The 144,179-nt window shown below is 41.8% G+C and overlaps 6 protein-coding genes across 17 annotated transcripts in view; 3 read left to right on the top strand and 3 right to left on the bottom strand.

Moving 5' to 3' along the window:
* The window catches only part of LOC114573094 (uncharacterized), a 9,000-nt gene extending 5,304 nt beyond the window's left edge, over positions 1-3,696 (top strand). The window contains exon 6 of the mRNA XM_028605025.1: positions 2,668-3,696. Within this exon, the coding sequence (XP_028460826.1) occupies positions 2,668-3,618 (951 nt within the window). The 3' untranslated portion in view covers positions 3,619-3,696. The remainder of the gene's footprint in view (positions 1-2,667) is intronic.
* A 3,031-nt stretch (positions 3,697-6,727) lies between these two features.
* Positions 6,728-57,166, bottom strand: apbb2b (amyloid beta (A4) precursor protein-binding, family B, member 2b). 7 transcript variants are annotated; one of them, XM_028595657.1, is made up of 18 exons: positions 57,012-57,166; positions 37,010-37,116; positions 35,038-35,104; positions 32,701-33,771; positions 26,889-27,133; positions 26,004-26,135; positions 25,449-25,520; positions 24,382-24,432; positions 23,214-23,299; positions 22,745-22,805; positions 19,336-19,482; positions 18,546-18,673; positions 14,847-14,961; positions 13,597-13,681; positions 11,670-11,753; positions 11,310-11,437; positions 10,196-10,375; positions 6,728-8,915 (listed from the first exon to the last, which is right to left on the bottom strand). In XM_028595657.1, the coding sequence occupies exons 3-18, from the start codon at positions 35,054-35,056 to the stop codon at positions 8,745-8,747; spliced, it is 2,775 nt and encodes a 924-aa protein (XP_028451458.1). In that variant the 5' UTR covers positions 35,057-35,104; positions 37,010-37,116; positions 57,012-57,166; the 3' UTR covers positions 6,728-8,744. The 7 variants fall into 7 exon arrangements, with proteins under 7 accessions (XP_028451458.1, XP_028451496.1, XP_028451487.1 ...); XM_028595695.1 differs by having other exon boundaries at positions 11,310-11,425; positions 57,012-57,165; XM_028595686.1 differs by having other exon boundaries at positions 11,670-11,750; positions 57,012-57,165.
* A 4,547-nt stretch (positions 57,167-61,713) lies between these two features.
* Positions 61,714-78,741, top strand: haspin (histone H3 associated protein kinase). Its single transcript, XM_028566039.1, has 15 exons — positions 61,714-62,229; positions 63,485-63,643; positions 64,050-64,193; positions 66,227-68,168; positions 71,802-71,946; positions 72,857-73,008; positions 73,148-73,336; positions 74,028-74,113; positions 74,269-74,331; positions 74,422-74,513; positions 74,649-74,728; positions 75,602-75,690; positions 76,948-77,090; positions 77,201-77,303; positions 78,184-78,741. Exons 1-15 carry the CDS (start codon positions 62,069-62,071, stop codon positions 78,383-78,385), a joined length of 3,750 nt encoding a protein of 1,249 aa, XP_028421840.1. The 5' UTR covers positions 61,714-62,068; the 3' UTR covers positions 78,386-78,741.
* Positions 78,742-80,270: 1,529 nt separating this feature from the next.
* On the bottom strand, positions 80,271-103,888 carry fam184b (family with sequence similarity 184 member B). 3 transcript variants are annotated; one of them, XM_028591697.1, is made up of 18 exons: positions 103,331-103,888; positions 97,734-97,922; positions 95,361-96,032; positions 94,576-94,711; positions 93,996-94,147; positions 93,377-93,910; positions 92,032-92,139; positions 91,614-91,912; positions 90,521-90,671; positions 89,516-89,632; positions 89,196-89,328; positions 88,207-88,337; positions 87,960-88,075; positions 86,313-86,672; positions 86,097-86,223; positions 83,133-83,240; positions 81,447-81,847; positions 80,271-80,920 (listed from the first exon to the last, which is right to left on the bottom strand). In XM_028591697.1, exons 1-18 carry the CDS (start codon positions 103,478-103,480, stop codon positions 80,848-80,850), a joined length of 3,957 nt encoding a protein of 1,318 aa, XP_028447498.1. In that variant the 5' UTR covers positions 103,481-103,888; the 3' UTR covers positions 80,271-80,847. The 3 variants fall into 3 exon arrangements, with proteins under 3 accessions (XP_028447498.1, XP_028447507.1, XP_028447515.1); XM_028591706.1 differs by having other exon boundaries at positions 86,097-86,211; XM_028591714.1 differs by lacking the exons at positions 80,271-80,920; positions 81,447-81,847 and adding an exon at positions 82,251-82,278.
* Positions 103,889-107,336: 3,448 nt separating this feature from the next.
* Positions 107,337-122,410, top strand: ncapg (non-SMC condensin I complex, subunit G). Of its 2 annotated transcripts, none has more exons than XM_028591725.1 (22): positions 107,337-107,419; positions 107,723-107,835; positions 108,376-108,609; positions 109,065-109,293; positions 109,698-109,843; positions 109,971-110,055; positions 110,505-110,697; positions 110,789-110,938; positions 114,965-115,105; positions 115,913-116,036; positions 116,280-116,369; positions 117,241-117,429; positions 117,570-117,680; positions 118,147-118,266; positions 118,674-118,910; positions 119,025-119,206; positions 119,373-119,538; positions 120,175-120,342; positions 121,260-121,383; positions 121,648-121,695; positions 121,833-121,902; positions 122,056-122,410. In XM_028591725.1, the coding sequence occupies exons 2-22, from the start codon at positions 107,728-107,730 to the stop codon at positions 122,180-122,182; spliced, it is 3,042 nt and encodes a 1,013-aa protein (XP_028447526.1). In that variant the 5' UTR covers positions 107,337-107,419; positions 107,723-107,727; the 3' UTR covers positions 122,183-122,410. The 2 variants fall into 2 exon arrangements, with proteins under 2 accessions (XP_028447526.1, XP_028447532.1); XM_028591731.1 differs by having other exon boundaries at positions 107,363-107,419; positions 107,728-107,835.
* A 1,179-nt stretch (positions 122,411-123,589) lies between these two features.
* Positions 123,590-142,893, bottom strand: lcorl (ligand dependent nuclear receptor corepressor-like). 3 transcript variants are annotated; one of them, XM_028591627.1, is made up of 9 exons: positions 142,536-142,885; positions 141,446-141,511; positions 138,880-138,971; positions 138,577-138,703; positions 136,738-136,962; positions 136,509-136,587; positions 128,119-130,923; positions 125,564-128,076; positions 123,590-125,466 (listed from the first exon to the last, which is right to left on the bottom strand). In XM_028591627.1, the coding sequence occupies exons 1-9, from the start codon at positions 142,627-142,629 to the stop codon at positions 125,459-125,461; spliced, it is 6,009 nt and encodes a 2,002-aa protein (XP_028447428.1). In that variant the 5' UTR covers positions 142,630-142,885; the 3' UTR covers positions 123,590-125,458. The 3 variants fall into 3 exon arrangements, with proteins under 3 accessions (XP_028447428.1, XP_028447418.1, XP_028447436.1); XM_028591617.1 differs by having other exon boundaries at positions 125,564-130,923; XM_028591635.1 differs by lacking the exons at positions 123,590-125,466; positions 125,564-128,076; positions 128,119-130,923 and adding an exon at positions 133,033-135,549 and having other exon boundaries at positions 142,536-142,893.
* Positions 142,894-144,179: the final 1,286 nt, after the last annotated feature.

Here is a 144,179-nt window from a genome sequence, read left to right as displayed (position 1 = left end):
ATCAAACGTCATAGCTGCGGCTGCAGATTTAGTTACACTGACAATTCAGAGGTGTTTCACTGCTGCTCAGATGAATGACTTCACACCAGTCAAACTGTGCTAGAGGACGATTTAAAGGGATATGAAATAGACACCATGGCAGCATAGAGAGACCGCAAGAGAGAGAGATGGGGTAAGGCAACAAGAAATCTCCTTAAAATCTCTCTTTTAAAAATGTAAAGGGAGACCCAAGAAAACAGACATTGGGAAAAGATGTGTCCCGAAATGTTATCTTATCTGTAAAACACATCTGAGAGGCTGCCATCAATCATGCTTCGTTCCAGTACACTCTTGTCTTCTCCATTTTATCAGAAAGTCTCATGTTGCTGCATAATTATAGTTTTCAGGTATAGCCTAGAAATCTAGACGCACCCTATCGGCAGCAAATGTAATTTGATGTGGGTCTGGCTTGTCAGGCTAGTTTTCAGGCTTATAAATGACTCAGAGCATATTATGCTGTCAATGCAAGAAAACTGAAAAACAGTGTAAAGTCAGATTAAACACTTGAGAGTGAATAAAATATGCATTTGCAGTGTTTTCAGCAGTGAGCTTAACAATCTGTCATTCAACTTTCATTATAGAGAAGAGACAGTATGAAGACAGAGACAGATAGACAGAGGTAAAGGGGCGGGGGGAGATAAAAGTCTTGGATGAATGTCACTGCAGATGAAGACAGTGTTTTACCCCTACACATATACTGTATACCAGGAGCAAAATGTGTGTGTGTGTGTGTGTGTGTGTGTGTGTGTTTGTGTGTGTGTGTGTGTGTGTGTGTGTGTGCGTGCGTGCGTGTGTGTGTGTTTTGGACCTGCTGACAACATATTGTTTCGGTCCTAAATCCGTTCATCGCTCACATATGGCTAGCCATGTTCAGAGTATTTTTTTCAAGGGTATGTCAGTTTATTAACCAACAATTGCAAGTGGCATGACACTATAGGGCCGTGACCTGCGTGATGTCACCATGAAGGAGGGACTAAGGACCGACTTCAGGGAACAAGAAGATAAAAAAGCAATGCCATCCGAAGTGGTGTGTAGGCTACTATTCTGGCTGTATTGTGTTCCCAAAAAACTTTACTACCCTTCTCTCTTCACCATGTTCACAGTTGTGCATGGAAGAGTGCTCTGTGCTCGCATTTTGTTCCCGACGGCCTATAACTGTCAGGTTGGGTTATTATCGGGTTGATATTGTGTAGTCTGAAACCGGCATTAGTTGTCCACCACGATGGTACAGACTAAAATGCATCAACAACTACTGGATGGAGTTTTTAAAGTTAGACTATTATCAGTTTGGTTCCCTTGATGTTTATCTTGCTCCTAGTCTCGCAGTGCCAGACCTATCACGACAGCGATGTAGAGTAAAATCTGGCTACACCTCACATACATTCTGGAATAGGAGAAAAAAAGGCTCTGGGTTGTTTGCAATTCTTTAAACCAATCACAATCGTCTTGGGCAGCACTAGGCTCCGGTCGCAGCAATGCTGGATCTGCAAAATTTGCTTGGGAAGGAATTTGCTTTGGTGGAACATTTGCACCCCACAAAAGAAAACACCACATAAAATATTGACTGAAGTTAACTATTCACACAATACAATAACGCGGGGTATTTAAATTAGCTGGATACATGGTTAATTTGCTCTTACCAGTGTATCGTCGTGTGGAGGCTATTTTGTCCACAGCAAATCCCTGCCAGTCGGTCCCAAAATGTCCAAGTTACAGAGTAAATGCTGTAACCATATTCTTTGTAAATCTTTACAATCATTCCCCAAATGAACCAAACAGGCCCGTCTTATTGCCCGATCCAAATTTTCTTCAAAACTTGCCATTTTCAGTGGCATTCTAGCTGGAAGTGTGTTGTGATGTGTTTGAGAACGGCAACACAAGGTGACTCCAAAATGTACTTCTGTGGATCCAGACTATCTAGCGCCGTCACAATCATTTGTCCATTACTTTGTGTTTGATACCTGCAAAACTAATGACATTGCCATCAGTCTCAGCTGTACTTTCCGTTTTGTGCTAACATTAGCATGCTAACTAGCTAAAGTAAGATGGTGAACATGGTTAACATTATACCGGTTACATGCTGCCACTCCGACATGCTTCTATTCCGACATGCTGCTATTCCCTAACCCTAACCCTAATGGAAACAAAAATTGTCGGATTGGTGAGACGTTTGAAAACAATGGAAGTGCCGCCACTCCGACAATTAGACGTCAATGTCGGAGTTGGGGTATGTCGGAATGGATGACGGAACCCCATTATACCTGCTAAACATCGCCATGTTAGCATTGTCATTGTGAGCATGTTAGCATGCTGTTTGCATTTAGCTGAAGGGCACCAACGAAGTACGACCTCACAGAGCTGCTAGCCTGGCTTTAAAAGGGGGAGAAAAGATAAGTGGCTTGTGACAGTAACTATCATATTGTCTTTTAAATTATATCCCACACTGTCAGGATATAAATCCCGTGAGCTCTCCATTCTCTTCTGCAGGTTAATGTTATGGCTGCGGCTCCTTTCTACAGCGTTGTGTTTTCTTGTATAGGTCTCCTTGGTGCTATGTTACCCAAGAGACCCGTGGTTTTAATGTGTTGTGTCTTCACATCAAATCTTAAGCTGCCCTTGCTTTTTCAGGCGGATCCCACTAAAGTAGAAACAGTCCACGATGTGCTGGCAAGGGCAGCAGCAAAGGGCCTCCTGGGTGGAATAATTCCTGAACAATCAAAAACCACTAAAAAGGGGAAAAGCAAGAAGAACCGCCTCGCCTCACCCAGCAGCAAACCTTCATCCCCTTCGAGCCAAGAGAGGCAGACAGGAAGGGAGCTTGTGAATGGAGTTGCACCTTCAGAACACGAAGAGAAGAAAGGTGAATGTGGTGAGGAGGGAGAGGAGGAAGATAAGGGCGGAAAGAGAGGAAAGAAGACCAGAGGGCTTAAAGGAAGTAAGCCAAAGGTCAAACGACGACCAAAACAAACCAACAGGACTACCACAGTCTTGAAGCATTACCCTAAAAGCCATAAGAAGAAATCGGCAAAGAGAAAAGTCAACCAATCACATCTCAAGAGGCGCCTTACAAAAAGCAAACCGAGAAGAATACCTCGTCTTACACTGACGTTGATGTCTTCTGAAAAACCCTCCAACCACTTGTCTCCGATCACAGCCCTGGCGCACAAGCTAAGTAAAAATGCCACGATTACATCACAGCAGACGGTCTTTAGCACCTTTTCCCCTGCCAGTCCTGCTCCACCTGCTGCTCCCCATGCAGCCTCCAAGCAGGTGCAGAAACACAACACTGAGCCTGAAAGAGCAGCGAAAACACTAAAGGATGGAGCTAAACCAGAAAATCTGTTTAAGGCCGGAGGAAAGGTGATCAGGCCTAAAATAGAGGTGGCGACAGAGGATGTATTGAAGCCTGCAGATTTTGTCTTGCCACCCATTTCGTCCCCATCCTCCAGCTCTGTAAGCAGCAGGAGCGGTAGTTCTCTCTGTCAGCGTCGGTCCCGGACCTCCCACTCCCAGCTCGCCCAAACATCTGCATCCTCCTCAGTCTCTCTGCCTGGATTATACAAAGATCATCTTCACTGATGTTGTGGTAAATGAAATTATCAGCATGTTCTGACACTACAGTCAAAAGTAAATTATTTGAAAATATTTAAAAATAAATGTTATTGTATTGCAAGTTAAATTTGAGAAATAAAAAATATGTTAAAAGGAATTTAGCGGTTTCACTGATTTCTTTGTCTCTGGCATGACTTTAGTTCACACTCTACAGAAATGTACTCTACAATTTTAATAAGTTATTATAGCAAGTCATTATTTAAATACATTTGCCAGATTTTCTTTATTGTAAATTGAACCCTTTTTAGATTTTTAACATTCAGGGACAGTATGTATATTATTGGAGGGTGAGGGCTGAAAACAAGGGAGAGTTATGTATTTTTCTTTTTGCTGGAAGTTTATTTAAATTCATTCATAGTTTCAGTTCATACTTTCCCCTGTGAGATATATATACATGATTAATTCACTGGTACTGTTATAGTATTTCAAGATATTGGGGGGAGGATTTTGCAATTTTTCTTTTAGTCAAGGAGAGGGTCAAAAGAAAATATTAATAACCCCAATAACTTTAGTACAGTTATTCAGAAAAAATGCCTAACTGAAGAGGTCTTCTTAGAGACTTGTGATAGGCATTTGACATTGTATAGACTAAACCAATGATTCCAAGCCTGTGGGTCAGGACAAAGATAAATCTGACAGGTCACAAGATGATAGAAATTATAAGAAAAGAAATATAATAATTCCAGACCAAAACGTGTGATGAGGACTAAAACACTGAGGATGGGGCATCCTGGTGGAACAGAGGAGAACCATTGGACTGAACAATAAATCAATTTATCAATCAAAACAAAAATTAGTTGCAGCCTTAATGCACACAAAGACACAAAATCCTGTTTTATAATGCTGTTTATTCTCACAATTGATTACATTGATAAAGTGTACAAATCAGTGAGCAGCAAACGGAAGCCAACACATCCATCTGTGGGAAAGGTATGTGTGTTTTTTGTTGTGTGTGAGCTTGACAGAGACGCTGGTAGTCCGCTGTTCTCCTCCTCCTCCTCCTCCTCCTCCTCCTCCTCCTCCTCTTCCTCCTCCTCCTCCTCCTCCTCCTAACAGTGGACTCCCAGCTCTCAGTGCACTGTACAAGGTAAAGATATATTCCTTTATCTGCCTTTTTTTTCTGCAAAGCGGAGCTTGTTGTAGCATTGTGACTTAACCAGGGACTGAGACAATGAAACCGAGTCAAGAGACTGTACTTGCCCCAACTAATAAAATCAGTATATACCTTTATAAAATAGAATAAATAAAATAAAAAATATTTCTGTTCAGTACATACAGTCGTTCTTTTAACCATCCAAGGGCATGCAAGGCTTTTCACGACTTTCCATATCTCGAGATCAAAAGAATGCATAGATAATTTGCTCAGTTAAATTCAGTGTCAACGTAGTTGACAACTGTGACAATTTCCAATCACCTCTCCTTGTTTCATTATTTGCTCTCGTATTTTTCTTATCTACAACAATGTATCAGTATTTTACACTTTGGCCATTTGGTGAGTTCTCAAAAAAAAAAAAAAAAAAAAAAGAAGGCATTTCATTACAAGAAAATAACAGAAAACTTCAAACAGACATTTAAAATGAAAAGATAGCTTATAACAATGATTAATGCCAAAAGTTACATTAAATTGGTATTATGTACACGCACATTTTGTCATCTCATTCACATTTCAACATCCTTGTGACAAAAGAAGGTGACGTGGCTGAATTTTCTCATCAGAATCTCTGTGGAGTTTAAAAGCTCGGTGCAGGACATGGAGACAACAAGACCGTTCGCTATGGCCCTCCTTTAGATGCTGCTGCTCCGCCTGTCAAGCATTACTTTCTCACATGAATGCAGTTTACAATAAAAATGGCAAATTAACCACTCCAATAAAAATAATGGTTCTTTGATTTAACACAAAATTAACTAAAAAGCATTTTCTGGTTTTAACCGGTGACCATCAATTTTGGCGGCTGAACTATCGCAAGCTGATTTAAGTAGCTCGCTAGCCAGCTAATTAAGCTAACAATGGGGGCGACCTCTAGGTCACACAGTCGAGTCTGCGCCCCATGTAGGCCAAGTCCTCAGCAGCGACAGTGGGTTTGAATCCTACCCACAGCCCTCTCTCTCTCTCTCCCTCTCCCTTCCCGTCTTCAAGCAGTCCTGTCAATAAAGGCCATTAAAGCCCCCCAAAAAATAACAATAGCTCCACACTGTCTCTGGCTGACTTTGAAAAATGTTGAATAAACACTTGATGGCCGCATACACATCATGCTAATGGCAATAAAGGAACTGTGTTCTTGTATTGCAGCGTAGCGCTAATTAGTCAGAGTATTAGTAATTATTGTTATTTGTTAACATAACCCTGTTTGGCTGCTTAGCTTGCATACTTAGACAACCAGGACAGAGGTTAGATTCATGCTTTTTTGATCATATTTTCAAACACAATGGCTTCAGGCTTTTAGGAAGAGGACTAACTAATGGGTTTGATCATAACGCTTGGCTGGGGTTGTGAGTGTAAATTTCCTTAAATCCAATAACAAACAGAACAGAGATGCTAACAGTATTTCTTAACTCTAATAAAGTGGGGGACAGTGGGGAATTCTATACAGAGATATTATGTTAATGTTGTTGCTTTTACGTAACCTATAAACCCACAAAATATCGTTAGCTATTGTCAGCGAGCTAGTTAGCCCAATATGCTAACCAATGCTAATCAATTAGAGCAGTGGTGTCAAACTCATTTTGACTGAAGGCCACACTGGAAAAAGAGAATCACCTCAAGGGCCAGACATGTAGAGTTTATTGACTTGCTTTTGTTTCATTGAAAAAGTAAAATATCTTTGAGTATTACAGCATGTCGCTTTTTTGACATTGCTGTAGTCATTTTTGTATGTTTTTTTTTCCCGACTTCTTTATGGCTTTCTCAGATGTTTATCACCTTTTTATTTAGATTGTCGCCTTTTTTTTTACATTTATGTCAAAGTCGGCAAATCTGCCAAATTCTGCTTTGAGTGTCTATTTAACTGCAGTTAAAAAAAACACTTTCCCATGTTTTTGGCGCACAACTAGGCGGGACAAAATCTATTGTGAACCTGAATGGATAGGTGGGCCGGATCATAATCTGCAAAGGGCCTGATTTGGCCCACGGGCCTTGAGTTTGACACGTGTGAATTAGAGCATTGCTAAAATTAGAGCAGACAAACAGTTTAATCAACTCTTTCACTTCTGCTCATGTTACTGATTTTGCAAAGGCGAAAAAGACACAACCCTCCAAACTATTCATTGAGTATTGGTCTTCTTACAGCCCCTTACACAAGCCAAAAGCTTGACAGACTGGCCATGCTTTGTTACGGTTCCTAAACTGTGATTAGTCATTCGCTGTCTGATAGAGGGGTTTAGCAAACGGTCAATTATTAAGGTTTGGTGTTAATCTGCTGCCCAACATCCAAGAGAACGGCCACGGGGCAAAATATGTTCATGATTTTAGTGGCAATAAACTTCAAGACTTCTTTAGTTATAACCATACATCCACGCTTGTCAGATATGGGATAATAAGGAGCTAGCATTGTTGAACTGAGATTTGTGTCAGGAAACGCAAGTGATCTCGTGGTACTGACGAAAACAGATAGACAGACAGTAAGGAGTGGGTAACGTTAAAAAAAAAAACGCATTCAAGTGAACAGAACCCTGGAGACAGATAGATAGCCCAGGAAAGTCCTGTTAGTTTAAGTCAACATGTCTCTCTGTTGGCTTTCATCTCGAAAAAACAGCTGAGGCTGGAGACAGAACCTGTCTCTCTCCTTCTCTCCTCCTCACAGGTCAGATCTCAGCCGCCACCATACCCAGGTACAAAAAGACATTCCTCCAGATATCTTGTGTTGCCAGCCCCATTTTATTAGTGGACATGAAGTCTCGGAGGACTGATACGGAGGTGGGATTTAAAAGGAATAATCCGCCAACTCTTCCTCCAGCATGTGTATCGAAGAGGAGCAGCAGCATGCCGATGTGTCCTGTGTTTGGAGCAGCAGGCTGGTGCTGTTTACCAGAGAGGGAGGGGTAACACTGTCCATCCCTGCATCTCTGCCTCCATTATGGCATTTGTCTGTCATTTTCCAAGGGATAATGAAGAAGTAAAAACAACAAGTAAAAAGGAAGTACATGAGTGATGTTTCGGGTGAAAGGTAGGTCACCGCTCGTTTAGACCCTTCAGGCTGATTCTTGCGCAGTTGACGAGAAACAAAGAAATAAGAAGACAGAAAAAAAACAACCAATGTGGCTTCGGATTTCTCACCCCTTCTCTAAGCAGCAGCAGTGTATCGATAATGTCTACAATGATTCACTTTTTATATAAAAAGTTCATGCAGGATCAGTTGAACAGGTTAGAGTGTGTAGACGGACGACCAAATCTCTTCAGTCTGTAGCAGCTTCCTTCTTTCATTCATTACAAACTGATTTGGAAATCAGACACGATGGCTTTGATGATTCCTTCCTTCCACTTCACTTCATGTTACAGTCTACAAAGGACGATGAGAAAGAGGGGTAGAGGGGGGGAAAGCCACTACAGACTAACAGGACAACCAGGTGAATGACAGGGGGTGTGGCCGGGTGTGCACGGTCATGCTGGCAGCACAGACACAGACACAAATACAATTAGAGCTGGGAGAGATCAGCAGTATTGGCACCAATGAGCTTGCTTATCACATGTGCTGTGCTGGAAGAAGCACTTCCTACTTATTTAGCTTTTGCTCTCCTTTCCTCTCCTTCTCTGTGCTGAGGTTGGGGGTGGGGGGGGGGGGGGGAGTTACTTCTATGTACACGATCACTACTCAGGTGTTTCTCGGTGGTTGTTCCTTCTTGTTGCGGGATTAAAGTCTTTATTCCTCTCAGTTATTTTGAGGAAACCGATTTGAATTTCAGCTCTAGAGCTGATAAACTCTTGAGGTGAAATTCCAATGTTAGTTCAGAAATGTAACGGAAATATGACAAACCCTGGGGCTTTGTTGTGTTTCCAAGGTTACTGGGATCTGTGGTGGCGACAGGTTTTTGGCAGCGATGCGACTAGTTACCATGGTGACTGATTGTGGCAGGGAGTTGATAGCGCTCAACCATGGTTACTGTGGCAACTCGGTGACGGGTCTCTTTTGTTTGAGGGTGTCGATGAGCGACAGCACGCCTCTCTTCACGCTGGTTGATACCCGACGGGACACCGAGTCCCCGGGGGGTGACGTGCCGCAGGCCTTCTGGGAGGGGGGTCGAGCCACCAAACACTTCTGATACCGCAGCTGATGGAGAGAGGGAGGAAGAAAGAGAGGAACATATTGTAAATAATGGAGAGTTACAGCTGCTGAGTTTACGACTGTGGAGGTGTCTGTGAGCGAGAGAGCGAGAGAGAGCTAGAGAGAGAGAAGGGAAAGCTGGACTGGTGCAGGCAGCTAGCTGTGATCAATAGTAATGACTGATGATTCTTGTCACCATGAAGGTTTAGAGATTTTGTGTGTGTGTGTGTGTGTGTGTGTGTGTGTGTGTGTGTGTGTGTGTGTGTGTGTGTGTCCATATATCCAAAGTTCTGATGTGTGATCAATAGCCCAGCTGACTAATCTTGTGACTCACCCCCAGCAGAGAGGGCAGAGGAAGATGAGTAATGGGCTGCATTATAGCAGAAACACCACAGAGGGCATTCTGGGTTGGGATTGTGGACATTATAATGGTAAAATAAAATCATTCTAAAAAGGTATTATGAGTTCATTACAGTGGTTATTAATTCAATGTACATGTTTCCTCTTTAAAACTTTTCCTGTAAAGTAGTAAACAATGTGCAACACAATATTAAACAACTTTAAAACTTCAAAATCTATACAAGATCGCTTGCAAGGACATCCTCTCTCAGAGACAACTGATGATGAACTTTAGGTGGCTTCTCTTGATTTGAATGCATGTTTTACACCAACAGTGTTTTGACCTCTGTCATTACAACCTGAATGGAGCATATGGCTTAGACAGTAAAACAACCATCTGTCAACTCCCAACTCAAACTAAACTACAGGCAAGGACTCTCAGGAAGAGCGGCTCTGAATGCCTCTGCCTGTCTCTTGTGCTTTAAGTGATGATGACCTTAGTTTAAATAGCATTTGCAATATGCAAGCATTTTGCATTGGATCAATTAGGACTGAAGGAACCCTTTTCATAAAACCTGCTGGTTTTAATAAATTTATGCAAATAGAATAAAGTAATTGGTTTGTGTTTCATGCTTGAATGTTCTGAGGATTTTTTCGAGTTCCGTGTGCAAACAAGTCCTAAATGATGAAGTATAGCTGAAGAAAAGTACTTTCTAATAGCCCTACAGTCTCAAGCATTTAGCATGTAGCATTCATGGTTATGTTACAATTGCACACACTTGATTTCCTACAATCTAACTGCCAACTCCAGACTACACAATTGTAATTTGACATTTGAGCATGCATGTACGTGCTCTGCGAGAGATTCCTTTAGTTATTTATTTCTCAGATTTGGCTCAGTGTATTTCGTTGTGTTGTCAGTGCTGTGTTCTTGCTCAGTGACTCACCATACAAGCGGCCTGTACAGCCTCCGACACATTCCCAGCGTTGGGCTCACACCAGAAGATGTGACAGTCAAAACGATGGCCGCCGGCATCCATGATGAAGGCAAATGTGTGCACATTCCGCCCAACACCCATGAAAGACAGGAATCGAACACGACACTCCACCAGCACTTCCTCTTCGTCCTGGTCAGAAACATCGGTGTGCGAGATTAATCGATAAGTCATAAACATGTGGAGGACATATTTAACTGTCCTTCTTAAACAGGGAAGGGAAGACATCATAAAAACAAATTATTGAAGGAATTCATATATTCATATGTTCATACAGGGGAGCTGCCTAGTAAAACTTTAGCCTTCTAATAAACAGGTCCACTGGAGCAACTGGGATTTAGGTGCCCTTGATGACAGCCATAACTTATTTAAATAACAAAAAAGGATTTTTTATATCAACTGCACGGTTGAACGCTGTTAAGACTTAACATGCAGATTTAATGTGATTGGAGTCGCTGTTTGTCTCATTGCTCTGGGTGGCCGCTTGCTACATTTCTGGTTAACAATGTCAGTAAAGTCTGTTTAATCAAGAGCACATTTTCCACGTTTTTTTGTAGTTTTATACATTAGAATCACCAGTAAAGTGCAAGTAGCGGATCCAGTTTAAACTGTGGTGACTGCTGAAGGAAAGCATTGACAGGCTCGAGAAAATGCTCTGCACCAGACATAATGAAGTATGTATCCGAGTCAAGTCAAGCCTTAGATTCCTGTCAGTTCTGTACTAAAGGTCGATTATCAGTCATATCTGCTGTATTTTGCACACTGTATTAGTTAACTAAAGGTACGTTCTCTAAACAGGGGGGTGAGACAACCTCACCACCTGGCCTTTGGATGTTTCGCCATCTTTGTTGTCAATTACGTCCCACTGCCATAGAGTGCAAGAATGTTTTGAAATTTCAGCTTTAAAAAAAACGGTGGTTGTTTTCCCATAATGCTAACCTCTCCCACTTTTTGTCTTGTGTATGGAGTTTGTTTTACCATATTCTATTTTTCCATACAGAAAACTAAAAGAAAAAGAAAACCAGGGAAAGTTAGTAGTTTGGCTACGGGCAGATCTGTGTCTCACCTTGTCTTTGCTGATGGTGACAGTAGCATCTGCCACATTGAGGGCTACCGGGGTCCAGTCCTCTCTGTTGGAAGAACCGATTAGACTGTCTATAGCTCCGTTCAGTATGTCCATGCCTGGAGAAGAGCATGTTAAAAACAAACAAACAAACATAAACATTAAAATCATACCTAAAGTTAGACTAGCAACATTAACACCAACCATGTGCTTTGCATCTCATTCCAGTTTGTGCAGTTTGCACACTTGTGCACATTGTGTGTGTGTGTGTGTGTGTGTGTGTGTGTGTGTGTGTGAGTGTGTGAGTGAGTGGTGAGTGAGTGAGTGAGTGAGTGAGTGAGTGAGTGAGTGTGAGAGACTAACCTATTGGTCTGGCCACAGGCAGCATCCCAAGGTAAAGCACCTGAAACTTCTGAACCAGCTCTGTCTTTGGTGTGGGGAACTCTGCTGGGAAGAAGCCACACACGCGTTATAGGTGCTCAGAATAATAAATATTTAACTACATGTAAACAACTAACAATGCACATTAACAGAGGGTTCCCACGTGTTGCCTGCAGAGTAAATATCTGGATACTGACCACTGTCACGATGGCTTCTATTAAATCTAAATCTAATAAACTTTTATAGATGCTCTGTGAAAGATTTTAACAAGGCTTTTGACTGAACAATGTGATGTTAAGTCATTCTGGTCCCTGAGTTTGTTTAGTTTCCCCAAGTGTGACAGATGCTGACAACAGCATATTTTATTCTATTTTTTTTTTTTAAAGAAACAGCTATATATGTTTTAGCCTTCCTATTAGGGTTGCACGATATTGACAAAATGTGATATTGCGATATCTATTATGAATATTGCGATATCAATATTAACTTCGATATTTTTAAACATGTAAAATTACAAAAGTTACGGGAAAACACATCAAAATAGATTCATAACAAATTAAACAAGTTTTATTTCAACTGACGGTCATATTGGACTGGTACAACATGAATAAATAAATAAGGACCATGTCTACAGAACAGGACATGTTTTACTGGTTGGACAGTATAAAATATATAAATAAAGAGAACAGGATACAACTTTTCTTTCGCTTCTCTGATTTGTTTTGTTGTCCATCTATTTCTTCACTTACACTGTCACTCTTGTTGAAATATGCACACACGTGGTACGCAACATAGGGTTTGTCACATAGTGGAGCCGTGCGCTGACGTGCACTAAGATGTGCAAGGGGCACGGTAACTGGCCAATGAAACATGATCATTATAGCGTTTCAAGCTCTGAAGCTCTAAATCACTAAAACACAACTAAGCCACACGCTGTGTAAATAAACAAAATACTGCATAATTATTGCGACACTTTTGATATATTGCAATAACAATATTGAGTCAATATATCTTGCACCCCTACTTCCTATTTCTTCAACACTGCTCTCCTCATTGTTTTCTGCAAGTACAACAAAGCTTGTCTAGCTGCCACCAACATCTCTTGGCTGGCTACTTTTCCCCATCTTTCCGGCTATTAAAACTTTGAAGAGCTCCCTCCACAACTTCTTTGTAAATTTGAAATGATGAACCCTAGCACATTATGCTATGCACTGGACCATCAACCCCTAAATCTGTTAACTTAAAAAAAAAAAACTGGTAAAAAGGTAGCCTATGGAGTTTAAGAGTGCAGGTGGAGCTATGGAGCAATGTTTCTACATGTGGGTCCCGGTTTTGTTTACTACTGGACAGTTGGTAGTCATAACGCACAAAAAAGAAGTTGCAATGAGCTGAAGCCAAAAAACAAGAAGACTGTAAGTGAATAAATATGGATGTAAACATTGCAGGATTTGATACAAAATAATAATCGGCTTTGTGAAAATTTTATGAAGAAATAAAATGCATTTAAAACATTTGTCCGATTTCACGGACATACACAGTGCGTTTTAGTGAGTAACACCAAATGTAACCTAAATTTGTTTCTTCACAAGAAAATTCCACAGGGCACCTTTAAGGCTCACACTTAATCACAGTGATGTTTGTCAATCTTTTAAAATACACTGATTATAATGGCTCCGAAATCAAACTGCCTTGATGCTTAAGTTCCTAACTTGTCTCGACTTTGGAGATGAGGACATTGTGAGGACAACACAGACTTTCTGCTCTTACAAATGACCAGTTTAAATGCATGCAGTGTGCCAAAGAAGTGATGACTGCCATGCGTTTATTGATGCATGACACCACTTGGCGCGCGCGCACACACACACACACACACACACACACACACACACACAGTTTATATGAAGCCTACCTTGTAAAGGTAGATCTAGTCCTGCCTGCATCCTGTCCTGGAGAGAGCCTGCCATTGCTTTGGCATTCTTTCGCTCTGTCATTATCTGGAGGAGAGTCAGAGAGAGAGAGAGAGAGAGAGAGAGAGAGAGAGAGAGAGAGAGAGAGAGAGAGAGAGAGAGAGAGAGAGGAGCAAAAGCAGATACAGAAGTATGAGGAAATGGCGTGTAAAAACAGAGCAGAATTGGTATACCGTGGCAGAGACACAGGGGAGGAGGGTGAAGAGAAAATGAAAGAAAAAATTGTAAAAGTGAAAAGAAAAAAAAAGATGAAAGCGTCAACACAAAAGAGCTCAGGAAAACCTCGAGCAGTTTCACCCCTGATACTGTCATGCCGTCTACTCATTTCACCTAGGGACTGCGCACACACACACACACACACACACACACACACACACACACACACACACACACACACACACACACACACACACACACACACACACACACACACACACACACACACACACACACACACACACACACACACTTCAGGGACACACAGTTCAAGTCAATGGTCATAACAACCTTTTTTAATGCAGTATAGAATTGAATTCGACACCACATTACGAGTCTCCATAAATAAATAAAGAATTAAAGATCTTCACCGACATTAAACGTATAAAGCAATAAATGTGTTTTATTGGGAACAAAAGGAAAGTCCATTAATTCCAAGCGAGTTCAGTAAAAAAAGCAGACACAATAAAACAAACATGGTTTGAATACTGTTCTTCTAACCCTGTTTGCATTCATCTGTATTCATCTAAGAGTGAACGTGTAGTGCAGAGAAAGCTCTTTGATAAATGTGTTTTGGGAGAAATTAACTTTGTTGGGCCGGAAATTTAGATGAGTTTAATCTTGTTTTGGGAATTTTTTGAGTACGGCAGATACTCTGTGCAAAGATTAAAATGTGTGCCTAGATTAAGTAATAGTAAATATGATTAAACAATACAAGCAGCACTCTTCATGCTAGACATTTTGAAAGTATTATTTCTCAGGTACCACAACTACTGGCGCTTGAGTAAATGTTATGAAATAGTATAGGAGCCACTTTCTTATTATTCAGAGGTGTTTCTGTTAAGTTTGTTTGTACAAAGAATGTAAAATGACCAAACATTATTTCAACAAGTTTGAGCTTCATCTGAGTCTATTTGCCAAATCCAAATTTGGCCTTGTGCCTCCACCCCCCACTCCTCCCGCCTGAACCACTTACCCGGGAGCAGATCTCATGCAGGCTTGTGGCGATGGCTTTGGCTGGCGTGTCACAGCGGAACACATGACATTTTAGGATCCTGGTGTTTTTATCCCGCGCCACATATGCAAAGTCCCTGGGAAAGAGGAAAACACAGGGTCAATAAAGACACACAGATTGGAGATGAAGATGAGAAAAAGGCTAGTTTCAGTACTACTCAGAGACAAAAACAATCTGAAGAATTTGTGTGTGTGCATGTGTGTACATCCCGGGTTTGAGACTGACAGCTATTGGAGACAGATGAGAGATGAACTGACCTTTACCAGTCTGATGAATACAGGACACACACACACACACACACACACACACACACACACACACACACACACACACACACACACACACACACACACGTCGATGGACATTAGAGATCAATAGAGCAGTGTGATGCAAGAGGGAGTTAAATGAGTGACAGCAGGGAAGACCTTTCCCCTGGGGCCAGTGGAGAGACTGAAGAGAGAGAGGAATGAAGATGTAGCTGCAACAAATTAAACCACTACAGCACACATGCGTTGATTTACGTCATTCACATAAAACCAATCTAAATAACTTCCTTCAGCTGTTTACTTCAATATGCCATGCAATAGGAAACACAGGCCTGAGGGTTAACAAGATTTCTGAACCCAGACCCTCAGGGAAAACTCTTCTGAAAAGATTCCCATTTGTGTGTGTGTGTGTGTGTGTGTGTTTATACTTTAAAAAAAAGAGAGCTTGTAGACAGACAAGGACAGAGGAGGTAACCTTTCACTTCTTACATCTGTGGGTGTGCGTGCACAATGCTACAGTACATCGTGAGCCACTTTAAAGACGAGAAAAATGAGAATCGGAGGAAATTAAACAATAAAGGAACGGCGGAGATGATGGAGAGATACTGTGGGAGGGATGAAAGGAAGGAATGTGTTTACCTCTCTCTGTGTCCAAGGAAGCAAGGGAGGAAAGGAAGCCAGTTAGTAGAAATAAAAGAGAGAAAAAAAAAAATCTTCAAACCAGCCCCCTACTAGGGGACAAAAGGGAAAGATGTGGCAAACAGGCACTCGCGCACACACACACACACACACACACACACACACACACAATATAACACAATAAGTTACATATTCTGTCATCTTCTTTGCTCTGACAGAACTACTTCCCAAAAAAAAGCTTCAAGAGCAGTGCAGGAAATGCAAGTGTGTGTGTGTGTGTGTGTGTGTGTGTGTGTGTGTGTGTGTGTGTGCGTGTGGGTTTAATGGGTGTAGCACATGTCAAAGCAGCAATGCAGGTCATACATAACCTCAAAGTAGAAACTGAATAAGGTATGAAGGAAAAGAGAGGAATAGCAGGACAGAGAGATGTTCTGGATGGGCACAATTAGCTTTAATTGGTTGCTGCTGGTTTGTGTTTCCTAAAACAAATAAAAGAAATTGTCTGTGAGTTTCTAAAAGCCACATAAAAAAGAAGCTACTGAGAGGGGAGTGAGTAAGAGTAAGGAATATAACGAGAGAAAAGTGAAATACTAGGAGAGTAAATTGGAAGTGAACTGCAGCAATGTACATGATAAAGATAAAAGCGAAAAGACGAGGGCAGAATAAAACACCCAGATGAAAAATAAAGATAAAAGTCAGAAGAAAAGAGAGGGAGAAGGAGATAGAGAGAGGGGGAAAGAGGAGTGATATCTAATTTTGAATATAATCTTATCATCATTGCTGACGCCCCTGAAAATGTCAAGGTTGCTGTGAGAATCTGTAATCTCTATGACGATAATGAGTTTCATGGCACATGGAGAGAGGGGGAGGGGGCACTGGGGTACCATTCCTATACTGACATAACCACTCCAATCTTTCACAGGAATAGAATAGTGGGTGTGACAGAGAGAGAGACAGAGGGAAATTCCTTACTCCAACCAGGTTTCATTTTTAAACCAAACAGTCCAACAACCCATAAATACATTTAAAAAAACATGGTCAAAGATGTGCAGCAAATTACTGCATACAGCTACTGCTATTTTTGCATTCACATCTGAAGTTTCTGAAATATAAACTGTGGAGTGGACTTTGGATACACATTTCCTACGATGAATAAAGCCATTTTAGTCATCAAGTGCTGCACATTTCATTGTTTGGAGCTTCTCAGCATTGCAAATAAATACTTTTACTAACACAAGATTCAGATTAACATATATGAATCCCTTTATTACGTAGTCTCTTTGTAATTGTTACAAGCAAACCACCCCACACGCACCCACATCTGATTTTTACACACCTGTGAAATTGTGACAATGCACACCTCACACTGGCTGTACATATCGACCCACAAACTACCTGCTCAGCAACATCCTCTACAGACTGAGGCCTGATCTTTCTTTTTCTGCTACTTTATAATAAAAGAAAGCAGCAGAAGTGATGGTTCCAAAAGATACCCGAGTAGATTAGATTAGTAGGAATATAAATATACTCACAGCTGTTTCTTTTCCTATTTTGGCAGGTAATCCTGCGACAGGACCGTCTGTAGACACTCACATCATCTATTCTTGGTGATACTGCAGGCGTGCACACACTCCTCAACCTGTCCGCTCCACACCCAGTGAGCACTAACTATACCTCCCCCTCTGGCAGCTTCATCCCCCTCTCTCCTGCCTAAACCCCTCTCTCCTCCCCTCTTTCCAACTACCTCCTCCTCCTCCCTGTGCTGCAGCTGAGGTATTCCCACTGCTCTGACTATACTGCTATATGTAGATGTGGCTGGTAGAAATATACTCGGAAAACACACGTTCCTTTTATCTGACAGGGTGATCTCATACATATACTGTAACATACGCCACTGCATGTGTGTATGTAAAATTCTGCAGTTCTGCATATGCCAAGAGCTTTTAGCCTAGCCTCTTTCCCTGAGTTCACTCCTTGCTTTTGTGTGTGTGTGTGTGTGTGTGTGTGTGTGTGTGTGTGTGTGTGTGTGTGTGTGTGTGTGTGTGTGTGTGTGTGTGTGTGTGTGTGTGTGTGTGTGTATGTGCCAGATCGAATTAAACAGAAGCTACCGACCTCTCCAGTCCACATCACCCGACTTTGCCTGATAACCTACATTTGATTTCTTCTCGTGCATTCAGTAGCAGCAGCGCAGAGCGCCCTTTACTGGTCGCCCAGCAGCACCACCCCACCGTGTTTGTGAATTTGTCTTTGAGCTAAACTGAGGTGAAAGCAAGGGACAAATAGTCAGATGGGATTTGTGGTGAAACAGAATAAAGGCCATTCTCACTCTCATCCTCTCCTTTGTACTGATGCATTAATCTTTCATTAGCATCCCTTCATCATCAATCATGAACTCCTCTCTCAGCTCTCTGCCTGACACCACACCGCACCAGTCTGCTGCCCTCAATTGTCACCCTGACCTTTTACTGAGTGTGTGTGTGACTTCATTTACATTAGTGACTAGTCGATCAATTAAAGTACTTAAAACTAAACAACAAAAGCCTCAATGATTCATCACCCAGATGATGGTTAATACCACTCTCCAAATATTTACACTACAGAAATGCTGAAGATGATTTAGAGCATGGCATGCATTCTGAGAAAACCACAACGTGACATCTCACACACTGACGATAAATCGCGAAGACAAGCAAAGGAGGATTATTCAATATTTAAAAGGGGGAAAAAAAAAGCAATGGTTGCCATGATGACTAACCTGCCATTGTCCCGGCCAACACCCCAGACCCGGATACTTGCGATTGGCTGAGAGTGAAGCACACTGCGGTCCATGGGGTCGACCAGGTTCAACATATTATTCTCCAGCACCAGGTACATGTCCTTCCCCTGAACAACACACACACACACACACACACACACACACACACAGAACACACACACACACACACACACACACACACACACACACACACACACACACACACACACACACACACACACACACACACACACACACACACACACACACACACACACAGTCTTCAGATGTCATCACAAAAACATGCAATGCTTATTTCCTGCAGCTCAAGACATTGCAAAAAATAGTAATTTAAAGGTCAGGTGCTTTATTTTACTTGCCTAAGTACATTTGCCTGTGTGGTGTGCAGTGTGTGTGTGTGTGTCTCTAAATAAATGATCAAACCTTAAAAATACAGGGAGTGGGAGATGAAAGGTTATTGAAAGAAGGATGAAGCTCTCTCTCTCTGTTCTGTCACTTCACATTAAACACAACCAACGCAGAGAGGGGGAAAGACCTCATAACATTGCTCTACTTCCCTCTCTTATTCTCCACTCCTCCCTCCATCTTGACATACATTTCAGGAGACTGTTGCCCTGACTAAATTCTTTTGCTCTTTACTTTGCTCCGCCCTTACCTTTTAATTCATCTTCCTGGTTTTCTACAAACACTCCTCCTCTCCTAAAAAACTTCACCCTTTGTTTTTTACAGCCAAAACAATACACATGAACACACACACACACACACACACCTCTCCCCAGATGCCGACAGTGTCTCGGATGTCATTCTTGCAGTAGGACAGCTGTCGGATGCAGTTGTTAACAGCAACACTGCTCTTTCCAGGAGCCAAGTCCTCCTCAGCCATTTCCACCCATCCCAGAGAGCGCACTGCAAAACACTGGAGGAGACACAAAGTCATGCTACTGTTACATATACAGTACAGAACTTACAGACATATCACAACTTATTGCACAGCACACTGACCAGCAGGTTTTTGTTTTAGGCTTTAATAAGGATTAATGGTCATTTTTTTTGCCCGACTTTAACATCTCCTGCCTGACACCCCTTGGGGGAGTATAGGCCGTCGACAAAGGACCTCCAGAGAACTCGGTTGCTGGCTTTCTTTTCCATCTCTGACCAGGTATATCCCATCTTTTTGATGTCTGTCTGAAACTCCCTCGGCCAGGTGTTTCTAGGCCGACCTCTCTTTCTCTTCGCCTGGGGGTTCCACGTCAGAGCCTGTCTGGTGGTATTCGACATTGGTTTACAAAGGGTGTGCCCAATCCATGTCCATCTTTTTCGTCTCTAGCTGGTGTATACTTTGTCCTCGTACACAGACCTTCATTTGTGATCTTGTCTGGCCAATGGATTTTCAGAATTCTTCTCATGCATCTGTTTATGAAGCCATAAAAATAAGAATCTTTCCGACTTTAATACTAATGTGTTTAAAACTTGGGATTTCGAACTGGCAGGATTCTGAGGGTAGAGCTAAACAATTTGAACTCCACAAAGATGAAAACCTAGATAAACAGATACAGACAACAGCTGGTAGATAAAAAGAGACTAAGAGAGGAGAGTCTGTTCTCATCAAGTATTCATTTAAATTCAGCAGTCCACCCAGAAAGTACTTTGCAGATGCAGAGTGCAGAGCTCCATGATGAAAGAGGTCAAAGAGGGAAAGACAGACAGCAAATAAAGGGAGCCACTATCAAACCAACCAGTGGCATCATGGTTTGTTGTGGGGAAATGTGTTCACGTGTGGATCAAATGCTCATATCAAACTGACTGAAATATCCATGCACATAGACATGCATGAAGTATGTTTGTCTTGTGTGAGTAGTAGTAGGACATCTACCTACTGTACTGTTCTTTTTCAAAACACACAGACGATAAGTATTACACAGCAGGACATACAGTAGCATCATGTCTTCAGTGTGGGGATGTTTATACTGCTGACTTAAAGCTAAGCGGAGCTGATGAGTGTGTGCCTCAATTATTCACCCTCTCTCACACACACATATATACAAGGATTAAAACACATGTGCAGACATGCACACACACACACACAGCAAGTCCCACAGTGCCGCTCTCTCTGCTGCCAGGAGTCTGGTGAAAGTTGTGTCACAGTTTCAGACCAGCAGGTGGTAGCAGTCACACAATGGGTTTCTTTATAAGGAGTTGTAGGTTTTTATACTAATATTTTAATGTAGGAATATGGCCCCTCTGTGTATACTACAGTTATCTGGTCAGTTTTCTAGACTTTGATAGATAGAAATTGTTGTTGAGTGAGATCTTGTTTGTATTTAACTTCTTTATTTGGTAGAAAAGGGATCGTTCCAATCTTAGTACTGCAGTGGGCCATTTGCTGGAAGTGTGTGTCAGAGTGTGTTATGGACCAGATGCCCTGACTGTAGGTCTGCGTTTGTGTCTGGTATTCATCACAACGTCACTGTTGCTAAGGATTGTGACTATTGCCAGACAAACACGCAGAGGGAAACAGACACTAGACTACTAGCTAAATCAGCACCACGTCATCAAGCTGAATGTTGACTTTAAACTCTAATCTGCGTTGCTTTTGATCTACTCAGCTATCTGTCGGAACCCTTATAAGAACTTCGACCTTTCTGCAATCTTCCTCAGTTTGTGACAGAATGAAATGACTCCGTATCAGATTAGATAAATAATTTATTTATTTTTCTGTTTAATTAGTTGAATTCTAATTTAATTTATACCTTGCGCTGACATTTGCTGGTATCAACCAAATGGGCAGGCATTCTAATGACTAATATGTCTTATTGATTATATCTCTGATTAAAAACTTTAAATGTCTCATTTGAATTTCAGCTTTGAATGTTCCTTGGTAATTAATGCACCAATGTGCAGCATTGAACTGTAGTTCCCAGTCCCACCACTTGGAGGCAGTCTTGTTTAGATATCTCTTCACTCAGATGAAAGCACAGAGAACACTGTGATCAACACAAGCCTCTTTCCGACCAAGTAGTTACAGGAACGTAGTTATAGGAACAGTCCACTTCTAAACAGTTCTACTAACTACTCTCCCCCAAAACTGGTTTTGCCATTTCCATTTGCACTGGCCAAGTGGCCATAGGAACTGGTAGGAGGGGTAAGGAAATGACTCAAGCACAGCAACGGTCTTTACAGTATTTAGTGCCACATACAACAACAAGCCAGCATGGAGGAGGCCATCGGTTCCGGTTGTGCCTTGCCGGGATCCTCATAACAGAGTTCGAATGGCGGCATTTAAAGACTAGGCTGGAGTACTTAACAGAGAAACACATAAGACTAATAAGGCTCCAGCGTAAAATAATCCCAGTTAATATGATGGAAGAAGATAGAAGAGCAGAGTGCAACAGGCAAACGAAACGACGGGTAAGTTTAACTAGCATTAACAATTAGCTGGTTGAATGTGTGATGTTTGTCTTATGAGTTAGCATACGTAGGCGAATTGCAACAGAAGAATATGTACCGTTTGTGTTTCAGACGTTGCTAGGTCACTAAGGGTTCCTATGCGGAAAAGGGAAAAGACCCTGCCCTGAAGTAGGAGCTGAAAGAGTTACAGGAATTGTTGTCAGAGGAACTTAATAATCCCCAAATTGGTCCGGTTGGGACACAAGAAAAAAAGGAGTTCTAGGAACGTTATGTTCTAGGAACTGCAAAAATCCCTCCGGTCGGAAAGGGACTATAAACACCACCGGTAAACAACCAGGCTTAGGAAATCAACAGACTAAAACATACAAAAGAAAATAATTTCAAGGCAAAAAGCTATGTGTGCTGAAAATATGGATTATATTCTACATATATTCATAAATATAAGCAATTTTTTGCAAAAGATAACAATCCATAAATACAGGTATTCTGCCAGCCACTCTAACATATCTAAAGTTTTTTACTGTTTAAATAAAGTCAACACAAAGAGGTCACTATGCAAAAGGCTGCATGTCTGGCACAAACAAGTCTGAAATGAACTTTTATCTAGCATTTAGAAATTTAAAATGTACTGTACAGATACATTACAATAGCTGCAAGAACAATGTGAATTATGACTTAATCTGCCTCGTGTCTTAAACCACAGATTACAAAAATAGACAAGCATTATGCAGGCGTTGCACTGAGGTCAAGTTTAAGAAAAGGATCCTTACCTTTGTTGCAGGGTCACTGTTGACATTGCCAGACTCTTCTTCTTCCACTGTTGGACGGTTCCTAAAAAAAAGTTTATATAATGTAGGTTGTAGTTATATGATTAGCAGTGTGCTAATATTACCATTGTAACCATTAGCTGCTTTATAAATATGGTTCCTGTCCTGTGTGTGAAAGCTACAGGCTACAGTCATTACACTAATAGAGAACATGGAGCCATTTCCTGAGTAGAAAAACTAACATCCGGCTTTGTCTGACTAACTCCAACTCCAACACTGATTAAACACAAGATTAAAGAAAGTGACTAGACAAAACTAAGGGAGAGATAGACAGAGATGCAGTTGAGTAGCACAGAGACACAGAGAGCAAAATATGTTTGATAACTTATTGCAACTCTGGTGGCTTGCAAAGATTCATGCGCAGAGGTAGTTTGATTTTTGTATCTGCTTGTGTGTCTGTCGGGTATTCCACCTTAGCTTGAGTGATGCGTAGCGAAGCGTAGCACCCTCAAACTCCTTCAGACTGGGGTCAGGGTTCACCGTGGCAGCTTGCAGGTCCTGTTGCACACAGGTGACATCATCAGAGTGTGCAAAATGACACCAAAATAAAACCCACATCTTTGGCCAAAAGGCAACCACCTTAAAGCCTCTTTCACACATGTAACCCGTAGTACTGTCTGCTAAAATGATCTGGGTTTGGCAGTTTTGTCATTCACACACAGGTCTCCTACAGTATATGAAGTAATAGTATATGTAAAGTATATAGTATATGAAAAGTCTGATCCCACAGGACATGACCCCTCCAGATAGATAAGAGCCTTGTCGTTTATTGTTATAGTGGAGTGGTAAAGCAGTTGAAAGTTTTTTTATTAATGCAAGAGGATGTTCAATTCATAATATTTCATGTCCACTTATTGTCTAGGTTTAATTTTCTGACAACATAGCTTGTGAATGTAGTTCTGTGCTTTTGTTCCAACTAGAGCTGTTGCAGATGTCCATAAATCTTACCACCACACTGCCTGAGCACCTTAAATAAAAATCAGATTGGCTCCTGTTCTAAAAGCAATATGTAAAACTGCCGGAACATTCACAGGTTACAGGCCATGTGGGAGAGGGACTAAAAAGACACAAGATGCTGGAATAAACCAAATGTAAATCTTCGACCCCATACAGTATACGCCAGCATGCATCCAACTGTGGGCGGAATGGCCTTGCTGGATGGAGAAATGGCGTTGGTGTGTTATGTGTAATGGGGCATGCTGCATCAAGGAAAGAAAGTTAACATATAGCATGTACACACAAACACACACACACACACACACACACACACACACGTGTGTGCACCCACATTCAGATCTGTGCCAGCAGGAAGGAAAGATGACAACATTTTAGCCACATAAGTAAAGAAAGAAACAACCTTTTGAGTGTGTTGCTGCAGCCATATAACAGAGATTTTTTACATATCAGGCGTGACAAAATGCTGTGGTTGGTGCAGTTACATATATGTTGAAGCATCAGCCACACATGCTTTTGCGCAGGCGGTGAATTTCTAGCACATATTGCATAACGGCACACACTCAAACAGTGTGTGAGGATAGACCAAGAAAAAGGCCCATTGACGTTGAGTGCATTATACTTGCCTTCCACACTTCACTATCAATCTTTCCGCCAACAACACTCCACCCCTGTTTCTACATACAGCATTAAAACACAAACACACACGTACACACAAAGTGGTAGGGCAAAGATTGGGGTCAAAAGTAGAAGGGGAGCAAGGGAAGAAGGACAGAAGAAGGCTGTTAGCTAACTAGTTCACCCCACGCCGCGTGCCTGTTGCAATAAGGAGCGATCCAGCAAAACATTTCTTAAATGAAAAGCTGTCAATCAAAATGTTTTCTCAAATGTTTCTTGCTCCTATTGAACGGTCACCTCGCTACTGAGAATCTATTGATTCTTGATTAGTAGAATATAAACAATACAGACATAGAGGACAGTCATTTGGAAAGTGACACCGTTTTCTGGATGATGGATCTGAAATGAATCTTACGTTCAGCCTTAATTTTGACAACAAATTCCAATCCAGTTACGTGCCAGGTCAGCGAAAAGATGAGAAAAATATTAAATTACAACTATAACCAAGATTTAAAAAAAGCCACTAAAAAAGAAGTACCAGTAAAAGATAAAATATCAAAATATATCAAGTCAATAATTAAAAAAATACAAGAATACAATAGTATGTCAATTTTAAGTTTTAAAGATAAACATGTAATGGGACTTAGTTTGACGTTATAAACGTATAGCACTTTAGCCTCAGTGTTTGGTATGTTGCACACAATATTATAATACAAACAACTATCTTTGTCCATGAATGCACACAAACTATTGTAAGGTCATAAGTCTTTTATTGTCTCCTGTGTGCACTGGAGTACCGAGCCAAACCAAATGAAAACATGTCACTGTCCGAATACTTACTGACTATACATATATATACAGTAATATACACACATACAGATGCTGTAGGTATCATTTTTGTCTATCTGTCACACACACACACACACACACACACACACACACACACACACACACACACACACACACACACACACACACCACAACTTTTGGCTATTGAGCCAAAAGAGAACCAGAAGGGTGGTTGGTAACAGAACAGAAATGAACAGAACGAGAGAAAGTTAGATAAGTATCCTACCTTGTCCTCATCTTCAAGATGCTGAGAGAGACACTCTGGATCAGGCATCCCCTGTAGAGATGTGGAACGAGGCTAAGGAGAGAAAGTGACATCCACCGTGTTAGTCTGTTGGATGTTTTGGCTCTTGTGTCACTGGCTAATAGTTGAGTAGTGCAGGTCAGTCACTCCAGATAGATGTGCCAGAATCTCATTCTGGCACATCTATCTGTCAACATCAGTCCATTCTCACTCGATCAATATTTTATCTACACCATGCTCCTCTCTATTAATCTTCTTTCCTCTCTCCGTATCCTTCCATCATTCTGCATGATTGACTGATTGATTGACTTAGTGTTCTTGTATTCCTGTATTCTGCTGCTAGACTGCAGTATTGATGGTCTTTTCTTGTTGCATATTTCTGCCAATCTGCCACTAATCTCAATCAGGACTACAGAAAAACAGATCAGACAGATAAATTGCCTAAAATGACCATATGGAAGCTTAAACTGAATTCTTACAACATTCTTAATACGGACGGTACAAAGAAGCAGAAAAAAACCTTTGTTGGTTACTCACAAAGTAGCAACTGTTGACAAATCCACATGTGGTGAGGGTGGGCTCGTGAGTGGGGAGAGGCTCCACTGAGCTGTCAGAGGTTGTGCTGCCCGAACGAGTCGACCCCCTAAAGAAGACCTCTGCCTGGCACGACTACACACACACACACACACACACACACACACACACACACACACACACACACACACACACACACACACACACACACACACACACACACACACACACGATTTGGGAAGGTTTCAGTTACTGTAGGACTGTTGCATTACACCACATTAGTTTGATCAAGGTGTACTTAATAAGAAGGCAACAGAGTGTACAATATCCACACAGCCACACAAAATACCCACATCTTATAACAGTCACTTTCATATTCATTTTCTGCTGTGTACAATTTTATTGATTTATGCTCATCAGATGCTTCAAATAAAGATTTTCATTTTTACAAGCGTGGAAAATTCCAATTGTAATAATGCTGATGATAATGACTAACAGTTATAAAAACACAATCTAGACTAATAATGAGATTTTCATTTTCAAATTGATTGCATCGCAATCATATGACAATCTTAGTTTTTCATATTTGCCTATCGTACGGCATACGTAAGTTTGACTTAATTATTATTGTGTTGATTTAAATCTGTGACTTAATTATTTTCCCATTGTTCCTCCTCATCCCTAAACATTGTAGATGGATTGTCCTCAGACTGTACTCCAACAACATTTTGAGCCCGAGCGCTGCCATAGCGACTTTTTGCCATCGCTTAAAACCATCTTGGGCGATCACAGTTACACAGAAAGATTGCAGATTTAATTGACAATTACAGCAAAAACAAAAGGCAAAATTTATGTCAGACCTAAAATGTGTGTTATTCTGTCTCTCACCTCATGGTCAGGAGTGGGTGAGGGGCTGAGTGAGCCCAGGGAGTGTTTACGTTGTGTGGAGACTGTGTGGTCGCCCAGGGCCTGGGACTCTGTCTGTCCAGGGGGTGCTGGGCGAGTGGCAGGCCTCTCCCACTGGGTGGTGCCTGTAGGAATGTGCCAGTAGTAGATCCCGGCCATGTCTGTGATCTTCTTCCATCCCGGAGGCAGGTCAGGGTCTGTCTGGAATGACTGCTCACTCCAGATATCTGGTGAAAAAAAAAATATTTGAATGGTTTATTGATAAACAGGGAACGGTGTAAATTGATTAAATGACAGACCTCTTATATGCATGAATAAACACACCTTAATGACTGCACACAGACATACAATATAGTTTTTTTCTTCCATATTATCAAATTGGCCTATGTTAAATGGAAGTTAATCCTAATAAAGACTCCTATACTGAATGATATCACCAGCTGACTGGGATTACCAGCATCTGCTGCAGCTGTCATGTGACAAGCCGTGTCTTTCATCAGACAACAACTGAGTAAAATCTGTTAAGCGCTGTTGTGCAACATACAGTACCTACATTTTTAAATAAAACATATCACACAGGCAAACAACTCCCAAATATACACAAAAACACACAGGCACAATCATTCCTCTCACATTTAGAAAAGTTCAACAGACGCAGATGCAGCCTCAATGAGTTAGCCCAAAGCAGAATTTAAATATATTTGGATTTATTCAACACAACAAAAAATGAGGATTTATTATTATTCGCTGGCCCACGTAACTGTATTAGCTTCTTTTCTGAACCCAATATCAAAACGTTCTCTCATTTTTATCAGTGTATGATCAATTATGGGTTCTTTTATTGTTTAAATTAGCTCATTCGCTTCCAATACTTCAGCCTCACCTCTGAATTTGGCGCCACAAGGTGGTGCCTTCCTTTGTTACTATGGCGATGTATGAGTGAAGACGTGCGGCTGCAGTCTTCTCTCCTCGGACTGACACAAATCAATAGAGATTTCACTAATGAGTCGTATGGTGCAGGTTATGTTATATGTATACTGCTCATGTATGATAAGTAAATATAGTGCCGTGGAGACCTGGCATTGTATGGTTGATGTTGTAGAATAAAGTATCAGTGCAGAATCTCCGTTCAGTTGTCTGTCGACTCTTGAGCTAACCGGCTAACTGCTAGCTCGCCCCACTAGCTACACCATTCACGTTACAACAAGGACAAGGACAATTAATCTTAAAATACCTGCACAAACTATAAGCTGTGTCCTAAAAGCACTTAACAAAACGAACAGATGATTAATTTAGACGTACTGGCTCAGTATGTATGGTTTCACATAGAGCTGGGCGATATATCAATATTATATCGATATCGTGATATGAGACTAGATATCGTCTTAGATTTTGGATATCATAATATGGCATAAGTGTTGTCTTTTCCTGGTTTTAAAGGCTGCATTACAGTAAAGTGATGTAATTTTATGAACTTACCATTACCACCGTTCTATTATTGCCTTTACCCACCAAGTCATTGTATCCACATTACTGATGATGATTATTATTATTATTATTATTATTATTATTATAAATATGTTGTTAAAGCGCCAATACACAACAATATTGTTGCGGTATCGATAGAGGTATTTTTGTCAAAAATATCTTGATATTTGATTTTGTCCAGCCCTAGTTTCACATAAAATTTAAAAACTTCCCTTCCCTAGCAGAACACAACAGCATAGAGCAGATGGCTGTTAGCATAATATATCTGACAGTGATTGAATGTCAGGGAAATACAGCATTTACCTTGAAAACACACAGATTACTTATATTATTTCTTCTCTTACTCTTGTACTGTCATGTCATCTGCAGGTTCCAGTTTCCTGGCAGTCAAGCTGGCAGAAGCACACACACACAGAACTATTGATGTCATTTTTGTGTGTGAGAAGTTGATGTAGTCGCATAGGTAGTAAATATGATACAAAACTGCATTAGGTGGTGTAGCAACTCATAAAAGGTGATATAAGCTCTGAGGGACTGATCACTCGGTGCTGCGTGTGTGTGTGTGTGTGTGTGTTTCGTGCAGTTGTGTGATTGCACAGATTTCTCGAACTGCTGACCATGCTGATGAAACACAGCCCACGGGCCTGTCGCCACGACAGCAGGCCATATGTCATCATGCCGACTGAGTCGGTCCAGATTGAGTTGCAATTCAAACACACACAGACACACACACACAGTTATTAAGGCTTTGGTTTATTTAATGGAAAATAAATTACTCAAAAAGCTTGGCAAAATGCACACACATTCTTGGCAAAAGCAGACATCCCTTGGGGCTTAAGACTGTGCATTAGAGCAAGAAGCTGTGAAGCAGTGCCTTCTGGGAGTTGATGTCTTTTATGAGCAAAAATGGGTCAGAGCAAATCATACTACAGAGTCACTGTCTGCTATGAGTGAGAGAGAAGATGGGGATTCAGGGAATGGGTGTCAGTAAGAGATGAACAGTCTATTGGATGTGTATCAAAGCAGAGAGAGAGAGAGAGAGAGAGAGAGAGAGAGAGAGAGAGAGAGAGAGAGAGAGAGAGAGAGAGAGAGATTGGTGGTATATCATGGCTTAAAGTTAGCAGTGTCACCATCTGCAAGCACAATGGCAAGTGTGGAATTAGAAGGAAAAGCATGCTAACACTGAGGATAGGAATTGGCGCGCACCTATGCAGCTCATGGAAATGTGCCACAGCAGAGCTACGTAGCAGTTAGCCTATAATAGCCTCAGTTAGCATGCAGCTCCATGCCAGAGCAGAGATGAGCAGAGGGGGAGGGGAGAACAGTGAGCTTCTGGAGCAAAACACACACATGTTCTCTCTGTCAAACAACACGCACACACCACTACGACCAGACTGATGCACGCCTTCACCCACAAATACAGCATGCACGGACCACAGACTCCTGTGGCAGATAATTAGAGAATGATACCATTACAGAGACTTCATCCCTGTGTTGCAAGAGACATGCACATACACACACACACACACACACACACACACACACACACACACACACACACACACACACACACACACACACACACACACACACACACACACACACACACAAAAAACTCTAACCCCCACACTGTTTCCAGCCGACTTCCAACCGATGCACCTACCCTCGTAATTGACAATCACAATGGCCAGCATGTAGTCTTTCCCCAGCATCATAGCTAGCTATCTGCCTCTCATACAGCAAAGCCCAGTGCTGTAACCAAACGAAGAACCCCAGACAGCGATAGAAAGAGAGCGAGAGAGAGAGAGAGGGACACTGCAAGAGAGGGGAGGCAGAAAGGCAGGGAGAACATGATGTAGAAAGGGAGGCAGAGAAGGAGAAAAGAGAGAGATTCAGTGCTAAAGATGAAGGTTGTGTATCCCCTGCAGCTGAGCTCTGTTTGCTGTTGTTGTCTTTCCTTCCTCTATCTGGAGCATCAACAACATCAACAAATAAGCCTGCCCTCCCTTTCCTGCCCTATGACAAACATATGCACAGGCACGTATTATCAAATGTCTGTTTATCACTTTCCCCCCATTTTTCCACCTTGCCTTTACCCTCTCTTGGTTGTCCTGGCAACCCCCAAATCATCTTTCATTCAGTATCACATCCAGTGGAGGTGCAAGGAGGAGGCGCAGAGTGGAAGGGAGACAGAGTGGGGCTGATGAACGGAGAAAAAAAACGCTATGAGGAGGACCCTGATATACTTAGGGTGGGAAGATTGTTGAGTAAGTGGGTGACAGACAGAGAGAAAGAGAGAGAAGTAACACTGAATATCACATGTTGCTGTACTGCACTCAAAGGGCTTGCCATACACATATAAACATTCAACTCATGTTTCCTTGCAAGTGTTACAATGCATGTTGTGTGAGAATGCAAAAGACCTCTTTAAATGACCTTCCTCGACTCAGCGTGTGTGTGTGTGTGTGTGTGTGTGTGTGTGTGTGTGTGTGTTTTTGCCTTCTCTGTGTGAAAGCAGTATCGTATTGGCCCTCTAAATCCACAACATCCACAGAGGAATCTGACACACACCTGGGAAAACAATACGGCTTTGTCAATATGAGAGAGCGAGAGAGGCAGACAGGATGGCACAGCAGTAGGGGTGACTATATGTTATCGATATTGATAAATTCAACATGAATGATGCCAGAATCATGATTAGGGCAATACGTCTAAACTAGTCTCATTCACGTCTCTATCCCATGAGAAAATTATGACTTTGGAATGACATTTTAGACAAAGACGAGCAAGAGGAAATAAGGACAAAAGAACACATGGAAAGTAAATCCTGGACAAGCTGCTCAGAATCATATTTGCTGAGAAATGTAATGCAGAGGATGCTCAGAGCTTTAGATTCAAAAAGGGACAGTGAGTCATCAGAGAGCTAGAAGAGAAGCATTCTGGGAGAAAAAAGCAGCGAGGAGGATCAACAGCACAGAGCACTGCAACTCTCACAGATTGAGAGGATGGTTTACAGCTTGGCTACAGCTCAGAGGTCGGGGGCTCCAGAGGAGATGGATGGGTTTAATGCTGCGTTCCATTTAGTTCGGAAGTTGGAAGTCAGAAGTGGAAATGACGTCACACCAGAATTGACCGCAGGGGGTTTCTAGCCATGTTATTCATTGTTAGCTAAATAAAGTTGATAACAACCCACCTTGTGGTATTTTGAGCATGCAAACACCATAGCAACAGGTCCACAGAGAGACATGTTCGATTGTGATGTCGGGGTTGGTGAGGTTCCCCCAACTTTCCGAGAAGAGAAATCAGACTTCAGGGGGCGTTCCAGTTGGTATTTCTGACTAGGAACTTGGAAATTCCAACTTCCCAGTTCAACTGGAACGAACCACCAACCAAGAAATACAATGACTTAAACAGACCTTCTGCAGAGGTAGGCAGGAGATGATGACTCGGAGGAATTAACTTAACTTTAGTCACAAAATGCACAAAAGTTCTGCCTTACTGTATGTACTATAACATCAAACAGTAGAAAGAAAAAAAAAATATATATATATATATATAAGTATATTCATTCTCAATGCAAGGTAATGGCACTATAACTAATTTATAAATTAATTATAGATTAATTAAAATATTTTAATTAAGTTAAAGCATATTTGTGTTCTCAGAAAAGATTGAACAGATGCCTAACGGACAGATGATCAAAAGCAGCTATTTTGACAATCAATTAACTGTTTTTAAGCAAAATTGCCAAATGTTCTATAATTCCACCTTCTCATTTGTGAAGATTTGCTGCTTTTCTTTATTTGATGTGATAATAATAATAATGAAAATAATCATTCGTTGCAGCCCTATTTTACATCTATACAAATGTTAAGTCATGACTATCCTGCAAGCCCCTCTTACACACACATATGCACAGGAAACAGGACTCAGCTGATCTAGCCTGCTAATCCCCCCTGAGGTTACAAGGGCACTTCCCTTTACTGGAGGCTGGAGTAATTGTTAGTCCGTTCCAGCAATGTCTGAGTTCGGAATACACACACACACACACACACACACACACACACACACACACAAACACAAACACAAACACAAACACAAACACACACACACACACACACACACACACACACACACACACACACACACACACACACACACACACAAACACAAACACAAACACACACACAGTCACCATAAATGGAAACACACACACACAAACTATTCCAAACATCAATATAAATGTCAGTGTCTGTGAAGTTTACTTTTTGCAGGATGTGTTGTTTGTGTGTATTAATGTGTGTACCTGTCTCTTCTGGAGAGTTGCTCTCCTGGGACAGTGTGGTCCAACTCAACTCTTCGTCACTGGGGTTCAGATTTTGGATGCGGTTCAAAGCACAGTCTGTCTTCGCCCCAGTCCTTCTGTCCTTCTTCGTCTCTGGAGAGGAGGAGGAAGAGGAGGAGGAGCAGGAGGCCACTGAGAGCAGGGGTGTGTCCTCTGGGCTGGCCTGCTTAGGTGGGGAAGGAGGAGGAGGCACCGGGGATTCCTTGCCTGATTTGAGGAGCTTGAAGTTGGAATGGAGGTCAGAGATGAGCTCCAGGCCTGAAGAAACTTTGTGGTTCGTCAAAGGAGACTCACTTTTTATGATCAGTAAAGGCTTATTCTCCTCGTCTTCCTGCTCCTCTACTACCACCTCATCTCCATCTTCCTCAATCTGTATCTTTGACATCATTTCCTTCTCAGACAGAATGCTGATGTCATCACTCTCCTCTGCCTCAATGTTCAAGTCAAAGCCCAAAACTGTTGTGTTGCCGTTCACATTGAGCTCCACAGTCGTGTTAATGTTACAGTCTATGTCTAATTCAGTTATCGGCTCTGGCTGTGCGTCAGTGTTAGTGTCCGAGTGCAGTTCAACGTCTACCTCAATTACATCATCCTCTCGGTCATTATTGGTGAGAGTGTGACTGTCATCCTCTTCAACTGTGTTGACATTAAGGTCATCTGCTGTATTTTCAGACTCCAGGTCCGTCAAGTCAGGGCTGGTTGTGTTTTTGTTGTGATCTTGACCGGCTTTACGAAGCTGGTTCATTCCGTTCTTGGCTAGTTTGGGATTGTTGGGTGTTGAAGAATGTGAAGGGGATAATGGTGATGATGAGGATGATGGCGCTGCTTCTCCGAGGCCCATGGCGGCCTGGATACTGGTAAGTGCATACTTTTTGCGACACTTGGGCGGCGTGGCGGAGCCCTGCTTGATGACATCGCTGCTCAGCAGCTGGTTGTGTGAGGAGCGAAGGCTGAGTGAGGTGGGAGGCGTGGCAGCGGGGCCATTACGATTGGTCACATCTACTGACATCATCGTGGCACAAGACAGATCACCTGAAAGAGGAAGAAGTGAATACGTTTAAATCCAAACGTGCGTTAACATAAACACAATATAATGGATTAGCTTTCAGAAAGGGTGTCTCATTGCTTACTTACTACTGCTATTTGCATTTTGCAGTTATTCTTACATAGTAATGCAAAAGACAGGTGCTGTGTTTTAGGATATGTTTCCAATAAACAAATAACATTCTTGCAGAAAAAGCAAACAGTGTAAAAGAGAACAGATCATATTCACTTTAAAATATTAATACAATATTATGTGACGTTTAGGCTCGCATTGCCAGATCTCCACAGCGCTGTGTCAGCGCTAGAGTACGGTCTGGTCTACACCGCTTATCTATTCTGGGATAGGGGAAAAAGAGCTCTGGCTTGTTTGTATTTCTTTAAACCAATCACAACCGTAGAATAACTGCTATGGCGTCAAATGGACTATTAACAGATTTTTATAAATAGAATTATTATAAACTGTATAAGAGTGTGCAAATATTCATGATTGGCTAACTGCATGAGGACAAATTACAGAACAAATATGCAAGTTTACAATCATTAAAAGGTGCAAAAAGCCTAAGGAAAGAAATATATCCAAGCATGGAAAATATACAAGGTTTGCTACTAATATTTAAACTTAATTGGAAAAAATGCTACAATAGTAGATAAACAATGATACAACCTGGGGCTTTGTTTCTTTTAGTTTGGTATGCACGATTATAGAAAAGTAATTAATCATAACCAGAGCTTTAATCAGAAAGAGGTCAACTCAAGTCTACTGAATGAATTCAAAACTCCTTACAAGGTCTGGTGATATTCTGTTGATTTCTTATTGTCAACAAATCCCAATAAAAAGACTTAAAACAACTAACAACTACTAACAAGTATTGCCTGTATAGCCAAAGCCTGATGCAGCATACAGTGGTGTTTTCCTCCTGGTTCTGTAAATACAGCTGAAAATAGTCAACAAATACACTATTTACTACTGTACTGGTTTAGTAATGACTGCTAAAAACTACAGTGCCCAGCTATTTTAGGAGAACCACAGACAGGGTAGGGAACGTATTGAGAGAAGGACGGAAGCATGGTTGGTTTTGGCCTTTTTTATGTGATTTGTTGATGATGAAAAAATACAGACTACTGCCAGACTTAGCTTTTATATTCCTGAGAGATAGTGAACCACTCAGCGTGAAGAGGTGTGAGTATGGAGCATATGTGTGTGTGTGTGTGTGTGTGTGTGTGTGTGTGTGTGTGTGTGTGTGTGTGTGTTACCTGACATGAGTTCAGTCATAGACCGGGGCTGGTCACGGTTTAGGGTTCAGTTGGCTCAGCTGCAGATCTGAACACCACAGAGGGGATAAAAAGCAAAAGAATGATCAGAAGAAGAATGCAAAGAATCCTGAGCACTTCTTGGGTTGCCCTCGGAGACCACATTCATCCATGTAGAACCCAACTACAGCGGGTTTCTATGGAGACAACATAACACTGTGAGGTAGAGAAGGGACTCCAAACACCATAGAAATCATACAAATTATAAAAAGGCATTCAACAATCATATACAGAGAAGTAATGAATTCATGGGGACTGTTTGTTTGGTGAAGAATTGTTCCTTGTGTTATGCACTTCAGCTCTACGTGATTAGCCACTGAATGTACAGAGGACAGTGTTTTTTTTCTGTCAATAAAATCTAAGGTAAATTGAGTATTTTTGTATTTTGTATACATTTAAAGATGTAGTAGGTAAAACTTATAAAACCAACTTTCTGTCATATTTGCTGACCCTGACCCTATGTTCCAGTAGAACTACATGAAGCATGTAATTTAAAAAAAATCCAGCTCCTCTGGCACCACCTACAGCCTTTAGTGCAATTTGCAAAAATCCACAGCTCCCTGTTCAGATGCACCAATCAGGGCCAGCGGGGGTGTCTAACTGCGTGTCAATCACTGCTCATGCACACGCATTCATTCTCCCTTGTGGGGGGAGGGGCTTAGGAGACCGTTTTGGGCTTGAGCAGAAAGGGGGGAGGGACTGAGAAGTTGTTGATGTAAAAATTTTTTGGCTAAGTCCTGGATCTTCTCAATCCTACCTACAGCACCTTTAAAAGGTGAAGCTAAGGTGGTACCTAACAGGTGGGAGGGGGGTCACAGCACACAGATAGGTGTTCCTACTGGATTATTTTATGTGTTTAGAAAGTTTTAAGTTCATCCAAAAAACAATAATGGCCGTTTTACAGTAGTCGCAGCCAAGCTGGCGCGCGCCATCGTGATAGCGCGCGAGCAGAGGTCGCGCACCACTCTTCTTCTTTTTTTTTAGCAGCACGCAACAAAGCTGAAACAGGAAGCATGAACAAGCTCTTAGGCGCAAAATTACGAATCCCACTATGGCCACGCCAAGACCCGCCCTACGAAGCAGCTCGATTGGTTGGGGTTAGGCATTTCACCTCGAGTGGTTAAGGTTAGGGTTCGGGGATTGGTCAGGGGATAGGACCTGTACATGTAAGCATGGACGCCTGGCCAATAGTAGTGTGTGAATGCTATTAAAGGGCGGGTCTTGGCGTGGCCATAGTGGGGGAAAAAATATCGCCTCCTGGGCAACCAGATGCCAGGACTCTCAGAGTGACTGCAAGTCTCTCTTGTAAACTTACTGGGTTAAGAGGAGTTCTTTTATGTTAAATGAAAGGCGTGATCCGACAAAGTAGGTCATCAAATCAAGGATTGATGTCAATGCTGCTGCCAGTTCTGGCCATAGTTTATCTTTTTCTTCTTCTTCTAGTCCGTAGAAAGAGCAAAGTCGGTAGCCTTTCCTCATTAGCGCTGTTCAGGAGAAGATTGCCACTAGTGTCGAGACCACAAGCGCGGGTATAAATAGTTACAGCGATTCCATGACGTCACATTTGCGCACGCCAGCTGGGATGCGGCTACTGTAGAATGCCCTTAAGGCTCCAATTCAGCTTAAGTGGTAGACCTTATATATGCTCTGCTTTAGTTGCTTCAAAGTAAGAGGATTTATAATGGCTTGTTAGCTTTTTTTTTTTTTTGCTCTAAAATGATTTAAATACCAAACCGTTGCCATGCCTGAATACCATTCCATATCTATTGACAACACCAATAGCAATGCTTGTAAATAATGAAAGCAACTATATTTTCAGTTATGACAGAGAGAACAACAATTCCTGAAAGCTTGGAGGGTTTACAAGAGTGGATTTTTATGTTAAAAACATAACGACTTCAAAGAAGCTACTTACCAGAGAACTAAGGGCTGTAGGAAACTCCAGGATGTAACGCGTCCATACTGGTAGTCAGCGGTTCTCTCTTCATCCAATCACGAGGGCGTCACTGAAGCAGTGGTGTCCTGAGGGAGAGACAAACATAAAACAGGATTAATGAGAGAGAGAAAGAGGGAGGGCTGAACAGAGAGAGAAAGAGGAATGCAGGACACCAGAGGGACAAATAATAAAGACACATCAATTATTCATAACCTTAATCAAACATTAATACACAAGGATGTGTGTGTGTGTGAGAAAATAAGGCTCATTTCATATAGAGCTCATATTTCTTTCTTTAGTGCAGTCTTGCCAACCCTTTTCTGACTGGAACCATCATAAACTAAATGCCACAGGAGACTTGTAAACTCCCCGTACACTGATTTCCGACAACGCGCACACACACACACACACACACACACACACACACACACACACACACACACACACACACACACACACACACACACACACACACACACACACACACACACACACACACACAGCAGTCGTGGCTTGTGGACAGTTCTCACCAACACACATGCTATGAGTAGTGGAGAGAAAGACAATAAGCATAGTTAGAATGGACCATAAAATTCCACTTATTCCTGGCTGAGGGGCTGGAAAAACACCTGGAATGATTTTGGGGAATAAAACTGTAACAGCTGAAAGAAATGTTATCCCATGGATTTTTTTAGTTCAACTAACAGCTGACAAGAGCACGCCATTGCAAAGAGATAATTCTACATTTCTAGTAATTAATCAACCTCATTTACAGATCTAATCAATTAAAAAGCACACAATCCCCTGCACCACAGCTACAGAGGTAAAGGCAAAAATGTGCTGATGATTGCAAAAACATATAGGCCTAGACATTTAAGTGCATGATGATCAGGCAAATCCTCAAATGGCAATAGCAGTCAGTGTTATTGGCCCAGAAACTGAAACTGATCAGTGTGTCATTTCTCAGTAAAAAATCTGCAACTCCCAGCATAAAGACTAAACCAGTGCTATTTTTGTCTCTTGTCTTCCCTCTTTTTGATTGTCTGAAGGTGAGTGATTTATAGCGTGTCACCTTTATTAAAAAAGCAGCAATAATGTTGCTATTTAAAAGCCTAGCTATATTTTTGGCATTTTGCATTATTGATCACAAAGTGGAATGCAGTTATTCAACCTGTCGCATCATCTCATAACTAAACTGAGCATACAGTATAAGCCATTGTTGAACACTAGTAATGCAAGCCGCTGAAAGTCAATATTATCGGAGCAGAAACTCTAAGAAAACATTTACAAGCCTGTGGGAAAATGTCAACATTAGGCCATGTGTCATGCAGTCGAGATGTGGACATTTAGAGATGAGATTTAAAAAGGAACAAAAGAAACATGCATACTATTTTTCTTCCCAACTTGCAAAAATGCAATGTCAGATTTTTCCAATATCTCGCAGCCCTAGTAGCCTGGCTGACACCAGACCCTTCTCGGTTGTAACTGAGAGTGGGTCTGGGAAAGATTAATTCACAGCTCGTTTCCAAAGGGGCGTCACCAACGGAAACCCCTCAAATGCCTCTGAGCGCAATTGGATAGTCCTTCAACCAATCAGGGTGACGTAGCAGCGACAGCGGCATCAACGGGTTGCTGCACTTCGGTGGCCGTTCATGTATAATGTAAACAAAAAGCTGCCAAGGACAGGGGCAAGGAAGGATGATATAGAAAGTGATTCAGAAAATAGCTGGGAATAAAATTAGAAGGTATGCTTGCTCAATTCCTTGAATCCTGCTGCAACAAGTCTGCATTCCTGGAAACGTGTGCGTGTTTGTGTGTGTGACACAGTATTTGTATGAAGGGTTGTCTACACTTAAAATGTATGAATCAATTCCCATGACATGTTGATGCTGACTTAGTAATACAGGTTGGATGTTGCATGTGTAATCAAGGTCTACTACCCTACTCTAAGTACAAGAGTCATTGCAAGTAATAAGGGTGTTTAAGGATGTTCACAGTTATATTAAGTAAACAGTGTATGGAATCGCTTTATATACATAAACCCCTACTGATCCCATACATCCAACATACAGATAAAGCTAATAAAGAGGGTTTTGGTGGGGGAGGGGGGTTAACATTAACATAAGGTGATTGGTTGACAGCAATTTATCTGAGCAGGTGTTTTACTTGCTAAAGTAAAAATCATTTTGATGCTACACTGACTTGTAATAGGAAGAAAACTGGCTGGGAGCGGCGTCAGTGTCATGCCAGAACCGTAGCAGGGCTAGCGGGTAACGGAACCGGGTACAGTGTCCTCTACGGACACCATGGCAGACGTGAAGAGACCGAAGGAGACACGGAGGAAGCCATGAAGAGAAAAGGAGAGAAAGTGACAGAGCAGGAGTAAAACTTGGACGGGCTTTTACTCAATGGCGAGTGTTTCCTGAAATAAAAAGGCAGCAAGAAGAGACATCTCGCTGTTGGACTAGTAAGTCATATTAGCTGGCTTGCTATGTCTTGTGTTGGTGCACTTGCTTGACGTTTGGCTGTGTGGCAAAGTTGTAGACTTGCTTGTTTTTGATCATAAGTAATGTATTCATAACAAATGCACGTGTACAGCTTTCCATATTTAAGATAGCGTTGTAGAAGTGAACTGCACTTTGAAACTGTAGCGGTGCTAATTGTTACACAATTTTGCTTGAGTTATATATTTATCTGTAAAACTGCAGAGCACCTGTTGGCATTTTATTCTAAGTGAGTAGCCGACAGTTCGGTAAGTGTGTTATGCTAGTAACAGCTAATGTAGCCTTGAGCCACTAACCTCAAGCAGAGATGTGGAGCGGGCTACAGAAGTCTGGTGACCTCACATATTTCTAACTCCCTCCCACTCAAGATTTTTGTCATTTTAAACTTAGTTTTCAAGCCCAACGGAGGCAATTCATCAGACTTCGGCAAGCCCCCCTTTGGAGTCACCAAAGTCTTTATACAACTTCCTTTTTTTTTTTTTTTTTTAACATATGCAATAGTACTTCTCGAAATCTGTAAACACACTTTGATGTGTCTAATCAGTGGAGTTCCCCTCTAAAGTTACCACTTTAACCTCATAGTGATTGCTTCATTGCAACAAAAATGCGTCACTGTGCAAACACTAACAATGCTCTGAAGAGGTCTTACATTTTTATTCTCCTAGAAACAGAGATGTAAATTGAAAATGTTGTTTGAATTTGGAATATAGTTTTTACACGTGGGTGGAGCTGAAGTTCAGCAGCAAATATGCACGGATGGAATGACAGAAATGACGTGCTCCCTGCAGTCCTCTGATGCGGACGAGGGAGTCTAGGCATAATTACAGGGCCCCTCTGTGGGCAGGGCAGCATTGGCCCCGACAAAACGCAGAGACAAACACTCGTTCACAAACACACAAATAGTAGATATGGAGGGTGAATCTTCCACATGGACTTGCGTGTAAACAGTTAAATGCACAGAAAAAAACTGAGACACAGACAGAGAGACGCACTGGCAGACGCACTATGTTAAAGACACATACTTAGAGCAACACACACGCAAAGATGGACAAAAAATAAATAAAAAATCACATCGGGAGGAAGGGTAATAAGATCTCAGATGTGTTACAGCATTACAGTGACCTTTGACTCCTGACCCACTGGCCAACCCACAGAGTATGTGCTGTTGCATGTGTGTGTTGTTAGTGTGTATAGTGTTAGGTATGTTTTTTTTTGGGGGAGGGGTCTGTCTCAACCTAGAATGAAGGGAGCAGCTGCGAACCCTCCCCTTCTCGCTTTCTTTTTTACGTGTGCTGTGTGTAGCTGCCAACGTTTACCAGACTCTTCTGGACTGAGCAAGGCAGAGACAGATTGCTTTTAAATTCATATGCCAAGTGGAGGCCTGCAGTTTGATAGGCCTCTCATCCCTCCTTCCTGCCCTTCCCTCTCAAGGTTTCTCGCCATTCCATTTCATCTGCTAATCCCACTTGGTTTTTTACCTCTGTCCTTTATCCCATTTTCTTGTCCATTTCCTCTCCCCTCCCTCTTCCTCTTCTAGCCTCCACTACATTTATCTTCTACCGCTTACTCGCCGCACCCCCCGTCCTTTGTCTAGAAGAGAATTGCTGTCTTTTCTCATTAAAAGTGAAGAAGGTCTGTAAACTCTCATAAAACCGCTGGTTTCTCTCTACAACCCTGATTTACAGCCAAGCTTCCCTTCTTGTTCAGGTCTCCACTCTGTACGCAAGAAAGCCCATCTGTTACCAAAAAGACTGACAAGAAAGCAAAACTGTCGCAGTTAGAGGCCAGGCTATCGAAAACCAAATGGATGGATTCGTGTCAACAAGGCAAGGCATGCAGAATAGAAAACGCAACTGGGTGTTTTTCTAACTGTTGGATCAGGACGTGGACGTGTAAGCCAGCTTGAAAATAGCAGGCAATCTTCCCAGATCTTTCATGGTTTGCTTTTTTCATTGGTTGCACAGTGGGCCAGATCCTAGCTGCAACATATTTTCACTACAAGGTTGAAAAGTTAGCAACACTGCTCACCAAAGACATACATTTCCATTGCTGGATAGCTCTCCACATTATAAACACCAGGTATACAGCCAATTACATAATACATACTAATGCACTTTTGAGAAGCTAAAACTTTTCAAGATTTTGCTACTAGACCAAGCTAAAAGTGGAACATATTTAGCTCCCTGTATTAATCACAATAGATTTTTAAGCCCTTTTTATTGTATTTAAAGCTCTAAATGGCTTAGGACCAGCCTGAATTTCAGACTCCCTGATGTTTAATGTCCCTATTTGTTCACTGAGATCCCCAAGTGCAGGTTTGTTAGATGATCAGAGCCACAGTGGCAAAGCAGCATTTTCAAATATGCTTCCAAACTGTGGAATAAAGTTAAAAAATATATATTAAGAAAGGAAACTTCAGAGTAGTTTTTAGTTGTCTATGTCTATTTTTGTTAGCTTTTAAGTTCAACTGGTTCTGTATAGCCTACCTGTATTTATTACTCATTATTATTAAACAAAAAATACTGATGTAACAAAGAGGCTATAGTAAAAATATCAATACAACATCAATCAGCCCTACACAAAGCTAACGGACAGTGTGTGTGTGTGTGTGTGTGTGTGTCCACGAAAACAAGGAAGAAGCAGGGAAGAAAACAACCGCCATCTACAGAATGTTTCCACAATAACAACGGAAGCGTAGAACAGCAAGGAGGCCCAGTTTGTGTGTGTTCACAAACTGTTTGTGTCCTTTTATTGTCAATAACGGGAAATAACAGAGCCAAGTAGTAAGTAACACTCTGACTTAGACTGCAGCCTACACACACACACACACACACACACACACACACACACACACACACACACACACACACACACACACACACACACACACACACACACACACACACACACACACACACACACCTCGCAGAAAGCTCTGTGGTTTGAGCGTGCTCCCATGGCCATGCATCGTCCTTGCAGCAGCAGTGAGTGTGAAGGACAGACAGAAATAGCTCCACTATAATTCCACTTGTGAAGTTAAAGTACACTCAGAGACTTGAAGAGTCTCCCTGGTTGTGTGTGTGTGTGAATGTGTGATTGTCACGATGTACTGTATACATACAGCTAAAGGTATCATTTTCTACTGGCGTGGTTTCCATGGGCGGGAGAAAGAGACAAAATGACCACAAAAGAAAGGAAAGCAGTGAGGAATGTTCAGGCTGTGCCAAAGAATCTCAGGCATGGCTCTTTTTTTGGGTGGGTGGGTGGGTTAGGGCAACTGATAGTAAAAAACATTAATTGGTCAACAAAAGGAGCAGACAAAACACACACACACACACACACACACACACACACACACACACACACACACACACACACACACACACACACACACACACACACACACACACACACACACACACACACACACACACACACACACCGAGTGATGACCATTTGTGAGCATGTGCGTACACGTTCCATTCACTGACCGTGACCAAACTAAGGGCAGCAACAATGAAATACAAACAAGGTGAGAGTGAGAGGCCTATACATATTTACTGCATATATAAATCAAAAATGTGTCACCTGCAAAAGTTACTTATTTACCTGCAACACTTCCTTGCTTGTGACACAGGAGGTGTTACAGAGTAAAAGGCAGAGCAGTCATGGCACGCACCTAATGAATGAACTCCAGCTAATAAAGCCAAAATACTACTGGGGGACAGAGGTTAAAGGGTTTTGTGATAGACTCAGAAGTCTCATCACACACACACACACACACACACACACACACACACACACACACACACACACACACACACACAGAAATCCTGTGACGCAGAAAACATTTCAGAAACAAGCCAAGAGACGATTTCCTGGATTTGGGAAACTTTGGAGCAACAGTGCTGTAACCCCTCCCCCAATCCCAGATACCCCTCTTCCTCCCTGCTTAACCCAGCCGCTCTTTCCTGTGGGTGAGGGGGAGGGAGGGGAGAAAGAGTACACCACGAACACTCTTGACACCAAGCAAAACACACTGAAAGAAGGGAAGTCCCATTTCAGCCCTTAAAGCCTGCTCCCTCTGCGGGACACGCATGAGCCAGACTTGCATCCAGTGCGACTTTGCCGTAATGAGACCACAGCTCTTTCCTGGATGCGAAATTGAAGGCAACAAGCTGTGCCAGGAGTAGAGTCAGAGAACAACAAGTAGAGCAGAGCATGTCTATATGTACACACACACACACACACACACACACACACACACACACACATATATATATGAATAGTTTTTATCTTCATTACACCTCATCTACAATTATGAGAAATTTATTATTCCCAGCCTCCATTCAGTTACAGTACAGTTTAGTGAACCTTGCAGAGCGGCCACCACACACTAAACTCCTACAACAGCCTACACAAGTGTGAAAATGTAATTTTTCATTAGCTCAGTTATAAAACCCCAGCGCGCTGTGGAGCATCTCTTGCTGCTGACAGTGCTGTTAGCCAAGTTAAACTAGCATTCTGAGGACACTGAAGGAGCAAAAAGAAACCATCAGGCTTCTCTATTTTCATTTTTTTTTTTAAATATTAATGTTTCAATAAACAATTTTCTGAATATTTGAAACTCTCTTCAATACATTACAACTAGGGCTGTAACGATATGCTGTAAAGACGGCTAAAAGCAAAGGGGGTGGGGGGGACACCGGTAACTAGAGCTGGGCAATACATCGGTATTATATCGGTATCGTGATATGAGACTAGATGTCATCTTAGATTTTTGATATTGTAAAATAGTAATGTGGCATAAGTGTTGTCTTTTCCTGGTTTTAAAGGCTGCATTACAGTCAAGTGATGTCATTTTCTGAACTTACCAGATTGTTGTAACTGTTCTATTATTGCCTTTACCCACCAAGTCATTATATCCCCATTACTAATGATTATTTATCAATAATCTCAGTGTGTAAATATGTTGTGCAAGCACCAATAGTCAACACTACAATATCGTTGCTGTATCGATATCGAGGTATTCGGTCAAAAATATCGTGATATTAGATATTTTCTCCATATCGCCCAGCCCTACCGGTAACGCTACGAATGGCCACTGTTCTGACTCGGGTGCCTGGGTCTGTCACTGACACACACACACACACACACACACACACACACACACACACACACACACACACACACACACACACAGTGCTGTCTTTTAGTCTCTCATCTCATTCGCTGCGGGTGAATATAATAATTGCGGATTTTGTTATGGTGTTAGCTAGCAAGTGCAGAGCTTCCATGACTAACGTTGCCAGCAGGAGGGCTGTTTGGAAATACAAGTTTTTTCAAGGTATTGTATCGAACACTAATTTCTGTTATAGTGACAAAATGATATTAGACTGGGGGGCTACTTGACTGATTTGAATCAGAGTGGAGCAACCCCAACTACTTCTTAAGGAAAAAAAAAATGTAGCTCATATTTAGCTCAATATTACATTATCAGAAAAACTCAATGATATTCAAGAATAATCATAAAATAAAAGGTTATAGAAGAATATCATACTTTTTGTTTGCTAAAGACCATACATTGGCGAGGAAAATGCTGCCAAGTAATAGCTGATAAGGAGTTAACCTTAGCCTAACGTTAGGCATCCTCTCTTCATCCCACTTTGTTTACAGTCTCAACCCCGCTTGTGTGCAGTTCCGGTCAGCGGAGCTGCGTTGATAGACCTCGGCAGTGCTGTAGTATTTGGCTCGTCACAAAATCAACCGCATTTTTAATACGTGTTGTCTCGGTCTCAAACAAAAAAGGACGGGATTTTATTTTAACACCACAACTGCAACATGTCACTTAATTGATTTATTTGGATTTTTACACCAATGCTAATGTCAGCTACAAAATTTGCTACACGCTGCGATGCCACTCCCTCACTTGGGCGAAAAAGGTAGAAATGTGACAGCAGAGAGCGACGACTGCTTCTATGAAGAAAAAAAATCCATATGGGCTGCCAAAGATATTTACCTCGTGAAAACAAATAGTGTTTGTGTGAGTGTCGTGAGCTCCTCTCTCTCTGGCTCCCTCATCACTCAAATCTTCAGATAGATACTTTGTTAGATACTCCCCTTTGCATGGAAGGAAAAATCACCTTAGATAGGATCGTTGTTTCAGTGTAAACAAAAAAGAGACCGAGAGGAGGGAGGGAGAGCCTGTATGAGGCAGAGGCAACCAATCATACAGTATATTGACAGTAATAATACTTTTCTGAATGTGCATTTGTTAAGCACCATTCAATTAAAATGTGACTGTGAACTAACTTAAAAAAGTAGTTTCTGTATTCATTCCAAAAGTACTTATCAGTAAAACAGTTACAATAGTTGCATTGCAGGTCGATTTAAGGCGTGTACCAGTGTTTCCTCTATGTTGATTTGACTGTGGCGGCCCCCCACGGCAACATTTCTGCCCCCTACGGGATCAGAAATAGGGCTGCCCCCACTGCTAAAGAAAAGGAAAGGAAACACTGCGTGTTTTCTGCCTGTGCCCCTAAAAAATTGTTTTAGTTTGGGGTAACAATGTTCCCAGTTTAAAAAAAAGTCAGTCTGGAGCCCTGGTTTCGAGTGCACTACCCTGTTGAATTTGAATGGCACTGAATACCTAAACATCTCTTCACTTGTTATCCATATTTTTAGATAGGTTTGTTTTTTTAAATTAGACTGCAAGCACTTATCATTTCTTTTATCAGCAAAGATAGTCCTCTTAACATGAGTCGTAGTGATTCTTTGTTAAGCTTATGCCTCACTCTACTTGATTGCAAGTCTTAAAGCACTCTTTTTTTCAGTAGTGACGAAGGCCAGCAATATTTATAAAAAAAAAAAACTTCTCCCTTTCTCAGTAAAAACACACAGACAGGCACACAAACTAAAGGCCTGTCGAATTCAAGGCGAGGGCAGGAGCAGTGAAGAGACTGTGGATCCTATATATAGCTGAGATGTGACAGGACATCCGAGAGGACATGGACGTCTAGACACAAACGACACAGCTCTAACTCAGATTGTGTGTGTGCGTGTGTGTGCGTGTGTGTGTGTGTGTGTGTGTGTGTGTGTGTGTGTGTGTGTGTGTGTGTGTGTGTGTGTGTGTGTGTGTCTTTGAGTTCAACATGGCCTTGTTATCTCACAAGTCATTAGAAAGCCTGTGGCAAGCTGTTCCATAATAATGTCACAAGATTGCATTGATATCACAGCCTAGTCTGATCTGATTGGCTGGAAGTTTTGATTTATTAACCGAATGACGACGTCAAAGAGAGGAAGACAGTTAGAAGAAAAGACAGAAGAAAATGAGAGGGGAGGGGGGGGAAAGGGGAGCATAAGAGATCTGAGGAAAAGAAAACACATCAGAAAGAGAGTGTAACTCATCAGAAAAGGAATGTCCCGTCTCTGCCAAAGGAACCACAGACACCACTGCAATGATCGCTCCCTCTCCAATACTTGAAATCATCCCCTCCCTCGCTCTTGTCGTCTCTTCCTCTCATACAATGGCCGTCTCTTTCTCTCGCCGTCTCTCTCCCTTTCAACCAGTGGAAGTTATCGTTGTGGTTTCCCAACATTAGCGGAGCATTCTTCTCTGACAGGGCATTGGTTTGGACAGGGATGATACAGCTAGCTGACCACGGCTGCGGTACCAGCCCTGTACCGCCAAAATGTTTGGGGCAAATGCACACAGGGCCAAGACGGCCTCTCCACTTGTGTTGCCAAGGGAGTGCAAAGCCAAGAGGCAAATTCCAGCACTGTGTGGATTATCAAAGTAACACTGTTGAATCAATTCCAATTATTGTCTACAAAACTGATGTTACTAAATAACATTTTGATGTTGCTGCAGTTGTATGAATCACTGCATCACGTCCTCACCACAGATTTGAGCTTATTATTACTCCCACCACAGGATATGATGTAAACGCAAGGCACGTATCTGGTCATGAACCCAAATCACCGCAATGACTGGGATCATGATTCAACATTCCTATCACCAGTCATCCTGTGCATTCATCAGACAGGAATGACTTCCATACAAATAACAGACTCTGACCTACGAAGGTTAATTGTTACAACAGAAGGGAGAGTGGGGAAGTTGTTAGTCTGTGTAAGCTACGAATAGTGAGCAAGGCTTGCTGCAGTGTTTTATAGAGGATGGCTACCCCACCAGAATAAAAGACTATTTCACACAGCAAATGCCATCTACGTCACGGCTGTGTCTAATGCTTAGGTCGTGATCTACGGACTTCGGCCACGTCCACACGTACCAAAGCGAGATCCCCCCCCCTCGTCTTCCCTGGCATCGTTCCAAGAAAATTAGCGTCCAAACAGATCCATTTTTGTAAATGACACAACACGCTACTTCATATGCCAGGCCTATAGGTGGCGCTGTTTCTGCTACAGAAATTCACCAAAAACAGAGAAGAGGTGGAGCATGCTTGCACGCTATATATAAACGGACAGTAGAAGAAGAAACCAAACACAAGCTAGCTAGCTATATGCTACCTTCGATGCTACAGTGCCGTGTGGTTGTGGGCATTAGGACCCGTACTCTTATTGGAATACGCCACCGTTTGTTGAAATAGGGCTTAACGCGGTCTCCCCTGGCTGTAGATGGTTGGGCCAACGCATTTTTTGTCTCAGTGCAAGTAATTAGGTTGTTTTTTTGTCTTTTGTTGGCTCACTTTTACTCACAACATGCTAACCGGCAACATAGGATTCCATTCACTACGCTAAGCTAACTAGCAGCGGCGCTGCCGGTGTTGCACCAGACTAAAACGATGCATGCACAAAAAATGCGTTGGCCCACCTATCTACAGCTAGGGGAGACCGTGATAAGCCCTATTTCAACAAACAGTGGCATATCCCTTTAATACAGCCATGATTAGGACGGATGCTTTATATAGGTGGTGTTGTTATGAGACGTTGTTGCGGGGTAAGAGGTCGAAGGCTAGAGGTCGAGGGGTGTGGGACCAGGTTTCAAAAAAGTGCGTCTTTAGGCAGTGCGTTTACAGGATTGGTTTGGACGATTGCCCAAAACGATACAAAGGCCTCTTAATTGATCACAAGACGAGATGCGTCAAGATCTGGGGGGGTTTAGCACATCTGTTGGGGGGAACCCTGGTCAGTTTTACCATGCCAGGAAATGTTAACTCAGCGCTTGAACATATAGTGCTGCAACTAATTACTTTCATTGAATTGATCTGCCGATTAATCACTTTATCCTTAAATGTTCACAATGTCAAAATATTGGGGGTAATCGGCCACCAAAATTAAAACCAAATGACTTACTTACCAACAGTTTAAGCCCAACGATTTCAGATATTCAGTATACAATGATAGAAAACAGAGAGGTTTTCTTAAAAATTGCTTAAAAGTTGTACTAAGACAATTAATCGATTATCAAAGTTGTTGCAAATTATTTTTCTGTCAATCAGGAATCAGGTTAATAGTAGGGTTGTGATGAGACACTCAGGCTGATTTATGGTTCTGCGGAGGCTCCACGCAGATCTTTCGCCGTAGCCTACGTTAAGTGGCCTGAAGTTTATACTTGTGTGCTGGTGTGTGTCGAGCCAGCATGTGTGTGTGTGTGGGGGGAGTGGTTGGCAGAGCGAGGGAGAAAGTGAGAGAGTGACAGCGGTTAGCTTCGGAGCGAGTACCGACTCTAGAGTCATAGTGAGAGAAACAAAGTGTCTCCCCTGAGCTTTCTGACCAACGTGGGAAATCTGTAGCAGTAAAAGTGGCGGGTAGGGTTGGGTACCATTCACATTTTTACCGGTGCCGGTAACCCAACCTGCACCTTTTTCCCGGTACTTTCCCTCTGTAAAAACCAAAAAAATATTTCAGTTGTAAAAAACAATTCAAAACCTATTTATCCTTTTTTACTTAGAACATTTTGTTATTTATTTATTTATAACATTTTACATAACACACAAAATAAAAATGTATTTCTTACACTGCACCCTTAACTTTTATTCTTGCATTTGTATCTCATTATATTTTAGCCGGTTTTATTTTCACCGTTTTTAACTGCTCTTTATTACATGGCTTGGTTGAATTCTAATGTAGAATGCGGTCTGTTATTTCTTGATAACAGACCGCTGCTAAGGATAACACACCGTTGCCATAAACGTCCACATAAATATTCCCAAAGAAGCCATTCACCGTGTCTCACTTCACCGTCAACAGAAATGTTCAGTTTAATGTAAATTAGAGCAGCCGCTAGCTCACTACAACGCGTCAGCTAATGTGTCAATTCCTGCAGTGATTAAAACAGCAGCTGGGTCATTTGTGCACCACGGCAGCACCCCATAAAATATACGGCTACTACCACAGCCCGTAAGGTGGTGTTGAGTAGCTAATAGACGAAGGATTGCATTACAGAGTTTTTACGTTGCTATGGACAAAGGATTCCAACCGTAGAGACGGAACGGACTATTTTCTCTAGTGGAAGCAATACAATCGTATTTAAATCAATAAACTCCCATTTAAATCAATATTTTGTCAAGTTATTAGTCAAATTATTGATTTATTTGGTAAGTAGCCATGTAATAAGCGGGATAATGTAGAGCGAAGCGGTTGTTATAGCGAATACAACCCCTTCAGGCTGATTCAGCCTGATCACCCTGTCGGGGTTGTATTCGCTATAACAACCGCCTCGCTCTACATTATCCCTTACTTAATGTTTAATGTAAAGCACTTTAAATTGCCTTGTTGCTGAAACGTGCTATAGAAATAAAGTTGACTTGCCCTACAACATCCGCCTGTCAGTCTGTCACCAGGGCACAGAGAACGCTGTGGTGCCTGTCTGTCTCGGAAGTGAAACGTTAACTGCGCCGCGATCTCACCATTATATTATATTGCAGCCGCTGTCTGCGTGAAGTTTTCAAAACTGTAACCACACTTGCGACCGCTTTACCGGCATTGCCATGACTCACTGAGACTTCAACAAGCTGCAGAGGCCACGTAGTCTCGCTCCGTCTGCGCCGCAGCTCCGCTCTCTGTGAAACATGCTAAGAGGACAAAGAAGCTTGCACTTATGCGCTCTCAGGTAACGACTTTTGGCACCAATTGATTTAACGTGAACCGGTCCTCGGTAATACCGATGTAATTCTGCACTTGTGTACTGATATCACAAGACGTTTTACCTTGATGAGAAATATCGCCACGTTTTAATATCGCAAGATGTCTTCAGACTTCTAGTTAATAGATCTAATTGAATCAATCTAAGTAAATAGTCATCTAAACCACGGCTCCAGACTGACCTTTTTTACTGGGAGCACTGTAGCCCCTAACTAAAAAAAAATGTAGGGGCACAGGCAGAAAATGTAGGGGCGCATGCCTTAAAGTGACCTGCAACGCAATATTTCACATTTCCCCGTATTGTAACGGTTTCACTGATAAATACTTTTGGAATTTATATAGAAACTACAACATGCTGTTTTAAGTTAGTTCACAGTCACATTTTAATTGAATGGTGCTTAACAAATGCACATTCATGAAAGTATTATTACTGTCAATTATTGCCTCTGCCTCATACAGGCTCTCCCTCCCTCCTCTCGGTCTCTTTTTTTGTTTACACTGAAACAATGATCCTATCTAAGGTGATTTTTCCTTCCATAGAAAGAGGAGTATCTAACTAATGACGTTTTTCCATTACACGGTACCTGCTCGACTCGACTCGACTCTACTCTACTCGCCTTTTTTCCCCTGGTACCTGCCAACAGGTACTTTTTTTAGTACCACCTTTGTCCAGGTTCCAAGCGAGCTGAGGTGATACCAAAAGGTGACGTGAAAACCTGCAGACTACTGACTGGTCGGAGAGAATCATCACTAATCACTGCGTCATCATTGCTAGCGACAGACGGCGGTGTCCTGAACAAACCCACCGTTTTTAAATAGTTTAGCCGGCGGTGTTTTGTTTTTTTTTGCAGCCTCCAGCCTCTTTTGAAACAAAATGTAGTCTTCTGGCTGTGGCAACAACAACACACCTTTGATGTTCTGTGTGTGTGTTGCGTTAGGTCACGGAAGTTTCCTGCGGCGTCGCTATGACGACCAGCCACGCTCGCCTCACGCATGAGGCGGTACTAAATCTGCAATGGAAAATGGAGGATGAGGCACCGCGGCCGAGTTGAGTCGAGCCAAGTCGAGTCAAGTCGAGCAGGTACCATGTAATGGAAAAACACCATAAGTATCTAACACCCTGTGTGGAAAAGATAGAGTGATGAGGGAGCCAGAGAGAGAGGAGCTCAGCACACTCACACAAACACTATTTGTTTTCACGAGGTAAACGGTTATATATTTAGCAGCCTAAATATGGATTTTGTTTTTTTTATTTCAAAGAAGCGGTCTCCGCTCTCTGCCGTCTCTACCTCTCTCACCCGGGGAGCGGTACTGCAGCATCTGACAAATGTTGGAGCTGACATTAGTGAATTAGTGAATAAATCAGTGAAAGCACGGGGATTTAAGTGATATCCCACAGTTGTGGTGCTGAAATAAAATCTCGTCCTTTTGTGATACAACACTGCCGAGGTCTATCAACACAGCTCCGCCGACCGGACCGAAGTGCACGCAAGCCGGGTTAATACCATAATAGTCTATAAGACCGTAAGCAAAGTGGGATGAAGAGAGGATGGCTAACGTTAGGCTAAGGCTAACTCTTTATCAGCTAAAATACACAGGGCTGGGTGTTAGATTTTTTTTAAGTCGCTTTTTTGTTCTAAAAAGACTTTTAAAATGTCAATGACGTCATACACATATACTGCCGGAGATACTGCTTTACGGCAAGCTCTGAGTCACTTCCTTATTTCTCTCGAGGCATCGACAACACAGCTGACAGGTTAGGCTCTCCCTGTCAATACACGTGCTATAAAGACTTTTGGTTTGCTAATGTTTTAAAGACCACGCCGACACACACACACACACACACACACACACTGCAACCAAATTAGGTACAATGGGGCTTAATAGGGAGTGAACAGGCTCTCCGTAGACGGGCTCTGGTGTGACACTACCAAGGCGAGACACACGAGAGTGTAGATGACGTTACACACGCAGTTGCGTAATCACCAACGGACCCTCCCCCTCTCACACACATTGGCCAACTCTGGCAGACTCGCCCTCTTCTCCTTTTCAACATGAAATAAAAAAAGTCATCAAATTTGCAGGTCGCACGGTCTCAAAAAAAATGGTCGCAAAATGCAACGTTATGCAAACCCAGTCTAATATGTTTTGGTACTGACTTAGTGTTATTCATCAGTGGAATATGCAAAAAAAACATTACATCGTATCGCATCACTGTAAACCTTGACAGCATTACAGTAATTGCATGTGAGATGTTTTGAATAACATATGACATGCTTTCTAATTGCTGCAAATGTTTCACTTGGCATACCCTGCTATTGTAACTTCTTGTTCCTGCATATTCCTTATGCATTAGAGTTGCCTGCTAAGAGTTGAACATCTGTCTATGAACTTAAGTATTCCTGTTGAATGCAGCAAATATGGATGCAATCCTTGGTTTGAGACAGCGCAGCAGAAAATCTTGAACTCAATTTACAGAGGCTCCTGGGGCTCTGGCCTAGTGTGGTGATGTGTTTGAAAGTCAGAGAGAGTAAGAGAGGACGGTCAGAGAGAGAGAGAGAGAGAGAGAGAGAGAGAGGCAGAAAACCCTTATATAGCTGAACTGGAAGTGATGGGGGTATACTGTGAAAAGTGCAGCGATGTGGGAAGGACAACATCAGAAACAGAAACATGTAAACAAAAGAGTGTGAAAGTGTGTGTATGTGGGCGCGTGTGTAGCTCCCTTAAAAAAGTGGAAAACTTGTCTGTCCTCGCCTGCTTACACAGGTAATTTGTAGGCAGAATAACATGCATACTGAAGATCCAATCACAAGGCAGACTTGACAGTGAGAAGACAGCCGATCAGTGAGGGCTGCCAGGAGCTGACACATTACACGGCAACACACACACACGCACACGCACAAAGAAAGAAAACAATGTAAAACTGAGCAAAAGGAAGGCAATAAACTGTGAGCATGTGGGTGCAAACTGTCAAAAAAAGGAGAGAAAGAGTGAGACAGACAGATAGACAGAGCGACAGATGGAAAGAGAGAAGGGGGGCCCTATCATTCAGTTTTACACCCTACAGGATGAACAGGGCCTCTGTGCTCCTTCTCTGTTCAAACACACCTCATGGCTGTCTGCTCCCTGCAACAACAACACACACACACACACACACACACACACACACACACACAGTGGGCACAATAATCCTATTGAGAGGCATTGATAGGGGGGCTGAAAGTAATGAGAGTGAGATAGAGAAAAAGATTGGCAACACACACATACACCACACATAAATACATACAAACAGCAGTCTGGCTATCTTGCCAACTTGACAGCCTGGGATGAGTCTACTCTCTGCTGTCCTTAATTCATCATTCATCTGTCCAATCTGGTCAGACTCTACACCCAAATATGCACACGCCTACACACACAAACTCACTAGTTTGGTCAAGGGCGGACCAGTGGTATTGTTTCACAGGGGAAGCAGGGTGGTGATAACGGATCTCCATGCTTATCTGATTGCTCACACACACCCAAGCAGAAACACACACAGTCAAACAAGCATGTACGCACATGCACACTTTCACCATCCTTTCCCATCAGCTGTTATGCATGACCTCGACCACACACAGACTAACAGGTTGATGTTCCAGAGCAAGGAAGTCCCAACACCACACAAACACATTTATAATCTGGCCAACATAATTACATCCAATCTGCAGAGCACTGTGGGGCTAGCTGAGATATCGTGGGGTATTTTTGGGTGTGTGACATGCTCACAGATTCACAAGGTGACAGCTTACATTACCGAATTGATATTTCTGTCCATGTGCACTGTGTACAGTATGGGTAAATGCATATATGTATACTTTATTTTGCCTCTGTGGTAGAAACTACCTCAGCATAAGAGGGGCCATCTTGAAACTGAGGCGCTTTTATAACACCAAAGCTAAACAAACACGCACACACAAGCATACTAGAACAGTCTGCAGTGCTTGGCCAAAAACTGGGCCCATAAATGTCCAAGTCACTTTTTCCATACTCAGCAACTCCTGTATAGAAATGCTACAGAGGGATGGAGAGTAAATAACCATGGAAAGAGTATTGATGTGAAAAAAAGAGCAGAAAGGGAGAAGAGGGACAGAATATAAAACTTAACTTAAAAGCCCAGGAGCCTTAAGCAATTAGCAATGACATCATGTTTCCACACACACACACACACACACACACACACACACACACACACACACACACACACACACACACACACACACACACACACACACGTCTGGATGAAGAGCAAGCCAGCAGGGCGAGGGAGGGATGCAGTGACTGAGAAGGAGAGGATGACTGCGCACCATTTCAACTCTGGTGGTACAATCAGTGACATGTTCATTCTTGTGGTTCACACTTATACTATTAACAAACCAATGCCACAGTGTAAACCTTATAAGATCACCACAACCGATGCCTAAAATATTCAGTACTGAATGGCTGTTTACCATCAAAGTTTGTACACCAAATAGTAAAATGACAAGACCCTATAGGTTCCGTTCATTATGCTATGCTTTTTGACAAGTATGCTTTATGAACACACCTCCTAATTGTACACATAAGAAAGCACGTGTCAGCGCAAATGTGACGCAAAAACAAATGCACGAGATCCAGCGTCAACGGGAGGGAAAGGCAGAGAGACAGGGAGGGAGACAAGCCTCAGTGGTGCATTGCAAAAACAGCAGACAGGTCCTTTGCTAATTCATGTTATTGTCAACAACTTCAGTGTTCCTTCTCCCTCCACAGAAACCCACGTAGTATACTACATAAACTGTTTCACAAGTTCTTAAATTCCTACTACACAACAACATATCCAATCCTTGTGGAAGTTAATCAGTTAATCACCAGAAGTGAACGGTTTTGAAAGGAAAAGTCAACAATAATTCTTCCTTTACCTCTTCATGCACAATCAGAACATATCTGAACACTATCTCTGCCCTCCCTACCTCCCAACTGAAACGTTATTCTCATCATCCTCTAGATTGCTTAAATCACATCACATAAACAAGCCATTAAGTGGCTCCATGTTTCTATAAGACAAACAAGTGTATTAGCTCAAGAGAATGGCAGAAACTACCAGAACAAGGCATGGAAACGATTAGCTAGCCGCGTCCAGCCAGCACTACGCATAAACACAAGCCTCAGCCTCCCTCTGGGGGCTGCATGGCCTATAGCCCCGGACTATTCCACGAAATGTACGCAAGTCAAGAGAATACCCTCCTTTATGCTTGTTTGTGCTACAATGAACCCCTTTATTACTTAAATTGTTGCTCAGCAGAGACCTACATGGGACAAGACACAGGATACAGCCCCGAGTCGGGAGCATCTCTGAATGGGAACCAAAGGATAGGATCAACTGACCTGTTGAAACAATTAGTCAACTTATCAGTGAAGACAGAGAATGAACGGAAAACTATTTTGTTGATTGATTAAAGGCTTAAGTTATTGATGAAGCAAAGCTGTACTGTTTTATAAACGTGGAATTGAAGTATCTTTTTGGGTGTTGGTCTGTTAACCAATTTTACTATTTTATGACTTGTTAAACATTAGCTAATGAGTAAAACACTAAAATTCAACTTACTGCTGGAGATGGAATGGTAAGGTCATCTCAGTTTATATTTTTAGAAATGTAGACATATGATACGAAATTAACATATTATAGCCTTGTAAGAAGTACCAAACTAATTAGTTAGCTAGTGTTTGTGAAGGGCTTTAGGATTGTGAGGCATTATAGCTATCGCTAGCTAATTAAACGCTTTCCTTTTTGTCTGGTGGTTGTTTAACTTCTGTCTGACAAATGGCCAATTAGTTAGTCAGTTTACCAACCACTTACCTGCTGATAGGCCCTCTAACTAGCTACATAATGAGAGCACAAGTTGTACATGTCCAAGCGTTTCCCCCATTAAAGCCCCAGCAAAGCAGTCGAGTTGGAGTAAGCTAACCTTGTACTAGCGGTGGTCAACGGCTGGTTGCTCGCGACAACGTTCTGTCTGTTCTCACAAACAGACGTTCTATTCCCTGACGCTACGTGAGAACTCACTCCACGGGCATCACAGCTACAATAAACCCATAGGAACACACGCGACGCGGGGTCTCATAAATGCCCCCATCTGCCGCCGCAGCCTCCCGGCTCTCCTCTCCCCCACCACCCAACCATCCCGACTTGTTCGCAGCACAGCAGCGGGCCCCTCAGATGCCAAAGCAATGCGTCGTATCGAAGAATTATGGAAAGTTAACTTACGTTACAGCTCAAATTCACGGCTGAAGACTACTGTAACAGCTACAACTCCCCGTATTCAAGCGAAAAATCACGGCATACGACAATCACTCACCTCCTCTCCAGTGTGTTCGCGTCCTCCTCGCTGGGCTCCTGTCTGTTTTCTCCTCCCCTCTGTTTTCCCTCAGCTCGTTCCTTTCCTCCTCCCTCCCAGATGCCGCTGTTCTCCAACAGGGGGAACCGGGGGGCGCTGCTCCGGAAGCAAACGCTCCTCTTTACTGCCTGCTGCATAACCATGCTAGTACTACTTTATCTTTATCTTTATATACTGTCTATGACTTTATCCTAGTGTAGTGGCGCTGCTAGTATGACTACTTTAATATAACTAACTAAAGAAAAGGTCATTGTAGCCTACTGAAGGACATTTGCAAACTTGAATGTGTTTTATATGCTTTGGGAAGAAAATGAACACGATCATAGTCTAGAACAATGATTCTAAAAGTGGGGTCCAGAAAAGTTAATAAAAACATCGTTAAAAAAGAAAAAGCGGGGTACTGTAGGCCTATAGCAACAATAAGACATTAATCAAGTAGAAACGTAGTAGGCCTGCTTGCTATTACACATGAGGGTATGGTAGTAATTGTGCAGTTACTATCATCTGCCATAAGATAAGTTGGATAATGTTGTTGTAGTATTGTAGTGTTATTTTAACAAAATATGGTTCACTCAATAACTGCATTATTTGGAAAGTCAAAAACAATCAACATAGTCAAATGGCTGAATTGAAATGTCTTCCAAAACATTAAAACATAAGCACTGGGTGTTTATAAAAACAACATCACACCATCAATATGATAATGCCATCACTTACAAACTCCAAGTGCTTCTATCAAATAGCAAAATATCAGCCTACAAATAAACATTACCAGTTTTTAATGATTGTTATGAACCAATGTCCTACCTATTAATACAAATTGCAAGAGCATTCAGCATTGGTAATACATTTACAGATAATAAAGCAACATTCATATTAGATTTTTTCCAGATAACTACAAAATGAACAATACGAAGGCAACACAGGGCAGCATTGGGTAGAATTCAGTGGCTTCAGAAATGTAGTGACAAGGAACAACTCAAATAGCTTTTGGTCTGAAATGAGCACACTCTATTGTTTGGTGAAATTAAATTCAGCAGGATTTTCATTAAAAAGTGTAGGGCCTAAAGGAATTACTGTGTATATTGTATCTCCCTTGCATAAAGAGGCACCTAGAACCATGGCTATAGAACACTTGTTCTATATCTATGCCTATAACCATCTTAAACTTTATACTTGTTTTGGTCTAACTTGGTAGTATTCAGGTCTCAAGGTTCATTGTGTGCATTTATGGTAAATATTGTTTGTGAAAGAAGAAAAATGCATTTGTCCTGTCCTCTCCTTGCTGAAAACAGACTTGTATCAAATATCATCAGGCCACAGTCCCAGAACACTTTATTGGTGAATAGCATTTTATTATTGTCCATTCTGGAGTTGTATAAGTAAGTAATTTGATTACCTTTGAGCTACTTTCAAGTCAAAATGAATGGGAAGCAATTTGGCCTGGGAGGTAGGAAAGGGATTAAACAAATTGTAAGCCACTTTGGTTTGAAAAAAAATAATTGACAATGCGATACACATGATTTGTAGTTTATGGTCTAGAAGTGCAATGCCACTAAGTAGGAATTACAGTTTAATTTTTGTGCCTTCCTTACGATGAATCCTATTGACTTTGGTGACCTCCTGACTTTTCCTCTAGCGCTATCAAGTGGTTCAAATTTACACTTGTCGATCATTTCAGCTTATGACATAGATACCTCTGAAACGACAACATTTCTCTGAGCTGTACTTTAATTATTGCTTAACCATGCCAATATAATTTTACATTACAGCCCCATCGGGCCAATAACATTCATGAAGACTGTGTTAGACTTATTTTATTTCTGATGCAAATAGTTGCCCACTGACTATGACTACCGATTTATACTCACACAGTATAGGGTAGTTCAGTACAGTCTAATAAAATGATGACACCTGGTGGTTAGACTTATTATTACTGATGTATAAACAAGTCAAGTGTTCTATAGGTTGTAAACTATACAAATAAATAAAGAATGTGGATATACATGGTCTAGATGATTTTGTACAGTTTGTGCATGTATACATGTCTATATACTGTATATACAGCATGTAGGATTTATATTGACAGTGACACATGATACAGTACAGGCCAAAAGTTTGGACACACCTTCTCATTCAATGTGTTTCCTTTATTTACATGACTATTTACGTTGTAGATTCTCACTGAAGGCATTAAAACTATGAATGAACACATATGGAATTATGTACTTAACAAAAAAGTGTAAAATAACTGAAAACATGTCTTATATTTTAGATTCCTCAAAGTAGCCACCCTTTGCTCTGATTACTGCTTTGCACACTCTTGGCATTCTCTTGATGAGCTTCAAGAGGTAGTCTTGAAGGAGTTCCCAGAGATGCTTAGCACTTGTTGGCCCTTTTGCCTTCACCCTGCGGTCCAGCTCACCCCAAACCATCTCGATTGGGTTCAGGTCCGGTGACTGTGGAGGCCAGGTCATCTGGCGCAGCACTCCATCACTCTCCTTCTTGGTCAAATAGCCCTTACACAGCCTGGAGGTGTGTTTGGGGTCATTGTCCTGTTGAAAAATAAAGGATGGTCCAACTAAACACAAACCGGATGGGATGGCATGTCGCTGCAGGATGCTGTGGTAGCCATGCCGGTTCTTTATGCATTCAATTTTGAATAAATCCCCAACAGTGTCACCAGCAAAGCACCCCCACACCATCACACCTCCTCCTCCTCCATGCTTCATGGTGGGAACCAGGCATGTAGAATCCATCCGTTCACCTTTTCTGCGTTGCACAAAGACACGGCGGTTGGAACCAAAGATCTCAAATTTGGACTCATCAGACCAAAGCACAGATTTCCACTGGTCTAATGTCCATTCCTTGGGTTTCTTGGCCCAAACAAATCTCTTCTGCTTGTTGCCTTTCCTTAGCAGTGGTTTCCTATCAGTTATTTGACCATGAAGGCCTGATTCGCGCAGTCTCCTCTTAACAGTTGTTCTAGAGATGTGTCTGCTGCTAGAACTCTGTGTTGCATTCATCTGGTCTCTAATCTGAGCTGCTGTTAACTTGCGATTTCTGAGGCCGGTGACTCGTCACACCTGTGAAGTGAAAACCATTTCAGGTGACTACCTCATGAAGCTCATTGAGAGAACACCAAGGGTTTGCAGCGCTATCAAAAAAGCAAAGGGTGGCTACTTTGAGGAATCTAAAATATAAGACATGTTTTCAGTTATTTAACACTTTTTTTGTTAAGTACATAATTCCATATGTGTTCATTCATAGTTTTGATGCCTTCAGGGAGAATCTACAACGTAAATAGTCATGAAAATAAAGAAAACGCATTGAATGAGAAGGTGTGTCCAAACTTTTGGCCTGTACTGTATGTACATAGAAAAACATTGGTGCATTCAAAACTGTATAATTATAATCTGAAATGAGAGCGGTGGATGTTACAGGGTTATTGACAGTGTATGACTGATTTAACTGTTCATCAGAGTGTGGGAAGAAACTGTTCTTGTGTCTGTGTTTTGGCATACGGTGCTCTGTAGCGCCTACCAGAGGGGAGAAGTTTGAACTGGTTTTGTACCAGGGTGTGAAGGGTCTGCAGTGATGTTACCTGCTCATTTCCTGACTCAGGAGATGTAAGTCCTGAATGGAGGGCAGGCTCTGCAGTGCTGACCTGTCTGTTCCTTTCCTGTTTGGTGGCTGATCCAAACCACACAATGATGGGCATGCAGAGAACAGACTGGGTTATTGCAGTGTAGAAGAATCAGCAGCTCATGAGGCAGGTTGAACTTCCTGAGCTGGCGCAGGAAGTACATCCTCTTAGAGCTGCAAAGATTAGTCGATTAGTTTAGCTATTAAATTAATCGCCAACTATTTTGATAATCAGATTGAGTCATTTTTTTATGAAAAAAGCAAAACATTATTTGATTCCAGCTTTTTAAATGTGAATATTTTCTGGTTTCTTCACTCCTCTGTGACAGTAAACGGAATATCTTTGAGTTTTGGACAAAACAAGACATTTGAGGATGTCATATTGGTCTTTGGAAAACACTGATTGACATTTTTCACCATTTCTGACATTTTATAGACCAAACAACTAATCGATTAATCAAGAAGATTAATGGACTATGAAAATAACAGTTAGTTGCGGATCTACAATCACTGCTGGGCCTTTTTCCTGATGGTGTCAATATTGTGCGTCAGGTCCTGGGAGATTGAGGATCCCAGAAACCTGATGGAATCCACAGTGTTGTCCACTGTCATCTCCACAGTTTCAGCTTTTAAATGTGTAGATTTTCTTTGCTACTAAAATCTCCTTTGTCAGTGTGTTTATGGCCTGGTTGTACAGGATTCTGTCCCCACTTCTGTAGACCTTCTCCTTGGTCCGAGTATAGTATAGGTCTACATGTGCAGGCCTATAAGTTTAATTATCCAAACGTTTAACTTCACAACGAATACATCTCCATAAATATATTGTGTAATACTGAATATTGCAACTTTATACATGCGCTGGAAATGTGTGTACATTCATGTCGAGTGTAGGCTACACTAGACTTAAAAAGAGTTGCTGTTTCCTCCTCTCACCTTCATCTCAAAGTTGTAACTACTCCAATCCGCCAGGCGGCGCTGTGCTGGCATCGTCACCGGTTGTTAACCAATCAGCGATCAGTAACCAGCAGTTTGAAAAGGAAGCGGGTCCAGCAGTCAGCGAAGCGGGTTCATTCGGGGGAAAAAAAAAGGAATAATGAACGACATACAAACAAGATAATAGACTATCAATCATGGAAATGGGTTAAAACAGCTAATTAAATGGAGTTCCAATAAGTTTCGTCGATCACTGTTGATAAGCTGTAATGGCGTTGATGTAGCACAGTTTGCAAAAAGTCGAGCTAGGCTAACTTGACTGGCGGATGTTAATGCTGGTGGTCTATTGAATTTGTAACGTCAACGTTAGATGCTTTTAAGCAAGCCTTTACCCGTTGATATAAAATACGTGTGGCACGGTTACATCTGTGATTTTAAACATGAAACCATTAAAGCCGTTATTTTTGAAGACCTACGGTAAGGAGAGGCGAAAGCTGTCCGCCTGGATCTCACCAGAAAACCGCAAGCAGGCCTTCGACAGCACACCCTCAACAGACGGTGATATGTCCGTCTTTGAACCCGCAAAACCTCTGATGATAAGGTATGTCAAGGCGAGAGTCACTTTAGTCGTCTGGCTCAACGGATGCACATTGCTGGGATGAAGCCTGACATGATAAAGCCTGGCGCTCAGGCAGCACATATGACAAACAGCAGAGCGCCCAAGGGCGATTCTAGGATCAGACCTTTAGGGGGGCTCAGCCCCTAATGAGAATGTGACATGGATACAGTGCCTTGCAAAAGTGTTCACCCCCACACACACCTGTTTCTTTGAACCTGTAATTGTCACTAACACAGACAAGTTCGCAAACTCTAACTTGAAATTTAGGGGGGCTTGAGCCCCCTGAAAAGGGTCTAAAATCGCCACTGCTGGCGCCTATCTCCAAGATAGCCCCACCCCACTCCGGTTGTTATTGTTGGGGAGACACTCTAGGTGTTAAGGGAAATATTGGAAGTAATAGATATCACCATGAAACTTCCCCACTTGTTTACTTAAATTAAAACAATTCGTTTTTATATTGCAAGTGTTATGATATTTTTGTGTTTAAATGTCATGCGTTATCTAATGCTAGCTTTTGGTGAATTTAGGAGAAATCTTTTTTTTTTTTGGCCTTTTATTTTGATAGGACAGCTGAAGACATGAAAGGCAAACAGTTAAAGAGTGTGCTAAGAAATCATTCTGTTTTTGATACTGTACTTAAATTGGCAATTGACAAACTCCATTTCTCTAGAGACTGAAGCTGTAGCTGCAGCATGTTGATTCACATGTTTTAATTATGACAAGACATGTTCAAGGAGTTCAGATAGAGCCTGTATCAGGGCCATATTTAGTTCAAGTACTTAAATGGCCAGTATGTACTTTCTTTGCTTTACTCATTAAAGCCTCTATGTTTACAGGCTTGTGGTGATGCTCAATGTGCAAAAGGTGCCAAAAAAAATCTGTTTGGTACCGCCAATTTGTTTTGTCATGGTTCATGTGTGCAATAAACATTACACTTCGTGAGAAAAAAATCGTGGCAGAGAATTGTGATATCAATTCTAAGCTTAAAAAAAATTGTGATTCATATTTCCCCCAAATCGTGCAGGCCTAGTATGTACACAGTTTGTAGACACAGAGAAATACATAACAAACAATACCACCCTGTAGAATTGGCATACATAAATAATACCCAAGATTATCCATTCTAGGCCAATTGTCGTTTAAATCTTTTCCCGACCTATGCCTACTTGCTCTCACATTCAATATCGTATCCTTACTGCCCCTAACGTGTTCATCCTTTTTTTTTCATTTCGTGCAGACAGAGGAAGACTAGCGTTGCTAGTCGTAGAGCGGGGCGTCCTGCCAAGAAAAAGGCCATGCTGTGTCTGGCTGAGAAGAGCAGCAGCAGCAGCAGTGATGAGGAGACTTCCCCCCCTCCTTCCTGTCCTCGGCCTGCCCAGAACAGCAAGACAACCAGGTCTGTGAATAAAAATGCAGCTGGCAATTTTGATGAGATGTTATTTCATTAATGTGTTTTGTAATAAGTAAACCGTTAATTATGTTAACCAATTATAGATTATTAACATAACAATTATGGATTGCGTTCCCAGTCAGATTTCATTACACTACAAGGTTTTATAATATTGTGTGTTAAACTTTTTGTCCTCCACAGCAGAAATTTAATGTCTTAACATTTTTTCCCCCCTAACCTGCTTGCTAATGCCCCATGTTCTACCTTGCTCATTGGTTGGTTTTATTTATTTTCTTTATCATAATGGCGAAGAAGACAAGTGATAAAGCAGTCCACCCTGCCAAGAGAAAAGCCATGTTGCTATTGTATCCTTACTGCCCTTAACATGTTCATTTGTTTTCCATTGTCGCAGAGAGAAGAGGACTAGTGTTGCTAGGCGTAGAGCGGGGCGTCCTGCCAAGAAAAAGGCCATCCTATGTCTGACAGACACCAGCATTGATGAGGAGAACATCTCTCCCTTCCGTCCTCAGCCTGCTCAGCAGAGCAAGACATCCAGGTCTGTGCACAAACAGGCATGTGCAGAACACATTGTGAATGATTTTTCTGTTGTTGTTAGGACAGCAGTGTCTGCAAGGATACATTTGACAATACTGGCATTAACCGAGGACTTGTGCATTCAAACAGATCCAACCTTTTCAACTCATTGTGAATGCTGCACTTTGAGATCTCAGATCTAGGGCTGCTTGTTAAAGCAACACTATGTAACTTTTAGCTGCAGCTGTAGTTCCAATGAGACAACCTGTAGGGGGACCGAAGCGGGAAAAGTTACATAATGTTGCTTTAAAATTAATATCAAAAGTCAAAACTAACAAATACCTGTCAGCGGTTACCAGAGCCCAACATGATGTCTTCAAATTCATTTTGTCACTTTATTAATTAGCTGAAGAGTGTCTGCTGTCTGAGGCAGTGTTCAGACCGACTTTAGCTCTGAATGAAAACAACACAGCCCTTCTATTCATTTGAGCCCGTCGGGCAGCACAGCAGGGGGCGCCGATGCAGAGGGCAGCTGCAAAAAACGCAGGGTCGACCTGCAAAAAAAAAAGGTTTAACTGGGCCTAACAATGCAACATTATCAGGCAGGGTGCTGCAATGGCCAATTAGGTATGTGTAAGTGCACATTCCTGGTGGATTGCTTTGGAACTTGGAGCAGTATTTCTACTGTTTACTAGGGCTGTCAACGAATATTCTAAATTTGAATATATATTCAAATAGTTTTAAAAAAACTAATTTCGAAGGTGAAAATTAATATTCAAATAAAAAAAAAAAAAAAAAAAGCATGCGGGAGCAGCCTGAAAGCCGTTACATACTGGATGCAGCCCAGCTGGCGCATACAAATTGACATCATGAGATCGCCGTGACTATTTATACCTACGCTGATGGTCGCGACACTAGCTGCAGTCTTCTCCTGAACAGCTGTGGCGCTAATGAGCAAAGGCTACCGACGCTGCCCTTTCTACGGACTAGAAGAAAAAGGTAAACAACGGCAGAACCAAGGGGGTAAGCATAGACAGTATATAATGGACCAATAGACCCCGTTGCTCTGGACGGAGACCAGTGAAGGCTATTAGAAGCACTTTTCCGGTGATGGCCAGCTTTACTGCGCAGCCTCCAACTGAGAGAATGTGACGTGAGCAACGTGTCTGAAAGTTGTAAGTCTTCTGGTAGCTGTGCCAAGAAAAATCTCGCCATGATGGCGCCATTTACATGAGATGTTTAGGTTTAATTACTAATGTTAACTAGCATGTTAGTGATCAATAATTAGCCTGTGTCTATGTTATCTCCTTACATACACCTACAGTCTCCGTATCTGTAAGATTGGGAATGATTGAGATTTCTCTCGGCACAGCTACCAGAAGACTTCACACTTTCAGACACGTTGCTCACGTCACATTCTCTCAGTTGGAGGCTGCGCAGTAAAGCTGGCCATCACCGGAAAAGTGCTTCTAATAGCCTTCACTGGTCTCCGTCCAGAGCAACGGGGTCTATTGGTCCATTATATACTGTCTATGGGCAGAACTGGCAGCAGCATTGCCGTCTATGCTTCGATGTGATTCACTGACCTACTTCGTCGGATCGAGCCTTTCATTCAGCATAAAAGAGCTCATCTTAACCCGGTAAGTTTACCAGAGAGACCTGCAGTCACTCAGAGTCCTGGCATCCGGTTGTCCGTGAACTCATTCAGGCCTCCTGTTTCCGCTTTGTCGTGCGCCGCTAAAAAAAAGAGCCGTGCGCGACCTCGGCTCGGCCGGATATTGCATCATTTTGAAGTCACGATGTCGCGCGCCACCTTGGATGCATGCGCAACCAGATGTTCGAATAGTTCGAATATTCGGTGTTATTTTGGAGGGAATACTCGAACGTCATTTTTGAGCAATTTTGACAGCCCTACTGTTTTCCTTGCAATCATTGCAACAAAAGAGAAAACTGTTGCCGCCGTGATGACGTTCCAGTTTTCCTTTCAGCCTGAACACCCACTAAATGTCCTCAGTGATAGCTGTAATCTTTAGCTTTCTCTCTTCTCTTTCTCAGTGATCATCTTCCTTCTGCGGGCCGCTTTGTAACCCGCCGCAGACATGCTGCTGCCACCAAACCCCAACTCCCTAAATCAACGTTCGGTATGCTCGACTCTTCAGATGACTTCACTTCTGGAGCCCTTGCTTCCAGGAGGATTCTTCGGGCGAGGAGGGCCCCCCCAACATATGTGGTATCGAGTGCAGAGAACTCGATGAATGCAGCAGGGACTGCCGGCTCTGCCGTCAACCCCTTCCGAGAGATATCCCTCAATGAGTTGACCGATCACAGCCTCGGACCCTGCCCCAGGAAACCCATCTTTAGCTCCACGCCCTCAGCGGGCTCCTCCAGCAAACGGCCACGCCTTAAACCCTTATCTATAAATAATCAATCTTCTGCCCCACTATCCATGTCAGTGAGTTGTATAGGCGTCTTGAGCACATTCCAAGAAGACGTGGATTCACCAGGGCAGCGCGTCTCCGCATCTCGTTCGGCACCACCCAAAGGACACCATTCAGGGGAGAAGCTGCAGTCGAGCCTTGGTCAGCAAGAACCAGACCTGCATCGCAATGAAGAACCTTCTGGTGTTTTGTTCATGGAGCCCAGGAGCACTAACACGAGAAGAAGCTGTAGTGTGGAAGCCAAAAGCTATAGTGAAGACCCAAAAACCAAGAATGCTGGGGAATTACCAAGTCTGAATCTGCTCTCTACCGACGACAGCGAAAGCAGAAGTCATTTTGTGTCAGCAGCCGGAGGATCAGGGTGGCTGACAGAGCCTCTAAAGGAGAAATGTTTGACCGAGCACTGCTCCGTGCAGCTAGAAAGATTGGACAGCATCGTTGTTTCTCAGCTATGCAGTCAAACAACCTTCTCATCCTGTTTGGGAAGTTCAAGCTCAGCCCACAGCCGGCAAACCAGTGAACATCCGCTGTCTGTGGACAGGTGTCAAACTTTTGACCTTTTACATTCTTCAGGATCATTGTTTCATCTTCATTTATCTGTGACGAACATTAAAGCCAGTGATTATATACAGTCAGTAAATAGTATTGAATCTTCTGAACATGCAGCTTCAGTGACTGGCAGTCAAAGCGCTAACAATTCATCATCAGCTGAACCCTCATCCACACAGGAATCCATGGCGCAGCCAGAGTCATTACTCTATGCTGAATCTACCTACCACAAAGACAGCAGCGGTGAGTTTATCATGGGCACACAACTACCAGCCAACAGCTCTGTGCAAACACGGTTTGCTGTTGCATTAAAGGACAAAAGTCTAACTAAGAAATGCACAGTTCAGCTCAAAAAAATGTCTTTGTCACCACAGAATTCAGACCCAAACAAGTCTGACAATGACCACACACATAACATTGAGGACCCAGAAAATCTCACAACTCACAGTCCGGTAGCTCAGTCTAAAGACCCAGAAACAGAAGAAAAGGCAGCGTTGCTCACAACGACGCTAAAGGAGAAATGTGTAACTGACAAAGTCATTGTTGGGGTAAAGAGAGTAACATTAACACAACTAAAAGATATTCTGCAGCTCAAAGAAACAACATGTGATGACCAGACAAAGAATAACCATCAGTCTGAGTGTGGCACCTATCCCTGTAATGAAGTAACTTCTGCAATGAAAGTCAATAAGAAAAAGAGGGCCTCAACTAGCTCTGAAGACAAGATTGCTTCAGACAAAGAAGAAGTTGTGAAGAACTCTTCCAACATTTCCCACAAAGGAAAAAAGACCTATCTGGCTCCTAAAGAAAAGAAAAGGAAGAGCACGTCCACGGACCGGCCTGGGACAACCAGGAAGGCATGCATAAGTGGTCTGAGCGTGAGTCGCTGGAAAAACAAAGGCAGTGCCATAACACACGGGTTCAGGAGCAGGACTGCACAGACGGGCGGTAACAAGGCTGTGGACTGCAGCATCGACGAGCTGATCTCCACACAACACAAACAGCCACGGGTGAGAACAATATTCACACAAACGCACAGCACAGTACTGCTGAAACATTTTACGTTTTTTCGCTGAATGTCTATCGACTGATATAGTGATTGACAGCATTGATTATTGGTTAACCCTTGTCAGACAAAGTAAGCAATGTGAAGACCGTATTTTGGGCTGTCAGAACTAGCGATGAACCTTTCAACTAAATTAGTTAAAAAGTGAAAAGTATTGGTCAGCTGTAGCCCTTTTTCAACCAGTTCAGTTTATGAATAGTGTCAATCATAACCAGTTATCTCAAGACACTTTAGATTAGGTCCACACTATAATTTACAAAGACCCAACAATTCCGGTAATTCCCCCGAGAGCAAGCATTCAGTGGCAAGAAAAACTCCCTTTTAGGCAGAAACCTCGGGTGGTGAGGAAAACTTCCTTTTTAGGAAGAAACCTCGGACAGACCCAGGCTCTTGTTAGGCGGTGTCTGCCGGTTGGGGGTGTGATGAACAGTGTCAATAATAGTCCCAACTGATGAAAGCCCTTGCATTTGCAGTATTACGAACTGGGTGTCAGGCGGCATTCCCGGGAAAACTCACAAGCGGTTTGGATCGGAAATCCCAAAACAAACCTGCAACAATTACTGCTTATTGTCAAAAACCTTTTTCCGACCAAGTAGTTACAGGAACGTAGTTATAGGAACAGTCCACTTCTAAACAGTTCTACTAACTACCCTCCCCCAAAACTGGTTTTGCCAAGATAGAAGAGCAGAGCGCAACAGGCAAACGAAACAACGGTTAAGTTTAACTAGCATTAACAATTAGCTGGTTGCATGTGTGATGTTAGTCTTGTGAGTTAGTATACATAGGCAAATTGCAGCCGAAGAATATGTAGCCTACCGTTTGTGTTTCAGACGTTGCTAAGTCACTAACGCAGGGGTCGGCAACCTTTTTGATATGAAGTGCCCTTTTCAAAATGTCTTGTTTATTAGTGTGCCATGTTAACATAATTTTTTTATGAACTCACATCAAAATGTAATATCCAGGGAATCTGTAATAATCAGGACCTTGTAATTATTATTATTGTTTATTATTATTATTATTATTATTATTATTATTATTATTTATGGAAACATGGTTTTACTATGCAGTCCTGATTGGTGGAAAATGGGCTGACAAAAATATCACTGTCAAAGAGCCTGAAGCGAAAAGTTGTGGAAAAGCCCAGCTTTAATGACGAATGGACTGATAAGCAGGTCCTGTATGTCTCATTTTCAATGAAACGATGCTGTGGCCAAATAATAACACAACCAGCATCATTATCAAGAATGAAGTACACAAACATAACGATTGCGGCATTCACGTGCATATTAAGTAGCCACATGTATTTGTTTTGGTCTAATAATGCATCCATATTTACCGCTCCAGCGGAGAGGATGGTTTCTTCAGACAGCTTAAGTTTATAAGAATTTGTCCAAATTTCAAGATCCCTGCAAACTAAGATACAAAAACAGACTACAAACCAACAGATTTTGCTTTAGCTTGTTTTGTAAAAATTTGCTATTTGCAGAGTAGAGCTTTGTTTGCGTAAAACAGCGCAATGGACAAGAGTGTAGTGAGCAGACAGAGCAGATTGAATTATCGCTTTCTACATGTTTATGCCGGTCTACACAGGTGAGTGCACTGATAAGTATTGGCTTTTAACTCACGAAGGTTTAATTGTAGCCTCCTTACATTAACGAGACTAGCGTTAGTTCATCTGCCCCAGCGGCCGTTGGTAATCCTCTTTGTATTGTTCCCAGTCAGAGATATGAGTCAATCAAACTACCGTAAATAACAGGTTGCGCACAGGCGTGGGTGCTCACACGCGCACACCCTTTAAAAAAAAAAAGTAGTCAAAAATGTTTGCATTTCAGAACCTTAGACAGTGGACAGCGGCCGACATGAACACACACGCCGTAGAAGCTATCTTTCAACTCAGGACAGCGCCACTTCTCACAGATAGGATTGGAGATGAGAAGTTTAATCAGCTTCGTGGGAAATTATAAATCAAAGCCACCGACATGACCAATCACACTATGACAGACGCTCCATTTAGCACCACCTGCAATGTTTAATATTAAAATAATGTAAAAATGAACTGGCAGTCTGGCACACGTGGGTGCTCAAGCTCCGGAGCACCCACGGTATCGGCACCTATCAGGTCGGCAACTGTGAACGTTGTAATTTGGCATGCGGATGAGAGAGTGCTTCAGCATTTCAACCATGATTTCAACACATCAATAACTCTCTTGCACACATATTGCCAGCGTGCCATTGGTTAAGGTGCCTAAGGTTGCTGACCCCTGCAATAAGGGTTCCTATAGGAAAAGGGAAACAACCCTTCCCTGAAGTAGGAGCTGAAAGAGTTACAGGAACTGCGGTCAGAGGAACTTAATAATCCCCAAATTGGTCCGGTCGGAACATGAGAAAAAAAGGGTTCTAGGAACGTTATGTTCCAGGAACTGCAAAAATCCCTCTGGTCGGAACAGATCTTCAAGATTGTAACTTTGACAGTGTGCTTGTCAAGAAAAAAATCAGTGGGGCAGGTGGCACTGAAGTCTTTCGATACCTGAATGCATGTTTATCAGCAGGGTCCCTATTACTAATGTTTTCCAGTGGTGGTATTTTTTTATATATATTTCTAGCAAAGATGACATTTAGCATCACTTTCATGTGGCTTCCTGCAGGCTTTATGATACAATAACCTATTTAAACATCACCTGATTTGTCAAATATGTATTATTATCTGAGACAATAAAAATAGTTTCAAGTCAACAGCAAAGTTTTTTTTGTATATGTAGAGAGCCCGGCAGGTTGAATTAATATTTGGGCTGGTCACGAAATAGCAGTGATTTAACATACCAGCATTTCATGTGATGCTACTTGATGCCATATTCAAGGTTCTAATGAAGGCTTTGTTCATTCAAATGACAAAAGTGAAGAAAAACGACTTCCAATGTATCTTCAGTGCTATCCACCCTTGGGAACAGTTTTGGTTTATTTGACTTAAGTTTGGGATATTTATGTCTAAGATTCATGTCTCTTCCCTAATATACAGTAATGCTGGTGAATGGGATTTTGTTTATCACGTTCAAAGTTAATTTTAGGAACTACTGCAGCAACAAGGGGTGCCCTGGCTACTCCAGACAGTTTCTGTTACCTTCAGTGGAAATAAGTTCCTGAATGAAAACTCTTTGATGTTAAGTCTATGGATTGTTCTCATTAACAATGAGCTAACTGGGACAGTGTAAACAAACAAAGTACATTTTGTTGGGTCTTTCAAAGTTTTTTTTTCTTTTTTTTTCTCTTTTTTTTTTTTTTTTTTTTTTTTAATTGCTGTGAATGCCACAAACAAAATTTCTCAACCTGGGCAAACAAAACGCCAACTTATCTACACGGCAAGGTATTACAAAAGTTTAAAGGTAAAATATTCTGTGTTTATGTTTTGGACCAACCTAAACGCCACACACAAACCGATTTTGGTTTAAAGTATGTATTATTTTTGCTTCTACTACAATCCACCCAACTGTACTTAAATGTTAATAGTTTCGGAGGATTTAAAATGACGACATGTGGAGCTGTGGCATCATTGACATTGTGAAAACCTTCCTGTGTTTAGGAGCTGTTGGGAACCGCCATCAATTTCTCCACCCCGGTGAGAGCGAGTCGTCTCAACCTCTCGTCTCTGTTGGCTGACTTCACGCCTAACACACAAACCTGGAGTCGACTCAAAGCAGCCCTCTCTGTTCATCGCAAGGGCATGGGTAATACACACAGGCAATACTAAGCTGTGGGGCTGCCGTCTGCAGGTCGGTTGGTTGGTGGACTGCGTGTCCACCGAAGCATTTTTTTCGCAGCTGAAAAAGCCAGTCACTCTTCTGAAAACATCCAGCTGGGAGCGCGGAGGTTTTTTCAGCTGCGACGCTTTTGGTTGAGTCTGGTTGCTATGATCCGGAATATCTGCTAAGTAAAAATGTTGCACAAAGTAGAGTACTTTCTCTGGCCCTTGCTTTGGATGAAGGGAGAGCTGAAACACGTAGGGAGAGAGGACAGATGTATACGCTCCAGCAGTATTAATTTCTCCTTTTGTTGTTGTTGTTTAGCACTTGTACATGTAGGATGTGATGATGGTTGGTCTTTGTGATTTTGTCCTGCCCTTCCTCCACTATGATTAGACAGCTGGGTAAAAAGGGACAGTGACGAGCACAGTGTTTAACCCAAAGTTGAACAGTTTTCAACTCTCAGCGATCAGAAAAAAACTCCAGACGTGCAGCGCTCAGCACAGAGTAGACGCTCAGCCCCTCATCACGCTGCTGGTGTTTTGTAGCATAGTGTAAATATGAGGCACTCCCATTGCAAAGCATTAAAAACCTACACTGTCCTCAGGGAGTAACGCTTTGGACACACACCGCTACCAGGTAGAGTGCACTCAGTGCACTGTGGCCGATTTAGGTAATTTAGAGAGAGAAAGTGCAGGTTGTTTCCCCCGTTGATTGGTTGAAGTGTAGGTAGAATTTCAGTTGACTAAGATTTTCTTTGGTTGACTACAGCCCTACTAAATTGTAATCTGTCCCTCGGTTGTTTGGGACTATTGACATTTCAAAATGTAATTTGAAGCCACCAATGTCATTTTTTTATTTTCCTTGTTTCTTATCCCTCATTGCCTCACGTTAGTGATATGCACTCCGAGCAGTTCACGTCGGTCTGTGTCGGGGTCACCCACAAGAGAGAAGTTGGCGGATATCAGCCAGATCCTTTTTGCCACACCCTCGCGGACACCCCTCCCCAAACACCTCCGGTCACAGCTGCTGAGCCGCAATTCTACGGTACAGTACACCTATGCCGTCAAGATTTTTAAAAGTTTTTCCTACGTACTTTCTACATGCTTGGTGTTTGACTGTGAATGGGTTGTTACACTTGATGCGAATGTGTGCCACCTGCTCCCTCCTGTCTTTTGTCACACAGATTGTGTGTGAGGATGCAGATCTGTCGGATGCAGAGAAGGTGTATGCTGAGTGTGGCCAGCAGCGCCCTCTGCCCTGGGAGGAGTGTATACTCCCTCGCCGTATGAAACAGTGTGTGAAGATAGGGGAAGGGACCTTCGGTGAGGTCTTCTCCACCACCAACGCCTCAGGAGACACGGTTGCACTCAAAGTATGTGTTTGTGTATATATTTGTGTGTGTGTGTGTGTGTGTGTGTATTACTTTGTGTGTTAGGCATTGTATTGTGTAAGATCAATGTGCAATGTGATTTAAACCAGATTACATCTTAAGTGTTACAATTTGAATTGGGCTGTATGTTTAAAGGGGGGGACTTCCCTGTTGGACGGAAATGTTTGACATAATATTCTAAACTCAAGACTCACTTACTAGCTATTTTCCAGAGCTTTTGACCATGGACAAAACTGACGAGTTAAAATCATTAAAGAAAGTTGATTTTAATAATAAGGAAAGTTGATTGAATAAAAAAACACTCATTTAATCTGATGCATCACTTTATTCAAATTGAGGATTTTGTTCGAGGATTTTCTTTTTTCACCATCATGAAACAAAATCACAAAATACGACAGACATTCAAAGTTCCATTCAAAAACCCCAATAGAAGCTTTGAGTGTGTGTATGCGTGTGTATATATGTGTGTGTATATATATATATATATAAATTACAGTTGGTCCAGCCCTAGTCAAGGGTGAATCTCCATTTTATGTTAAATTGAAAATAGCATTATAGAAAAACAATGCAAAGCGGCAAGAAACCACATAGTTCGATGATAAAGATTTGTTATAAATGTTAGATGAAAATGTGTGCGTATTCTGCAGTAAAACAGTGACTCCTGTCTTGACAGATCATTCCAGTAGAGGGCAGTGAGAATGTGAATGGAGAGGATCAGAAGACTTTAGGAGAGATTCTCCATGAGATTATTATCTCAAAGTAAGTAGTACATGAAGTACAAACTGCAATTCACACTACTCCATTTGCTGGGATACTATAATTAGGGGGGGGGACACCTAATGATGAGCCTTGGAAACCACAAGAGAGTTCAGCTAAACAGCATTGTGTGTGTGTGTGTTTGTTTTTTCTGCCAGGGAGCTGAGCAGCCTGAAAGAGAAGCTGCAGAACAAGACTCACGGGTTTATTGGACTCAACGAGTAAGCAACTCTCTTTGGTCTTTTTTTGTCCGTTAGCGTCTCGGTCGTTTGGATTGTTAATTAAATGTGACTCAACTTGTTCCCTCGCAGTCTCCACTGCGTTCAGGGCTGCTACCCTCCAGATTTCCTGAATGCTTGGGACACCTTCGACCAGCAGAGAGGCTCTGAGAACGACCGACCGGGTCAGTGAGAGAAACCCCTGTTCACGTTTGTCAACACGTCCGTCAGGTTGCAGTGGCTGACCAAAATCTATCCATGTACGACCAGGCTATGTGTTTTGTCTATTTCACTGGGTCTTTCTTTTTCTCTCTGCTTAGATTTCTTTGAAAAGGATCAGTTATTCATAATCCTGGAGTTTGAGTTTGGAGGCATGGACCTAGAGAACAGCAATGGAACGGTAGGCTGCCTAATAACCTCCCCTCTGTGCTGTACAGTGTTTTGCAGTGATGCTGAGCATTCATCAATCATGTCCGTGACTGCTCGATGTCTCTTGCTTTCTGAAGCTGAAGCTAGCACACTCCGTTTACAACTTCAAGTCCCGTTTTCTTTTGTATGCTGAGACGAGTGTGTCTCCTCCTTAACTTTTATGGCTTTTAAGTTAAAATGCTTGCCAGTTATACTACTGTAGTCGGAGTTTCAAGTACTCTGTCCTCAAACAGAAGCATTACTACAACAACACTACACTCTATTCTCATTACACTAGATGTAGCTCAGTACACTTGCACACTGTAAGAATGTTGTTTGTTAGTTTAGGATCCTTATTAGCTCCTGCAATCAGACAATGCAGTAATGAATGTACATCATACACATTAAAATGCATCATCAACAATACAAAGTAGGACATCATAAGACAAAGAAGAAACACACACAATAGCAACATTTCATAACACATGATAATGACAAATAACAGACAAGACAAAAACGCATAGACAGGACAGCTCCGCCAGTGCAGTCAAAGAGCAACCATTATGTATGTCTGTTTCACTCTGTCTACGTTGAAAATGTTCTCAAACATTAATGAAGAGTGCATGCATAAATATAAGTCCCTTGAATAGAGACATTACAACTTAATGAAGACCATAAATATGTACGCTGAAGATAATGCTGAAAACATTGAAGAAGAAGCTGAGCATCTAAAAGAAAAGATAAGCTTCTGCAAATGCAGTGTATTGATTCGAAAACCAGTATTTTGTTTCCCAAAACTATTAGCCCATTGTGGGGTGAGAGTACAAACGCAGTCTTTAATTCAAGCCTTTATTGTGTTGTCAAGCTGGCGTCTTTGGGGGTGGCGAAGAGCATCCTTCATCAGGTCACAGCTGCCTTGGCTGTTGCTGAGCAGGAGCTACACTTTGAACACAGGTGATGTCCTCCGACCTTTTGATGTTATGAACAGCTGGTAAAATAAACAAAGTGGCAATATACATACATTGATTGCTAGGGGTATGACGAGATCTCGTGAGATTAAAATGTGACGAGACTTCTCGTCGATGTAAAAAATTGTCTCGCAATATCGGTCACAAGTGCAGAGCAGCAGCCAGCATGACGGAGTCTAACCTGGTTGGTCTTCTAATACATCGGGCTTTGAAGAGGAGTCTGGTTTAGACCTCTAAATTAGCATAGAAGATCCCCCCCGCCCGTTTGCCAAAGTTGAGAGTTCACTTTTGCAGAGCGGCAGCGAAGTTGCAATTGTAAAAAGCTGCCTGTAAAACCCAGCATTAGAACGTTAGAGGGTATGGTCTCTCTCTCTCTTTCTTTCTCTCTCTCTCTCCACACACACACACTGCAGCATGCAGTTTAGTGTGTTGCTGACTTTTGCAGATCACTCTTTCTCTTCCTGTCTTTTATTTATTTATTTTTTTAAATGATTCCGAAGCAGAACCCAAGATTACTTTTAATGATATTAAACAAAGAGAAATGTTCTCCCCTCATCTTAAAATGGTCATAAACCAATACAAGAGTGGCCTACTTCTTTGTTTATTGCTGCAATGAAACGCTTGGTTATGTTGTAACCTTGGTTTTCTGAGTAAAGACTATTTTTCCAGTCATATTTCTTAATTTAAGTTTTCTTTAGAATAGTGTTAAATATTGTCTCGTTCTCATGAACCCAATCTCGGGTCTCATCTTGTGAGCGGAGTATCTCGTCACACCCCTATTGATTGCTGTCGGTATGAAGGAATTCTGTAACTTGTATTAATTGCATTTATAGTAACCATTTAGATGTGAATGTTAAAGACTTTGAGTCTGGAAATCTTTTGGTTTAGGTACCTTGAAAGTGCTCTCAAAGTGCTTGAATTTTACTCTTAAAAAGCTGTACGAATCCTTTGTTTATAAAGTCTATAAAATGTCCATCACAATTGCCCAAAGTAATATACTCACATGTCCTATTTTTCCCGCCAAATGTTCAAAAAGCATATTTTCCATTTACGGTCATCAAAAAAAACAGCAAATATACGCATCTGAGAAGCTAGAACCAGATGGGAGATGTGGCACTCGGTATCAAACTTGTGTTATAAGCCAATACAGGGCACAGTTGGGTGTGTATGTGGTGTCTGTGTGATGGAGAATTTGTTGGTGGCTCGTAACGGCAACTTTATCCTCCTGTGTTGTTTACTGCAGGGACCTCCACTGGGGCAACGTGCTGGTCAAAACAACCAAGCAGAAGACGGGAAGCTTCCTCCTGAATGGAGCAGCCCACTCTCTGGAAACTAAAGGGGTGTTGGTTCGCATCATTGACTATTCTCTCTCCAGACTCGAAATCGGTCAGATATTTAGTTTTTTTCCCTCCCTCGTCATATTTTTTGCACATAAAAATGTAGCCCTGTTAGAATCATGATGCGTAATTAACACGCATATGTTTTGTTCTCTCCAGATGATCTGACGGTTTCCTGTGATATCTCCGAGGATGAGGAGCTTTTCATGGGCCAGGGAGATTACCAGTTTGATATCTACCGACAAATGAGACAGGAGAATGGGTCAGTGCATTCATGTGTCTGAGCCATATTCAAAAACAGCCGTTGTGCCATGTAAAGCTGTAAAGGAGTCACATGGAGCAGTTTAACTATGCATAAGAAGATCTTATTCTACACATCTAATAGAGATTATGTGTAGAGGATAACAGAGCCAACATTGGATTTCTTATTGATTTGAATTTAATTAATATGTCCAGAAATACTAGTCGGATGATTAGTTCAGAAATTCCAAACACAAATGGATCTCGCCAAACAGCTATGGTTTGTATGATGGCATATGCGTTTTTTTATTAGTCACCCAGAAAATGCAATTTGCCAGTCTGACACTGATCTTTCTTTTGAGTGTTCATTGTCATTTGTCTTAAAGGAGTAGTTTGACATTTTGGGAAATATACTTATTTGTGTTCTTGAGAGTTGGATGAGAAGATCGATACTACTCTATTTGTTAAATGTGAAGCTATAGCCAGTTAGCTTAGCATAAAGACTGGAAAAGGGGAATCAGCCAGCCTGGCTCTGTTAAAAGGTAAAAATCAAAATCCATCCATCAGCACCTCTGAAGCTCAAAAACCAAAGTACAAAAAAAAAAGAAGACATTTTTACAGACCAAACGACGATATCACTTGACAATTACTAATCTTTTTTGAGTTCCTTATGGATGCATCTAAGCTAAGCTAACCGTCTCTGGCTGTAGCTTCATATTTATTGGATCAATCTTCTCATTTTAACTCATGTTTTTTTTTAATAAGCCCATTTCCCAAACTGTATTGCTTGAAACAGACCTCATCAGTCTTTTGTGGATACTCCTGCTCATTTACAGAATTAAACTATCTCAAAGTTATTATGTTACTGATTTATTAATGCTATGCTGCTCTTTTTGTCTCAGAAACAACTGGTGTAACTACCACCCACATACCAACGTGCTGTGGCTCCACTACCTGTGCTCCAAGCTGCTTTCCATGAAGTATCGGGGCTCAGGAGGGAGGGGGGCCAAGGGCATGCGAGAGGAGCTCACTCGTTTCCATGGCAACGTCCTCCAGTACAGTTCTGCCACTGAGGCGCTGCAAAACTGCCCCATGTTTCACTAGTAGTGAACGCATGAAGTGTGCGGATGCTCACACACACACACAGACATACACAGTATAAAGAAGGTACAATGTATCTACATCCAAAATACATAAATATTGGGTTACACTTTACTTGAAGGTAGCTACATAAGAGTGACATGACATTGTCACAAACGTGTCATAAATATAAACAAGTCATAAATGTTTGACATTAACGCTTCTGCCATTGTCATTTGGTTTTTGTCATGACAAGTTAAGGTTAGGGTTTATGTGTCATGTCACTCTTATGTAGATACCTTCAAGAAAAGTGTTACCAAATATTGTATATGCAGAAACAAGTTCTTAATCAATAAATGTTTAAATGACACCATCTGAAACTGGTATTGTGATCACAATTATTTTGCAATCTAGATTAGTGCTGAAGTGATTTGTTGATTTATTAATAAGTCGATAGGCAGAAAAGTAGTTTCCAGCTGTTTTGATAATAAATTCATTTATCAACCACAAATTCTGCATTCTCTCTGGTTCCACCTTCTCAGGTGTGAGAAGTTGCTGATTGATACAGTATCTTTGTAAACTGATTTTGGGGAGGGGGGTTCTGCTGTTGGTTGAACAAGCAATGTCAAGACACTTAATAGACTTGAGTAATAAAAGTAAAGCAATTTGACAGATTACTATTGAATGGTAATGAAAATAATCAGTTGCAGTCCGAAAGAAGATACCAGCCAGACTCCAGATAATCTGTAGAACTGTAGCCTAATACACAGTTTAGATCATTTATTCAGTTTCCAAGCAAACCTGTTATGGTGAGCATAACTAAAATTCATGAAATACCGTGGTCTGCAAAAATGTGGTCTCCCTCCAGACGTTATTAAAAATCTGTGGAGCAATATCAAATATGGCGTGCATGCAAGAAGGCCAAAGAATATTTCTGAGCTAGATGAATTTTTGCCAGGAAGAATAGGGGAAAATTCCAAAAGCAAGAATTGAAAGACTTATTTGGCTACAGGAAGCGTGACCGTTGCCTCGAGGAGTTACAAAGTACTAACTGACAGGGTTCCCAAACTGTTGTTGCACAGGCACTTTTTATTATTCTAAAAACTAAAATATAGAAGTAATCCTGTTTTAAAATTTGAAGAAATGTGTCATCTTTAACTTTGTAACATTTAGAGGTCTGGTTAGCTACTGTTCACTTAGATACTCATTGTAAAAGACATTTAGATTAGGGGTGCCCACATTTTTGCACACCACTGTACCCCAAATAAGGGTTCTGAATGTGTCGCTATCTTGTAAAAAACTTAAATCATGAAACATTTCAGTTGCTTGAGATCAATAAAGTTGATTTTATCTCAGGGCTAAGCGATATGACAACATATACAGTACATCGTGAGGATATTCTTTTTATACTGTGGTGTATTAGGCCATTATAGACAATGTTGCAAATCACTGCACAGGACTGCTTTATGGAAATTGGAGCATGAACAATAGGTCAGCAGAAATTAGCTTATTGCTGGTCAATATTGGTGTATACTGTATGTTGGCCAATAAGAAAAATGACTGTTGTGGTTAATATATTGGAATTTCTCTCAATATCTGTCATTATCCGCATCAGTCAGGCTATACTGGTAATTTAGGATTTTTGCATCAGTGTGGTAAGGGAGTTTGATTGGTCACGTATTACATTTGATGATTTAACCAAAAACAGACATTCCCAACTGGTTATTTCATCGATTTTTGTAAGAAAATGTATTATGTGATATAAAATGACATACTTTGATAGAGGATGCATATCACCCACGTCTAATACAGGCAGGCACAGGTGCCACCTTTAGTTTCATACCTATGATAAAATGTGCATGTAATCCTGGTCTTTACTTTGTTAAACCAGTGTACAAAGAAGAAGCACTTACAAAAACAAAATATTTTATTCAATTTGTTCATTAAGATTATCATACATTTTTGCATTCATTTTGGTATGGTGAGTCGTGTATGTCCGTTTTGACGAGGATCTTGATTGAATACGTCGAATGCTTCCATACTCGAAGAGACACTTGGTTGTTGATTTCAAGAAATGTACGTTTGCCTGGAATAATCGTATGATGAGATTAGAGCAAAGGTTGCATTTTTTTAAAAGGAAGACTGCTTTAAAAAAAAAAAAAAAAGATATGGAGACATTCCAAACTATACAAACAAGATCCGGCAGGCCTATGTTCTGAGAAGAGGTCAGGCATGTGTTTGAGAAGCACTTTTTGGTTGAGCTTTGAGGCAATGTTTGAGATGGCCTTGCTGGTGATGAGCCTGTATGGTGTGTGTGTGTGTGTGAGAGTGTGTGTGAGAGTGTGTGTGAGAGTGTGTGTGTAAAACAGATGTGTATAAGAAGCAATGAGTTGTATTTGAGGAAATGTACTTGCAGCTTGTGTGTGTGTGTGTGTGTGTGTGTGTGTGTGTGTGTGTGTGTGTGTGTGTGTGTGTGTGTTTTGTGCTCAGAAGGAGAAGTATTTGGTGAACCACTCCTGTTTCAGCCCTTCTGTCCCCCTCTGCTCCAAATAGGGGCCTCTACAAAACACAGAAGAAAAACGCATACATTTACTATTTAAATGAATATATCATTATGCTAAGGTTCAGAGCATTGTGCTTATTTTGAAACACACCTATTCTAGTAAGGTGCTGTCTTGCAGGTAGACGAGAAAGATAATGGGAAAGCTGTGCACTCATAACTGTGATGCATTTATTATTTCAATTAGTTTTTTTCAGGATAAGACACTAAAAGAAAAGGGCAGTCAAACCTGTATGGGCTTTGTTTTATTATTTCTATTTTCCTTAAATGTTTTGTAGATTTATTTTTCACACAGTGACTTGAAAGATATTCAGAATTACAGTGTAGTTTTCATAATTTGGCCTTTAATATTTAAATAGAGGCACTGCCTGTGAGGATATATTGTATTGTTTGTTTTTTCTCCCTTTTTTCATTGTCCTCGTTGATTTCTTGATTATATGCACGTTTTAGGATTGGGGGTATCTTATTCTGAAGAAGGACGTTTGCCGAAATATCGATATTTCATTGGAGTTGAAATGTTCCTACCTGATTGATTGGGCCTGCAGGTGTGCATGTGGCTCCTGGCAGGAGGGCGACACGTAGCGGATGCCCGTCTGCGATGAGGGGCAGACGGGGAGCGGGGCGGTGGGCGCCGGTGTGGGAGGGATGCAGGAAGTCCGGGATCTGGTGGAGCGAGGGATGGAGGGGGAGGAATGTTGGCTAAGGGAGAGGGAGGTGTGCTTGTGTGGAAGAGAGGAGGTGGAGTAGTGGAAGGAGGTCTGAGGTTGGGAGGTGGACTGGTGGGGGAGGGTTGAGGAGGAGTGCTGATGGACGGAGGAAGACGATGAGGAAGACGATGAGGAGGAGGGGGGTATGAAGGTGCTCCTGTCGTAAGTACCGGCACTGGGGATGCTGGTGGAACGAGGAGGAGACTCCACATGCTTCCGCTGTTGGGAGGACAAATTCACATGTAGTAGATGTTAAAGGTGCAGTAGGTAAGACTCAGTGATGTGCCTGTGCCCCTCATATTTTGGGCGAACTGTGAACGGCACACTCTCTCAGTTTAACTTCGTTCAATAGGGTGCCAGATTTCTATAGAGCCTTCCAGGTGAAAACCCGGCTAAAACACACCGTAAACAGGCCTTAATATGTAGCGGAAAAAACACCCAATCTGGCAACGCCAGCCACTAGTGTTGCATGCGTCATCAAAACAAAAAGCAGCATGGAGGCGACGAAGCAGCAAGGAGGCTTCATATGATTATTTAAACGAGTTTTATGACAAGGTCAGTGAGGATGGGAAAAATCTTACATTTCTGTGCAAACTTTGCCCACCGGCTTCAAAAAGAAAATCCGCACTTCAGTCACATCCACAGCAAACCTGAAACGGCACATTGAACTGAAGCCAACATATGGAAAAAAAGAACTATGAACTAGTTCATTTTTAGAACTGTGAACTTAGTTGAAAATGTTGAAGTATGAACTATGAACTGAACTAGTTCATTTTAAAATTTGTGAACTGAACTTTGAACTAGTTCATGTACAAAGTGAACTTTCCCAACACTGGTAAGTAAGACTTATAAAACTAACTTTCTGTCATATATTGCTGACCCTGACCCTATGTTCTAGTAGAACTACATGAAGCAGGTAATTAAAAAAAATCCAGCTCCTCTGGCACCACCTACAGCCTGTAGTGCGATTTGCAAAAATCCACAGCGCCCTGTTCAGATGCACCAATCAGGGCCGGGGGGTCTTACTGCATGTCAGTCACGGCTCATACACACGCATTCATTCTCCCTTGTGGGGAGGGGCTTAGGAGACCGTTTGGGGCTTTACCTGAAAGGGGGGAGGGACTGAGAAGTTGTTGATGTTCAATTTTTTGGGCTAAGTCCTGGATCTTCCCAATCCTACCTACAGCACCTTTAAAAACCAGCATAGTTTATGTTGGTAATAATAATACTCAAAATGGTTTTGTCCATTCAAGTTTTGTAAATGGACTGCATCAAAGTGCTTTACACACTACAGGCTCCATATCTTTAATAGTCAAGTTATTAGTTTATAATTTCCTATTATTAGTGGTAATTAAAACCATGGGCAAATTACACAGAAGGGGCGCACCTTTATGACAGACTGTGGATTGGGAAGTGTGTCAGGGAGAAGTTGGCTCTGGCCCAGTGAGCACTTCTGGCTGGAAGGAGGCTCATACATTTTGTGCACGCAAACACACAAACTCACCCTCATGGTTGGCGTGACGCTCCCGGGGCGGGACTTGCTGTCACGAAGCCTGAGGGTGCTGTTGTCCCCGGCAACAGGAGGGTGGAGCTGCAGCTGATGCCTCTCTTCCTGGGGGGGAAGGAGGATGAGGAAGGACTTTCATTGGCCTCATTCACATTTGGTGGTGTTGTTTTATAAGAGTTGTGTCTGGAGGGTGTACTTGTTTGCTACTCTGCCTCATGCCACACAGATGGTAGATACAGCACTCTCCTACGCATATATGACCACTGATGTTTAACAAAGACAATGTTTCAATTGAATTTGTTTTGAGTGTCAAAAATGCCCCATTTCACTTCAACTCCTGGTCACTACACTGTTAAATGGCTCCAGAAATGTCTTAAATTCCTCCTGTTTTCCTAGCTTATTTTACCAGTTAAGCAGGGTTCAATATTTGATCTCAACTCACGGTTCACCTACTTGCCAGTTCTGGAGCTTTTCACAGTCCTGAACGAACTCAAACTTTTTTCAAACGTAGTGTTTTTTTTTTTTTTTTTTTTTTGCCTTGTGCCTTGTGCCTTTATTGGATAGCAACAGTTAAGAGACAGACAGACAACATGGGGGTAAAAAAGAGGGGTTCAACAACAACATTCCCTGGCGACATTGCTTTTACATGTTATGCATCCTGTATGCATCCTATCCACTATGTGACCAGGGGCCTGTTTCACAAAACCAAGATAAGGGATTAAGCCGGGATTTCCTGGTTATCCTGGATGAATTTAGCCTTGACTTGGTTTCAAGAAAGCAGAGGCACATAAATCACCACGGAGATTTATTCCGTGCAGCTAGCCTGGTCCAGACCAGGCTAACAGCCAGGATTTATTTAATCCTGGAACCTTTTCAGTTCACTCAGCAGTGGTTTTACCCTTTTGTTATCAGCCTGGATTAAAATACAACAGGTGCATATTGCTGTTCATTTAAGTACTGTTATTATTTAAAGTTGTGACCATTATTTTTTTTTATAATTATAAATTTGTCATTGTTACTGTTATATTGCTGTATGAAGACTGCTGTTCATATTGTTGTAAGAAGTTTGATGAATATATTATGGCAGTTGTTGAGATAATTAGAAAAGGCAGAAAAAATTGAGTTTTAAATGAAGTCTGTTACTAAGGGCAATACATACAATGCTGTACATTTCTATAGTTCCCCAATGCACCTTAAATTATTTTAGTTTATAATTTCTGTTTTTATTCTTTAACAATAAGGATCATGTTCTGCTTCCATGTGCATTGTATTTGGCATTCTTAGCACACAATTTGTGTTGTCCAGTAAACTGGGACTATAATTTGGGAGGATTGTACAATTTTAAGAACATATCCTAACTGTACAATCCTCCCAAATTATAGACTTAGTTCACTGGATCAGTAACTATCTAGTAATGTAGGCTACTGTACATTCATGTAACAACAGGGAGAGGACACCTTAATGGTTTTTGACCTTATATTTTGCCTGGGGGAAAATAACTGATGAATATACTCTGTTCCATTCATGTTTATAGTGTGCATGGAATTTATCACTTTATTATCTTTATAGTTTCTAGATTTTACAGTGCAATTTCTTCAGTGTCTTTATTTTCTATGTCCATATATACCAGGGAGCAAGGCATATAATATGTAGAGAAGGAAACTCGTTCTCTATAAAAAATAAAAAAGCGTGACAGATAATAGTGGACAGACTAAATGATAGTCTAAAAATATACATTTCTGAACTACTGCTCTTAAATGAAACCATTCAATTTGTCAGTTGTCATTTGCAAAAACGAACACCTGTACACTTTGCATTAAAAGCGAGTAGTGGAAGTTAATATGACTTAGGAAATTAATATTTTAGCCAATGAGAGAGAGGGAGGAACAGAGTGAAAGAGATATTTAAGCTTCATATTCTAGCGTTATAGAAAATTGATCTTCATGGTAAATTTCCTGAGTTATCTTCTGCTTACTTTTAAGGCAAAGAGTACAATTGTTAATTTGTGCAAATGATTAGTAGCCTAATCATTGAATGGTAGGAGTATGACGGTTTCCATTCAGAGCAGAGGTCAGTTAATGTATATGTTTAGGCTGCTTATGCATTCAGTCGGTCCGTGATCCTCTGCTACGCTTTCTCTCGCTGTTACGTTACAGCGGCCGTGTTATTTTCTTTTTATTCAAATAATGTGTTTCACGTCATCATACTTCCACAAGAAGCTGCTGCTCACTCTGTATAAAGTATGTACAATGCGTATTCTCCATTTTGGCATCAGTAAATCTGTGATCGACCTCGCGGTCTTTTGAGGAAATCCGTGGACGCGCATCTTTCTGAATTAGTTCAGCCTGGCTCAACCTAGTCTCTCCTCCTCAGCCTGGCTTGGCCTTCGTGAAACGCACCAAGCCAGGATGCACAGATTAGACTAGGTCAACCCTCACTTTATCAGTTATCCTGGATTTATATATTCTGCTTTTGTGAAACAGGCCCCAGGTCACCCCCAGCTCCACATGCATGAGAAGAATCCTAGAAGTGCTCAGATGGGCAAACTATATCTGCTAATGAGGACTGTGTGACGCAATCAAAGCTGCACAAAAAGCGAGAAGTGGACCTTGAGTTGAGATAAAAAAAGATACTGAATCCTGCTCAAAGGGGGGTTGTATTTGTTTGGCAGTTGAGTTCAAATATCAACAATATTTGTGCAGAATCACTTACTGTACCTTTAACTGTCAATACAAGTTTTTCCTAGCCTGGATGCCAGCCAAACTTAGCCCCGCCCACAAAATTCGAGGTCGGCACATTCTGACTAGAATCGGAGTATGACCACGTTAGGCTAAGTTTTTCCAACTCAAATCAGGAAAAACATATTTTTCCAAGGTCAAGGTTGGTACATTGCACAAACAAGTTTCTGTTAGCTGCCTGTTCGTAGTGTGATTGAGCGTGTTTGCGTGCGTGCGCTCTCACCACTAATCGTTTAATGAGCTGGTCTCTCTCGGTCAGTCTCTCCTGAAGTCTCCCCAGATGCAGGTCATCACTTCTAGGCTCCCTCCTCCTGCACCGTTCCTCCCGCTCACGCAGTCTGCAGTTAAATCATATACACAAACACACACTTTTCTCACATACCCGCCCTTTACTTTAAACTGTGTGTACTGTATCTCCACGCGTTTGTCCTCTACTCACTCGTTCTCCAAGGCCACTATGCGAGCCTGCAGGTGCGTCTGGGCGCTGCTGTATTCAGACACCAAACTCTGCATCTCCTTCTTGTGCTCCCTCCTGATCTCCTCCACCTCGTCTCTCCTCTTGTCCTCTTCCCATTCCTTCTTCTTCTCCTCGTCCACTTCCTCTTCTTTGACGTCCTCCTCTTTCCTCTCCTCCCAGTGTTTCTGTGACTCCTCCAGTTTCTCCATCTCCACCCTCAGTTTCTCCACTTCCTCCTTCAGACGTTGTGCTTCTTCTTCCAACTGGGCGTCTCTCTTCTTCCGCAAATCTACGACTTCCTCTTCTTTTTTCTCTTCAGCTTCAGGATTCTCCTGTACTGACCTGATAAGGGATAGTAGATCCAAGAAAAAGGATGGAAATAATGGAAGTGGCTCGTCTAGTACAATAGAACAATTGTGATAAAAAAGGGATCTTGAAAATGGCTGACTCATCAATGATGGGAATACTGCTGCTAATTTGGCCCACTTTTCACTGTACTATATATAATTTACTGTGAACTAGTTTTCATATAGACCAGTAAATAATAAAGCTCAACAATCAAACTATACACAAAAGAAGTGCATGTGTGCAATACATTGTAATATACTCCAGTGAACCGTTTAAACGAATTTTAACCCAGATATGTACAACCTTTTAGTGAGAAATTATCCTAAATCATTTGTCATCTAGTAAGCAGGGATAACAATATAAGAGTGCTGAAATTAAGTCAAATGTAGCCAATTCACACCGTTTTTAAAAGCTTGGGTTGTCTTTTTTTTCTGTACTTAAGGGATAGTTCTACATTTTAGGAAATTAGCTTTATTGCCGAGAGTGACGTGACAAATCGATTCCACCCTTTTGTCTGTATGACAAATATGAAGCTTAACTTATCATGAAGTGGATGGTAGACATTTATGCTAGCTAGGTTATGCTCAAATTATTATGATACATCTACAAGCAGCTCTAAACCTCACCATGGCTGGGCTTAGCTATAATGTGTTAATTTGTGAGCTTTAGAGGTGTTGGTATGTGTATTTAGTTACCTTTGGACGGAGTCAGGCTAGCTGTTTCCCCCTGTTGTCTTTGTGCTAAGCTAAAGGGATCCTGGCTGCAGTTTCATATTTCCCGTACAGACATGAGAGGGCTATTGATCTTCTCATCTAACTATTGGCAAAGAGGCAATAAGCATATTTCCCAAAAGGTCATACTGTTCATTTAAGTTCAGTATCCAACTTGGTAGTTGGTCATTAGTTTTTGTCCCAACTGCAAGAATATTAGAGCTGATCGACAGAAAATTAATTGGCGACAATTTTGCTAATTGTTAATTCATTTTAGCCATTTTCAAGCAGCAATGCCAAACATTTACCATATCCGGCTTCTGAAGGATTTTATGCGTTTCATTGTCATCTATGACAGTACATAGAAAATCACTGGTTTGGGACTGCTGATTGGAAGAAACAATCAATAAGAGTATGTCCCCTTGGTTGTCCCCCTGATGATTTTTTTCACTATTTTCTGACACTAATTCAAAAACATATCCGCAGACCTGATAAGGAAAATAATTGTTAGTTGCAGCCCTGAATAATAATAACATTAATGTTAAAATAACCACACCACTTCTTTCCTTACCTTTCCTTTAATTGCTTCTTTAGTGTTGCATTTTCTCTCTGCAGCTCCAGCATGGCACAGCGGCTCTCATCCAGCTGTCGCTCAAACACCTGATACTGGTTCTGCTGCTTCAGATCCTACACACACACACACACACACACACACACACCGTCCATATCTGCCTAAATTCTAAGTGTGCTGTGTTGACTTTAATCCTCTAATTCATGTGAACAAAAAATATATCAATTATGAAATGGCTGTGTGTTACCTGTTGCAGAGCCATCATCTGTGTGTGTGCCTGTAGTTGAGCCTGCAGGTCTTCTATCTGTTGCATGTGTCTCTGGGTCATCTGTCTGCTCCACTCCGTGTGCTGCTGGGTCAACTCTGCACGTTGCTTATCTGATATCACACACACACACGCACACACACGCACACACACACACACACACACACACACACACACACACACACACACACACACACCACTCACAAAACCACATACAGAATCAAAATCCATTTGGCCCACTGTAACAGGTACCCTTCTGCTGTTGCCATGGTGAAGTGTATCCATGGCAATAGCAACTTCACTGTTGAATTTATAATCTCAATGTGTATATATATATTGTGGCAAACCAGGGGAAACGGGTCAGCCAGTCCAGCACAGGGCGCGGGTACACAGGCTCACACTGGGGGAAGTCATTGAGGGAGTCTACCTGCCTGTGCAGGTGCTGCAGCCACTTGGCACCTGGTACTGGTCACACCTGCAGCCCATCAGGTAATCAGAGGGAAGGTGTTAAGAGAGCCAGCCCAAGGCTGCAGGGGGAGAGGAGACCGTGAGCAACAAAGGCCCAGGGGAGTAACATGTTAGGAGCTGATGGTCAACGAGGATATTGGCCAGGAAAAGACTAACCTCTCCCTCTGCTTAAATCCTCCAAGGACTACACCTTTTAAAGGCTGACCGACCCCAGATGGGAAGAAACCTAAACTGCAGTTTGTACCATTACCCTTTTGTCGAGCTGCTTCATAAAGAACGATTTCTGTTTAAGCCGACTGTCTCTGTTTCCTATGTTCATTGTGAATCTGGTGTTCACGTCCCCTGGGTTGCGTGTGTGTGTGTGTGTGTGTGTGTGTGTGTGTGTGTGTGTGTGTGTGTGTGTGTGTGTGTGTGTGTGTGTGTGTGTGTGTGTGTGTGTGTGTGTGTGTGTGTGTGTGTGTGTGTGTGAGATACAGAATGTGAGACTGCTACGTGTGTGTTACCTAGCTCCAGGTGGTGCATTGTCTGTAGTCTGTTCCTCTCTGACAGCACATCTTCTTTCGCCTGTCTCTCTAACACCTGTAGAGCCTTGGCGTGACTGTGTCTCTCCTCTCCTATAGACTGGGTTTGGGGCTCCTCCAACACAACACACATGCTATCCTTTTACAATAGCACTTCACTGCGTACTATGTGACACAGATACATGCACACACTCATAGCATAACATTACGATGCCTCTTTGCTGCAGCGCTATCATCAAAGCTGCTCAATTATTCATCACAGAGAAAACCTATGAAAGAGAGTACATATGATGTTAGTGTACCTGCAACAAATCCCTCAGTTTCTTGTTTATCTCCTTGGTGTCTTGGACCTCTTTCCTCAGCCTTTCAATTTCGGGGTTGCCGTGGCAATCATCTTCCGGGCACTCCTTTTTCTCCGCCTGCATTGGTGAGAAAATTGTGAGCAAAGGATTTTTTTAAGGCTCTGTGTATAGTAATTCTCCTGAGATGATGAGTTTGAATTAAATGTGAGATGCCGCTTTTGTTTAAGAATTTGCAGACTCAGATGAGATTTCCTAAAATAAATAAATAAAACACAGACTTCATTGTGCACTCAAAACAGGCTTATGAGTACTCCAGCGATGTATTATTGCACTTCCATTAAGTTGGGGAACGGTCAAATTGATGCAACTGAAATATCCAGACTTTTAGTATCTAGTGTGACTCACGCTACAAAACACTGGATCTTACATAATGCAGCTAAAATGTAAAGTATTACATCCTGCCTGCCTGGTAAATGCACATTTTTCAAACTTGCAGGATTTCTGTTCAACTATATATTCTCTAAGCCAAAGATCAGACACCCAGGTGACATCATCGGGGTTATTTTCTCAGACTCAGAGCCACAGAGGTCATTATACAACTGCCTTCGCAGGCTGACAAGTATTTATCAAGATGAGTAAACTTATCTTAATGTGTGGAGTTTGACAATCAGATATAACCTAATAGCCCAAATGGAATGTGAGACACTAGATGATTAATTAAGGAAACCAATCAATGCTACAGTCTACAACTAACCAACAAAAGTAACTTCTAAGTAAGAGTCTTTCAATGCTAATCTGAACTAGTTTTAGACCTCAGGTTCACCGCTAACATCTCCATCTCTCTTTTTCAGAAATTCAAGAAAGTGATAAACAACACACTAAACAGCAATTCAGTCTGATTATGAAGCTACAATTAGATGCTTTTGATAGAGAAAATCAGCATGCCTGAAGGTACGGAGAACAAGAATCACGGATGGTTACAAGTAGTTTGTGAAGTAGACTCACCTGTGACTGCAACTCGCTCAGTTGACTCTGCAGTTCAGATATCTGGGTCTGCATCTCCTGCTCTCTGTTCTGCCATCTCTGTTCGCTCTCAGCAACGGCGGCATTCATCTCTATCCTGAACTCTGCTCTGAGACAATCCTCACACTCTGCCCTGGAGGCATGCGCCAGAACAAGAAGTGAGGTGGTGAGTTAACCTACATGCAAATGTACTATTCATTTCTTCTTGCTACACTGTATACTCATTATACAGTGTAGTGTCTTGTGCTTTTAAGGATTACTTTAAGAGGACGATTATTTTAAGTTTCAGGTATTGTAGATGTGGTAGTACCCTGATTATTTCTCACTTTTCTTAATAACTTTATTTCATAAATGTCCATATAAGTGCAAATGTGTTTTTTTTGTGTCATATTATGAGATTTGGAATGCCCTGGTTGTATTTCTGGAGCAGAAACCTGCATATCTCCAGCTAACAGGTGTTATAAATGTGTGCCTTTGCAAAGAAAAGACCCCAGAACAGGAAAGTCATGTTGAGGGGTACTATTCTTAGAAGAACGCATTATTGTTGTCTATTCAACAATAATAATGTCTTAATTATAGGAGCGGAAACCTGCATGTAAAGTGGTGTTTTAGCGTAGCACTTTAAATAAAAGTAAGGGCTGTTTTCAGCGATGAAAAAGAAGATATGTACAATTACGATATGAGACAGGACAGGATTAATTGGTTTTCTGAAAACCATTATGGCTAATGTTTATTTGGATTGTGATATTGATTTGATTTTCATTGATGTACTGACACTGTTGTTTGTATCACTATGTATCATTTTTATTGCTGCAGCTAAGTTCTTGGCATGTTCTGTTCTGGTAAAACACATTACCCGTCAATAAAGCTCATTCAAATTAAACGGATGATTAGAATGTAAGAGAGGAAAAGATGCTGCAGGTTGTTCTGAGCCACAATTTGAATGATCTGCGTTTCAGCTTTGATCTTCTGTAGTGATCTTTTAACAGGATAGCAGGGGGAGATCACAAGCACAGTGGAGGCTTTGTATTGTAAGCCTAAGCAGTTCTGGCAGGTTGGGTTTTTGTTCTGCTACCTGATCCGGTCCTCAGTGTGCCGCTGGCTCTGGTCTAGAAGACTCCTCTCCGTGTTCAGTCGGCTCTGTTCCAGGACTTTCTCCTCCAGCCGGTGTTTGTCAGCTCGCAGGGATGCTATCTCTCTCTGCTGCCTGTCCCGCTGCCTCTCTGCCTCCTCCTGCGTCCGAGCCAGTCGACTCCGAGTCTGATGGAGCTCTTTCTCCAGACGAGAGCCCTGCGGTTCACACGAGGCTGCAGCTTCAGGGCCTACCTTTTCTTTCTTGTCTTGCTGTTGGATCGCCGCCTGCAGCCTACAGATCTGAGAGCACAGGAACTTCTCAATTTCCCTTCACATATTACGACCGATATTATGAATAATCTGATATATTTCATCTGGCAAAAAAACACACATTCAACGAGTGGAGTTTGACCTCTGACCTCATTGGTGGCATCTTTCAGTTGTGTCCTCAGCTCCTCTCTTTCCCTCTCCAGCTGGCTGCGTAGCTCCTCAGCAGTCCTCCTCTCTTCATCCAAACGCGCACACACCTTCCAAGAAAATGTATCCTCGTCAACACCATTATTACATCAACAATTTATCTTCTTTTTAGCACTTTAACCCAACCATACTATTATCTCCTTATTCCTAAGCCTAATTAATAATTAGTCACAATGAAGTGCACATTATAAAAAGGCTCAAAGGGCAGGCAATTATGTGATTAAAATCTCATTAAGTTTTTTTACATTTAGTAGTTTAAAAATTTTTCATGAACATGCTCTTTAAGACCAGCACTTCCCAACCCAGGGGGTGGGGACCCCGAAAGGAGTCGTGAGATGATTAACGGGAGAGTAGATCAGACAAAAAACATTTATGCTACACAAATTGCTTAGATTTTTTCAGAAATTTTTCTGATCTTCGATTTTTTTAAATTATAAATTACTTCATAATTATACCTCTTTAGCCCCTCTAACAAGCAAAAACAAAGATCACTTTTTTTATGCGGTTGTAAGCCTATGACCAGTGACGGAATGTAACTAAATACATGTACTCAAGTACTGTACTTGAGTACAAATTAGAGGTACTTGTACTTTACTTGAGTCTTTTTTTTTTCTTCTACTCCGCTACATTTCAGAGAGAAATATTGTCCTTTTTACTCCACTACATTAATCTGACAGCTTTAGTTACTAGTTACTTTACAAATTAAGATTTTTGCACACAAAACACATATAATAACATCTGATATTTTATTATAAATTGAACTACCCAACAATATAACTGTCTACAAATCCAGCTGAAAGGATTAACCGATTAAAAATTTAGTCGATTGACAGAACGGTTTGGATCGTTTCAAGTTTCTAAAATGGCATTGAGTCATTTTATTTTTAACACTTTAAGTACATTTTCCTGATGTAACTGACATGCTTTCACTGAAGTTATATTTTCAATGCAGGACTTTAATCCCTAACGTAGTATTTTTACAGTGTTGTATTAGTACTTTTATTTAAGTAAAGAATCTGAAAACTTCTTCCACCACTGCCTATGACATATATATACAAAATATTGGGCTAAGTGACTACGGAAAAACTATTTCTCACAGTGTTTCGTACTTGTATCTGAAATAATTAAACCCTAAGTCTGACTGATAATATAATTACTAGGCCTATAGGAGCTGACTGCCACAGCTGAACAGCAGGCTATTTAAAAAAAAAAATTAAGATATAAGTACTGTCAGTCCAAATGCTCTGATGAAAAAAAGATGGAATATCACCCTCGTGGTGTGCTGACCTCTTGGTTGGTCTTCCTCTCTGAACTCAGAGCTTCTTGGACGCTGTGAAGTTCGGCCGCATGCCTCCTCATCACCTCCTCTATCGCCTTACGCACCTGCTCCTTCAACCGTTTCCTGTCCTCCTCAGCCTTCTCCACCAATCTTTTCTTCTCTTCTTCCAGCCTGTGCTCCACACTGGCTCTCTCCGCCTCAACCTGTTCAATGTTCTTGTCCAACTGCGAGTGAACGCGAACCCTTTCGACCTCCAGTTCCTTCCTCTGCCGGTCGAGCTCTTCCTCCTTTTCTCTCTTCAGACGTTCTTTCATCCCTTCCACTTCTGCCCTCTCCTCCTCTCTCTCTCTGCGCAGTCTGTTTCTGTCCTTCTCAAACCTTTCCTTTTCTTGTTCTCTTTCCTTCTGTAGGTTTTCTCTCTCTTTTTCTATCTCCTTCTGCAGTTTGTCCCTCTCATCATCTGCATGTTTTTGGATGCGACGCAGCTCCTCTGTCTGGGCTCTTACCATCTCAGAACGCAGACTGGACAGGGCCTCAGCATGCTATGAACACACACAATATATGTTCAATGGCCACTTTATTTGGTACACCTGTACAATCTAATGAAATTCAATAGCTCTTTTTTACCTGGCGTATCTGCCGGGCGTGGTCACTGTTTCTGCCACTGCTCTGCAGCTCCAGCTCTCTGTTCTTGCTCTGCAGGCGGCTCACCTGGCTCCTCAGTTCCTCCACTTCAGCACAGACACACACCTCACAGCCTCCGCGGTTCAGCAGCTCCTCTGATACACGCACACACACAGAGAACACATACAGGTTCAAGTAAACACCAACAAACACCCAGGTGAACACAAGCACACACACGTGCACAAGCATGTATTGATTGATTATGCATTATAGAAGCAGAATGGATTTGCAATACTAAATGAGGAAGCCCCTGAAACAGAAATCATTCTCGTGCAATGAATAAAATTCAGGGCATTTTTGCTGACTGGGTATGATGACACTTTGATGAAACTGTTTGCCTTTATGGAGGATGAATAATGTGCTTTTGTTGCATTTTCTGTATTATAATGGCGCGAGGTGAAAACTTAATTAACGCTGAGTCAGAATGAATAATGGAAATGCACTGAGCTCAGCTGATTTTCGCCGATGTGAGCTTTCTCCGGCAGACAGGTAAGAAGACAGGTGGACACAGACTGCAGACTACCTGCTCTGCTCTGCAGCTCGTCTTCCTGCAGCAGTAGCCTCTCCTTAGCGACTGCGAGCTCCTCCTCTGCCCGTTTAGCCACGCCCTCTGCCTCGGACACACGCCTCCGATCCAGCTCCAGCTCCTCCTCCAGGTCCTGGAGGGAGGCATGAAGGTCCAGGGGAGGGGGGTGGCGATGCAGAGGAGTATTGTGAGTTGAGAAAGAGCACATGGGAATAGACAAGAAAAAAAGAAGACAGATAAGGGAGAGAGAGAAGCCGACAGTAACTTTGACACAGATAAGAAGGAAGGAGAGAAAGAACGCAAGTCAGAGAGACGGGAATGGTGGGGATAGGGAAAAAAAATGGAGGATGAAATGTGGTGAGTCAGGGAGCTATCTTGCCCAGCTGAGCTTTTAATGGTCTGCTGTGGGGGCTTATGTCAGCTCTGTGCCAGCTCTTGCAGGGCTTCTTAATGCTCATCCATGAGGTGGTAATGGTGGTGGTGCTGCAGCGAATCTATCCTGCTCAAACTACTCATTAGCAGATAGTTGGCAGTGGGAATAGCACTCAGGGAGAGCAGCCAGTGGTTAGACAAGCCCACCCCCACCCCTCCCACCCCCCCTCCCCTCTCTCTCTCTCTCGCTCTCTGCCTCCACCTTGCTCCCTCTCCCAACACAATCATTAGCTGGGTGCATCAGAGACAGGAAGCTGCAACATTTCAATTTCCTTTCACTTCTATTTCCAGTTTGTGTGTGTGTGTGTTTGTGTGTGTGTGTGTGTGTGTGTGTGTGTGTGTGTGTGTACCTGTATTCGCTCTTGCAGTTTGACTGTGTTTCTCTTGCTCTCTGCCAACCTCTCCAGGTGACTTTCCACCTCCGCTTCAGCCCTCTTCACTCTCTCTCGTAGGGCGCTGTGCATTCCCTTCTTCTCCTCTTCTTCCCTCTCTTCCCACCTCTGCCGCTCCTCCCTCCATCCTGCCTCCATCTTCTTCCTCGTTTCCTCTTGATCCTCGTTAAGGCCATTGATCTTTTGCTCCCATTGCTCCCTCTCCTCTTTCACTGCTCGCCTCTTCTCGTCCTCAACTCGATCCACCTCCTCTTTCAGTGCCTTAACCTCCTCCAAGAGTGCTTTCACTCTTTCCAAGTCCTCCCGCTCCTCTGTTTGTCTCTCCTCCTCTTTCTTATTCTCCTCGTCTTCTTTCTGTCTCCGCTCCTCTTTCCTCTGTCTCTCCTCTTCAGCTGCTATCTCTAGCTCCTCACATTTGGCATCCAGCTCCTGGATCTGCTCCCCGGCCTTCTCCAGTTCTTTGCTCAACCGCAGGCTCTCCTCCTTGGCATCACTGATCTGGGCCTTGGCCTCCTGGAGCTCTTCTTCTGCAGCCTGGAGCCTCTCCTGGAACTCTTTTCTCAGCTCCGCCTCAGTTTCACGCTCCCTCTCCTCCGCCTGGATGCGGAAGCACTCAAAGTCTGCCTGCACCTGGAGGCAGGGAGGATAACGTGTTACACACTGCACTTGCATTTAAAGTCACTGATCACCCACTGAGAGGTGCATTCATAGAACTGCCCAAATTAATCAAAGCATTGATTCAAACAAATTATGTTTTTACTCCCAAAAACACTCACATGATAACAGTTAAGTTATTTTTGTGGTGGCATTTTCACATTGCAAATATGCCTTACGAATACATCTCAAAGGTGATCTAGGAACATTTCAGAGCACTGAAGTGAACAGTGTATATACAAAACATTTGAAAAGGGCAAGACTGTGGCCATAAAGGCTAATTAGCTACAGTGTTGTGACATTCAAACAATAATCTCAGTGTGGGGAAAAACATCATTACCAGCCTGCACTGTTGAGATTGGGCAGGTTGGATTCTAAACCTTTATTCAGCTTGTCACATAACCAGGATTCATTTGTAAGTTATAATGTTCAGTTAGGAGTCCTGAAAAGACATGATTGTTTAGTAGGAGATGCTTTATTTTGCAGTTCTGTAATCACCTAATAACTTTGTAGGAACTATGTATTAGGTAATTATATGGAAAACATATTACTAACATTTTCTCCAACAAGTCTATTACTTTCTTTATCTGCAGGACTTTGAGTTTATTACTGTGATTAAACCATGTCCACTTGCTGCAGAATAAAGACTGTATTTAAATGTAATAGTTGCATGTTATGTAATAATATTAATCCAGACAGAATGGTGGTGAAACGGTTCACTGTGTCACGTCATAATCGTTTCTGAGGGCCGCGCTGGTCCAAAGAGAAGACCGGAATGGTGCCGGGTACAACAAAGACACAAACAACTTCAGTCTGACGGACTAGCTTTAGTTTCTGTATTTTCAAATGCATGTCTAAAGCCAAACCCTCTTAAAGCTTCCTAGACATAACATTTACCCAGGGTTGTGGCTATGCCGTGACAACTGTGTTTGATGTTTGTTGATTTATGATTTTAACAGATCTGCTATGAAGAAGCAATACTTTCGGTGAACTCAGCATAAGTCTAATTCCACAGTCTAGTTTTCTTTGATTATAACATTTGCATCAGTGGCACTATGGCACTTGTTGGATCCAACTGCATTCCTCCTACTAACAGTGTATGATCTTGTTCACAGCCATTTTCAAGACGCCCTGCAGTAGGATTGTGCGTGTACCTCTGGTCACCAAATTCACAAAAACAGAGCCTATAGGATAAAGTTGTGAAATGGTTTTCATGTAGTGCTGAGTTGCTGGCAGATGTTTACACTTGTGCGATAACATGCTCCTGAATTGGCAGCAAAAATGTCCAACTAAAACTGGAAAGCAAAAGGAAAGACGACAAACTGTGGCTACACATTTCAAAATAAAGGTTTATGGTCCATGTAGATTTTCTGGCTTAAGCTGCTTACTGTTTCCAAAGAGCTCATAAGAAAATCATGTGCTTATTTATGATTCATGTTGATGTTTTATTGTGGTGCACAGCATGTGTTCAGCATGTGTTCACAGCATGAAGTCTTGTGGCTGGGTCAGATCACAGGCTATCTGAACTTGGTTTATTGTTGTAGGTCACGTAAGGGGCGGGTTTGATTTGCTGCTCCTGAGAGTTTACAAATTAAATTACAGCAATTCAACGTGCCTTTGAATGGGCTCAGTTTATTTCATGATCAGGAGGGTAAGAGTTCACGCACGCACACACACCTGGGCTCCAACTCTCTGCTGCATATCCAGGGAGTCCTGCAGCTCGAGGAGGCGTGTTCTCAGCGGCGCCCCCTCCCCTTCGTGACACGTCTCCACCAGGATGCGGTGCAGCTCTTCGTGGTGGGCGTGGCTCAAGGCCTGCAGGGCCGCTTCCTGCTCCTCATTCTTCATGTTCAGAGAATAAATCACCTGGAGAACGTCAACAACAGGCAAGGAAAGATTTAACGATTGTTGCACATTTCTGCCTTAAATTTATGTTTTGAACTGTATCTGTTCATCATCTCTTTTAGAGCTAGGTCGTGCTTTTTCTTCGCACTGACCACCACCACTCCGCTCCTAGTCTATATCCACGACGTTCCACATTGGGGATTGTTCAGGTGCCGCCGGAAATTCCGCTGGATGTCTTTCATTTCGGCCGGATGTCCTTACCTTCTGCTTTCTTTGTGTCGGCATTTTAAACTCCGGTCGACTTATAAGGACTATGGTTAACTCCTTCTCAGATCTCTGCAGGGTAAAACAAGACAGCTAGCTAGATTGTCCAATCTGAGTTTTCTGTTGCACAACTAGAACGTATACATGTTCCACCCAAACATGTTATTTTGCAGAGGCGCCGTTGCTCTGTGTGGCGCTTATCTCCACCCAAGACGATTGTGATTGGTTTAAATAAATGCTAATAAACCAGAGCATGTTTTTCTCCCATCCCGGAATGCTGTGTGGACTCGCCAGAACCTCCTCCGCTGCGCTGTGGAGGAAGGTCTGGCAATGTGAGACTACTCCGCTACTGATGTGCCTTCTACAGTCCATGTAATCTCTATAAACAGATTTCTGCATATGAAAGCATAATCTGTAGGCAACAGGACAAGATTTTGGTATCAGAAGCATTGTGGTTGCCATTTGACGTAATTTGTAGTCTGAGTAGTTTTGACCAATCACGTTTGAGCGGGCTTTGGTTTTATGCAGGTAAACAGTCTGTGTGGAGAGCAAAAGAGGCGGAACACAATGGCATCTGTGTGGAGATATCCACTGGCTACACAGGAACACCAGAAATATTGGTCGTTGCCCCTAGAGGCTAACCGCTCTTCTCATTTCTCAGTTTGTACAACCTTGATTCCTTTCCTCACCTCCTCTCCTTGTGTCTTAGTCCCTCCCACCTGAGATACGAGCGGAGGAGGCGACGAAGAGACACAGCAACAGAGGATTCAAGGCAGGTATTTAACTATATGGGCCATCCATGTGTCACGGGTGCAAAGGATACACTTGTGCATCCTCGCTCATAGCTCCTCCTGCAAGCCTCCTCTTTCCTCGGGATGCATTTAAAAAAATTGCGACATTCCTTCCAAGATGCCACGCAGAGATCAATTTCCGGGTCACAGGCATGAGGACGGAGGAGAGAGGAAACGAGGAGGCACAAAATAGAGAAATGAGAAGAGACCGATATCCCATGGTTTCCAAGATTGCAGTCTATGTGTCCCAGAAATTGCAGATCAGATTTTCTATGCTTAATTATTACTCTAGTTTATCATTGTGTTTTGAATTCTTTGTTAATTAGTATATTTTTATAAAGCCATTCTTCATTTTAGGGTTTTCTGTCCCTTAGGTCAAGAAATTGAGGAAAAAGTGCTTTTGTGTAGCATATACTGTATTTTTTGTTAGTCATAGTTAAGTTAAGGCTGACATTGGAAAATGTATTTATCAAACTGAGTAATATGTTTCCTCTTTGATAGGTAAAGATTCAAATTGGCCTCCTTATTTGATTTGTAAGCACATATTGAGTTCTTTCTTATGGACTAGATTTTAGATTTTATTCACAGTTTTACTCTCCTTTTTTCTTTTTATGTGACAGGCAGGATTAAATGTATATATTATAATTTGGTGATAATTTTTTAATGTTGCTTTCTTGACCAAATCTTCGGAAAACAATCCTCAGTTTAATTTGATCTGGTTAGGGTTTACATCCTCATGGATTCAGATGATTCACTCTGCGGGGTTGTTTCCTCTGTATTCATTTAACGTGAGTGCATTGCAAACAGCAGGAAAACTGACACCAACACTAGTCCACAAACAGACATTATGGAGCCAATATTTTCAGCTGCCAGCTTTATGATAAGAAATATTAAACTGGATTGACATGGAAACACAAAAATCACCAAACACAAATAACAGAAGTTAAATAGCAACACTGGTAAACAGTGTGCACTACTGTAACCAAAGTCCTGTGAGTTAAAATAGTCCCAGCACTGCAGCTTCATGCAGTGATTTCCCTGCTTGCCAACATATGAGGAGTCTCTCCCCCTCCTCCCAATATAGTCTGTGACTAACACCTGAAATATGGCCTGTATCTCCCCACTATTCACTTTACCCTCTACGCCATGTCTACAGTGTCATCATATGCTCCTGCTGAACCTGATGGCTCACTTACCCACCCACAGAAATGTGTGTGTGTTTGTGTGTGTGCATGTGCATGGGTGTGTGCTGGAGACACATAGGCTCATATTTTATCCAGACGCCTCACTGTCTGCAGTACACAGCTGGCACAGCACTGCCGGACATTCCTTGTGTGTTGTGTGAGTGTCAATCTCCATTGATCTATGATGTATTTCTAATAATTCAACGACAGATATCGATGATGGATGTGACATCGGCCCAAATCCTAATCACAAACCCGCCTCTCTCTGTCCTGCCAGTCAAACACTGAATTGAGGGCAAGCTCTAAGGGGAGTGTGTGTGTGCTGTTCTTGGCTGTCCTCTTTGGCCAGTTTGAGAGTGAGAGCAAGAAGGGTAAGAGGAAAATATAGCAGGAGAAAGGAAGAGAGAGGACAATTTAGAAAGCATTCCCACACCTGGACATATGTAACATTTCCAAAATAATGTGAACACCCATTTGTGATAGTTGAAAATCTACCTCCCGTGTTGTCCTTTCTCAGCGGTAACGTAAAACGCACCACTCGGGCTGCTATGGACAAATGTCGCCGGACTAAACCATTTTATAAACATAGCCATATTGAGAAATACAGAAGGGAGTTTTGTGGAGCTGATAGGATTAATTAGTACTACTTACTTTGTATCAACTAATTTGGCAATGGCTTGAAAAAAAAAATCTTAAATAGTCACACTTTAATTTAGGTTTTTGGGTATACATTCTCAAGATGCTTGGCATGGCAGCTCGGTCAGAGAGTGGCAATGAGAGCCTCTTGCTACTGTAAATCCCATATTGATCCTGCCAGTCGATAATGTTTTTCGTGTAGCCTCACAAGCCTGTGCCTGTGCTTATTGACAATAACTTCATAGTCAGCACAGCATGAAATTAGTATTCCGTCTACAGTGTAAAATAGAGCCAGGATGAGGCTTTTTGAAACTGGAGTGAGATGTAGAGTGAATGGATGGTGCACAGAGGAGAGGTTAGACAAAGAGACAAGCAAGCATGCACACTCTTACATCAGCCCCCCATTCACCCACACATACACACACCTCTACACATATCAAAGAGGGTAATAGTGCTGGATTACAAAGCAGGGAACATTGTGACAGTTTAAGCTAGATAAGTACAGGAAATCACATACAGAATTAGAACTGCCAAACAAAAGTGTTGGCGAATATGTGCATACAAAGACACACTTTAATATGCTACTGTTCTCTGTGAATCACGTAAAGAGACTACTCTCTTCTGTGTATAAATATGGGTGTGTGCATGTCTGATCACACACAAGCTTATGTGAACATTCACAACAGCTGGCCTGACAGGGTCAGCTCTCGCTTTCTTCCCATTGGCTTGTTCTTTCATGTAAACACACTCCGACGTGCTACTGGTTTATCTTTAGCAGCACCCATTCAACCAGGACAGACCACAGAGAGGGAGGAAGGTCGATGTGAGGGAGGGGGGGAAGGGAGCTGTGTAAGTCAAGCATAAGTGTGGATGGGTGAGTGGAGGAGTGAGGGACAGGCCGACGTGAGGAGGTGTGTTAAGTAGCCTACAAGTCCATGACTGAATGTGTGTGTGCCAGCCTCCTCCATGCACACAGAGAGCAGAGGTTAATAAATATATAAGGTTACCACAGCTGACCCATTTCCTGCTTCCTCTCCACTCCACACCCCGCCCCAAAACACTCAAATAAACCATGTGTCACATGCCCAGCATCCCAAAGCTCAGAGAAAATGCTTACACCAAATATCAAATTGGATGATTCTTATATTTCATCAGCGCTCTGGGTTTCGGATTTATTTCCTGCGGTCATCAAAGACCTAAAGCGGACTGGCAGGGCTTGCATAAAGTTTCAAGAGAGAGAAACAAGTCCAGGCTTCTTTTTCATTGGCATGGAAGGAGCGGAGAGCCAAGAGAGGTTGAAGGAATAGGCTTGCAAATTCCCCTAACAAGCACAGACACAAGTGCTGACCCCTCATCTGTGTCATCTTAGTGTGTGTGTGTGTGTGTCTGTGCCTCTGAGAAAAAGCTTTCTGAACAACACACGGCAAATAGCTTGTAATGCATTAGCCTACACACATGTTCTCTGCACACACACACACACACACATACACACACACACCTTGCAGGCTACACAGAGGTGAACCCATAAGGGAAGATGGGAACTGCACAGTCATCAGTAATTGTCATAGCTCAACAAGCGATGGGTCATGCACTGCTTCTGTAAGCATTATTGTGCACCAGAGAGAGGGAGAATCCTCATATAGCAATGCTTACTGTATGAAAAGCCAATGCATATACTGCTGCTGCAACCCCTGCCTGCACACTGATGTACACATGGTGTCTGTGGTTATAAAAAAATGGTTATAATTATGTCATAAAAGGTTACTGATTACTCAATTAATTCCTTTTTATTAAAATATTTGGTGGTTCTATGTTCTTCAATGTTGGGTTTTGCTGCATGTTTAATATCACTGTTAATTGATAAATCTGGATACCTTTTTTTATCTGTTGGTCAGACAGAGAAACATTATTTTGGCCTCTGGCATTCATGCACTCATTGAGATGTGCAATTGTCTTTAAATTGTTTGACATTTAACCGTCTAAACTATAAGTGATGCATGGAGAAGATAATCCATAAATTGACTGATAATTGCATCACTCCTTTGCTGCCCTGAAAGGTTTGGCTCTCAAATCGCAGCATACACCTAAAGCTCTCCGTGATCGCTAATGTCTGATTACTGTGTCAGGCATGAAGACGAATCAACCCTGATCCAAGTTTTCCAATCATTAGCCTATCCCAAGAGATACGGATTTGTAACAGAGCACATCTATAATGGTGTTTAAGCACGAATGAGTAGTGTCTATTACTGTAATATTTTGTTTTACGAAATACTTCTCTTATTGGGCTATTTATTAGCTATTTTAATCTCCTTTGGATCAATTTTTAAGCTATTTATAATTCCAATTATATAATAATTTACATTTTTGCTGTGCTATCTGTTGGTGTCCCAATATATCATAGACTAGGATAATTGCAGGTTGCCTTCTCAATATGTAGCCTAATTATGTTCGGGTGTGATGGCAGATAGTGAGGCAGCCATCAGATCATCCAATCAGCCTGACAGCGCGTCTGCCGGCGCGCCTCTCTCCTCTCGGTGTCACACGCAGATTTTACCTTGGTGAGCTGAGCGATCTTCTTGCACATCTTGCTGTGCATCTGGTAGTCGTACAGCTCCTGTTCGATGTTCGGGAACTCTGCCGCAGTCCCGTTAACGGTGGAGCCCGGCCCGGGGGGCTGTGCAGCCTTACCGGCTCCTGAAGCCATAATAAACCCCCCAGGGAACTTCCCAGACCGGTGGATAGTCAGAAATTATCCTGCCGCCTCTCAGATGAAAATTCCCACCTAAATCGTGTCAACTTTTTACTCGTGCATCTCATTCCTCAGTCGGTAGACCACCTCCCGTAAACAGCAGCTCGAGCGATTCGCTGGAAAACATTTGGTTCTAGATCGGCGGGGCTCTCCTCGTGCGTTCCGGTAGTTGCCCCCCTTCTCCCGCTGTCCGCCCGGTGATCGCGGAGGTCACACGCTGGAAGTCCATCAGGGACGCGCTCGCGCCAACCGACCCTTTCCTGCTGTCAACAGATAGGCTATTTTTTTTTATTCTAAGAGGGAGCGCTCGAGGATGAAGGCATATCGTCCAACCACCTGTCTCGCGGCAGGGGCGGAGAGGGGCGTGTGTATCCTATGGAACATACCGGAGACAGCTCGAGAGGCGCACTGCTGCAGTGCTGCCCCGCCCCTACCGGCGCTGCTGTATCAATCACCGTGTGGAGGGGAGGAGGGGGTCCCCGGGGTCTAGTCGTGTGATTTTACTATTATCAGATAAACATAGGCTATAACTGCTGTTTTTTTTCTTCTATTTAAAGAACGGTCATTTTATACCTAAGTATTATTAGCCGACTACCACTAGTAGCTAGGCTATTGGCTGAACTGCCGTAGCAAATGAACACATTTGTGAAACTGTAGCCTACCTCTTTATTCAATTCAATTCAATTCTTCAATTTATGCATGACTATCAATTATTTTTTCTTGAAATGGCCTACAGATAGCCTAGAGAACACATTCTCATACACAAGTTGGCACCATTGACTAACACCCCTCACTTTAAAGGGCCCCAGCAATTTAGTTTTGTAGTTCCATGAAATTTGGGGACTTGCAAGACACACATTAAAGAATGACCAAAATCGATAAATCTAAAAAACACTTCCCATAATACAACTCATGTAGCATATTTTCATCAGACCCTCATTGCCTGGTACATTTTCAAAGTCCAAGCCCTCTTTCTGCTGGAGACAAATAGGTTGTCTCTTTCAAAATCAAGCTGAGATTAAAAAAAAAAAAAGTATTTTCTTTAACTTGATAAAGAGCATTCAGAGCCATAAAAGACTGTCTTCACCAGCTGAGTAACTCCTCATAATGAGTAAACTGACCTGTAAAATCGATGTAGTGCCCTCACAGCCACATGGTTGTATTAATCTGAAAATAGCTATGGGTCCCTACCATAGGCTACTGTAAAACAAACCCCATCCACCCACCACCCCTGTAATTGTGTTCCCTCCTCATCAGGTACAGTGTACACAGCGGACTCCACTAGAGAACAAGTCCTTCTATGCTAGAATAATATCTGGGCACACATTTTTATGTGTCAATTAGGGTAATTTCAATAAACACTTTATTCCGAATTATGCCGTGAGGCATAATAGGGAGTTTTTCCTCGCCACTGTCGCATTGCTTGCTCTTGGGGAATTATTAGAATTGTTGGGGCTTTGTAAATTATAGTGTGGTCTACACCTACTCTATCTGTAAAGTGTCTCAAGATAACTCTTGTTATGATTTGATACTATAAATAAAATTGAATTGAAATTGAATTGAATACAACAGTTTGTTGGATACAACAGCTTGTACCCAACAAACTTTTCAAAACCAACAATCTGACAATCATGCCCACGCAGCAATTGGCTCTTAAGCTCTCTTTTTTCATTCTTTCATCAGTTCATATATCCATCCAAGCCAAGGCCATGAATGCCTTTGAGGAGAGACCGTCCAAAAGTATGTTATTAGAATGATTTATTGCATTTGAGAGAAGAAGAAATGCAAAAGACAAAGTTCTTGAAAAGAGATCGGGGCGGCAGAGGGATGCACTCAGGAGGAGGCTGATGGCAGGGGTTTCACCCCGCCTTTGAGTGTGGCCATTTGAAGCAGCTATAAACTGTTTTATCCTTAGAAGTGGTATGACGGCACATCTTACGACCTGGTTTGTTTAAAACATACTGAGGCCTTGAGACGTGCCACAAAATTAGATAATAACACAGCACCAGTCTTAGTGTGTGTTCTTCAGTTGGCCATATCCCCAAACTAATTTGCAATTAAACTAATTATTACAAAACACTTGGCACATATGGTGAACCTGGATCTACAGGGGACCCAAGAGGTCTTGGGCCCCTGGGCATTTCGTTTGCTGGGCATTTTGTCTGCTTCGACCAGTTTGTAATCCAGCCTTGGTCACAATGAGATATTGTCCTACATATGTTATATCTGTGTTTAATGGAGCAATTCAGACTATAAATATTGCAAGGTAATGAGAAACGGTAGCTTGATGATTGAATGTTTAAGCAGTTTTACACAGGGAGTGTATCTCTCTGGAAAGCATTTGGATGTCTTAAGTTCACCCACAGTGTGCCAGAGATCTACAGAAGCGCTAGAAGCCGTTTTTTCACATCTTTTTGGCTCATGACATAGCATGTGTATGGACTACTGGAGAGACTTCTGGCCCCTGCATCCACCAGCATAAATATTTAATATAATAATACACCTCTCAGATAATCCTACGCCCACATGCACGCAGGTCTAAAGCAGAAGCCTGACAGAGTAGGCTACCATCTATATTAAATTGATTTCCAGAGATAGATGGCTGTTGTTGCCATACGAGGCACCCTATCTGCCTGTGGAGATGCCCTTCCCACGGGTGATCTGTTTGCTGTGCCCCCTCCACAGCTGTCCGGCAGCTGCAGCCTTGGACATCATAACACTAACAGAGGGGTTGCACACTAATATGGCTCAAATGTGGGATATAGCCTACTAGCAGATTAGTAATTGCTGATTTCTTTCACCTAACAAAAATTAAGCCACGTGATTATCTGGTACCGTGTATGTTTTTAAATGATAAATTACAACAATCCAACAAAACACAGTATATCTAATGTAAGTGTTGTAAACTAATTGTGGTCACACAATTACTGTGTCCCTTCTGTTGGAGTGCACAGCTGGGTTTTTTATAGGCTACATCCATGTGTACAGCAAGCCAACTGTTACTTTTTTCAAAAATATTTTTTGGAATATAGGCTATTTAAGCACTAACGCCATAATCAATAAGCTAATTAAAAAAGACTTGACCACTTAAACAATAACATGACTGTCATTTATTATCTCAATAAATCTAATAATTATTTGATATGTAAAATGTTAGAAAAGGGGTGCCCGGAAGTCTAAGACTGCAAGACCTTGCCTTTGCAGGTGTGGCCCTTTGCTGCATGCCATTCCCCCTCTCTCACCCCTTTCATCTCTTCAGCTGTCCTGTCAATAAAGGCCTAAAAATGCCCCAAAAATCTTAAAAAAAACATTTGTTTGGCATGTTTTCTGATCTTGTGCAACATTGTCCAAAATCCCTAAGATAGCAAATATTCACAATTGGTTGCTGTTTCAAGGGACAATGTTGCTTTAAAAAAAAAATACTAAAACGATTCATCAATTATCAAAAAAGTTGCTGATTAATTTTCAACTTATAGACCTTTTTCACGGCAGACATTTTGACATGTCATAGTAGGAAAAGCACAGGTGTATTCAAAACCATTAATGATGGCTGCATTCCACTAGAAGAGGCCCTGGTATTAGGGTTATGATGATTCACTGAAATAGCTCACTGGGACACTTTATGGAATTGAGCCATCGTTAAGGTTATTAATTTCAGCTGTGCTTTTCCTACTATGAAAAGTCAAAATGTCTGCTGTGAAAAAGGTCCCTTGATTAATCAATTAATTGGTGTGTTTTACCTCTGCTACTTTTGTAGTTCCTGCCAGGCTAAATTCTGGGCAAATGAATAAAGGCTTTTAACGTCATTACGTGATAATCAATCTCAGTTCTCGCGAGAACACACAACTGTTTGAAAACAGGCGGCAGTGTTGCGAGAAGAAAACGGAACAGAAGGTACATTTCTAAAAGTCACGATAAGTTTAATTATTCAGTAAAATACAATGTCTGCTTTGATGTGCTAATAAAGGATGATGTAAAGTGTCTCTAGGGAATTGTATCCCATACGACGTAACTATGGAATGTTGTTTTTCTGCTGGAGTTGGATCGAGGAGGGGCTTTTAGCTAATGAGACACCAGAGACAAACATGCTGCTGCCGTTAGCATTAGTTAAAACGTTATTGGGGGTGTTAGTTACTGTGAGGAAAGCTCTTGCGGCTGATTGACTGATTCCGTCTTTTAATTTGGTTTTCTGTGAAGGAAAGATGACTGCAGACAATGAAATAGAGATTAAAGAGGCGTTTCAGCGCGCTCAGAAGGGTCACAATAACAAGGCAAAGCTGGTGGCAAGCCTGAAGAGCCGCTACAACAAGGTAAGTGCTGTGTTATGTGAAGCTATTATTATATGTAGGCTACTCTCGTCTCTACACTGTTTTAGACATACCACAAGTTCTCTCTCTCTCTCTCTCTCTCTCTCTCTCTCTCTCTCTCTCTCTCTCTCTCTGTGTGTGTGTGCGAGCAAAGATATTTGTATAAATAGCCCCAAATGCAACTTGAAAAGGTAGTGGCAAACAAAAGGCAAAGAAAAGTTTAAATCCACTACTTAAAAGTATTTAAGTTGGAGCAGACCTTAAGTTTTCTAAAGGTTTGTTCTAAATATGTGGTACAAAGAAACTGAAAGCTGCGTCTCTGTGTTTTGTGTTGACCCTGGGGACAGTAAGCTAGCCTGTCGACCTGAGAGGTCCGGAATGTATGTATTCTGTTGTGAATGAATGTTGCCAAAACTCATGACTTGGTTTCACATATTGCCCATTTTCACCATTTTTTTTTTTTTTTTTTTGAAACTATTGTTTCTCCTGGTTTGCATCCTCTGTCACCTGTGATTGATGACATCCTCCCATCTCCTCAACCAGCTTGAGGACAAGACACTGTTCCATGAGGAGTTTGTCCACTACCTGAAGTACGCCATGATTGTCTACAAGCGTGAACCTGCAGTTGAAAATGTCATAGAGTTTGTCGTGAGGTTTGCCACGAGTTTCCAGTCTCCACCTAAAACAGAGGAGGAGGAGGAAGAGGAGGAGGAGGAAGAAGAAGATGCTGAGGATGATCATCCATTTTTGAGTTTCATCTTCAATTTCCTGTTGGAGGTATAAACATTATTACACAAGTGTATGTTTGTTCTATGTATACTAAATGATTACAAGAGATCAACTTTGATAGATACATGTTTATCATTTGCAGCAAACTTTAAAAATTAATCTTTTATTCCCGAATACTTTTCCTACGATGATAACAAAACCTCTCTGACTTTGTTGTAAGAATTTGCTGTAGAGTGAAGCCCTGGTGTGATTGATGTGTCTGCTGCCTCTTAATCAGATTTTTGTCCTGTCCCATCTGTCTCTTTTCTCTTCCTGTTGGACTCCATCCGTTTCTCACTCCTACACTTTCCTTTGGTATGCAACCCCTTTTTCTCTGTCCCGCTTGTCCTTTTTCCTTTGATCCATGTCCACTCTTGTCGGCCTCTTTCTCCCCAATCCTGTCTTGCTCCTCTTTTTTCCACTTCTTCTCCCAAACTGTTTGGACTGCCTTCCTTTCTTCTCAGTCTCATAAAGCCAATAGCCATGCGGTGCGTTTTCGTGTGTGCCAGCTGATCAACAAGTTGCTAGGCAGTATGGCAGAAAATGCCCAGATAGACGACGACCTCTTTGATCACATCCACCAAGCCATGCTGGTCCGTGTCACTGACAAGTTCCCCAATGTAAGGATTCAGGCTGCTTTGGCCATGACGCGTTTACAACAGCCAAAGGATCCTGACTGTCCAACCATCAACGGTTTGTGTTTGTTTTTCTATCCCTGCCTACACTGTTTTTCATTTGACAGAACAAATGCAAATGCAGAAAAATATTATGCTTTCGTCTTTTTAGAATAATATGTTTATCATTGTTCAACTTTAAAATATGCAGCTTATAGTGCATTTCTTTAATGACCAAATTTGAGACATCACTGTTTAAACGTATCTGTTGTACTAAGATTACAAGGCCATGAAGAGAGTGGAAATGCCCATTCCCACTGGTCAAGTGTCACTTTTAATCTTAGTATAGTCTTTAATCACCACTCTTTGGAGTAGCCTTTTTGTGTGTGATTTGTATATGTAAAGTATGTTTTTATATCTTTCTCCTTGTCATTGACCCTCTAATTGTCTAATGCTCTTATTTTTTTTTTTTCCACTGTTCAGCGTACATGTTGATTCTGGATAATGATTCTAATGCTGAAGTGCGACGTGCCGTTCTTTCCTGCATTGCGATGTCCCCTCGGACCCTCCCTAAAGTACTTGCACGCACCCGGGACATCAAAGAGAACGTCCGCAAGCTAGCTTACCAGGTAGCTACAAATGCAGTCAAATGTTCCGGTATAAATTCATGCACGCACAAGTACATAAATAAATAACATATCTCGATCTGAATGAACACTCGTTGCAAACTTTCTATCTTTTGTTATCCGTTTTAAGGTTCTGGCTGACAAAGTTCACATTAAAGCTTTGACCATCGCACAGAGAGTTAGTCTACTGCAGCAGGGTCTCCATGACACCTCGGGTAATAATGATTTCCTTTTGCCTGTGTGCATGCAACATTACATTTACAGACACGTTCAATTATGTACTTGCACTTTCAGTAAGCAGAAAATCCATTAAAGCTGCAAGAAACAAAACATTTTTTTAAAAGTTAATCTGTTCACTTATTGTCAAAATTGTTTAGTTTATGAATTAAAAAAAAAGAATGTCCACTATTTTTCCCTGCCTAAGGTGTGGTCTTTAAATGTTTTGACCAGCAGTGCAAAACAGCAGAAAAAAAGTGCACGTTCTCACATTGGAGTTGCTGCAACCAGTGATTTATAAAAAGAGAGAGAAAAAACCCAGTTATGGCTGGCTAAAACAGCTACTCATTTTCGAGTGATTTTCTGTTGATCATGAATTGATTGTTTCAGCTCTGAACTAGCCACATTGTGGCTATTTAATATGTCTGATGGTCTGTGTGTGTTGTAGAAGCGGTGAGGGAGGTGGTTTGTTCTCGTGTACTGCCGTCCTGGATGCTTCGGCTGGACGGTGACTTCATAGAGCTGCTCCACAGGCTGGATGTAGAGAACTGTGCCCAAACAGCTCTGGACACACTGAAAGCCATCTTCAAAGGCACACCTACTGAAGAACTGCTGCAGAACAGAGCGCAGCTCGACAACAGGTATACTTCAAACTCTGTCTCTCTGGCTCTCGCATGTTGTGACATAATTAAGAAATCGTCTGAAGTTAGAGATTATGTGTGTTTTCAACAGGAAGCTGATCCCAGTGGACTCTCTGTCCTGTGAGAATGTGCTTTACTGGAGAGCTCTGTACGAGTTCATCAAGGCTAAAGGAGAAGAAGGTGATGAAATACTGGAGCAAGTTTTACCAGATGCTGCCACTTATGCAGACTACCTCTGCGGGTAAGAGAAGAGACAGTTCACTGGATTACATTAATAGTTTTCTTGTTGTCTGCTGTATATTTTAGCCATACCACAGAGTAAATTCTGGACCAGAGAATTGATTAGTAGCAACAGGCTCTACAGTCATTTTTTTCTTGTAGTTAAAGGATGGTTTCACAATTTTAAAACAAGTATGTCTCAAAAGTCAGATGCCCATATGAACACTGAAACGGACTGGTCTTGCTGTAAACATTCCTCCTGTTCATATTTGGGACTAACATCCAGTTCTTCCGTGCAAAAACACATGCAAAACCTTATCCAAGTTAATGTTTCTTTAGTAGACTAAGTTACACAAATCTTTTTTAAGTTTTAACTTTTTTTGTTCCTTCACTGCAGCTCAGAATGTAAACAGTATGGGACACTTTAAAGAGGGAATTCTCTACTAAAAAGGATTTAACTTTGGAATGTATTTACAGTGGGGGAAATAAGTATTTGACCCCTTGCTGATTTTGCGGGTTTGCCCACTTACAAAGAATGCAAAAATCTACAATTTTAATCATATGTACATTCTAACAGTGAAAGACAGAATCCCAAAGAAAATTCCAGAAAATCACATCATATGAATTTATTAAAATTGATAACCATCTGATGAGGAAAAACAAGTATTTGACCCCCTGGACAAACAGCAAGTATTCTGGCTCCTACAAGCCAGTTAGTCTTTCTTTAAGACACAGCCCCAATCCGAACCAATTATCTACATCAAATACACCTGCCTCACCTCGTTACCTGTATAAAAGACACTTGTCAACACCCAAACAACCAGCATCCAACATCACCACCATGGGCAAGACCAAAGAGCTTTCTCACGGACATCAGGGACAAGATTGTTGATCTGCACAAGGCTGGGATGGGCTACAAGAGAATCGGAAAGCAACTTGGAGAGAAAAGATCAACTGTCGGTGCAGTTATCAGGAAATGGAAGAAGCACCACACCACCGCCAACCTCCCTCGGTCTGGGCCTCCACACAAGATCTTGCCTCGTGGGGTGTCCCTGATCATGCGAACGGTGAGGAATCATCCCAAAACCACAAGGGGGGAACTGATGAATCAACTGAAGGCAGCTGGGACCACAGTTACAAAAGAAACGGTTGGTAACACACTACGCCGTCATGGATTGAAATCCTGCAGCGCACGCAAGGTCCCCCTGCTCAAGAAGAAACATGTACAGGCCCGCATGAAGTTCGCCATTCACCACCTGGACGACTCAGAAGAGGCCTGGAAGAAGGTGATGTGGTCAGATGAGACCAAAATAGAACTGGCCTCAACTCAACTCGTCGTGTTTGGAGGGCAAAGAACACCGAGTACAACCCAAAGAACACCATCCCCACGGTCAAGCATGGTGGTGGCAACATCATGCTTTGGGGGTGCTTTTCAGCCAAGGGGACGGGACAACTCCATCGTATTGAGGGGAGGATGGACGGGGCCATGTATCGTGGAATTCTGGACCGACATCTCCTTCCCTCAGTGAGAGAGCTGAAGATGGGTCGAGGATGGGTGTTTCAGCACAACGACCCTAAGCACACCGCCAAAGCAACAAAAGAGTGGCTGAAGAAGAAACACATCAAGGTTCTGGAGTGGCCTAGCCAGTCTCCAGACCTGAATCCGATTGAAAATCTTTGGAGGGAGCTTAAAATTCGAGTTGCCAGGCGACAACCTCGGAACCTGAATGATTTGGAGGCTGTCTGCAGGGAGGAGTGGGCCAACATCCCTGCCGAAATGTGCACAAACCTTGTCACCAACTATAAAAACCGTTTGACATCTGTGCTGGCCAATATAATGAAAAATAATGGCTTTTCTACAAAATATTAACATGCTGTTTGTCCAGGGGGTCAAATACTTGTTTTTCCTCATCAGATGGTTATCAATTTTAATAAATTCATATGATGTGATTTTCTGGAATTTTCTTTGGGATTCTGTCTTTCACTGTTAGAATGTACATATGATTAAAATTGTAGATTTTTGCATTCTTTGTAAGTGGGCAAACCTGCAAAATCAGCAAGGGGTCAAATACTTATTTCCCCCACTGTACCTTCTGTTTAATGGTACGTGTCCATATAGGCGTTTTCACAGAAGATATCGCCCCGCTTCCCAGTATTGTACGCTAGTGGGCTTTCCACCAGCTCTGATCAGTTTCTCTTCACTGACCACAGACAAGCAAAGAAAACAGGCTACAGCCTCATACAACAAGCCTGATGGCTGCGCCTGATTGGGCGAAAGCATCACGTGGGGGCTGTCTGCTCCCAGCTTTCAAAAATAGTTCACCGAAATGTGTATCTGAAAAAAGAATTAAGCGAGAAATAGGCTATGCAGCTGCTGAATGTGTCTTCATTTCAGATCGACAACAGTCAGTTAAAAAGATTTTCGTCAGCTTTTGAGAGGCGCCGAGCTGGAAACTCCTCATTTGCATGAAGTTGCCTGGATTCAACTTCATGCAAACGAGGAGAGGGCGACTCGACGCACCGCTTCTCCAAAGTCCCTGTGATGCTAGCTGCTCTCATAGAAATTAATGTGAAGCATGGAAATGACACTGACAATGGACACACACCATAACTCAGTCTGCCAAAGCCTAATATTTATGTCAGATAAAGTTTTGAATATATTTTTGCAAAGAATGAGGATTGAATTTTGTCCCCCATCACTTATATTGAAAGCACATTAGAAAGGGATCTTTTAATGTCCCACATGAACAGGAGGAAAGACTAGCAAAACATTTTCATGTTGTTCACATGGGCCTGACTACTGTTTTAGGGAGGATCGGATATCGGGCCAAGACTGCCTCATATAGCTGGATCGGGTATCCGTGACAATGGGTCCGATCTCTTCAATTCTTCATTATTATTATTATTATTATTATTATTATTATTATTATTATTTCAATAATAAATAACAGTTCATTAGATTTATAACTATGTATTCATTTGTTACATTTCATTTTACAAAGTTAGAAAAGCAGTGTTTAAGTCGAGCCTGATGTTGTTACACTATGGTTCATTTAATTATGTATAACTTACACATAATTAAATGATCCCAGTCATTTCCACACAGTGAGACAGAGAGCTTATTATCTAAACACTGGTATCAGATTGGAACTTGTTATTGGCCGGTGCCCAAATCCCAGGTATGATATTGGGACTGAAAAAGTCGGCTCGGTGCATCCCTAATTTTAACACAGATTTCAAAAAATTGTAAACCTAACACATTTTAAAGTGGTATTATGTAGTTACTTTGTAATACTCAGAACAGAACATCTAACCCAGTAGCCATAATGCTCATGTTGTTACTCAGGTATCTGAATGCAGCTCCGCTGTTCTCAGAGGAACTCTTTCTTTATGTAATGGTGTGGCTAACTCATTGCTTACGTTCCATTTAACCTAGTTATTTTAAAGTGTAGCATTCATATAAAAAAGACAATCCCAGAAAAAAAATATTTTTTTCTTAAATTTATGTGATCAAAGCCAGATACTTGAAAAACAGCTGTGATCAAGTTGACATGCCTCAGGGACCCAACAGATAATGTACTATAACTACTTTGATATGTAGCTGCAGACTGGCACTCTAGTATACTAGACTGGTCCTAGAACACAGTAACACTTCTGAATTTTCTGTTTCTTTGCGCCAATAATGTTTTATTCTTATAGATCTAGTTTTGCTTTTGATGGCTAGACCACAACATGCATCTGGAGACATTGTGATTGAGATTAAGAAACTTCTACAAAGCCTTCTTTCATCTTCAAGTTAGCTTTAACCAAACTGCATACCACACACTGAATATACTCTGAATTGGTTGCTTATAATCTTATATTGGCATAAATCGCAGAATGCCTTCTTCCACACTCATCATATCATCAATGTAGGAGGATTCTGCTGTTTTACCACCTGCCTAATGCATGTGATGCTGTAGTGTGAAATGCTCCTTAGTGACCCTGTTAACATTTATCTAATCTGAGCGTGCTCTGAGAGCTGTTGTATAACTCTTGACTCTTGCAGGTATCTGAAGGCAGTGCCTTTGCTGTCAGAGGAACAGAGGGCTGACTTTACCCAGCTGGAGCTCGTCATGACCAAGGAGTTCATCGCCCAACAGCTCATCCATCTCATCGGATGTCTGGACACCAATGAGGAGGGCGGCAGGTAAGATAAGGAAACAAGTTGTGTTAAGATAAGGAACAGATGTTGTGTGAGGTAACAAACGTGGAATGGGCAAGGAGTGGGACAGTACTGAGAGGGAAAGGGAAGGAGGGATCATATACGACGAATGAGGAAAGGAGAGATATTTTAGTAGTATCTGTTTATTCAGCTACTAAGAGCAGGAGGTCAGATTTGAGAGAGGCATGGATGGGACGGTAAGAGGTTTTGAGGAAAGGACTGGTATGAAGGCGAGTGGGGAGAACAAGTGCTTCTTTTTTTGGACACAATTTTCTGAGGGTGAAAGTTGGGAGCGAAGGAAAGGGGCTTAAAAGGAAGGACTAGAAACTAAGATTTAGTTATTCTGTTGAACAAGAAAAATTATTATTAACTTGATAAGAATAAATTTAATGCTACACTGTTTCTTAGATATGTCAATGCAATTAGTTTCCTTAATCGTGTTGACCTCATTTTTATCCTGATTGTTTATAATATGACCAGTGTAGGAGTTAGACCAGTCTAGTTAAAGTTATGGACTGGATTATTATTGGGGCTTTTTGACCTTTTTATTGGATAGGACAGCTGAAGACAGGAATGTGGCAAGGGCTGAGCCTTGGTACATGGTACATTTGAAATTCCGACAATCTATTGAAATCTGCAAAATGTGTACATTTAGTTGGGTAAGAAATCTATAGTGTCAGTAATGTTTGTTTTGCCTGGCAAAATCCTTAATTTTGTTCAGTTTGCCAAATATTCTCATCAGCTTGTTGAGGTGTTTATAGTCAGACTTGTCATGTTGTAATGCTTTTGTAGGAAGCGCGTGTTGGCTGTCCTGCAGGAGATGTTAGCTCTTCCACAGACTCCCTCCTCCCTGGTCTCCCTTCTCATGGAAAAACTCCTCACCCTCGTTCCTGATGACCACAGACGCATACAGACTGTAAGTTGCATTTTACACTTACATGTGCCCTTCATAGATTTAGTTGACCGACCAATTAGGCAAAAATGAAAATGCAAAAGCTGAAATTATTTATCAATGTTTCCAGATGTTGAATGCGTGAATTAAACGGTCCTATGCCACAAAAGGTTTGAGATGTCACATAATTAAACAGATTTTCTATTCGGTGGGGGTATTGTTACCACGGAGAGTGACGTCTAAATGAGCTGGCTTTGTGTGCCATAGGTGGCAGAACTCATCTCCGATCTGAGGGAGCCCATCAACGAGGCCAGTCAGCCAGTGGATGAGAACATGAGCCGCCGGCAGCAGGTCCAGGTGGGCAACACTCTGCCAACTGAAAGCACCCAGAAGCAATTAGATTCAGTAATCCCATCCAAATACCCTACTGTTTTTTTTTTTTTTTTTTTTGAATGGATGAAAACACCCCATATTGGCACACTGCTAACTTGTATTTGGTAAAAAAGTTAATCATTACAAAGATACAGAAAGATTGAATCCTACAAACGGATATTCAGGTTTCCTTTATTATGAATGAACCGAATAACTAAATATATGAAAGGTTTACGCATTTTAAAATTGAGATAACAAGCAATCTTATCTTTCCTAAGTCTTCTCTGTTCTGTGCTCTATTTACATTCCGTCTGTTTCTATCTGTCCATCCCTCTGTACCTCCAGCTAGCAGATGGTTTGTATTTTGAGGCAAAGCATGTTTTCAGTGATGTGGAAGGTGCATATCATGCCAATCTGGTCCTTGCCTGGTTTATTCAGGTCCAGTAGTTTTCCCTTTTTTAATATTGAAACATGTTTTCCCTTCTTTAACCTCTGTGAGAGTCACACGGTAGGAACAAAATAAGGCACAGAGAGGGATTGCTCACAACTTTGTCAATACTCCCTTCCCCATCTTTCAACACTGACACTAAAAGTATTTAATATCGTGGAGGCCCAACAGCTGCTGAGGAAGTTAATCCTTGCCCAGGTGTATGACTTCCATCCCCTCCGTGCACCTGCTCGCTCGCCAGCTCGACCCTTTTTCAGTCCGTAAAGGCAAAGTAGGCCCTGGAGGTTTGTCACCTGGCCCAGAGCCCCGGGTGGTGGTGGTGTTTTTCCTGTAAATAGAGGCGTAGTTGCCCGTCTCAACAGTCAAGAATCCTCTGGAGTGTATTTCAGCTGTTTATTTCCCCTCCAGCTAGCAGAGGTGAAGGTGTGTATCTTGGAGGCTAAACAAACCCTGGAGGACTGTATCACTACCCAGGACTTCAGCCGTGCTGCAGATCTGAAGGACTCCATCACCGAGCTGGAGAACCGCAGGAACCAGATCATCCAGGACATCGCAGAGAGCAGCCAGCCGGCCGACAAGGAGACCCGCACCGAGAAGGTACGTAGCCACGCAGGAAGCACCGCCTCATTTAATAATTTACTCTATATAGCTAAGAGATTTTCCTCCTGGAATAAAAATGGAGAAAGGTCTTAACACCTGTTTTGGTTTTCTTTCTTTTTTCTTTTTTTTTTCCCCAGAATGACCCGGAGACTCTTCTAAGGTGTCTAACAATGTGTGCAGAACTGCTGAAGCAAATGAGCATCAAGACACGAATTGGTCCAACTATTAGTGCCTTAATGTCCTCACTGGTAAATCTACACTGCATACATGATCATATTTTTTACTTCAATGTTCCTGTAGATGTACAGATAACAAGCTCCAACTGGATCTGGAAATCATTAAGTATCAGAACCAAATTATCTGCCATAGTTTTGGTTAGTAGGTATTAATGCAGATTATAACAAAGTCAACTGCATATTTCTTCTCCTTTATGTGTAAAAGGATCCAATGTTGTTTCACTTGCATTTCTAACTTTGTACCACCTTGTCTCTCAGGCTGAGACCTTTTCTACAAAGTTACTGGTTTAAAAAAAAGAAACCTCTAATGTTAACGATGGCTCTGTCTGATGGCTCTTAGCTTTTTAACGCCTTACAATTATAGTAATATCTTTCACTGAAGATTTGGAGTAAAGTAGTAGTAGTAGTAGTAGTAGTAGTGGTAGTGGTAAAGTCAGTAAAAGTTGGTGGATGTCACTATTTTCTCCATCTCTGTCAGGTCCTGCCCAGTATAGCAAATGCTCACCCTGCTGTCCGTAACATGGCCGTGCTGTGTCTGGGAACATGCACCCTGCACAGCAAGGAGCTGGCCAAAACCCACATGGTCCTGCTGCTGCAGGTAATGTAATACACGTGTGTTTTATCCACCAAACATTCAAATACATTCATACATATTAAAGGCAAAGGTACTTTATTTGTCACATACACGTAGCGAAATTTATTCTCTGCATTTAACCCATCCCTCAAAGGAGCAGTGGGCAGCCAATCACAGCGCCCGGGGACCAACTCCAGATCTGAGCCAGTGCCTTGATCAAGGGCACTGACTGGAGAACCTAGTACATGTACATGTTAACCACACAAGTCACCCAAATTACAACAAAATAAGACACTTAACCCCTAGTTGCTCCAGAGGAGTGGGACCTCTGACATATATAGCAATTGTAAGTCGCTTTGGATTAAAAAAAAAAAAAAAAAGTCAGCTAAATGACATGTAATGTAATGGTGTGTGTGCGTGTGTTTGTTCAGATTGCCCAGCTGGATGAGGTAAAGATCCGTATCAGTGCTCTGCGGGCCATCATCGACCTGCTGCTGCTGTTTGGCTTCCAGCTGCTCTCTGATCCAGCTGCTACTCCGACGGTCCTGCACTCCCAGTCACCAGACAGACAGGAGGAGGACGCACCCGTGGCCGAGGAGAAGGGAGATGTACCAGAGGACACCGCACAGAGTATACTTGTGATGCTTTCAGAGTTCCTGGACAGTGAGGTGAGGTTGAGGGTGAAATATTTACTCAACGAACTGAAGTATGTATCAAGTTCTCCTGGGTGTAAAGTAGCCGGAGACAGTTTTATTGTACTAATCTGTGTTCAACCGTTTCAGCTGTCTGACCTGCGTACAGAGACAGCGGAGGGCCTGGCCAAATTAATGTACAACGGCCGTATCTCCAGCGCCAAGATGTTCTCCCGTCTGGTGCTGCTGTGGTACAATCCTGTCACCGAGGGCGACACCCGGCTACGCCACTGCCTCGGCGTCTTCTTCCAGCTCTACGCCCGCGAGAGCAGGTCACACATTCACACATACTCAGGCAAACCATGCACTATGTGGTCATTTGATTTATTACACCTGTGCTTTTCCCGTCCTCTTGTTATTAGTTTGATTACTGGCCTGGGTGAAGTTATTGGTTATGTGGCATAAACTAATATGGAGAGTGTCTTTGTGTTTTATTAGGGTCCACCAGGAGGTGGTGGAGGAGGGCTTCCTGCCGACTGTTCGAACTCTGATGAATGCTCCAGCCACCTCTCCGCTAGCTGAGGTGGATATTAACAATGTGGTCGAGCTACTTGTCGAGCTGACTCGTCCGAGTGCACTTATTAAGGCCTCCGCTAACACCGAGGTAAGAAAAATACCCAGAACTACTGTGAACTCCCAAAACCCTCAGTGATCAATCTGGGTTGTTCTTTATTAGTAGAGCTGGGCAATATATCGATACTGTGATATGAGACTAGATATCGTCTCAGATTTTGGATATCGTAATACGGCATAAGTGAACAGTAAAGTGATGTCATTTTCTGAACTTACCAGACTGTTGTAACTGTTCTGTTTATATGCCTTTACCCACTTAGTCATTATATTCACATTACTGATGATGAAAAACTCATTGTGTAAATATTTTGTGAAAGCACCAATAGTCAACATTACACTATCGTTGCGGTATCAATATCGAGGGATTTGGTCAAAAATATCGTGATATTTGATTTTCTCCATATCGTCCAACCCTACTTATTAGCATTTGTTTTTACTGGTGCTCTGTGGGTAGAAAGCAATATAATGAAAAGCTCAAATGCATAACCATTTCTTCATCCCAGATGAAGGACTCAAATCTCTTGAATGCTTCAGTTCATGTTAGAACATGCAGAGCTTTCACAACTAACTATTTACAATTTTTTATTATTTTTTTTAAAGGCTTAATATGATAACATCTCAATGAGGCAAAAACAAATTGAATTTATTGAGTTAATATGTCTTTTAGGAGGTGTGTGTCCATGACTACTTGGCGGTGCGTATGTGTGGGGAGATGTTGAAGGACCCCACAGCCCCTGAGGTGCGTCTCTATGCCAAGACTCTAAGCAACCTGGAGCTCAGCAGAGATGAGACTGTCAGGAAAGACCTGCAGATGCTGCTGCAGCAGCTTGTACAGGTACAGACACCACGACACTAAAGAGTCTAGTCATGCTAGCAACTCTGTGAGGCTGTACCAAGGGGCTAAGCCAGCCTCCACAAAGCGTAGCTATCGAGCCATTTTGATGCTAACAAGCCATCACCCCCCGTTAGCATTCCATTGACTGCCATTCATTTTGGCGTCACTTTGACAGCAAATAACTTTACATCTGAAGCGTTTAAAGACTTTATTTGTCCATTGTTTATTTCTAAAGAAACATGACAATGTATAAAAGGCTCCATTACCTTGTACCTCACGTTATGGCTCCGTAGCAGACGTTTTTATAAAAATAGGCTAACGATTGTGTCATAACCACGCGACTTACTGTTGCATAGTAGAGGAATTACCATATAGTAGATTTCTCTTGGCACAGCTACCAGAAGACTTACAACTTTCAGACAGGTTGCTCACGTCACATCTACGTCTTCGAGCTCAGTTGGAGGCTGCGCAGTAACGCTCAGTCCTCAGTCTTCTAATATCCTTCACTGGTCTCCGTCCAGAGCAGCCCGTCTGTGGGCTGTACTTGGGCACAGCGATGCCCTAAGCTAAATGCTTACGAACACAATGACAATGCTAACATGCTGCTGTTGAGTAGGTTTAATGTTTACAATGTTAACCGTTAATTCCGCGTGTTAGCATGCTAATTAGCACCAAACCCAAAGAACAGCTGAGGCTAGTGGGACTATAATTAGTTTAATTTAATCCTAAAACAAAGCATTGCACACATTGGAATTTTGATCCATCGAACCAATGTTGAGATACGTCAGTCTGGACCAAAAGAACAACATACGTCCATCCCAAGAACACACAGCCTTTCATGCTATTTGATGTATTTGTATATCTGCCTCTTGAAAGGCCTGATGTTTAATTTCTCCTCTTTCCGTCCTTTTCTTCAGGTGGTGAAGGATCGTGTCCTTCTTCGTGCCCTGGAGAAAATGATTTATCAGCTAGTGGACTCCAAAGAACAGGCTGAGCTCCTCAGCGCTAGCGCACTACAACCAGTGGATGTCAATGCAGATGGTAAACATGCAAACACTGACAGTCTGTCTAAGACAGCCTGACATCTCACCCACTATCCGTAACAAATGTTGCTTTCTCTGTCTAATTAGATTTACACCCCACACGTTTGTGTCAACTCTTCCTGTAAAAGGATTATGTCTTATTACCAGACTTTTAGCTAAGTGGATTGAAAATGCCTCTACATCGCAATCGGTGTCTGTAGAGACAGGAATACAGCTAGCACAGAGAGGAACTGCAAAAATGTCTGTCTTTATCTCTCCACAGAGGTGGCAACAGACGATCCATCTAAATCTGCCAAGAGAGCCAAAAGAGGTAATGCAGGTTCTGTATACTCATCTAAAACTGCAGTTGTTCATAGGGCCTCTATATTTTTAGAGCTATTCTTGTCTACTGGAGTCTAGGAGTTGACTCAGCACTGCAAGGTAACCCGAGTGTTTGTGTACACACAGGTCAGAGGAAAGCCTGCACAGCCAAAGGGGGCAAAAAGTCGAGCAGGAGGGCAGAGTCATCAGAGGAGAGGTGAGTGTTTTCAGTTAACTCTTGATAGCACACAAGGAAACTAATGTCCTCCCTTTTAGAAATATGTATACCTATGATGAATTAACAATTCGATACCATCACTTTTTATATTCACATTCTCATATTCATCTGCTCCCTTTTTGTTTTGGCCAGTGATGGAGAAAATGTTCCAGAGTCAGTTCCTGTGGTGCGTCCCTCACGGAGGGCCAAGACTGCAGCTCTAGAGAAGACGAAGCTGGACCTCAACACCCTCATCAACCAGGAGGCCAATGTGTCGTAGGAGTCAGGTTATTAATAGTTCATGCAAAAATGGAAATTTGTTACTTTTTGATGTGGAGCTATTCACTTACTTTTATAGTAAAAATTGACAAATGAACCAAACCTTCTCTGACTGCAAGCCCTTACCATGGGGTCACCTCTTATAAATTGTCATATTTCCCTTTTATTTCTGTATGCCTCCCAGTTTCAGATTGTCATTTTAATCATTAAAGTGAAATATGTCAATAAAGCGTGTCCTCTTTTCATTTTCACAAAACCAGATCAGTGGTCCCCAACCTTCAGTATGGACATTAGTTGTGAGCAGTTCTCCAGAAGTGAGTGTTTCTTCTCAGACAATTTATTTTTAAAGATTTTTTTGGGGGGCTTTTTTTCACTTTATTTATAGAGAGACGGGGGATGACACGCAGCAATGGGCCGCAGGTCGGCTTTGAACCCGGGCCGCTGCAAAGGCCTCCGCCTACACGGGGCGCACGCTCTTACTGGGTGAGCTAGAGGTCACCCCTCTCCTCAGACATTTAATTGTTGGATTGACAGAGTGGTGAAAATCCAGTATTTCACAAAATAAAAAACTAAATCCTTATAGCCAGTCCCTCCAGGATGTCGCCGAGTGAGAGAGAGCTTGTTTCCGATATGAAGACGAGACTCGAACATCTCACATTTATCAACAAAATGTACAGCGAAAGACCGTGCAAAACATTTCAGACCGCCCTTCCAACCTGTATTTTAACATCAATGTACGCTGTAATGTTTTCTTAATTAACTAACAATGTAAAGATCAACAAGCCACTGAGACATATGTTCAAATTTGATTTAATTCAATAAATTGTTTTGTCTTAAATCCACCAGCCATTTTCATATTCTACCAACATTTGCAGCATCCGGAGCCTTTTTGGTAAGGTTACTAGGAAAACTCAGCCTAGAGTTGTGTTATTCTCCCCGAAACAAGTTTCCTTTTTATTTTAAAATAACTATACACAAAAAAAATTGCAACTTTCACTGTCTCCCGCAACTTTATTGCAATTTTTTTTTACAAAAGCTCCTGCAAAATCAGGCATTTTGGGCCGCAACAATCTAAAAAAAAAAAGGCAGAAATCCTGGAGGGACTGCTTAGCTAATAATTTGTTTCTAACCCTGTCAGATTAATTTTGTCCAACTTCAGGTTGGTAACCTGGCAGTTGTAGCTTTATGCCAAAGAAGAGAACAAAGTAAAATGCAAAGTCATCAGATAATCCTAAATGTCATCTTTTTCAGTACAGCAGGATCTTACTGTACATAGAAATCATGTTTGTTTTTTACTATCTATATTGCTTGCTGGTTATTTCAAAAGGCTCTTTATTCTGTTAATTACAGACATCTCTTTGCATCTTTTTTTTTTTTTTAACCATCTATAAATCATATTGCTCGCTGGTTATTTCAAAAGATTCTTTATTGTTTAAATTACAGACACCTCTTTTTGCATCTGTAATTGACAGTATAAAAACATGATAAAGAAAAAAATATATACAACATGTTGGTAGAGCACCAGGTTTTTCAACAGAGCGCTGATCACAAGACTGGGCCACCCCACAACACTTGTATTGAAACGACAACCATAGTGACATACACACAAGGGTAGTCGGACACATAATACACACTACAGGTTTAGGTTTTGACCTACAGCCAGACATCTTGGATCTACCTGCCCCTTTTAACATGATACTGATCCAAGGTTAGTGTTAACCAATCATCTCTGTCCTTATCTATCACACGCCTGATAAGTAAAAGAGCAGTAGGCCTAGTTGAGCCCCCGTGGAGGTAGGAGTCTCTTGCTGCAAAAAAAAAATAAAACTTAACAGCAACACATTTCCCACCTGCATTTCAATTGCAAATAATGCTAGTACATTTGTGAAAAAAAACTATTTAATGCTATCATAACTAGGATCTGTTTCTTCTGCTTCATTGAGGGAAACGAAGCAGGTTGGGGGAAAAAGAAAAGTTTCTATTGCGATATCGTTTAAAATCACTACATGGCTACGGAAACAACTTCCCAGGCCATTGGTACTTGTGTACATCCATTCGTCTGTCAGCAATAAAATATTTACTACATACTGAAATCATCTGGGTTTGTATTGCACCAAATAGATTCTCTAGTTTTACAGTAAGGGTTGGTAGTGGGACACAGAATGTGCAAAAGATGGGGGAGGAATCTGTGTAGTGGGAATAATAATCTCAGATGGGATAGTGCAAGACGTAAATCCAACACCAACAGAGTATCTGTTTTGGGTGAAGAAAAAAAATTAAAAAATCAAAGATAAGTGAATTAAAACCAGACGCAGCCCACAAACCAACAAATGAATCAGAATCTACTTTCTATAACTGCATAATGTCATTTTCTTCATCACTTCACACATACTCATTTAGAACATGTGGGTTAATTGCAGTTTAGTGCCAAGACTCACAGATATTGTTAATACTTTGAAAGAAATAATGACAAACTATTTGGTTCAAGTACAGGCGGAAGGCCAATTACTGTAGTTCAATACACAATTTTATAGTTGGGGCCCATACTCAGATAGTGTTCGGGGTAAAAAATGGGACGTGGTTGATATTTAACAGTCCTTCCTTCATTCACACCATGTTTTTGGCTACTGGCTTGCAATACAACAGTGACTAAAGCATCAAAGACAAATATTGCAAAGAAGGCTCGGATTTAGAGAATGTCATTCAATTTCAATATACTTTTGTCAAATCTAAAAAAATAAAAATAAATTAAATTAGCAATTTGGAATTTAAACGGTGCCAAAGTAAGGGTGACTATAGATTTAAATTAATTTGGGGGGATTTTAGGGCTGTACATTCTTATGGTTTCAGGTTAAGATTTACAATAAAAGGTCATTGTCTGAAGTAAGTGGTGGCCTTGATAATGAGGTATGTTAAGGGGAGATGGCACTGTCTTTAAAGAGTCACACTTTGCCTTTCCTTCCAATACAGCCACACTGACAGGGCTCACTGTATAAGTACTTATCCCGATAAAACTCTGTTTAATGTAATGATTTGATCTACTTACGCGTTCAGAAAGACAAAGGCAATTAAAAAAAAAAAAACATTTCTGTACATACATATCAATGGATAAAAATAGTGCAACATCAAGCTTTTGTTAAGTTAGACTGCTACATAATTGCTGAGTGTAAGACTGAACCATAGTGAGATGGTCAGTCCACGTGGTCAGCTCAATGTCCAAAGGCACCACGTTAAACCACAGTCCCTTTCCCAGCTAGGAGGAGGCTTCATGCTTTATTTAGTTTTCTGAAAGAAAAGAACAAGAGCACGAATTAATTTTGTGGCGATTTGAAATTGAACTTTAATAAAAGTTGATATTCACTAAAAGAAGCGAGGTAGTTACCTAACACAAAGTCGTGCCATCTTGGCCCGGTTAGGCCCTTCATTCGCGATTGTCTCAACATCTTTGCTGGTGGTGGTTCAGTAGACGCAACCCCAGGACTTTTATATTTGCCTTTCTGCCTCCCCGCTGACATCTCATCCTGCTCCTGGACTGATTTAGGTGCAGAACTTGCTAGCTCTCTTGAGGTTGTGCTAATTTTTCTTTCAGTTTTCACAGCTTTAACAACTCCTACCAGTTCTCTCTCCCTTCCTGCAAAGAGGTATGCAGAAGGTGACCCATCATCCAGTGTCACAGTACAGGTGTCCCACTCTTCCTCAGTTGATTCATTGTCTGGAGAGTTGATCTTTCTCAGAAACACCCGACATTCCTTCAGTGTCTCAGGACTCCAGGCTTTACAGTAGAGGTTCTGCTCTTTTTGTACATCCACAGGCTCCTGAGTTTGGTCAACAGAACTGGTGGCAGAACTGTTCTCCATACGGTCAGATAACAGAGCTTTTGCTGATCTGCGTAATGCTTTACGTTTTGGTTGTAGTCCAGTCACTACATGTTCCTTTGAACAACTTGTAGCTACTTTTATGTTTTTCTTATTCCTCTGCCTCTTTTGCAACCTCTCCCTTTCTTTCCGGGTTAGGAACCTTGTCCTTGCTCTAAATAGAGTGGTCCGGTATTTGTGAAATGCTCTGCTTCTCCACCATTGGGCTCCTTGATTGAGTCTGCTTGCTGCAAACCTGGGAGTGAAAAGTTGACGCCTAATCTTATGTATCGATAAAAGTGCCTCATTTTTCTTCCTCAACCTTCTTTGAGCCCGTTGATGTTGCAAAGGACTTTTTGGCACCGTTTTGGCAAATTTCTTGATGTGTTTGCGGAGTCGCTCTGCCTGAGGACTGTGGCAAACACTTGTTTTAATGGCAGAACGAGGAAAGTGCATAACTTCGTAAGGATTACGGGAGCTTGCCTTCTTGACAATAGCCAGAGACTGTGTCTCTGTGGTCTGCATAAACCAGGAGCAGAGCTGTGGCATGCTACAGGACCTTGGTTTGTTAAGAGGACAGTCGAACAGCGTTCGTACCACAGAGGAATGTTTTGAATTCCTGCTAAATGAACTGTTGCCGTCAGTGCCTGTCTTTGAACTGAAGGCAGTTTCTTTTTCTTGGTTCTCCACAGTGTTTGAGACCCAAGTGTCAGAGATAAGTCGTATTCGCCTGGCAAGCTCCTGGTTCATAGTATTTTCCTCAGCTGATGCTGCCCACCACCTTAGCGTCTCTTTTGGGGTAAATATTGAGTCTATAGACACCTCTGCCACTCTGCTCAGGTCCTGAGAGATGTTCTTACTCTCTTGTCCACGGAGCAGTCTCTTCTCCCTTGAAGTCTCTAAACTACTCTTTTGCTCCCCCTGTCTCCTTTCATTGCTAGCCTTGTTCAGCAGAAGTTGTTTGGAGCGCCGTAGCAGGGCATTACTGTGGCTGTATGATCTAGAGGTGGAGGTGGCAACAGCGTGCAGTAAGTGGATCGATGGCTTTCTCACCCTCATTGAGTGACGCACTGCTACAGGCTGGTTTGGCAGTTTGCCTTTACTTTCACCCTCTGTTTCTACGCCTTCTTCTGTTTGACTGCTTTTGCTTGTTGACTGACGACTGATTGTCCAGGGCTCTTTGGCAGATTTGAATTCCGGTAGGACTACTTTCTTATGAATTAGTGTTTCAGGAGACCGTCTAATATCCTTATTTATCTGAATTTTACGCTGCCTAGGTGACACTGTGGTTACTGTGACTGAGATTCCAGAGATTTTAACTTTTGCAGGTCTACCTGGTTTCCTTGAAGGTGCAGAATCATCCCTCTTCTGACATTTGATGTTACTGCTAGATTGAGGGGCAGACTCTTTTACAGGACTGACAAAATGTAATTCTTCAGACAATTCTGTTGAGGTTGTTTTGATACTACCTGAGCTGGTCTTAGGGTTGTGCATTAAAATGCCCAAGTCACTTTTAAGGCCTACTGCTTGACAAGCATCATGGAACTCCGTTTGCAGCTGGTCAAAGCCCTCAGACACCATTCGTTTGTTTCTCCTAGAACGGCCATACAATACTGTTATTTTAAGGTTCCTGTTTACATTATCCTTAACGTCAGATGCTATAACAGATTTTCCATTTACAGTTTTTGCCCCCATTACTGAATCCAAAGCCTTCTCCTTGCGTGGTCGACCAATTGGCCTCTTTGCCTTTTGCTCAAGCTGTGGTCCCAGCTTCTTTGGCCGGCCCGGACGCCTTTTTGGAGTGGTTTCTTGGTAAGATATTGAGTCACCTAATGATTTCTGGCTCTCAGCTCCACGCTTAGTTGGAGTACCTTCACCTGATCTTCTGGAACCTATTTTAGGTGATGATGAAGATGACTTGGGTGAAGAAGCAGACTTAGGTGATGATGAAGGAGACTTGGCTGGGGAAGAGGCTGACTTGGCTGGGGAAGAGGCTGACTTGGCTGGGGAAGAGGCTGACTTGGCTGGGGAAGAGGCTGACTTGGCTGGGGAAGAGGCTGACTTGGCTGGGGAAGAGGCTGACTTGGGCGATGACGAAGCAGATTTGGGTGATGACGAAGCAGACTTGGGTGATGACGAAGCAGACTTGGGTGATGACGAAGCAGACTTGGCTGGTGAAGAAGCAGATCTTGCAGGTGAGGTAGCAGACTTTAGTGGTGAGGAAAAAGATTTTACTTGTGAAGTAGCAGACTTAGTTCTCTGGCTTTTGGGTTTCTTAAGTGTCCCTGACCATGAAGACTCTACACACGGGTCAAAGGGTTCCTGTGCACTCGAACCAGAAGATGCTGATTTGAGACTATATCTGACCCCTTCCTTATCCTTTACTGGTGATACAAACATGAGCTTTATTGGACTAATGTACTGGACTTGGGAGATGGGAGGGCTCTCAACACAGGTAGCAGACTTCATGGTGACATCCATTTTTGATGGGTTTTGGGGATTTCTTGAAGCTGTCTTTGAGTCCAGTAGTCTTTTTGGAGATGACCGTAGCCTTCCAAAAGGCTTGGCAGCACAGTCGCTAACGTCTGTCCTATTGTCAGGGCTCTGTTTTGTAGGACTCTTCTCTTTGTCAGTCAAAGTTTGCGGAAAGACCTTGTTTGTAGAAAGACCTTTTGACTCTGTGTAGGATGGTCCAGATCGTTCTTTATGTGTTGATTCAAAGGAAAACTTCAATGTGTGCTCAGGTGAGGACATTGATTCAAGCTTGGTGTCCTCAGCATCTGGATCTTTGGATAAGGCATCTAGGGTGCTAGATGTCAAAACCTTGTGCTTTTGTGTTCCACGGATGCTTTCAGAGAAACATGCAACGTAGAACCTGGGCTCTGTCACATAGGAGGAGAACCACTGTGGGGGTACTATACTTCTCCGGGATCTCCTTGCATCCTTAGAGTGGTGTGATTGACATTTCTGCCTATCTCTAATAGGACTATAGCAATCTTTACCTTTACCTGGTCTATTGTCAGAGCTTGGACCCGATGGGGCTTCTTCCAGGTTCCTATCACTTCCAGCACAACTACCATCTTCTTTACGGGGACTGCTACACCGTTTTGTTGAGGTTGCAGTCACTGTCATCACCTGTGTTTGTACACTGTCACCCTTTGAGCATTGTTTGTCATACTTGCTGTGCAGCTCAGGGGTCGGTATTTGAGTGCTTGCAAGGGTAAGATCCTTTTCCTCACTGGATATTTCCCTTTCCTTCTCCTCTGCTTTAATGATCTGAACTTCTTCTGTTACTACAACTGTCTGTATCTCCTCTTTTACTTCATCCCTGTTACTTTCTGCAGTGAGAATGTTCAGTGGTCCCTCCCTAACTCTATGATTCTCTACAGAGTCGACACCTACCTCCATTTCTCTTTTAGACTCCCCTTTAACTAGGTTCGAATCGGATGAAGTGGGTGATGTAGAAACAGTAACATTCCCATCTTTCAATCTTGCCCTCTTCGCTAGTGGTACCTTTCTTTTACTGTAGGACCTGGCAAGCTCCCGTTTAATTTGTAAGGTTTGCCTTCTGGTTGAAGCATTATCAGCAGGTGTTGCTATAGCAGTAAGGACTTCTTGGCGACGTCGGGAGCGGGTATTAGGTGACTTGGGCTCTTTGCTATCATGGCGATTGAACAGCTCACTGAGATTGTAGTCACTAGCACTGCCTGTGTGAAGCACTGTGGTGATGATTTCAGTCAAATGGGCATCAACCTGAATTTGCAGGTTCTGACTGGTTGAGGGACACTGTGGCTGCTCCTTTTCAGAGACATTAACAGCTGTGGAAACCAGAGGTGGGTCCTTCTCTATAGGTCTAATTGTCTCCAGTTTCTTGCTGAAGCGATTCACAACTTCTTGCAATGAAGTCCCACTTGGGTTCCGATCAGCCGGACTACTTTTTGGGGTCCTACATTCTCGTTCCACTTCTGTAGTTGTATCCACATCTGCTTCCTGGTGGCTTGCATTCACAAGACCATCTTTAACCATTCGGTCAGCTTCCTCCTCTTGTCTATGGTGAAGGAGGGACGGTGGCTTTTCATCAGTTTTCTTATTGATGTCTGAGGGTATAGGGGACAGAGGAGGAGGAGAGGGGCTCTGCTCTCTAGTTAGTACAGGACAAGGAGGATCCCCATCTCCAACCCCGCTTTCTTTTGTATTCCTGACCTGTGTCAGACAGGTATGGTTTAGATAACAGAGACAAGAGTGGGGGTTGTGTTGGTTATAGCAGATCGATGAGGAAGGGCATAAACTAGAGGAGGGAGTGCATCGTAAAAGGGATTTGGATAAGGAAGGAGAGGATGCTAATGAACACGCTCTGTTGTTGATACGACCTACAGCCAGGCTTTGGCAGGAAATGCAGTGCAGCCTCTTGGGACACATAACCGTGTAGGTTTCCATCCTGCAACTCTGCACACAGCAGTAGCTTGAGCCCAGAGGAGCGTCACTTTTGCAGTCTGTTAAAGGATAGTGATGGATGCTACAATTGGATTTGGGGTCTCCTGGATGATACATTGTGCTGCCGTGACCTTGATGATCACAATCGATTAAAGGGTAGTATGGGCTGCCGTTATTGGCTTTACATTCACTAAATGAGACTGCATTAGGGGTAACGATATCCTGTTGGTTTACGCCACAATGACAGCAGTGAGATTCAGTTTGATCTACAGGTCTGTGATTTAGGAACAGCAGCAATTTTTCCTGGCGTGCCAGCTTCAGAATCTGGTAGAGTAAGGAATGGTGTGCTGAGCAGAGCGAGCTGAGAACTGCACCCAATGCAGAACTCTGGCGACACTTAGTCCCTCGCTGTCCCAGATCCACCGATTCTTCCATAAATGACAGCAGCAGGGAGCTAGAGGCAAAAATAAAGATTGGAGTTTTACTCATAGCTGAGCCCATCTTAAAATACGTACTCACACAAACTGAGTGTGAGGTCTGATTAGATTTTAAGCAACACTATTATGAACATTATATTTTATTACTACAGTCATAGTATAGTATACAATTTCCACCTTGTCCACATGTAAATATTCTGTAAACCGCCGGCCTGTTTAATCAGGCAATCATTTTTGGATTTTAGCAGCAGAGCCAAATTTTTTATTTTTTCAGGCTAGTCATTAAGAACAGGTTCTTATTTACAATGGCGGTCTGACAAAAAGACACCTTTGGAGGCCAGCTATTCTCAGCACGAAAATTTGTTCATGCACACAAGTAAACAATTGTTACCCTTCCATCAATTAATTTTCCAGGTTTTTATTATTGCTGTATTATAAGAGTTGTTTGTAGCTATGTGCAGTCCACTGCTTTGTCTGGATTTGCTAACATTAGAATAACATCTTAATTAAAAATCCACATTTGACAAAATACAAGAGATAAACATTTTAAAACCCACACGTTGGGATTGCCTTTTGCTGCATACGCAGCCACTTTTATAAAAGTGTGATTAAAATTAGATTAGAAAGTTTTGGGGTGAGTCTATTACCATTTTATCACGCTGGCATTGCCAAGTCAGCTTTTGTCAAATCAGCATGAAAAAGCAGTTCACTGAAAACAGTAACAATAAAAAAATAAAATGGTCCTAGTAAACTGTTAATCTGCAAGACCCTGAAACAAACCATTATGTTAGTAATTATGACACGCAAATGATTAAAGTGTTTTATTGATGAGTTGCTGAAGGCAAACGATAACATTCTGCTAAAAGCAGAAGGAACGATTGTAGAACGCTTAAACCAAAATGTTTTTTTAAACAGCACTTCCAACAAACAAATATGTTATTGTTCAAATCAACGAACAGTCATGTGAGTGATTTATTTCACTATTAAAACAAGTAATTGATTTTAATATCATTACATTTGTTTTGATAATGGATAGTATTTCCAGCCCTTGTCAGGGTTCAACTGGACTATATGCAGTATAAGTGTTACATTCTGTAGTGTTGTGTGCGAGTTTGTTCAAACCAAATTTTTGTTTTAATCACTTAAATAATTTCATCTTAACGTAAGCACTAAACAACCACAATAGTCAAGGGTGTCATTGTAGGAATAAATTAATTATATGGGCTAACATTTAAAAGCGTTCATGCAGCAATACACATTTCACATTGCATCAAAGTGCTCGATTACAAATTAAGAACTACAACAACCAAACTAGTAAAATTATGAAGCACAATCAATAAATAAGTATGCAGCAACAACACAAACTGTTTCTACAATTAAAAAAAAGCTTCTTATAAATTATAGTGCAATAATTAATTTATGCATAAATAGCAGATTTCTGTTAAGTCATTTCAAAGATTTTCCAGCAGTTCACAAACAAAGGCCTTAAGCTTGAAGTATTCTAGAATATACTGCAATTCAACTTATGCAATGAAATAATTTTTCTATTTCTCAAGAGGTGTTTAGGCATGTTTACAAACTGGTTCTTTGATATAAATAGCAGATAATTCCCAGAGTAGAGACATCATGCTGCACTATGCTGTGGCCCCAGACACAGGCACTGTGTACTGATAAGAGTGGAGACATTCAGGAGCGGAGAAATCAGTAAATTTGTATAATTTCCAAAGTTACGAAGGTTGAAATGCCGAACAATTTAACCAAACAAGGCTTTAAATTTTCTTTTTACAATTAGCCTTAAAATTACAAATAACAGAGAAAAATAACCAACAAGGACCAATACTTACACCAAGAATCTCTTTTGGTGCAAGCTAAGAACATGATATTATGAAAAGAAATCTTTCACAACGGCTGACTGACTGTATAATAACTTACTAAAATAAGTTTAAGTGTTGTTGATGGCAATACATTTACACCTATGTGTTCCTTGAGAGACAAACAGCTCACAAGTGTTCATTAGCTAATACCTCAGCAGATTCAGTATCATAACAGAGGCCTTGATGTGAAACCCAACACTATAGGCAGATAAAGTTCAGAGGTATATGTGGCAACAAGGTTGGTGGGTGTTGTAGCTACGCCTCTTTGTGCCAGGGAAAAGTAAAGATTTAAGCAGCAGTCATGTATGAGGTTTACAGTAATACAGCTACAGTAGCAGAATTAGTAAATATCTGTGATAATAAAAGAACACATTTTACAAACAGTACACATACGAAATAACGTTTCCCAAGCTTATCAGTGCACACTTTAAAACATGCTGCAGAGTTGCATTCCAACTACACTCAATACAATGTTCAGGCTAGCTTGCACAAATAGAGAGGAGAACTATGTGGACACAAAATCGCTTTCTTAAGCTAATCTCTTCAACAAAAACTCATAGTAAAGACGTAGCCACCACAGCAGTTTATACTGTACAATCTCCCTGTTTGTAGAGGTGTCTAAGTAGCAATGAGTTTTAAATCTGTTAAAATGGCTCTAAGTCACTTCAGTAGCCTAGGTAAAATACCCAGAGAGAGAGATAGAAAACTGCAAATGACAATCATCAACGCTCCTTTAAGAAGGAGCTTTATGAACTGAATCAAACCTGAATAACCTAACAGCTAGCAAAAATGAGAGTCACACTTTATGTCTTAGTTTTAAGAGGTCTCATACTTAATCCTGGGCATCTAGTGGGTACCAATCAAAGTCAGGTTCTCTTTGAAGTAACCCAAATCATATAGACATGAAAACAAAGTTAAGAACTTCCTGAAGGTTATTTTTGTATCCTGTTATAACCAACAAATCCCCTTAAGAGACCAAAACCAACAACTGATTTATCCTTACAAGTATGTTCGTTGTAGCCACAGACTGAAAGAGCGTATACCTATGTGCCATAGAACTCCATTGTCATCCAAAGATTACTGTATGTACAATCTATTGCACACGTGCAAAGCAGAGGCACAAGAATACTTTCAATTTAAAAAGTAGTGGACAAGAAGCAGTAACGTTTCAGTCATACCTGATAAAAGTTTAAGACAAAAACAACACTTTGTCAAGACATTTTGTGCAGATAATATGCACATCTGTAACTTGGGGAAGAAAAAAAAAAAGTTAAAACACATGGCCCCTGAGAATTTCAATATATCAGGCTTTAGCCACACAGACAATACATTTTAGTAGGATACCTAATTCTGTTTTAGTCTTTCTGTGGGATTTGTTGAAAACCCTAAACAGATAATATGCCACATTTAAAGATCTTTTAGGTTTAATGATAACAAATTAAGCTATGAGGTGTTAGTTGAGTTTCGCCACCGTGAACAAAAGCTACAATGAGCACCACTATCTCCTGAAAAAATGCTGTACCCTGTAGCTGCTTTAAGGAAGCCCAGGAATAAGCTAGAGAAATACAGCTAAAAGTATGACTATCACATTACAGACCTGAATATCAATATCCATATATTTTGTAAAGGCATGTGTTGTGTTTAAACAAGTGTCTCCAGAAAACATGTATCTTGTCAGAGGTGATGAGTTCAAGTTTTGAGGAGTTCTAGAGGCGTTTTGTTGTCTAGAACATCTTTGCGTCAGCAGCTGAGGCAAGAGTCCCTGAGTTAGTGGAACCGGTCATGGTACCAGAACAAGACGAGTTGGAACTGGATGAACAAAAGTTGGCAGATTTCTTTTTGGGTGGGTTCTTCAGTGTTCCAGTACGCTCTTTGACTTTGTATTCCAGTGTGCTGTGAGGCACCCCATAAACCCCCTGGGCCTTGGACACACTCATGCGCCCTGCCATCACCATAGTGATGGCCTCCTCCAACAGGTCGTGGTCATACTGGCGGTATCGCCCACGTTTCTTTCTTGGTTGCTTGTCTTTATCCCGGCCACCGTCTTCTGAATCATCCAGTGAGGAACTGCGTGGTCCCAGGCGATGAGGTGACTGGTTGGCACTGCCTGGACAGCCATGTTGTAAGAAAGGAGGTCTGAGTTTGAAGAGAGACGAAGGTCTCCCAGTAGCTGTCGAACTGGCGGCACCCTCCATTGATGAGGTACGTTGAAGTAGGTTTTCAGCCATGCTGCCATTCTCAGCTGGGATTGACCTGTTGTGATCAGACATGGAACGGACCTGAGGAATACGCAGGGACGCGAGTGGCTCCAGACTGGAAGTGGGGCTTGGTGGGGGCTGGAGAGCATCCCTGAGCTGGAAAAAAGAGTGGGGGAGGGATTTCTGTAGACCACCCGGCTGATAAATGGTAGGAGAACTTGAACTCAAGTCTCCATTCTCGTCTGCAGCTCCTCCAATTTCTGCCCTCTCTGCCCACGCCGCCACCTTCTGCAGAACAAGACGGGCTTCACCGCCCAACATTGATGACATCACATTGTATGATGTCACTTCATCCCTGATTCCTGGTGCAAGTTGATGCAGCATCCCCCGCCTTCCCTCAGCCCAGCCATCCAGACCTTGTTGCAGGATGTGAATGGGAATTCCATAAAGCAATGCGGCCCGCTGCTGCTGCAGCCTCCCTGAATGTATATCCTTCAAGGCCTTGGACAGCAACCCCTCAGACAGCTCCAAGCTCCTCTCAATGTACTCCTCCTTCTGCCTGCGCTGCCTCCTAGGGATGGGAGGACCAAACAGCAGGGTCAGGATGGAGGGTGTTTGATTTTGGCATAGGGGACAGGGGAGGTGGGGTAGGGGGAGGTGGGGGGCAGAGCGAGGGGTCCACTCCTTTATGCCTTGTGTTGGTAACATCACTGCGACTGTTATGTTTCATGTCTGTCTGTTCTCACACACTGCTGCTGTGTGTCTCTCTCACACACACACACACACACACTCTTTGTGTGTGTGGCAAAGCCTCTTCACGTCCAGGTGGGACAGTCTGTGAATGGCTGGGGTTACTTTGGCGCTCACACACAACCCTTGTAGTTTTGTGATATCCTTCAGTGAGAGTCCTACATGCTTGAAGGTTGAATAATCAAACTCATCATAACTGGATCAGTAAAAAAAGGAGGTAAATCGTTATGAGGTACTGCAATGTTCTCCTCATTGTACAATCCTGAGCTGCTGGCAAATGTTATAATACGGTGCCATTGCTGTGACGTTACCGCTCAAGAGATAAAAGAGTCAACCCCAAAGAACCAAAACACCAAACACAAGCTAGCTCTTCATAATGACTAACAATAAACTGACTTGACGCACTGCCAAACAAAGAAGTGTGCATATCATTTAGGCCAGAGATGTTAATTAGTTGACTTAAATTAAACAACGCTGGTAAAAACGACAGTAATACAACACAGTATTGATGCTAACCTTCCAATCTTAGCCATCCTATACACCTAAAAGAAAATGCAGTAGACTGCTGAACTCAGATTTAAGGATTTACTCACATGCAAAGTAATGTGTTAGACAAACTGGGTTTGGACAAAAAGGCCTAGGTCATGTTATTGTATTGAAGAAAAACCCCTCAGTTTTAACTAATTGTAATGATAGGGCTAATCTTGTGCATTTTGCTACAAGGCGGAATACCACTAATATTTATAGCCAGAGGTAATCCAAGAAAAAAAAAACTCTTACCCTGAGGCCTTGTGATTAGATGATGTTGATGAAGTTGCTAAGCAGGCAGAGTTCCTGTTGGAGAGGTCGAGCACGCCATCTGTTACAAGAAGAATTAATTTAAACTGGTTAGGGTTTGAGTTACAGTGGTTTGGTACCTTCAGTGGACATCAATGTTACAGTCTTAAAACTTTTGGAAGCTGGAAACATTTATTTATTGACTTAAAATTCAGTTTGATGCCCTCCCTACCTGGGTCACTTCCACTCTCTTTTTCCTCCCCAGTTCGGCTCACTGTGAGGTCCAGAGGGGCATCTGATGTTTCTGACAACGGCGATGAGGTCCTTGTTCTAACACCATTTGTACTAGTGTGGAGTAGGCACTTGGACGCGTACTCCAAGGCAAACTGATGTATCATCTTCTTCATTAGCTCCTGGGCAACACGAGGGATGTTGGAATCACAGCCTGGGGACACATCTAACGGAGACGGCACAGGTGCAATAGAAGTTAGAAAATGACTGGATTCGATTTAACAAGCAGGATTTCCAATTTTATGCTATGCTATAATGAGTTACTTGCAATAAATTGTCCCATGAGGAATAGAACATTGTGTGTGAAAAGATAAATCAAACGTAATGTTTACACAAATTAAATTATATTCACCACCAAGGTATTAGTGTGGCAGGAGCAACATCAGAGAAGGATATCTCAAACCTCATCACATAAAACTGAAACTATCTACATAGCAAATACTACACTATGTGCGAAAATGGGATTTAACATTTTGGCGACAGCAGACAAAAGAGCTAGTGTCAAGTAGGGATGTTACCGACAACTAAATTTGCCTGACGTTTAAACAGAAGTTTAAATTAAGACTAGTCCACTGGTCTAAAAGTAGTCTCGCACTTGCCAGACATTCCTCCACAGCGCTGCGAGGGAAGGTTTGGCTAGTCCACACAGCATTTCAGGATAGGAGAAAAGGTGCTCTGGTTTATTGGCATTTCTTAAAACCAATCACAATCGTCACGGAGCAACGGTGCCTCTGCAAAATAGCCACGGGAAGGAAAATGTTTTGGTCGAACATTCAGAGGTTGTTTGTAGATGCGCAAGAGAAAACTCAGATAGTTTAGCTAGCTGTCTGGATTTACCCTGCAGAGAACTGAGGAGCAGTTAACCATAGTCCTCATAAATTGACCGGAGTTTAGAATGTCGACACAAAGAAAGCGGAAGGTGACGGACATCTGGCCGAAAATGGGGGACATCCGGCGGAACCTCTGGCAGCACCGGAATTATCCCGTAAATGAGACGTTGTCGATATAGACTAGTCTAAAAGTAACAACACCTAGAGAACAGTCTTAATTAGAGCACAATTTTATCTTTAAGGTTAAACATTGTTCAAACTAATTTTGTGATTGTTATAAGAGCCATTTTTAAATGCTAATGCGTATATTGATAAAATAATGATACGTTAAACAGACTGGTATTTCTGGGGCTGATTAGCAAGGGTAGCAACGTTTAATCAACTAGTCACACACATCTCGAGTAGCAAGTCCTTATGCCAGAATACCAAAGCAATCTGGGCCTTTCAAAGCAGACAAGTCAAAGTGTTTCCAATCACAGTGATTTTGAGTTTTGTTATTGTTCCTGCTAATTCTTCTATTTAGATAGCAATTGAATAACTACAAGGCAAAAGCTGATAGCTGTGTGCCTTTGACAGGAGCATTAGTTAGGGCTGCGTAATTAATCGAATTTAAATTGCGATTTTGATTCACAATAAAAATGTAATTGAGAAATGATTTTGCAAGTAAACTTATTTTAAACTCTTGTGTTCTGAATGAAAAGAAAAAAAGTCCAACAGGAAAAGTATTAAGGGTAGTTCCACAGTTCACTGTTGATTTGTTTAACTGTTCCTAAAAAAAAAAAAAAAAAGCAACATCTTTTCAAAAGTCAGTGAGTAATCGGGATTCCAATATTGACCAAAATAATCGTGATTATGATTATTTTCCCATAATAGAGCAGCCCTAGCTCTAGTGTATCGTAAGTTGACACATTTGAGCCATGCTCCACAAGGCAGAAAGACACCTGACTCACCTTTCTTGTTAAACACAGCTTGGAGGAACCTGTGCGCTGATTGGCTGCTCTCAGAGAGGGTTGGAGCCTGACAGGGAGAGTAGTCAGAGGGGGAGGAGAGGGGCGACGTGGCTGCAGGTACTTGCTCCTACAAGAAAAAAAAGAAGTTACTTTACTGACTTTTTTTATTATTACCATCAGTATAGTATATCTTGTATCAAACAATATAGTTATTACAGCTGTAAACAGCTGACTCAAATGTGGTTGTTTAAAGGCAAAATACAAACACTATTTGTTGATTATCTTGACTAGAACAATCCTTACACTGCTGAGTTTGTCCAGGGGAAGGTTGCAGAATGAACATTGAGAGCAACTTGTTTCTTGAGACCAGTCATCCACTTCTTCAGGTTCACAGTCTGAGAGGCACAATAACACATAACCAGGCATTAATAAACACCGGTACATTAAGTGTAACAGTAGGGGTTTTCAAACGCCATCATACCAATGTTATGCCAAGAGAACACTTTACATACTGCTGGCAAAATTCTATCATCTTATGGTCTGACTCTATATTGTCATATCATCCAACCCTAACATGACAATATGTACTGCAAGACAACAGACACGCTTCAGGCAAGATTTTGCTGTACAATTTACAGCAGGTAACACTTACTACAAAGCTCTTACACTCGAGAAAATCCTATAGACCGATGTATCGGATCGTGAACTCGGAGTGTGAGAGAACCAAAGTGTGCTGGATTTTTTGGTTCTTTTACTACATGACTTGACTAATGTCAACTATTCTTAATATCTCTGGTTGTAGTCGATGATTGTGGGCAATGTTGCAAATTAAAGAGCAGAACTACGTTATGAAAATATTGGATTTGTGGGAGTGGTTATAATATCTATAAATAGTTTCTCAATTAAATTTCCATAAATGTATAATGATAGTATATACATATATTGAAATATAAAAATACGTAAACAATGATTAATACATATTTTATCTATATTGCCCACGCCTAGCTGCCATCAATAAATGCTATTACAATCACACGAGGGAAACTTCGGCCGATATTTATAAAACATGACTAGATCAGTATTCTTAAAATTCAACAATCGGAAAATAAACAGGCAAATAAATAAATGTCACTCAAACATTGTGTTTGAGTTTCCATCAGGCAATTCTTCATGGCTGCCAGGTCTCTATTACACATCATCGGATTATGTTCCGGTCTAGCCTCACTCAAACTCCAGATGGCACTGCTGACTGCATCGAGACAACAGACCGTGTCAAGCAAGCTTTGTCTTTTGGCTGCTAGTGCTACTGGCCTGTGATAGCAAGCTGCAAGCTAATCTCTAAAGAGATCTAAAGAGTATTGAATATTTAAGGTGTATATCCCTGTCAGATGTAACGGACAAAGTTAAAATGAACAGATACACTAAATTTCAAAGCAGACTTGATAGGAATCAAATTAGCTGTGATTCGATTTGCAATTAATTTCAAATTTTATATTACAATTAATTTACATTATCTGTATCTACTCTGTATTTTGACTGAGTGCCTAATAAAAGAGAGTAGACAAAATCTGATTTTCGTTATAGCTATAAATAATAGCAAGAAATATTATGACAACTATTAAGGATCAAATCACCCCAAATAATGTTAATGCCACAAAATGGGCAATCACGTACAGGGCAACATATTGGGCTGTCCCCCACAGATGAGTTTGTCACTATGGTCAGTTGCATCCATCTAAATTAATCAATTCTATATAGGCTTGTGCCCTTACAAATACAAAAAAATTGTTTAATTTATAATCTTTAACCAGGAGCAATCCAGGACCAGTGTGCAAACCAGTGTTGTTTTTTTGCTTTGGTTTAAGTTTAATACCATGCGGTCTTCTTAAATGAGTAGCAAGATTGGGGGTGCCCCTGGTATTTTTTATTTTAAACTGCTTTTTGTATACTGTGAATGTTTTATAAAGATTTCCTTTGTTGTCGTTTAACTTTTGAGTCCGAAGTGCTTCCAAAGTCTGGACATCAGGTTGGCTAGCACCACACTGTACAGAGTGGAGGATGACAAGTGGGTGACGTGAAGTTGGTATGTGATTACAGGACTTAGCAGGTGAGTAGTGGGTCGCACAGAGACACGTGCACGGGAGACATATCTAAAATTTTGATTGATTTTTAGTTACATGCCAGATACCCAATTTTTTTAACCACTAGTGTCTGCGTTATTACCATACTGATGGACATCATGGTCATTATCTATGAAAAAATGTCTGTCATCTAATAATCCAAGTTATTTGTTTTTTACTCTGAGAGGCACACAAGGGATGGAAGTATGAGTATATATCATATATTTATAGACTTTATAGATTCAAGATTAAATGAATCACTTTCACTATAGATCACCATTCTATAGTTGTGAGTCAACTTCAAAAAGAACGGTAATAATAAATACCTGTTAAACTAAAAACCTGAATGTCTCACACACAATACTATATAGATATTTCCAGTGACTCAATCCCACACTGCCTTAGTGCCATAAATACTCACTAGGGAACCATATCTGTATCAATCCATGTCTGAAAATATTCCGCAACAAACACACAATTTCCTTGTCTGAATAATATTAGCTAAAAACTACAGTGCCCAGCTGTTTGGGGAAAATTAATTAACCTTTAAAAATAAATATCTATGACACATTTTGGGGAGAAAATGTGCTTAGGTCTGAGTGCTACAGAGGATTGAGAATTCAGAAGGTATTAAGAGACAGACTAATGCATGGTTGGTTTTGTTCAGTTCAAATTTTTTGTTGAAAACAACTACAAAATCCGCCTCTGGTTACACAAAGTGATCACAACTTGTACACACAAAAACCCACCATCAAATAAATTGAGGTCCCTCAGCAGCAGCGGGCCATAGATTCCCTCCAGAATGCTTTCAAACCCTGCAAGACAAAATAAACAGAAACGATCCTTCAGTGCTAATTTGAACAAGACATGCATATTTGAAGTAATGTTACTTGACATTTGGGTGACGTAGGGTCTACCCATTTTGTATGCTTGTTACCAAACTACAACACAGATTCTGTGTCAACACAGATTCTGACAGCAAAGTGCACTGCTATAGCCAGCTGTCACCAACACCTGCAATGTTTAAAACAGGGTCCATATATTGGTAAACAACACAAGTAATAAATATGATTCGTGAAAAGCAGTTACATGAATACTTGAATTAGTTTATTTGCATTCTGAGTTTAATGTCAGTGTAACGTCAGCTACTTAAAACTACAAATCAGAGGAAACACAGCTAGCTTCAAGTGAGCTAACGTTAGCCTAAGTTTCCCGGCTTCTGTGGCATAAAAACTTGTGTTCAAAATAACATCGGTGCGAGGAAAACCGTTACCTGAGACCTCTTAACTGTATGCTTTTCTCATATTGCACTGACATTAGCAGCCCTAACGTAGCAACAATCCCCTCCCCCAAAAAACATCAACAGCGTTATGTTAGCATAGCATGTTAGCAGGGCATTAGCATAGCCAACACAGCTAGCTATATGCCAATAAACAAATTTAGCAAACGTTGCCATCAGTTACCTACTAAATATATGATACGCATTAATGCTACATGAACAATATCGTCTCAGTCCTATAACACAATCTGATAGAGCTAGCACCGGCGAGTAGCAAGCTAGCTCAGAGGGACAAAGAAAATGAGCCAACTCGAAGGGCTAGCCAGCTGGTAAATATTAGCCTGCCAGCTTAACTTAACCGCTAACACTGGCCACCTATGGTTCCAGGCTACTAGCTAGCTAGCTATTAGCTAGCTATCAGTTAGCTAGCTATCAGTTAGCTAGCATAAGCTAGCAATCTCACATAGCTAGGGGGAGCGATCCCTCAGCTACCGGGCGAAATCACTTTGAAGCTCGTTGATTTTCTTTTACAAAATATGAGGCTGCAAGTCGTATCATACCAACGCAGTGTATCAGTTTGTATCGCCAAGAATCAAGTTCCCGCCGAAACCCTTTCCTTTCGGCCGTGCAATTGGGGCACTGCACGGTCGCCATTGTGCGTCCTTCCCCCCTCTCTCTCCCTCTGTCTGAACGACAGGAAGAAGCGGCTGAACGGTTCACCGCTGCAGCACTGAGCTGTCACACTCTCTGCCCACCGCTAGAGGGACAGGTTTTAGATTATGGAACATTTGTGCCCTGAATTTGGTCTCACGGATAAAACTGATTCGTTAAAATCCTCCCAAATACATGTTTGTGGGCTATAGATATAGAGATAGATAATAGTCTTATAAGAGTCCCATAGCCTAATGTCAATGATCTTATAATGATGATGTGGATGACCATCTCCTCTTGGTCACCCACGGGACCTGCATATGCCTATATGGTCACGTCACGTGTCAACACCCCATTGGCTGCTATCTGTGTCTGTGTGTTGACACTCTACCGGTCAAAAGTTTGGGGTCACTTAGAAATTTCCATTCCACTCCATTACAGACAGAATACCAGCTGAGATCAGTTGCATTGTTTTTTTTTAACCAGGGCAGCAGTTTTCAGATTACATTATGTGCTTACATAATTGCAAAATGGTTCTCCAATGTTTTCTCAGTTAGCCTTTTAAAATTTATATCAGATTAGTAGTCTAAACAGAATGTGCCTTTGGAACATTGGATTAATGGTTGCTGATAATGGGCAAATGAAATATTGCATTAAAGATCAGCCACTCAAGAACCCTTTTGCAATTATGTAAGCACATAATGTAATCTGAAAACTGCTGCCCTGGTTAAAAAAAAACAATGCAACTGATCTCAGCTGGTATTCTGTCTGTAATGGAGTGGAATGGAAATTTCTAAGTGACCCCAAACTTTTGACCGGTAGTAAGTAGTGTAGTTAAAGGGAAACAGATGGACAGAATCATAATTCAGTGAACTGCCTCAACTTGTTTGATTTATTTATCTTGTGGGTGAAGTCATTACATAAACCCAAACCAAAGTTTTGGGAATTTAAAATACCACAGCTTGGTGCATACTCTGATAAATTTGCTGAATACTAAGAAATGATACTGTATAATACAGTGCCGTTACGTGGTGGTGTCCCTGTGAGTGTTAAATGTTACACTGGTGAGCTGAAGGACACATTAGACTATAAATAATGCATAAGGTTTACTAGACCCCATATATCCCTGGGCTGTACAGAATTAAGGTTTTATATATAGATTTAGCGACCCCATGATAAACAGTTTATTAAAATCATCTGGGGCACTGATGTAGAATAAAACAAAACTTGACTGTTATCACTCTGTCTACCTAAATCTAAATAATTTCTAAGCAGATACTGACATTTTGTGTACTGCCAGCTCCTCCTGAGTGCAACCACATGAGGGCAGCAGAGAACTTTACATTTGTCAGACTACAGCTTCATCTAGGTCCTGTGTGCACAGGGTCAAACGGAAAGTAACTTGATGATACGGTCTTCAGATTCATTCATTCCATTCTCCAAAACTTTATGAATATAGTTTCTTTGTTTACATCCAGTCAACAGGGCAGCCAAGCCCCAGACCTTTATGGGCCCAACATGCTCTGGTTTTATTGTGTGCCAATATATCTGTA

Source organism: Perca flavescens, chromosome 2 (genome assembly GCF_004354835.1).
Source record: "Perca flavescens isolate YP-PL-M2 chromosome 2, PFLA_1.0, whole genome shotgun sequence".
NCBI lineage: Eukaryota > Metazoa > Chordata > Actinopteri > Perciformes > Percidae > Perca > Perca flavescens.
Note: the sequence above shows the minus strand (reverse complement) of the source record. Positions and strands in the feature narration are given on the sequence as shown.

Excerpts from the sequence above, each read along its gene's own strand:
- apbb2b (XM_028595657.1), bottom strand. Across the intron at positions 26,136-26,888 it reads CACCCACTCCTGACCATGAG|TCGTGCCAGGCAGAGGTCTT; the intron begins GTGAGAGACAGA and ends GTGTGTGTGTAG. Across the intron at positions 24,433-25,448 it reads ATCTTGAAGATGAGGACAAG|AAACAGGGGTGGAGTGTTGT; the intron begins GTAGGATACTTA and ends TGCTGTATGTAG.
- ncapg (XM_028591725.1), top strand. The coding sequence starts at position 107,728 with ATGACTGCAGACAATGAAATAGAGATTAAAGAGGCGTTTCAGCGCGCT. Across the intron at positions 121,384-121,647 it reads AGTGGATGTCAATGCAGATG|AGGTGGCAACAGACGATCCA; the intron begins GTAAACATGCAA and ends ATCTCTCCACAG. Across the intron at positions 121,903-122,055 it reads GCAGAGTCATCAGAGGAGAG|TGATGGAGAAAATGTTCCAG; the intron begins GTGAGTGTTTTC and ends TGTTTTGGCCAG.
- fam184b (XM_028591697.1), bottom strand. The coding sequence starts at position 103,480 with ATGGCTTCAGGAGCCGGTAAGGCTGCACAGCCCCCCGGGCCGGGCTCC. Across the intron at positions 88,338-89,195 it reads AATGCACCACCTGGAGCTAG|ATAAGCAACGTGCAGAGTTG; the intron begins GTAACACACACG and ends GTGTGATATCAG. Across the intron at positions 80,921-81,446 it reads CTGCAGGCCCAATCAATCAG|AGGCCCCTATTTGGAGCAGA; the intron begins GTAGGAACATTT and ends TGTGTTTTGTAG.
- haspin (XM_028566039.1), top strand. The coding sequence starts at position 62,069 with ATGAAACCATTAAAGCCGTTATTTTTGAAGACCTACGGTAAGGAGAGG. Across the intron at positions 64,194-66,226 it reads CAGCAGAGCAAGACATCCAG|TGATCATCTTCCTTCTGCGG; the intron begins GTCTGTGCACAA and ends TCTCTTTCTCAG. Across the intron at positions 75,691-76,947 it reads GAGCTACACTTTGAACACAG|GGACCTCCACTGGGGCAACG; the intron begins GTGATGTCCTCC and ends TGTTTACTGCAG.
- lcorl (XM_028591617.1), bottom strand. The coding sequence starts at position 142,629 with ATGGCGACCGTGCAGTGCCCCAATTGCACGGCCGAAAGGAAAGGGTTT. Across the intron at positions 138,704-138,879 it reads CCCTGGACAAACTCAGCAGT|GAGCAAGTACCTGCAGCCAC; the intron begins GTAAGGATTGTT and ends TTTTTCTTGTAG. Across the intron at positions 136,588-136,737 it reads AGAGAGTGGAAGTGACCCAG|ATGGCGTGCTCGACCTCTCC; the intron begins GTAGGGAGGGCA and ends TTCTTGTAACAG.